Below are 144,179 nucleotides of genomic sequence, written 5' to 3' on the forward strand. Positions count from 1 at the left end.
ACAGTAACTAAGGAGCGTGGGGCTTAGTGAATGGTCAATTTGTGTCATTTCAATCTCTTACATTCCTCAGACAAATTTAAAAATGCTATAAGTTTATTTAAATGAGCTATTTAACAAAACACCAATACATAAAAACATGCTGCAATAAATGGGCAATGTAGTCTAAACAGACAGAGTTTATTTAGAGACGATTAACAATGTGCAGGTTTTCCATTATTCAGTTTCTTGAAATATTTGGGTTGGTGTTCTGCTGAACCTTTCCTTTTGTGGAAGGGAATTAGGGGAAACATTTCCCAAATATTGCTCGGAGGAGCGAACAATATTCTCCTCGTCAGCTGCTCCGCTGCTGCGAGAAAGAACAACTGCACTTAAAACAAATTAGCGAGATCATGACGAGGTGCTGAGATATTGTCAGAATGACAGACTGGCTGCTGATAGGGAGCAAGTAATATGGTCAGTTCAATCAGCTGTAAAAAGAAAAAAAAAAGAGATTATTCTTATTAATTCCTTCTCCTGTGCTCTTTCATTCATTACTCCATGCCTTTTGGCTCCTATCTGCTCTTATCTCTTCTCACTTCCCTTTATTATCCTGTTCAAATTCAAGAGGCAACTCTTGCTTCACTCACATTATTTAATAAAGTGAGCCTAAAACTACCAAAGCCCACACAGCAGCCAGTTGCTAATCAGCTGGCCCTTTATTAACCCTGTTAGCTGCACCTGTGGCATGCTGCCTCCAGCTCTTTGCAGCGATGCCAACATTTAAGCAGCAGCACAGCCCACAGAGCTGGGGTGTAATGTTGCCGACCGGTTATTGGGTTCATCTGAGATTATGAGTATTAATCAGAGATGGAGTTTCTGCCAAAAAAAAAAAAAAAATTAATCTAGGTTTTATCAACAGTATTTCATTGCATGAATTAGTCTCTCCTGGATGAAATAAATGTTATTCTATTGATGCATTGTGAGCTGTCTTCATTGGTCATCATTTTTTAATGCTATTAAATCTCAATATCGAAATTTGACCTTAAATGTGAGTCTGTAGGTAATCTGAGCAGAATGTGTTGTCAAAGAACTACAAAGCAATGCCTTGGGCATATTGTCTGGGCTTTGGTTCACTGCCCTAAATGAGAATTTCAGCACTGCCAACTTACCTGGGCTGTGTTCACTATCTCATCTCTCCCTCTTTCTCTGTCTGGCTGACAGTCTAATTGTCATGTGGGCAGCCTCTGCCGCATGGATTTAGTGTCGCGCTTGCCTTAATTTAATTGAAAAGCTGCGGAAAGGAAGGAGGAGGGTAAGGAGGGAGGGGATGAAAAACAGATAAATAAAAAGTGGAACCAATCTTTGGCGGGTGCGCTGGGCGGTAAAATGGCTATGTGCGGTGAATAATGCATGGGGGAGATGGATAGGTCTGCGCGGTTCGAGCCCAGGACTGCTGGCGCTTCATTACCGAGGTGTTTGTATGCTGATGCTATGATGCCAGCTCCCTCGCTCTGTGACAGAGAAGTGGCTTCAGAGGTCCCACCTCCATAAACTATCTCATATTTTGTCATTCATTTTTCCTTTTAAGCTCTTTCTCCCTCTCTCTTCCTCTGTAAAATTTAACGCTTGAAACGCCCAACACACAATTTCCCCATCTATCTGTGTATGTGTGTGTCTGAGTCTGAGTCAATTCTCATGTGGTACGATAGCGAAGCACAGGCAGATGGTATTTAAGCCTCCCTCTTCTTGGGAGCAACACACACACACAAACACACACATGCACACAGACACACACACGGACACAAGCCAGCTTCTCGTGGAGCTAGTTTACATGAGAGTCAAGAGACAACTTTTGCATTTGACCTTTGACCCTTGTTGCACCTGTCCTGTCTGGCCTACAAGTGTCATGTTAATACAGATCTCTACTCATTATAGTTCCTCTCATTTCTCTTGTAGAAGCCTTCAACCACCTGTTTGTTCATGCTAGGTGTCAATGTTTAAACATGAATATAGGCCAAAATATCATGATCACTTTTTTAAAATCTCCAAAATCCAATCAGTATCAGCCTCGAGACTCTAGGTTCAGTTGGGCTTGCAGTGGTAGCAATGTTGTGTGTGCTCTGTTTCTGTTTTCAACAATATGACTGCTGGAAATGAGCAGCGGTTGCTGTGTTGTAGTCAGACAAACAAAATAAACAACTCACAATGCACCCACTCTGGAGAATTCTTCAGTGGAAAATACAGGAGTGGGGCCAGGTTGTGTCAGTGTTGTTGTGGTTTGAAGGATCTCCCACCTTACTTGCTTTCCTTACATGAAAGGAAATTCCAAGGAGATAAATGCAAATTTAGGAGAGAGTGTCACTTCACCTCTTGCTCTGATCACAGGATACGTTGCTTTTAATTATCTTGGGTGCGGGATCGGTTTGTGTAGCTGGCAGTCGCTGAAACAATCATGCGAAAGTGTAATTTCTCTCACTTGACGTGGTAACTCTGACCTAAATAGGTCAGAATTTCGCGTGACGCTCTCGATGTGTTTTGTCGGAGTAGCAGGTCTCTGGAAGGCCAGGCCCATGGCGTGCCGGCATCCTGTTATGTATTCTATTTCATTATATTCCACCTCCCAGCCTGCTCTCATCAGTGGATCAGGAGTGTGCCGTCTCGCAGGCACACCGAGATATAATTACTTTCTAACACACGAACAGCAGAGAGAGAGAGAAAGAGAGAGCGGCAAAGAGACAGAGAGAGGATGAAGGAATGAACAATGAAGTTTAATTATGCTTTATGGCAACAATTATAGAATGAAAACAGAAAGTCAATAGGCAGAAACATTGTCTCATTTTCTCTGCTGAGGTGGACTGGGTTTTGCACGGGGCCTGAGGCAAACCAAAATAAGAAACAGTCGAGGGGAAACAAAGAAAAGAGGGAGAATATGCCTGATCATATTTATTAGAGAGAGAGAGGAGAACTGGTGCAGCTCCAAATCCTTCAGTGATATTTTTTCCCCTCTCATGTTTCCTTATGAAAGCCCTTCTTCACAAATTTCAACCTTTGCAACTAATTAGGAGACTGTAATGGATTCCACTTGTACTCTCCTCACCTTGATAATTGTGGATGTATAGTTTTGCCCCTCTCTTTGTTTTGAGGTCAGTGAAGATGCAGAATTCAAGGCGCTCCACAGGCTGCCTGACATTTTGTTTTCTATCACTCAGAGACTATCAGGATCAGTGGGATTAGCAGTTTGATTATCATGCCTCATTGGCAGCAGTACAACACACACACACACACACACACACACACACTGACACACTGTGTACTCACACACAGACAAACACAAGCTCAATCAAGGACAGATTAATTAAAGGGAACAGTCTAATTAGTGTCATTAAGGAAGGAATAATAGAGAGGCTTGTACAGAGGGACAAGAACTGAAGAAAGCTGTCATTGTGTTTGCACATGCCCACACACACACACACACATATATGCTCACAAACCCCCACATTGAGAATTGACGCACAACTAGTTGGTCATCGATGTACTTAAGAAAGAATAGTGTCTCAATTTGTTTGGGAGGTTTTAATGGTGTTGAATCAATATTTCACTGTTGAACACATTACATGGAACACAATATTCCTCTTTTTTCGCTCTTTGTCTGTGATCATGTCTTTTCAAGTTGGAAAGGAGCAGACAAAAGTGGGCACAGCTGAGTTGCCATGAGCAACAAGCCCCTCATGGTAACCCGGAGTTACTCAGTCGCCAAAAAATGCCTTGGGTGGACTGTCGAACACAAGAGCAGAGGAGCCAATCAGTAATTGGTTTAAACACAAAAAGAAACAAACATGCATTCATGATTGCACAAAAATACATGCGAATACACACACACACACACACACACACTGACTGCAGCTACATGAGCCAAAATTTATACGAAAGTAAGAGCTTGGATGCCCTGTAGCCATCATCTCTTTTTCTTCTCCGCTCGTATTCCCTCTCACACACTCAGGGCAGAGAAAAACAGAACATCACACACACACTCACACACACACACCTGATTTTATGCTAGAGGCTGCATAAATATGAATCAGGGGTGACAATGCCGTGCAGAGTGGAGCCCTGTGCATCCTATTTTCATCATTTACCTCAGGCTAAATGGATTTGGAACACTGTTGGATGGCTCACCTCTCACACTACTTAGATGTGAAAAATAGTACAGTTCCAAACCCAGCCCGACCGTTCTTTCATTTGTTTCTCATTCCCTCACTTGCCTCTGCTCCAGTACTCACAACTATTGACACAATGACTCTTTGTAAAAAAGTGAACCACAAAATTGCAACGGTATTATCACGGCAATAATATGCATTCACACCGGTGCAGCCATTGTACGTGTGAATGGAACAGAAGTGGAATCAACGACCACTACTAGAAAAAAGTGGTGAAGAAAAAGGTTGTTTCATGGTTAATATACATTGTGTTTGCATTCACATCACGTTAGAGCTCTGGTTCGTCCAAATGACCGAAAACATATTCTCTCACTTACCCCCATCGCTTTCTAGTCACACAGATTGTTTTGGTTTTATTTTACCATATTTTGAAATATCTGTTTCTGACATTGATGCCTTCCCCCCAATACACTGGAGGTGAATGTAATTTCATTTATATCGCCCACAGCATCCCAAGAATAAAAAGACAAGTAAAAGAAACTTAACAGTGTCATGTCTTTCAAGAGTCAGTGACTGGATTCCTCCTGCTAAACTTTACTGTCATTACTTTCAGCTGGAGCTTCTTTCCTGTTGACAGATGAAAGTTGATGACGGTGAGGTCTGTGGATTATCTAAAATGACAGGAACATAGTTTCGGGAAAGACAAGTTTCTGTCATTTTTCAGATTTGTGAACATCACGAACTAAGTGCAGTTCACTTCCATTGTATTAACAAGAATTCGGAGCAAATACAGCCCTGCGGTAAAACATGAGAATGGGCTGCTTCGTTGGCGTGGGCGGGCTGCTTCAGGTCTGAAATATGATCCAGGAAATCCAGTTTGAGTAGCAGATGAATTTCCTGGCTAGATGCTAACCTTGCAGAGCTCGCCTCGTAGCTGGGATAGATCAAAACTGGATCACGTTCCCCACACCACAAACAAATAGCTGGAGACTTTGTTTCTGACTGCACTGAGATCACTTCCTTTAAAGGGTCGGTTGTTTGGTTCTGCGCTCGGCTAATTGCTGTGTTCAGATCTGCCCGAACGAATCGCACCAGGGGCGAAAACAAACTACGGTCGGATTCATGTGGGCCAAACAACGCAGGTTGGAAAACGCCCCTTAGAGTGGCCAGACAAATTTCAGGGAGAGATATGCTGTGGGTGAATAAAACCAAAATCTCTGCATGGCTAGATCCCACTTGAGATAAGAAAGAAAATATGTTTTCCTAATTTGGGTAAGCTGATCCTTTAAAAGCTAATGCCCTTGACTCATTGTGCATCTTATCTCACTCTTCTGTCTGTCTGTCAGTCTGTCTGTCTGTCTGTCCGTCCGTCTGTCTGTCTGTCTGTCTGTCTGTCTCTCTCTCTCCCCCTGTTTCCACCAGCTTCTCTCCCTCCTCTTGTCCTTTGTCCTCACTCTTTACCCTTTCTCCCACGTCCTCTCTCTCTCTCTCTTTCTCTCCACATCTCTCTATCCTTCAGTCCCTCCTGATGGCAACATGTTTATCCATTATTGATATTCTGACTGGGCTCGCTTCCCGCCCCCCTGTCGCCCCACTTTCCTACAGCCTGCCCTACTTCACCAGAGTCCTCATGAGACACTCACACACATACATAGATGCACAAGTTTGTGTGAGACAAAAGTTGCGATAACCCTGAGTGTTTATTGAAATGTGTGTGTGTGTGTGTGTGTTCAAGTCGGTGAGACAGAAAGAGGGAGACTAAGTGAAAGTCCACACACAGCAAGTTCCTATATTTAGATCCATATAAGAGACTGTTCCCAGCATCCAACTGTGCATATACAGGGCTTAGCAATGCATTACCGTCTCTCAGGCATTCAGTTGCCGATGATACAGCTCCGAGCCACTGTTTATGTGTACCTGTGTTTACACAAGGAACAGCAGCCTTCAAACAACCGTTTGCTGTTGATTTCTTCAGCCTCTTTTTTTTCTCTTTCCCTTTATTATTATTAATCGTGGTCCAAATTCTCTCATAAAGCTTTTGGAACATCAAGTGTTTTTACTTTTCTAATTCAATTTGTTCAAGCCAATTAGCATCTAACACGTTCTTTTTCTATTACAGTTGAGCTCCTCATGTTCAAGAATGTGTGTTTGTATGAGTCAGGCTTAAGAGGCACACATATAAACACATGCTGAGTGCACATGCAAACGAGCAAGCACACGCAACACACACGCTACACACATACTGACTCATGTGTACACACACACAGTTTGAGAGCTTTGATTAGGCAGACTGTGGAGTGTATTAGTGTGTGATCCTTTGAAGGGAAAACATGAAAATGTTTGTTGTGCTCGCAGCAAAGGTTTGTTTGGTGCTGTCGCTCGACTTTGCTCCGCGGGGCCCTCGCAGTAGTGGGCTGTTTTGAAGGCGTTATCAAATAAGATTTCTCATCTGCTACTTTGCTTCAGCACCAGATTGGCTTTAAGCTCTGTTGAATCCTCTTCCACCTCATTATGTGTGTAGGTTTCTCCTTGAATGTCCCCTTGTATGTGTGTGTGTTTGTGCGTGCATGTTGAGTATGTTCATTTGCGTAATCTGCACGTCTGTGCGCATGTCCCTGTCTGCGTGAGAGCATATGCATGTCTGCGTGTCCTCCTCAGTTTATTCAGGTGTGTGTGTGTGTGTGTGTGTGTGTGTGTGTGTGTGTGTGTGTGTGTGTGTGCATGCACATGAGAGAGCGTGCAGAATTTTCCCCTGTGCTGACTTTTAATTGTTCTGTGCTTCTGAGAGTGTGTGTTCAGTTTAGTCCATAGCAATTGATCTGGAGAATAATGGTTGGTGGAGAGTCCCAGGTCTCCAGAACCACTGTCTGAAACTCCTTGTAATTACCTCTGGGACCACGGGCAATGATGACGGGAGAGAGAGAGGAAAAGAAAGAAACAAAGAGAGAAAAATGATAGGAGAAGAAACGACAGAGAGATAGAAATAATATGTGACACAAACACACGTACTGGGAAACTGCACAGATTTTCAAAAGAGCAGATGGGTTTAAACAGACTTTTTCCCATGTTTGATGAAATTTTATTTATTATCTGTTGTTTTTCCTGCTGATAGAATTCACTGATCATCAGAGTTAACAGCTAACAAGGTCCGTGTGAAGGGGGGAAAGGCTCAAAAATTGAACAGAAGAATGAGGAGAAAAGGCCAATTAACTGCACTGCAAAAAAAAAAAAAAATTACAAATCAAAACACTAAATAATTAAACTACACAGTGGTTACACTAGAGGTAGGTATCAAAAAGTATTTTTAAAATCTTACCTACTCCCAGGACCCCTTATTCTTTGAATTAGAAAGCCTTTATTGTCACTGTGAGCTCTGCATACAACAAAATTAGGAGCACTGCTCCTCTTTGGTGCTTTGGAAAACACAGACAAGCAACATCAAAAACACAAAGACACACACTCTTTCTAGTAATAAAAATAAGATGAATAATATAAAACAGATATACACACTGAAATATGAAACTAGTACTATATTGCACAATAATAAATAACATTGTTAATGTGGTATTGCACATAAATAAAGAGAAGTGTGAGTATAAATTGGTGGCTGTGTTGCACAAAGGTGAAAAATGTATATAAGCACTTATCAACCTCTGCTTCTTTTACATAAGAAAAAAAAGATTCATAACTATGTGGAAGTGTTGCATGATGCAGAAGGTGTGTGAGTCTAACAGCACTGTATTTCCAGAGGCGGCTTATCACTCTGTTTGTGCCATTGTCAGTCTAAGTCAATTTAAAGATCTGCGGTCTCTCCCATAAGTTGTTAAGCTGTTAGCAGCAGAGCAGCACAGCCGCTTTCTGTTAGTTTGTGGGTGTGTGTGTGCTGATCCAATCAACAGGAGATATGCTTGTGGAGAGCAGAGGCCAGACACAGACACACATGCTTCAGAGTTATCAGTGCTAACAAGTACAAGGCTGCAGTGATCTCCCTGCAGAGCCGCGGCCTTTGGAAAATCATTTGTGGTCATTGTTATTTCTGTGTCTGTCTGAACATGTCGTTTTCATTCCGAAGCACAGGATTCAAATCATCAAATAGATAAAGGGGAGGATTGATTCAGTGTTTCTTCGAAGTGGTGATGCTCATTTCAAGCGTATACACATAAACATAGTCATCACCTATACACCCGCATACACATGGACATGCATACACAGGCGCACACTCATATTCTCCCGCAAACAATGGGAGATGAACACCATCAGTATAGCAAATAGCTTTGTGCTGTTGTTAAGGTATCATCATTTCTCCTTCTCTCTCGTTCCATATCCACAAAAAAGATTACATCGGAAAGAATGTGCAGATGAAACTGGGGAGCCAGAGAGCAGGGGAATAGGGGATGGAGAAAGCGACGGCGCCGAAATGAAAACTGGAGATTACTGATCAACGGGTAACACAGGATGAATATTTGATTCAGTCTTTTGTGATGTTTTCTTATCTGAAAACACATATTCCTGTTATATTGGTGTGTTAAGAACATGCAGGGTGTTAGGGTTCAACACAGACGCAAAGGATTATTTTTAGATGGAACATAAAAGCTGGCAATTCTCAGTGTTGCTGTTCCATGGGAGAGGATCTATTGGTTGTATCATGGTGAAATTACATTTCATCTAACAGAGATTTCAGTTAGTGCTTTTGTTCCCTTTTGAATGCAAGAAAGACTTTTGGGTGTTTGAGGCATTTAATGCTGAAGCTTCTGAACAGCCGGATAGTTGCTGGAGCTTCACACTATAAATGACTCATGTCAATGTGAGAAATATTCCAAAATTCACAAGATAAACCAAAAAATAACAACTATTATACTGTTTTAGGAGGAATACATAGCGCTATATGTGTGTGTGTGTTAGTGTTTGGATTACACTGAATGGATAAGGATTATGTCCTTGTACTGGAGATCATCAGTAAGCAGTGGTGCATGTCCGAGGGCTGATAACATTTTAAACATTGATGCGACTTTGAAAATAACACATTAGGAGTTTATTGGCTTTGAGAGGTAAATGCTGGCAGGTATGTTTGCGTGCATGTGCACACACACACACATCTGGACACACACACACTAGACATTCCTGTCCTTGTAATTGCTCCTCTCATTGCCCCGAGGCTGCGTGAGCTGGCATATAAGCTATATAATAAAGCATATTATCCTGGCTGGTAATGCATTTCTGCCTCCTCCAGTCTCATGACAGCTGGAATTGAGCTCTGCGTGTTGCAGAAGGTGATCCATACTAAATTCCTCCAGGCAGCTTGGAGCTCTGTGTCATAGCGCTGACCTTCTCCTGACAACACAGCATAATGAGTTTTGGAATAGGAACATCTTCCATGAATGAGCAAGGTTGCTATTTAGGCTTTGCTTAGATCTCGATACACTGAAGACGGCGTATCTGGGATTTCAACCAGCGACATTTCAGGGAATATTGACACTCTGCAGCTGCTATAGTCCAGAGGTCCTCTACAACCAAATTCAACAAAGACAGCTGTAAATCAGAAACTTTTTCTCATAGATTTTTAGAGAGATCATTTTTTGATCGCTGATTTCTGCCATTGACTTGTAAACAAAAGCAGCAGAAATCAGGTGCAGGAAGTAATGCGTCCCACTTTGTTTTGGACTATTTATCGTATCAGAATTGGCCCCAATCCTCCTGTCAAGTCGTGAAGGGAGCACTAAAATAAATATGTCCTGCCACTCATTCTGAATCTACCTGTACTCCCGCTAAACAGCTGTGCCTCGACACAATACCATACTTTTCCGGTGAAGAAACATGTCTGCAGTTTGGTGATTCTTTGATCTGAGTGAAACAAACTGTCTGCTTTGCCAGCTTGAGGTGGTTGGTAGTGTTACGACTGTGAGACAGGTGAAGCCTGCCACAGCCAGTTGAAATAATGCCACAAATAGAGTAATAGTATCTTTACTATTTCTTGAGCAAAAAGAAAAACCTTCCATTCAGTATAAACACTTGAAGCCTGGGGGTGTAACGATTCTGAAACCGAGACCGAAACAGCGAAACAACCCACGATCTCATGTCGCAATACTGGAAGACAGAGCCATGATTTTGTAAATATTACACATTACACCTATTTTATTCTCTTCTAACTGTGTGGGTCATGTGACTATTTTGGTCCAATCACGATTGAGTGATCACGCCTGCAGTGAAAGTTAGGCTAGTTAGTTAATTAGCTCAAGATGGATAATCACCCTGAGACTGCAGATGCTCCAGGCACATTCCAGTGCCCAGGGGAATAACGACATTCAACTCAAAAAAAAAAAAAAAAAATCAAAGTTAAAGCCACTAAATCTAGGATTCATACATTTAAGGCTTTGGAGCCTCCAGTGGGAGTGTCCTTCCACATTGCTGCTTTTGTGTGCAACAGATTCAGGAGCTAAATCAACATCTGAAGACGAGTTAGTGAACAGATAGTGAAATATACTGTTATATAATGTTATATACTGCAGTATATAACATTATATAACATTATATAACAGTATATATAACAGTGTAGTTGTGCATGCAGGTTATTCAATAAGACTTTCACTGATAAAATGAACACTGATTTCTAAATCCTACATCTCCAGTGAACAAACACAGTAACATTTAGCAGACCATGAATGAAGAATGAACTGTGGTCATGTATTTAAATGGCTATACGGAGTATTTTCCCATAAGACGTCTTAAAGGTGGTTATGGTTAATAATTTATTACAGTTGTTTTAACTCTGGAATGAAATTAATGTTGTCTCTGTAAATCTTCTCTCAGGTGGTAAGTAACCATGTTAGAGAGAAACCACAGCCTTGCTGTTCCACCAGGCCTCGTTATCAGCGATGGGAGGATGGCTACACAATGTAGGAGAGAGTGCTGATAAAAAACCAAGTCACCAAGACACCAAGTCTGTAAAAATTTCCAGAAGTTGTGGAGGTGTGCGAACCATTGCCATTTGTGTACAAACCAATACTCGTGTGTGAGCCGTTTCAGTGTGTATAGTAGGAAAGTGTTGGGGGTTTTCAAAGTGAGATGGAAGCATGAGAGAGAAAGTGTGTGAGAGAGAGAACAGGGGTTACTTAATGATCAGAGCAGTGTAATTACCTCCCAGTGAGGTTCAGCCTTTTAGACAGATGATTATTCAAGGAGAGAAATCTCATTTGCATCTTGTACAGTAATATGTAAAAGTGTTCACTCTACACAAAATTAAATTGCCACATTGATTTTTTTCTCCTCACTAAAAGTACATTTTTGTCCTTTTTCAGCAGAATTATGGTTTTACATAGAGATAAATTTATCTGTGAGCATAAGTCTCTGGACTTATGCTTAGAGATCATTAACAAGGTGTTAGACATTATACTCTGTGCTATATAATAAGGAGCTGAGACAAGAGAGGCCATGCAGTGAACCTGTGCCAGAGCATCACTACAGCTCCTTTTAAGAAGGCAGGGAGTTTCACTATGAATGAAAATTAGCTCTAAGTAATTTCTCCAAATGTTTGCAACACTTTACTCTGCATATCCACCTCTCTTCAGTCTCTACTCTACCCACACACACACACACACATGTGCACACACCTCCTCTTGGCAAGCCCACAGCTATCAGTATCTTCAAAGTATGAAATCAAGGACCCTGCTTTCATTCACAGCACCTCCAATTACAGTGGGAGTGAAAAAGCACAGAGTGAGTGTAATGACAGCAATCTAAGCTGCGTGGGGGAGAGCAGAAGAACATCTGACTGAGCTCATGTCACATTTGCTGCTGTACCACCCGGGGACAAATGAAGAGACAGAGGAAAAAAAAGATTTAGAGGGAAAGATAGAAGATTTATAACAATATATTGGATTGTCAGGATAAGATAAGGATGAGTAAATGAAGCTGGAGAATTGAGAGAGGCATGGTGAGATTAAAAAAAAAAAAAGACAGAAGATGATTGACAGAGAGCCATCTGTTGATCTTCATGGTTATTTGTGTTGCTTTGAGTCTTTCCCCTCCCAACTAGTCCCTCGCATCGCTGACTGGGGGTCAGCTGTGACTGATAGTCTGTGCTCCTGTTTTCGGCTGACAGATGGGTGCAGGGACCGACTCTGGTGCAGCCTGAAAACGGATTCTCCATGCCTCTGTGTGCTGCCACAGCCATTTTACCCAGCTGTCAGTCACAGAGAGCATGGTTGACGTTATCAGTTGTACCCCGCTTAACGATGGAGGTCTGCTCAGAACTGCTGCTGGGTAGGGAGTCAGACCGCAGGAGAGAGTGAGGAAGAGAGGGGACGGAGAAGGCGAGGCATAAATTGATGGAAGATAATGGAATCTGCGAAGGTTAAACACATGAATACAGAAGGCAGGGGAATAAAGTGGGGAATGAAAAAGAAAAGAAAGGAGTGCTACGCCCTGCTACAGTATATATGAGTGCGGGATAATTAAAATGACATCAGATGGAGGGGCCACTAACATCGTCTCCTGCTGGAGATGGACACATAATGAAGATGGCTTCCAAGGCCCCTGGCTCAGCACCAAGCAGAGAGGTTAAAGATGAAGTACAACAAGAGAATCAATTCCCTCATCCCTCCTCTCCTCTTCCACTCAGGGAGAGATTTACAGGCCAAGTTATGACAGCACACAATAACGACAGCCATATTTTTACTCCTGCAGTCTGACAACACCATCCGCAGCCAATCAAATCTACCACAGAACTAAGTTGTTATCTCTACTGTGTGTGTGTGCATGGGTGTTGAAAACTGCTTGTCATCGCCAAATGTGATTGTGTTACATAGAGTTGATCCACTCAATTTATTGCTGTCAGAGATAAGGGATTCTGGGGATAAGAAGATAGACTTTTATGGGAAACACATAAGAAAAATAAACACCCATAAAAGAACCAGTTTCAGTCACTCAGAGATGAATTGCAGGGAAACATGATCAGGAAATACTGTATGCTCTTAAAAGTTCACCTAAGTGCTAAAAAAGGGGCCAAAGGAAGATGGAAAAAGAAATGTGAGAGTGAGAGAGGGAAAATAAGGGATACTTCGAGCCTGGACGGGCACAACACAATGATGAGGAAACAAGGAATGAGAAGGAGAGATGCAGAAAAAAGTAAGAAGGCAACCAGAGAGTTACTTAAAGCTGGATGAAAGTGTGCATGGATCAATAGATATGGATGTGAATAGGGAGACTTTTAAATAAGGCCCTCGCTCGTGTCCTCAGATCCTGTTTCACAAAGAAACTCAAACTCTGCAAATCAATACCCAGCTCGTCTAGCTCTGACCTGAGTCCTGAACAGCCTGTAGCCAGTGGCTCCTTGTGTATGCCGCTGTATGTGTGTGTCTCTTTTTGTCGTTATTCACAACACTCGAAACCCACTCAAACGGCCTTTCCAACACTCTCTTTATCTCTGCAGTCCCTGACTCCCTCCACATCCATGCCACCTTTGCTTGTTAACTGCTTGTTTATCCAACAGAGTAACCACCCTCAGTACTAAGTAACAATCTGGCATGTTTTCATTTCCATTTTTAAAAAGAACCAGATTTGCTGCTCTCTATTGCAATTTGATATAACAATAGCATTACACATAGGGATTCAGCCTGTACCCTATTTAAGAAACCTTTTATATTTGCTCTTTTTGAACATCTGGTACTGGTTAGGATTTTTCCTGGAATAATTTTTTTGTCAGTTTATTTATTTATTTATTTTTTTTTAGTTTTTTTTTACATTCCTGACCTGAAACACTGAACTGAAACTGAAGAAAATATCAGTTAACACAAGGAACTCTTAAAGGATTGCTCAACATTTTGGGAACCACAGTTATTCATTTTTTTGCCAAGAGTTACATAAGAAGGTCAACACCTCTTTAAGCTGAGAGGTGATTAGAATATAGGCTGTCAAGAAATATGTGCAGCATGCAACTCTGTGTAAAGACGTAAAAGACAGTGTATAAACTTTTGTACATTGGCCCCTTAAGAGTGAAGTTTACTGACTTCTCCTGTGCTGCCACAATGAGGTTCACATTTGTGGTTTTAAAGGAACTATTTGTAAGTTTTGCTATTGCTACATAACCAGCATTAGCTTTAACAGCTGTTTACTTAACAGTCTAGAAGAAACATTGTGAGTTCAGCATCAAACTTCATTCCTTTACTTGCCAAGAGGTGTCTCTGGCAGTGGAAAGCAATGTCATTGTTAACTCTATTCTTTATCATTAGTGAATCAAAAATAAAAGGGGGATTAAAATGTCACCACTGTTGCATCCACTATAACTGATTTTGCTTGTATTTTTGTCAGAGTAAAGTGAAGGTGATTGATTTTCTTTTCTTTTCTTCTTTGATTTTCTTAAACATTATAATTCTTTAATACACTAGAGGTATCATTGAGGGACTCCTCTATAGATTTGTGTCCATTTGAAACAATTGCAGGTTTTATGGAAGGTTGTTTGGTGTAATAGCTCTCACAATCATCAGTTTACATAATTCAAAGAAGCTATTTGTAAGTTTTGCTATTGCTTCATAGCCAGTGTTCGCATTAACAGTTGTTTACTTACCAGTTAAGAAGAAAAATTGTGAGTTCAGCATCAAACATCATTCCTTTACACAAGAAGAGCAGTCTCCAGAGGTGATGAGCAATGCCAGTTTTAACTCTTGTGTCTGTCACATCTTTTCTTGTACTTAAGTTGGCCACCAGCTAACCTTGGCCCATGTCGTCACTTTCCAATAGTGGCTCTCTGTAGCCTCTGATCTACCCTGAAGACATAGCACTGATCAGAGGCCATATTATAACCTCTTGTCTTGTAAACGCAATTATGGCCAATGCTCTTGTCAAACAACAATCACCACCACCCGCTCCCAGCAAGAAACCACATTTGGTAGTTCAGAGAGATTGCCATGAAATTTGGTATAAACATTTGTATCGCCTCAGGATGAATTGTAATAACTTTAATAACATAATTTGGTGACATTATCAGGTCAAAATTTGTAATCAATCCAATACCTAACATTTTCATTAGCCTCATCTGCAACTTGTGTTTAGTGTGTATTGGCTAATGATAGCATGCTGACACGCTGAATTAATGTGGCAAACATGGTAAGCATTATACATGATGTTTGCATTCTTATTGTGAGCATGTTACCGCTGTGTCCAAGTACAGCCCCATAGAGCTGCTAGCATAGCGCCTCTTAATCTTGTTACATTTTTGTTTATGTATGGATTAAATCAATCAGAGACAGCATGTTAATTAGGTTAATCGCCTCCTGGCTCAAGCTCCACTCAGCATTAACATACAGATATGAGAGTGGTATCAATCTTCTTATCTAACCTTTAGTAAGAAAGCAAATCAGCATATTTCCTCAGAATGGAAGCAATTTCTTTAACTTTATCAACAGAAAATTCAAGAGGTAAGACACCACTTTATTAAGGACACTATCTGATTGCTGAATGACCTCTGGGAAATTCTACAGTAATGAAAAAGAACTGAAAGAGACCACAAGAATTGCTATAAGCCAATTATGAACACATTATACAGGCAGAAGACCGCCACTGATAAGATGTAGAAAGGATAATATTAACTAAATTCTTAATATTATTTGTCTACACTCATACTAATGCATTTATGTATGAACATACACACACAGAGACACTTTTAATTAATTCCTGACCAGCTAGTGTGAGTCATCGACAGCCCTGGGACATCTGTTATTGAGATGCAGAGAGACTGCCAATGGTAAGTCTAAACTGAGACTGTGCTCCATTGCACCACAGCAGCCTCTGGTCAAGTGTGTGTCAATACACAGAGATTGCTACATTAGAGCTTTGTTTGACCAAGGGGCTTTTAAATTTAGCCTAGTTATATGTGTGCACGCCTATCTGCATAAACACAGGTGTGTGTGTATGTACTGTCTGTATATCCTATGAAAGAAACAATGAATTAATTCTCTGTTTATTCGTCACATCAGAATCAGACACAGAGAAAGAGAGAGAGAGAGACTGTGTGTCATGGACAAAGAAGTGTGTATACTTGAATTTATGCTGGTATCACCCAGTGTGAGCATGTGGATGTCAGGCTAGCTCTCTGCCGACATCCTCCTTGTTTTTCTCATTAGTAAAAGCGGACTTTGTTTGTCATTATGCTGTGATGGTCAGTTCCCACTGTGCAAATGTCACCAGAGTCCTCTCCCTGTGTCACCTCTGTCTGCTTCCTGCGGTCCCCTCTGACACCTCTGGGTCCCTCCCTGCCCTTTTCTCTGACAAGGAACCCTGGTGATTACACACACAGACACACACAGACACACAGAAACACACACACACTGGGTTGCACAATGTGCACAAAGATACATAGACAGAAGAAGAACTGATAAAAACATCCACAGACAGAGACATATTATTATAAGACATGACACCCATTAAAAGATGTAGCACATTGTGCCTGTTGTTCTACACAGTATAAAGACTGTGTACTCTCCCTAAGACAATGTATTCCTCTCTTTATCTAAACCCCTTTTCACACCACCTACCTATCAGTTCCAAACTCTGCATTAGAGTACATCTGACAATGCAATGACCTCAAGAAGCTCATGATTGAGTATGAAACACTGAAGCTATTCACTCAGATGTTGCATCCTAGCCTCACTGATGCATTTAAGACCATAGCAGCACCTATTCTAGCTCCATTCGTTACATTATATAGACATACAAAATGATTTAGGTGCTCTCCATGCCACTTTCATAGCTTTCTCTTGAACAATATAGAACACAGCATTTGCATTCTGCATGGAGCAGAGGTAATCAGTTAGATGCTTTTTTAGCAGGATAAGTACTGTGTGGACATGGACTGGTAAATGCTCTTTCAATTTAAAAAACCCTCTCACATTGTAGCGTCGGTGTAGCAGTTACCTCACTTGCTATAGTGTTAACACAGATATATTACTTGCATGGATGTTTTTGAATTGCATGCATGAAAAATCTTTTTGAGCACTATATGGGGAACTGAATTGAAAATCAACATGAATTCCTAACTGGAGGACTTAAATAATTACGTAAAAGAAGGAAGGAATGATGGAGATTTTGTGAACAATCCCTTAAAGTACAGTCAGAAGCATTAGTATTTATGTTACATTGTAGGACAAAACATACACAGCTACCTTTCCCCACAATACTCTGCTTAGTTTGAATGTCAAGATTATTTGTGTAGCCCTTTAATACACTTACAGGCTCCAAGAGCTTTACAAAAACGCCCACAGTCTGATAACAGTAAAAGAAAATGGCTCTACTGATGTTAGACCGGCAGTGACAACATGGAAAAAAGAACCTCCCACGACAACCTCCGTAGGAAATAACAGATCCTGTTCTCTGATCTTCATCTGGAGGGGAAAGGAGAAGAGGACTGCTCTTTTTGTAAGGCTGCAAAATGTTGGCAACAGATAAAAAAAAAATGAGTTCTGATTATGGGAAAGAAAGTGGTCAGTGTAGAAAAGCATTTTATTTTGTAGTAAACACCTAAATAGATAAATGAGTAAATGTAAGCATAATCATGACATGAATTGTATAGACAAGATTTTATTATTTTACCATATAACTTTCCTTTACCATTGTTCACACTGCAGCAGTCTTTTGTTCCTGTGAGTGAGCAGAGAGAAGGAGGGAATACACCTGAGCCGACCCCCACTGGTTGCTAAAGGGAGTTAAGTGTGTTTGACTCAGAGAGTTGATCAAAGCCTGGCTGCTGGGCAGCATGCCCTTGCAGTAGTCTGCTTCTTAACTTCCATCTTGTGCATCTCGGTCGTGAAGTGGCTGCTCAGAGCAGAGTACAGAAATCAAGACAGCTGTGGAGGGAAACCTTGCTGAGAGCATTCGGACCTGCAGCTGAGTTTAGTTCAACTGAGGATTTAGATATCAGAGAAGAAATTACCAGAGGCTTATAAAGAAACAACTGAATTATCTTCTATATAATTCTTAGAGCTGGGAGACTTGAATGACTGGAATCTAACCCCATTTCTTTGTTAGCAGCACAGTGGAGTTGGTGGAAAAAAACATTTAATTCATATGTTGATGTAGCAATTACAGTTTGAAAATTACCAAGCTTCTTCCTTGTATTTGGTCATGCAAGTGTGCCAGCCTCTACTTGGTTGAACAGCGTTGTCATGCAGGTTAACAATAGAAAGCTGGACACTTTGCTAACGCAGGGGGTCTGAGCTCTGTATGGCTGAAACAAAGCACACATTTATTTCCTTAAAGCTACACTAATATTTTTATATTAACGGTAGAGAGGTTGAGATGATGTGTCATCATGATGAACACACAAAGAATCAAATTCGCGTGAGCCCACTCACAGAAACAACCCTCCACCAGAGCAGCTGAGTAAAGTAAAATAAAGTGGAAACAAACATATGTAAACAATAAAAAAGTGATTGTTCCTTTTTACAATGCTGTTGTAACCTATGACATGTTGTGTTACCCATGACAATACCAACCTAATTATGTCATCACTAATCATTGATGACTATGCTAAAGCCTGTTGCCCTCAACTATTAAAGGATAAAAAGAAAGAATGCAATAATAAGGCAGTGCATTCAGGGTCAATTGTCTCTTGAACAGTGGCGATAGAGAAAGAATGACAAAAGAGCCTTAGATGCATTTAATCGTGTATCAAGATTTTGTATAAGTCATTTAACCTTTCACCTCCAGGCAATTATTAATTTTCCTAGCATGTTTAATCAATGCTATTGAACGCTGTCATTAGGTCTGTGTTAATTAGACTTGTCAAAAGCCATAATCCTGGTCACAGTGTGGCTGCGTCTGCCCAGGAGAGGTTATCATCAGGGATCAGAGCTGTATGGTAATGAGGGTGTATGGGCACAAGAGATAATGCCAGAGTAGTGTGTGTGTGCATGTGCGGTGTGGAGGTACACTGGGGTTTGTGTGTGTTTGTGTGTGTGTGTGTGAGTTTGTAATGTTAATTATGTCACCACCTACTGCGAACACCATTGTTCGCAAACACAATACATCCTCTTTATGCTCCTCCTGTCTTGTTTTTTGCTCCTTTGATTGTGTGTGTACTTCTATTCATCACATTACGGCTACAAAACTCTGCTCACACAGTCACATTAAAGAGTATTACCTCCAATTTGGGGACAAAAAGCTGGTCCCCCGCCCGTCTTTCAGGCAAATGTTTTGGTTTTCTGGCCTCCACACATTGTCACCATGCTCATCACAGACACTTCCGGCAGCAGCAGTCAGCTGTTTTCAGCAAAAAAAACCCCACTGATAAACCCACAGCAGGATACCAACCCAGCACCAAACGGCAGACAGGTGATGTTAGTGAAGCATTTGGTAGCTGAGGTGCAAAATATGACATGTAAATGTTGTGTTTACCACTTATTTTTGCTGTCCCAACATAGCTAAACAATGAATTATTGCAGGTTGAAGGTTAGGGTTAAAGTTAATTTCAGGTTAGGAAAATGGCTTGGTTCCTGTATGTGGCAGTTAAGGTTAGGTGAGACTCCATGGAATAAATATAAGATGATGTATTATATAGTACACAGCTTTACATCTGCTAAACAGCTGGAGTTTAAACTGTTTGAGCCTATGGCCTCAGCAGGGATACACACATTGATTTTTCAGTCAATTGCTCTTAGTTATGGATTGATGCAACATAATGAACAAAGCTGTCTTAAATGAAAGCAGTCTTAGAGGCTCCAATTGATACAATTCCTTCCCTTGTGTGAAATAATATTGCTGCTATTTCTGTAGTTGAATTAGTTAAATGATCCACAGGTTGGTTCACAGCTGATATTCAGGGTTCTGTCGCTTTATTGAATTAACTTGGCTGAGAAACATTTAATCTTCAGGCTCTGGTGTTGCAAAGTTGTTCTCTCATATACACTGACAAATGTCTCCCTCCATCTCTCTCTATTCTCTCTGCTGATTTTGGCTCACACACACACACACACACACACACACACACACACACACACACACACACACACACACACACACGTACTCGCAAAATTGCATGTACATAACTGAAATTTGATGATCAGGTGTCCTCAAACCCCCGGCTTCAGCTGCGGGGGCCCAAAAAACAGCTCTAACCATCCATCATGTTTTATAGCACATCACACATTACGGCTTGACAAGAAACAGAGAGAGACAGAGAGGAGGAGGAGGGAAATTCTGAGACAACTGAGGAGGCAGAGTATTAAAAAAAACAAAACAGAGAGAGAGAGAGAGAGAGGGAGGGATGGAAGGAGTGTAAAGAAAAAAACAGGGGAAAAAAAAAGCATCAACCTTTTCTAATCAATATCCATTTCCCGGGGCTGTCATGTTGTTGCGAGAGTGGCTGTTGCATTACCAAACAGAGAGCGCCTGAGCCTAAATAAAATATCACCTTCAATCCAAACCATTGCATTCATCTTCATTTAACAAACACTCAGCTTTTGGCAATACCTTTTATGCACCCTCTTTGCCATAGCCAGAATGAATCTGTCAGAATGACAGCGCCTGCCACCTGCATACGGGAACATTTCTCCACAGAAAGGCACTTCACTGTTAGTGTCATTGTTGCACTGCACAGTTCAGACGCGTCATCCCATAGTGGTGGATTGCAATGTGCAATTGAATTTACAGTTTATGACTCATGAGCTCATGACTGATAGATTACAAGCAGGGGATTTTTTAGAAAACATGACTATGAAATAAATCCAAAGAAGGGCTTCCCAAAAAGTGTGAGTGTGCTGTCATCACGTTACACACAATAAAAATGTGTGTATTTGCTGTAATGATGCACAATCAGCTTAAAAATCAGTTTGTGCTTGTGGCTGCGTATGTGTCTGTTTGTGCATATACACTCCTTTAAGTCTAGACTGACAGCTGACCTTATCAGCAGAAAGCAGGACCTAATTTGCGTGATGATAAGTCTGAGAAAAACATGTGAACGCACACATTGCCGCTCCTCTCTCTCTCTCTCTCTCTCTCCCTCTCCACTCCTTCTGCTTTTTTCCCTCCGCCTTCTCTCCTTTCTTCTTCTTCTTCTCCCTGTCTGTCTGTCATGAGTCTATGGACGGCATTAAGTAAATCATCTGACTGTTTATCAAATGAGAAAAGAGCACCGTAATGTCATTACAGATGCCCTGCTCATCTCCCTGATTCTCACGGCTCTCAGTCAATAGACTCTTAGTTTTTTGAGTGCGTGAGAAAAGCAAAGGAAAGACTCTTTTGCATTGGTTTGCCTCTGAGTATTGAGTATGAGTATTTTTTCCTCCCTACTTTGGCCTCCAGACTGGACTGGATAATTCTGAAAACAATGACCTTGCATTTTAGTGTGGACGATGAAAATGGAGGTTTTGGAGCATGATGACGTGAGCCTGCCCAGACGCAATCAGGGGCTGTGTCTCTGATCACTCATATGAAATGTCAGTATAGTTGATCAGTCACCCAGTGGATGTCATTAGTGGCTTTCATTTTACTTTTTTTTTTAAGACAAGCTGGTGATTTTAACATGTCTAAATCCTGAAATACATTTTCTAGTCATCTTTAGTTTGGCTGTGCTGAGATGTTGTATAGGTAATCATGGAAAGCAGGAGAGGACAGAATGGTTTAATAAGCACAGTAACAGGATTGTGTCTGTCCCACTCCTCGCCAGATGTTGGTTGTGATGCACAGTGTAGTTTGCCAACTGGAAAAGCAGCTTAGCTGTTGTCTTACTGTTTAGATGTCCACCATTTACAGTGATCTTTAGGTGTTTCGGTGCAGATGGAGATCATTAGCATCAAGACCTGAAAATACTTGTTTGGATGCATAATGGTTTCTGACAGTGTGGACGTAATCAGAGAAGGAAAACGAGAAAAAAAGAAGAGAAGAGAAGAGAAGAGAAAAGGAAATCTTGTGTGGGTAAAGTCTCGTGTCATCTCATTTGTCTGTCTTTGCCCTCTCCTCCTCTCTCATGGCATCCTGTTGCTCCGTGCTCTGATCTGTGGAGCCGTGACAGGAGCCTGATCCTCAGAGCTGCATCTCCACTTCAAACACTGAGGTAAATGACCCGCTGCAGTACAGGAGGGGAGCACACAGGATTACATGCAAGCAGGCACACTCACACACACACACACACACACACACACACACACACACTTGCACACACACTCACACACAGAGTTATACGTGAGCTCGGGATGTCTTAACTCGTCTTTTGGGTCTGCCTGAGATGTCATCTCCTCCAGCAGCTGCTAACAGTCCATTTCAGCCTCTAACCCTGCCCGGGGCCAGCGCCTTACAGTGGAGTACTAATGATCTCTGTGTTTCAGTCTTTCTCTCTGTCTCCATACATCCATCTCTCACATGTTTCTCACTGCCTCTATCACTACATCCATCTCATTTACTACATTGCCTCTGCTTTTAAATACATCTCTGTTTATAATCATGCCCGTCAGTACCTGCACCAGTTTAGTGTTCTTGTTTGTGAGCACGTCCATAATTGTGCGCATGGCTGTGCCTTTGCACATCTTTGTAAACCCTGTGTCCATTAACATTGTGTTTACTGTCTGTGTATCATTAAGAACCGCAGACGTGTGTCCTAGTAAAAGACTGGGACATAAACTGAAGTGATGTAGGCACGGTCAGACTCACATTATTCTCTGTTCTATTTTCATGGCTGCTTGGGAGCCTAAAAGCCTTCATAAATTACACTGTTATTTGGGTCAAAGCTCTGTTAGTAAGCACGTGGCTGATTTAGAGCCTCAGCTGCTTACCCTTAGCTCTGTATTTGTGCATTATATGTGCGCACATAACCACACACGCATGCACAAACAAATGCTCTTCTGTGATGCCATAAACAGTAAACATCCATTCATACCACAGAGAGGTGACATGAAGACACAGACAGAAAGAAAGGCTTAAAATGTTTTTCTTTTTTTTTCGTGACTAGACCACAAGTGGAGTTTGAGTCAGCACTTGCACATGCTGTTTTAGTCACCCATCTTGTGTGGTCAAACTTCAACTGTCACAGTGTGTGTGCTCACTGCACGTGGCTGTGGATAGTGTGTGTGTGTGTGTGTGTGCGCACATGCAGGCGTTGGTGTGCCGCCAAAGTTGCTGTTAGTTTTCCACGACATTTTACAAACCATGTGAGTGTGGTTTTACACTACAAAAACCCACCAACAGTTTTTTTCTCTTGAACTTGTAATTTGGCTCTCCTGCTGTTTTCCCTGTAAACTTTCAATGTTTATTTTATGGAGTTCGCCCCAACTGGTCTGACTAGTGTTTGTGCATACATTTGCTATGTATAAGGTTTGGAAAGCTTTATATATTTAGCTGGCAGTACCCAAATTATATCATTGTGTTGAACTATTGTAGTTTTCATGTCAAAGTTCATGGATCACAGGGTCTTGCTGTATGAAAATAGCCCCAGTGGTCTATAGCCATGGTAGCGGCTGTGTGAGACACACTGACACTAATTACTTCTTAGTCAGTAGTTTTGCAGGTATTTAGCCATGAACCCAAGAAGTTAAAATTTTGACTGTAATGATGCAAGAGAAAAAGTCAGGGTATATTTTAGTCTGGACCAAAGGCTGGCTAATCTTTCTGCAGCTCCTGGGGAATGAAACCTTTTCAAAAACCCGCTAGAGAAACTCAATAATTTCTGTTGGTCCCATTTAAACAGTATTTTTCTTCTTCAACCAGCATGTAAATGCTTTTTTTTTTTTAAAACCAAAAGATAGATGTAATCATTTCCTACACAAAAGTCCTGAGGTCATTTACTTCAGTTTGATGCTAGCAGTGGGTGCATTTTCAAAAAGCATCTCATATCTTGTTTTGTAATTAAACTCAATAGGAAACTAAAAAATGAACATAATTGCTCAAATCATAATGAATATTTATAAGTGCATCAGATGGTCTTATAGAAATGTATATAAAGAATCTAATTTGCTGGATCAGTTGTTGAACCTTGACCACAAAAAAAAATAAAAAAAAATACAGTCTGTCACACACGTCGGTTGATCCCACATCTTGTCCTCCTCTGATTCTTTAGTTTGCCATAGCAAAGTCAGTGTTGTCTACTTGTTTCATATGAAGGGTTTTTATAACCCAAGTCCACTGTCTGAAGTCTTTCTGTTTTTCAGCACAATGTGAACTTTCCTTACTTGTACCCTGTAATTTTCCAAGCACACCCACGCAGAGATACACAACCTACAGCAGCACTTACTCGTGCTCTGTTGTCTGTTATGTCACTAGTCATATCCCCACAGACCACCAATCAATGCCAAGTAGACACGCCCACCTGTCAATGGCAGCCATTATGTAGATGACAAACTGGCTGGAGGAAGAGGAGGAGTAGATCTGGAGGAGGAAAGGCATCATAGTAAAGTAAAGGTGGTCGTTTAAAGGAAGAAAGAAAACCAGCATGTGTCTGTCTCTTTGTTGAATTCCATACGGATCCTCGTTTCAACGATCTAAGCTCCAGACAGAGCCAGCATAATACCGCAATATAGAGGAATTTCTAGTCTTAACCTACAGTGGCAGTTTTTCTAAGTCTAATGATGTTCCAGTGGGACCTTCAGTTTCAAGTCATTCCAACCCACCGCTGAAACGTTCTGCACTCTCCACTTAAAACTGTGGAAAAAACTAAAAGACCACCCTATATCTTTGGAATATCACATCACAGTGGCCTGCCAATGTTTTTCTTCTGACACATCGTAGCTATGATAAAATAATGGAGCTTTCTTCCAAAGATAATGATGATTCAAATCTTCCTCAGTGAGGACATTTTTATGAGTGTGCTTATATTTAGATAGCATTTTAAATATGGAGTAGTTCTTGGTATTTTTTTTGCCGCAAATAAATTTTGAGCATGTTTTAACTTTTTGACCTTGAAAATAGTGGCTTGACACAAATCTGCAAGTTTTTTTTCATCTTTTATATTATACTCTTATGGGTTAGCAACTTCTCCCATCCACGTGTTAAAGTATCCTTGAGCAAGACAATAAACCTCAGTTTTTGGAGTGTGCAGGTTAGTGAGAGGCATGTTTTTGAAAACTATTGAAGATTTGTTTTACCTATAACAGTGCACAGTTAAAACTGGATCAGTATTTATATCTACAACAACTGTGCCATTGCAGTTGATGTTGTGAATGTAACCTCACTGCTTCATGTCCTCCGCAGATGAGAAACAAAGCAAGGGGAAAAACACTGTAACAAATGATAAAGAGAAAGAACAGGATGATGAATGGAGCATGAGTATGCAGACCGATGTGCACAATACACCCATACAGTTTTGATGCTTTGATGTTACAGAAAACTGTGCAGACACAAACCACAGAAACATCTATTTTCACCAGCCAATACAGTACAGAGTGCCCTGAGATAACCGCATTTCCTATGAGCTACACAATGTACATAGGCAGTTGCAGAGCCCTGAGTTTCTACACCTACCTTTGGTTTAGAAAACATTTCCTATGGATCCACCAACGCTACAGCAGCACAGCCTCAGCGCATAGAGGGGGTTGCTGTGGTTTCTAGACTCTTCCGTGAAACATCAAAGCTTGATTGATGGCACTTGAAGAGCTGCCTTTGATTATAGAGGATAGGAGACACACATAAACACGTGGTGTGTACAAAAGAACACTCATGTCTCTCCATCATACAAACACATGTACACACGCAGGAAATCATGCAACCTACTGCAATCAGCTGTCACACACAGGGTTCATAACGGGATTTCACTGAAGGGCAGAACTAGGCCTGTATATTTCTGAGTCGGGAGACATTGGCCATGTAATTACACTTAAATACAGTAAATAAGGCTTCTACTCATGCTATCACTCCTTATGAGTCACAGAGCCCTGGAAAGACATACAGCCCTGTGTGTATCTGTTGGTGTAATTTATAGACCAGCAGATGTGGTCTTGCTCTATATTTAGATTTTCATCATCTTTTCTCCGGCGATTGACGGCACGGTTTGAGCGAGAGTGAGTTTGTCTTTGGTCAGAGTCCCTCTTGAGTCATCCAATAGCAGTCCAGCATGTCATGTCTGCCAGGCATTAAAAAGTGATTTCCACATCTGTAAGGGATTATGTGGTCAATATTATCTCAGTCCCTCCAAACCCATCCAAGTTTTTCTTCACCTTTTTTTTTCAAACTCAAACCCGATTTATTTTCCTCTCCTCTCATTCTGTTCATCCTCTATCTGTTTCTGCTCCATTTCTAAATCTGTTTCTGATTATAGGTGGTGACAGTTGTCCAATACAGACAGTTTTCTTGCTGATTCACTCTGTCTGGTTACTTATTTGATTTGGGTCAAACAGCATTTGAAAATACTACAGTTTTCAGCTCATTTGATTCCAACAGCCATGGATGGATTATGAGACAATGAGTCCCTGGATATAGTCTGTTTTTAGCCATTTTGTGTTTCTTTGTGTTTCCCCTTTGTCATTTTTTTTCTTGTCTCTTTGTCGCCATTTTGTGTCTCCACTTTCAAACCCTCCCCCAACACCTTTCAATTTGTTGGATTGAGAGTGTCTGTGTCTAACTATTTCTGTAACTTTCAAAAAACCGATCATCCAACACCCACCCACTTCACGCTGTGACGAGCCAGCTCTGAAGGTGAGAGAGGAGCCAGGCATTGTACTTCTCTCTCTCGCTCTCTTTTTTCATTTTGTTACACAACTATTTGTGGCACTTCAAATGTGAACAACTGAGTGCAACACAAGCAATGTCTTCCTCGTGAGACTATCTAAAAATTTGCGTTGTTATCCCCATGTTTAAATGATAACGCATCTTTCCCCCCTCTCTATCACAGCTGTCTTCTCACTCAGCGCAGCACAGCCGTTCAGAACAACATTCCACTTTCAATGTGGTCGAACAGCACATCTTAATAGCTCTCTCTGAGAGACCATAAACCAGTCCTCAGTTGTTTTGTGTCTCTTTGTAATCGTTTTACTTTTCTTTCGAGTTGCTTTGCGTCTCTTTGTGTGTTGTTGTAGTTGTTTTATGTCTTTTTTGGGGTTGTTATGCGTCTCTTTGTAGTTGTTTTGTGTCCGTTTCAGTGACATTATGCAGGTCAATCAGAACTTTTGAGGTGCACCTGGCCTTGTCCAAAGCTTCCTGTCACAGCAGAACCACACCCACCTTCCTCTAAACAGATGTTACACTAGGTAATACAGTATACTACAGAAAATATAATAGAAAACCATCAAAGGAAACCTGAGATGCAGGTCATCTTTTTTGAAGCAGAGCTATTCTGCTGTCACACTGATTTAAATTGTTTTTAGTAATGCCTCTGTTGCCTCAGTATCCTGTGCAGCTGCAATATAAAGGGAAAAATAAAGAAAAATAAAATACATGATTGGCTTTGGTCAGGGTGTCTGACCCCTTGGACCCCAGAGCTGCAGCTGATAAGCCACTTCAATATTCCATCCATACCAACAACAAAAGCATCTGAATCTTTTTCAAGTCACTCACTATTTGTGTTGTGGTGATGAAATGAACTTCACCCATCTGGTACTCAGTTGACACTAAAACAATTGCCAATTTGCCAACAAGAATTATTTACACATACAACCAGACCCAGGTTTGTTATCTTTACTGTCATTTTACCATCCTTCTACCTTTTCTCTATTATCTGTCCCAACAAAACAATCGCATGGATCAAATCACAGCTCTGTCAACATCCATTTTCCCAAGAACACACATGCACTCACACTCACAAACCATGACGCAGACATACACCCAGGGTGGCGTCTCATTCCTGTGGCTGATGAGAGCAGGCATGATGGGAGTGAGGCATGTAATGTGATTTATAGAGCTGGGCTCACTTTTCAAATTCAATCAGGAACTTTGATTACTGATGAAAATTTGAGACAGGAAATCGCTTTGATAGCAAACTAAAACCTCATGAGACAGAAGAGGACTGATGTGTGTGTGTGTGTGTGTGTGTGTGTGTGTGTGTATGTCTGTGCGTGCGGACTGGGAAACACTGAGCCTGTCTGAACTCGGCCATATTTGATTAGAGAAGACACACGCAATGCAATCAAGAGCGACAAAGCAGGAACTCCAGCAAATTTAACCAATGACCGATGAAATCTCTCCTCTGGTTTAGATTTTATCTCCTTCTTTGGTTTTGTCTCCGTTTGAATACTCACACTGCTCACTCACTTACATATGAGCACCAGGTTTGGTCTCACAGGCATCACAAACAGTCACACATTCATGAACAAACACACATTCAAACACACACATGGCTGGCTGAGGTCACAGTAGCAGTTTGGTCTTTTGTGTTATTTTAATGTCTGCTGTTGCACATGAGGGGACACTCAAACCCACACCTGACAGCATGACAGAGGGGCCCAATTACCATTCCCACGGGAGTGTGAATGTGTGTGTGTGTGTGTGTGTGTGTGTGTGTGTCATAGAGAGAGAGAGTGCAGAGTGGAGGAACAAAGAGAAAGGCAGAGAAACAAAGTGAGAGAGTGCTCGTGTATGTGTGTGATAGAAACATGACAGGCTCATCAGTCACCAATGGCCTTTTAAAGTGTTCTCCATAGGGACACCTGACCTTTTCACATGATGCCAATAGCAGCTGCATGATGAATCAATCGCCTAAGCCTTTTGGCTCCTGGTAGCTTCCATGTTATCCAGAGTAAATACGCGAGATGACATTCTCCCTGTTGGGACACCTGGAGACAAAAGCCCAAAGTTATGGATTGGCCTTTAATGGTGAAGGGAAACCCAGTGGTGATACCAGTGTGCCCTCAAGGAGAGGGCTGCATGTGGGGAAAACCTTCGGGTGGATGGGTGGATGGGTAGATGGATGGAGGCAGTGGAAGTCTGAAAGCTATGAGAAGAGGGAGATAATGGGGTATTCGAGGTCGGAGGACTGGCCACAACCTTTCTGTCTGTCTGCACAGGATGGATAGGAAAGGTGAGAAAAAAATTAGGATTCACAAGGCCAGCAGAAAGATTAAGTGGAGGGCAGTGGGAGGAGATAGATACTGAGGAAATGGAGAACGGACCTGTTTTTTTTTCTGTGTAGCGGTGTGTGTGTGTGTGTGTGTGATGGAGGGAGCAAGCAATAGGGAAATATGGAGCCTAATATGATGGGCTAAATGAGGTGTAATGGCGGTAACATAGACTGACAGCAACTGGGCCAGTGCATTAAGGGGTTAACCAAGGCCAGGAGTCGCTGACCTTCCCCCTCCCCAGAGACAGAATTATCTCTCAGGAGGGAACACACACAACACACATACACACATCGACACACCAACACACACACACACACACACACACACTGATAATGAAGATGTGGTTGCAGACCGGCCATTTTTTGCCATTTAAGAAATTTCGCCACCAATATCACCATTGAGGCAGAGGGCTGGATAAATGAGACTACCCTTGAATTTCCCAGTCATTCACTGATTTACTGCAAGACTGGTCAGGCGCTCAACAAAACAAAATTTGATACCTTCAGGCTTTGTTACACAGCAAAAAATAATTAAGTGAGGGCTTCATAACACTTTAATCTTCAGGCACTTTGAATTTAAAATCATCATATTCTGTAAGTCCCATTGTAATTGTACTGTGGAACTGCGCAAGTTAATGAGTGTATTTCTGGTGTGTGTGTGTGTGTGTGTATATGTGTGTCTGAGAGACGGAGAGAAAAAAGCAGTGAATGTGTGAAAAGAAAAAGACACTGCAGGCTTCAGGTGAGAAATTAGAAATATTAGCATATTTATTACAGCAACATGAAAGACATTAGAATGCCTACACCCTTTACAACAAGCAACGCAGAGGAAACTGGCATGGGGACAAATAAGCACTGTACGGTGGCCAAAGAAAGAGAGAGAGAGAGAGAGAGGAGGAGAGAAAGAGACAGAGAGCTGAAAGTCTCAAATGAGAATCACTCATGAACATTTACAATACAGACCTGGTGGGAAATGAAGAACAGATGCCATGTTTCAGATCAAGAGAACCAACCCACATAGCTAACCTTGATAGGGTGAATAGTTGCACAAACTTGGGATATTGAGAGTTGAAACCAAAGTGTGAGCATGACTTCTGTATTCTTAATATTTCTAAAATGGGAGTGTTAAACAAGCTTGTAAAAAAAGGAGAACATTGTCACAATTGACCCAGTTTTTTTGGGCGATACTTCATCTTGTTCTAACCTTGACTTTGTATGAGGAGTTTTGCACATGAACACAATCATGCAGCAAAAATATCAAAATGTAAGCCAATCACATCCATTATCTGCATTTCATCACTGAATATGTTATTACTCAAATAAATAGGAACAATATTGTCATTTTCTCCATCCACTTGATTGGTGATTCATTGTAATATTTCAAAACAAAATGAAAGTGAAGGTGCAGTTGGAGGGGGGGTCGGTCTCTGGGATGTTACAAAACCAGGGTGTTGATGTGAGGTCATCTTAAGAACACAGATAAATACTACCTGTACATACACTTTACTCTTAATATCGCCTCTCTAGGGCAACAGAAAAGAACGATAGCTCAGTAAATAAGGCATCTAAAAGGCCAGCGGTCAAGGGTAGTCCGCTAGAGTGAAATCATAGAGTTAGCAAGAGTAGAATGAACAGTTTCAGACTGTCTGAATAGCATTTTTGCCTGTGGCGTATTTGACAAAACAGCAAAGTGGTTTGGCAAGGAAATGAATCTTTTTCGATTATCTTTTTAGCTGTAAATGAATCTGTATGCCTTCTGTATTTAAACATGTTTATCAACAACATTTAACACAAGTAAAAAACCTTACTGTGCTGCTGAGTAGTGGTAGAAATCTTTCCTCTGCTCCTCATTTTGGCTCTGCCTCAGCTGACAGTTAGCTAAGCCCTGCCCCTTGGTTACTGTTGCTAGGCCTGTCAAGCTTTACATTTTAGCACAACACATGTACAATTTGCAGTGATCACGGGGACACATTAACGATCTCGATGCGTATTAATTTTTGAAACGATAGTTGCTTGATTTCATGGAGGCAGATTAAAATTTCTCATTTCTAGCTGGAAACCTAACCTAACAGCTAAAATTACGCTAACACGACTGTAGCTGGCAAATTTGATCAACTGTAGCTAGCTAGCTACTCAAGCTATCATTAGCTCAATGAATTGATTGAAAACGCCATCTCCAGCTGTCCTATCATGTTGGAAACATGTATTTATATGACTTATTTGAAAACCAGAACTGGCCTCAACTAAGTAGGGAAATACAACATAGTGGACGTGCTACTTTTTTACATAAACTTCTGTTACCTGGGTAGTAACTAGTTAGCCCGATATGCTAACGATTGTAGCCCACATTAAATCAGATAAACACACTGTTTATTGTATCTGTTACACTTTTATTCTTTTGTTTTTGGTTTTGAAAAAGGCAAAAAATGACACTACCCTCCAATCTCTTTAATTGCTCTTACTCTTACAGCTCCATGCACACCACTTCAGCATGTGAATAAACGCAAAGCTTGACAGGTCTGCCAGGCCTAGGTACAATTGCTAGGCTAGGATTGGACAATTGCTGTTTTGGGGGAGGGTGTTTAACAATTTGTGTAGAAATTTGATTTGAGGATTTCTCTTATTTCAACCTCACCACTTCCCTCCATTCTTTACCAAAACAAGCACTTTTAAAAGTTATGTTGAACACAGAGACAGGCTTAAAATGTGCATGTAATTACTGTCTAAATTGGGTCTGCAAATTAAGCCAGTGTATCAATAAGGAAAGTACATTCTACTCATTCTAACGCTACGGTAGAAACTGCAGTCACTGTCACCTGTCAATCAAAGCTGAAGCATCACGCCTTGCTTACATTCCTTTGTTCAGACCAACGAATCACCTCCCTTCACTTTTCTCCTGTACGACCCGCCCCTGAACGAGTACTTCAGAAATCTCTTTTTCACAATAAAAGTACATCATAGTCATCATCATCGTTATCATTACAAACATTCTAACATTGGAAATCAACACTGTACATATTTTACACTATGATACAATCATATATACTGTACTTTATGCCACTGTTGGTCCTATAGAGTACCACATATATTAAAACTGGGTTTGGCAATACACTAAAAGCAGATTCTGTGCCATTAATGCAGTGCACACAAACAGGATCCCATCATATCTAAACTTGTAATTAATGTGAAAAGCAACTGTTTCCTTCTGACAAGCAAAAACCAACAAACCAATTCATTTGCTTTTTGCTGTAAACGTTGTTTTGTAAATTAGCCTTATGGATGTTGGTTTGAAATTAGGGATGCTTGAAATAGGTTGGCATGAGAGATAACAAGAGTGTGAGTTAGTACACAACACACAAATCCCCTTTCTTTTTTTTTAAAGTAAAATTTACCCTCACTTGGTGGCACAGCTGAAATCAACACTGCATATATTTCATCTTGCTGAAAAAAGGGTCCATTCCAGTGTTCCTTTTCATCAGGCAAACTACTTGGACAAAACACTGTAATTATTGTGACTGGCCATCCAGCCATGAGAGCTGATGAAAGGAAAGAGAATAGAAGGAATGGAGGTATGTTGCCCAGATGAACATTTCAAGGTTAATGTACTGTACATGGCACAACACTGGAAAAACAAGTTACACGTTCTTAACAGTGTCAACTCTATCATGACCTTTGCATCACCTCTGCTTTACACAAAACACTATACATTTCTTAACACACCTGAAACATGGGAAGGCAAATTCTTAGGCTGAAATATTCCCAACAACATCATACTGTAACAGCTGAATAGACAATGTTGTTTGGAATAGACAGTTATGGAAGAGTAAAAATTTTCTCTGTGCTATTTCCACCTTAAGCATTTTCTGTCGTTATTTTGCACTCAGTTACATCATAAGTGCAAGCAGACAAGCAAACGTGCACTGGGTCTAGTTGCTATGGAAGTGTGTCTGAGAGCAGTCACTAGGGAAGCCCTTGTCCTGGTCAAATACACTATTTAAATGAATCATACTTCCATCCTACATGAGCTAGCAAAATCTACATCCCTCTCTATCTCTAAAGGTCCAGGTTTTCTGTTCCCCTCATCCCACACATTCATGTCATTCAGAATATCGGCTCACTCATTGCCTTTCTGTATACAGAGAGCAATGGAAGGGGCCGTACAAATGCTAGGTAATAACTCCTATTAAGGTTGAGCGATATAAACCTCACCACCAATACAAACGTTAGGTCCATCTCTACGGTTGTGGGACACACAGCCCATATAAACATATATCTACACATATACATATCCTCTGACCCTTTTAAAACTCTTCAAGGTGAAAACTCAAAACAAAATGACAGTAAAAACCAACTGTACACCTCACAGACAGTGATGATAATTATATTCTAATTAGTTTTTTTGTCATTTCTCTTGTTAAAAATCTTTTTTTTTTCCTGATATGATGTGAAATGATCTGGGATGCTCTACATGTGGCCTTGTTGTTGGACATGTGTCTCTCTGTTGCTCCATAATGGTGGTTGTGTTGCTGGGACTCTGAGTGCTAAAGCCAGTAGTGCCCATCGAGGATGGGAAGAATGGTGAAACTGCGCGAAGGTGAAGGAGTCAAGCGTCCATGTTGTCTCCATCTCAGTGTGTCTCAAAATCAATGGAGGCCCGAGCACAGAGTATCCATTGCAGCTCCATGTTGAGGGGAGGGGGGGGGGGACTCTTCACAGGAGCATCCATTTTGGCTCTGTCTCACTGTGTGTTTATGTGGAAACTGTTATACTTGGACGTGCGTCCCCTGGGTCTGCAGGCTCTGCGCGCTGGACAAAATCTTCTTCTGGTGGCCAGCCAGAGTCACACCCATCTTAGCCAATTCACTACAAGAAAGACAGAAAGAAAAACAGAAAAAATTGATTCATTAATGATATTTTTAGAGGAAATAAATCTACATTGTCCTTCAAATGCCAAGCAGCTGCTGAGATTTCTTGTCCAAGATACTTGTGTAAATCCCCTTCTTTAATTTCGAATGACACTCAGTTGGAATGTAATACGTCTTTTACTGACAATCTTGACCTTTTGAGTGTTTCATTTTATAGGGATGAAGCACCAGCCGTTTGTACCTGACACTGATGTAGAGGATTGAGTCCAAGCTGACATATCCAGAACTGGAAAAGTTCTCCTTATACTGGCCCATCTTGATGGCCTCCAACCACTCATCCACTGTGCTCACACTGAACTCTGGGGTGGACGGGTCCTCCCTGCTGGGATACAAAGCACACTCACAACTCAATGAAGTTTCGGCTTGTTGAGTGGCTAAATAACAGTTTCTGACTTGTCATTTACTTGCCCTTGGAAGTGTTATTAAATCTGACTACCGTCAGAGTATTCATAATAATAAAAGCTGTCGGGAGCACACTTGAGGAGTCAGTTAATGCTTATTCATGGTGCTGGATCTGGATTTGGACAGAATAGTTTAAATTCTGCAACAGCTGCAGCATGACAGACTCAAATCCCTTGTGAAAAGAAAACATAAACCCTAAACTTTAAACCTACCCATTAGTGGGTAAGTATGATTAATGATTCATCCCCTTGTTGCCCACCCGCACAAGCGCACATGGTTTGGAACCCTTTGACTTACATGCTCGCTTCCTTTTGTTGTAAATTGTAATAAATGATCTGTGTTTATTTATTTTCATGCTCAAACACAGTAAATATCTTGCATTCACAGGACTTATTACATCTGCACTTACAAACAATATGCACTTACATAAGGTTATATTTGTGGTCCATTTTAAGCAATGCCATAGTCTATAAATCCAGTGTCTAAGACTCTTCTTTTTGGTAATGTTGTTCATTCTGTCTATAATGTGTAGCCTCTTGTTTGTAGTGCTTTTGGGCGTCTGCAGTCTTTTCAGTTCTGCTAGGATTTTATTTTTTTCTGCTTAGTGTCTTCTGTCTCCTTTGAAAGGGACTGAAATATCTTCTGCAGCACACTCGGTTTCAGTCATCAGCCAAATGCCTGAAGTGTAAAATGTAAATGTAAAAATAATGATATTCTATGAATGTGTGCAGTACAGTGGGGGGAGACATGGTGTCTAAGTTGAATGTGAGACTATGGCTATGCCAAACCACAAACCTATATTTATGTGTTTTCATTGACAAATATTACTTTGTGGGATGTGAAAAAAATGACACTTCCTACTTTGCACAATTTTCTATACTGTTGATGTACAATGTAGATCTAAGGCAGCGATTATGTCATCAGTGCATGTACCACATTTAATCCATGTATCTCAAGACTGCAGGCATGTGTCAGTGAAGGTGTTGAATTCACAGCTTTAATTTATAGCTTTCTCCCACTGACCATACTGAGCTGTTGGCCAGCTCTCTGAGGCTGGCAGGGTTTCTGATGAGCTTGTCCAGGATTGTGACAATCTGTCCAAACTTTGGCCTGTCGCTGCGTCCCTTCTCCCAGCAGTCCAACATGAGCTGGTGCAACACCACAGGACAGTCCATCGGAGCAGGAAGACGGTAGCCCTCATCTATTGCTTTGATCACCTACAGGGAGATGGGGGCAGGTGTTAAGTTCTGTAATCAGTACTAGAAAAGGGAAATAAAAATGTCCAGGAAAATTAATTTTCATAGTTAAGAAATATAGCTGAGATTTGATTGTGACTCACGTCCTGGTTGGACATCTCCCAGTAGGGTCGCTCTCCATATGAAATCACCTCCCACATGACGATACCGTAACTCCACACATCACTGGCCGAGGTGAATTTCCTGTAAGCTATAGCCTCAGGAGCTGTCCATCTGATGGGGATCTTCCCTCCCTGGAAATATTCAACATCACAGTCAGCACATTCTTGGCAGACTGAATAAGCCACCCCGAACTTGATGTTTCACCCTGTCTGTATAGTGTAAATATTTAAAGGTTGTTTTATTCGTACGTTTCTGGCTGAGTGTTGTAGTAAATCAAGAGTTGATCTGACAAAGCAAATTATGAGATGGTGCCTGCAGAGAAGGATGGTGCCATCAATAACAGAGCAGATGAGATTATACACCTACTTGACAAAACAGCACTCCTCTCTAAGATGCCCTCAAATGTAAAGTTCAGCTTCTTCTTCTGTGTTTATTCTTGCACTTGACTTTCTTTTGCTATGAATTTCCTTAGCTTCCTCCATACTGCCTTTGCTGTTGATGTGCAGATCAAAATGATTCCATAGAGCCTGGTGTATAGACACAATAGGCAGTGAGATACCCCCACCCTCTCTCTCTTGTCTACACACAGACTCTACCTCTATAGGGCTCGGTTCAGCTTTTTAACATGCGGCAGCTGCCTCTGCACCACCTAGAATTCCCCATCTCTGCTTGGTCAAAGTCAAATAAAAGACAAAGCTGCCAAGTCACTCAGCACTGTACTTTCGTTTCCACCACCCCCTGTCCACCCCTACACCATCTTCTTCTTTTTTCTTTCTCTTAACTGCTCTCACTGGATCCTTCCCCCTGTCTTCCCTTATTCTCTCTCTCTCAGCCTCCTTAGATCCTCAGTCTTATTTGATATCCACTCCTCTCTCGCTGTCTCTTCCCCATCTCCGCCTCGGCCTCCCCACCCCACCCCCCATGCCTGCAGCTCTCCATCTAGGTCTCCTGACATAAGTCGGAGTATATATGTGTGTGTGTATGTGTGTGTGTGTGAGAGTGTGATTGCAATAGAGCAGTCAGCGGCTGATACACTCCTCCCAGGGCAATGCTAATGCCATATTAAAAATAACATCCCCAACACTTCCTATGAATATGAATAATGCCATCTCCTTGTGGGCATTTTAGATGAGTTACTCCGCAGTGGTTTAACTCACTGACGTTTGAGTTCCTTCATTCTCTTAGAGCTCTGTGAGAGGTTGGTGATGTTACCAAAGAGTTCTTCCATTTGACTATATATAGGCAAAAGTATAAAAGGAGGCGGAGTTTCATTCATTCTGTGTGTACATTTTATTTTGTGAACATCATACGCTTATACCATCAGTTGTTTGCAGTGACTGTATACAAAACTGCTTTGTTTTAAAACTGACTGCACCGTGTAATACAGTCTTAGACCTTTTAGACCTCTTATATTTCTGTCTTTACTGAAACATTTTCTACATACAACAGTAATACAGAGTGCGCCAGTCTCTCACTCGTATCCTTGGATGTTCAACCTGGCAAGTTGAATAAAGTCCTTGATCCAAGGACTGTTGTTGACCATGAGATGTGACAAACAGATACACTTACTATCCTCACTGATACTTTATGTATTTGCAATATGCAGAATCTTCTATCATTTATTATCATATACTACAGTGCCACTATTTATTCGTGTGCATAAAGTATATTTATAAATCTTTAATGTGGCATGATCTGTACAAAACAAAGTTTGAAGTGATTTGCTCACTATCATCTTTGATCACTGTGCAAGGAAAAACATGTCCATATATGTCATGACTAATATGACTAACTATTAGCAATGGTCTTTCTTTAACTGGAGTGTTTTTGGGATCCCATTGGAGTGTATCTCATCATTTGAAAATTAATTGATGCACATCTGGTTTAAGTAGGGATTGTGCCAGCCTGTTTTGGATCTGGAACAATAACGTAGAGGACAATGGAGGGATGAACTGTAATTGGAGATAACATTTAAATATGACAGATGCAGCCTGTGAAAACTGTGTTTTACCCTTGTAGTGTAAGCAGCCTCTGGGTCGTCCTCCAGAACCCGACTCAGGCCAAAGTCCGACACCTTACACACCAGGTTGCTGTTGACCAGGATGTTCCGTGCTGCCAGGTCTCTGTGAACGTAGCTCATGTCTGACAGGTACTTCATACCTGAGGCGATGCCACGCAGCATGCCGACCAGCTGGATCACCGTGAACTGGCCGTCATGTTTCTAGAGTCAGAGACAAGGAGAAAGATGAATTACTACACAGTGCACAGTGTAAACGCTCACGTTAAGCAGCAGTGGGGGCGGCTCGTGGATTAGTGCTGGGTCCTTCAGCAACCTCAGCTGGAAGTGAAGGTTGGAGCCAGGATTCAGGCGCCTCTGATGGCAGCAATCCACGCTTCTGAAGTGTCCCTGAGCAAGAGTCTGAATCCTTTCCAGCCCCTGCTAACTCTGTGCTTTGACCTCTCTCTGGAGGGTGGCGAGCAAAAGATGAATTTCCCCTTCCAGGGATCAATGGAGGATCACAAAAAAATCCTACGTGCAGAGGATTGGATCTGACAGAGCAGACAAAACTTCCCTCTCTAACACCGACCGTGTGCCCAAGCAGAGCTCACTGGATTTCAGATTTGAGCTGTCTTTGGCTGAGAGTGGAGCCTGTTGATCGATGGCGGTCCAGCTCACCTTCCTCTGCCAATTATTTCTGCCCTGGGCCAACGGTCCCCGTTAAAAAGCCATCCATGTTATCAGTCACCCTTTCTCCTTTATATCATCTCTCCTTCCCTCTGTCTTTTTGTTCTCTCCATCAATCTCTGTCCCTCCTCAGTCTCTGTCTCAAAAAGAGAGAGAGAGAGACAGAGAGAGAGAGAGAGAGAGAGAAAGAACTCTGTATTACTTTGATTCAGTCTCCATCTATCTATCTATTTTCCTTCATCTTTCTGCATCTGTGCACCCCCCCTTCCCCCGCACTCCCCTTCCTCTATCGTTCTTTCTCTGTCTCTCCCTCGGCAGCTGTGGAGTAAGTTAATTAGCCGGTGGTTTTGTGAGATGCTGATTGATTGGACTGTCTAACAAACCTACAGACTTCCTCTATCAATCTGCCCACCACATTGCCTTGCCAGGAAGGAGGAGGAAGGAGGAGGAAGGAGGGTGGGCAGGGCAGGGAAAGAGAGGAGAGACAAATGCAGGGCACAGAGGTTAGACAAGGAGATGGAGACAAATGAGAAAGGTGGAAAAATTAGACTTTTTTGTTGCAAATTTTGGCATATTATTTAAATTTTTGCCTTAGAACTAAAAAGGAGAAACTTGACAGAACAGTGGTTTTGTTATTTCTGAGGGAGGGCTGCTCGATTAATGGTCAACATAATTAAAACACATATGGATGCCAGAAGCACGGATGAGCTGTGAAACCCATGAAAGTGATTCCATAATTATATACAGCCAATGCGGACTCTCTTTATGACCCTCATACATACCGTAACACACAACATGCATGTACTGTATCTCTGTATGTGAGTTGTTGTGTGACTGTGTGTGTGTGTGTCTGTGTCTGTGTGTGTGTTCAAGACATTATGCTTTTGCCATTTTTTATCTGTCAGATTTCATTTCATTTTGCCTCAGTGTTGCTGATGGGATTGGTGTCTATTTAGTGATGGGCCTATCATCACAGGCTTAATGGCTTTGGAGCACTGCAGTGATTTTACTGGCTGACAAACAACTCTGAATATGAATCAGGGGGACTTTCAACGTGAGCTGGAACAATCCATTCATCTGGGTGTATGCAAAACTCAATTCAGGGCTGCTCAGCTAAATAAATACTGCGTGTTTGTCTCGTGTGCTACATATTGTGAATCAACAGGAGTCATGAATCACATTTTCACATCCTTGTTCATTTTAAGAATGCAGTCAGTTTTGATAATGTACATAAAGATTTCTTCGATAAATGTTACATCTGTGCAGGTGATTTGTTCAGGCTTGAAGGACTAATTCTTTAAAAACATCAGTTGATGTAATGACGTATTGGGTGACAGATTTTTCTCTTGTCATAGTGTCCTTTTCAGCGACAAAGCCTCCCCTTATTATTTAATCTGCTCCCTGATAAGAGGTTCAGCAATAACCTTGAGTAAAATCTACTTCTCAGAACTTACTTTTGTGACACTCTGGCACGAATTTAAACTCTGTTCCATCTCTTCCTCTGATTATGTTGTTTTATTTCAAATGTTTACAGCATTTTGGAGGTGATTTTCCATGTTTTTCTCAGTTGCTGCCTTGACTCTTAACCATATGACTTTGGTGGTATTACATTACATCTGAAATGGACTGTTTATTTTCGTATCCCCTAACAGAACAAATATTGCACACAAAGCAATACACTTTCTCTGTTTTATTGCCCATTTGTTAGCGGTCTGCTGCTGTTTTCTGCTCTGGGATATGGACACTAAGTGCATTTATAGACCCAATATCAAACATCATGTGATGGAAGTCTGGGGCCAAGCATCTGACTGAAAGTTTCTCACCCGCTCTCTGTCTATACTTAGTAAAGAAAAAGTTGAGTGTCTGTGTATGTGTATATCATGACTACCTCCATGTATGTAGAAACTAAGACAGTATTTCTTCTGTTTAATGAAGATGTGCTGCATTTTTTTATATGGCAAACTGTCATGTTGTTCCCAGCTGCACTCATTTGTGTGTAAAGCAGTGATGTGTGCTTCTGAACATGGAAATGCATCCCTACCCTCATTTTTTTTGGGATGATTACATATGAAAAATATGGTTCAAATCAAAACCGCTTTAAAAACTCAGATCAGCTGAAATAGTGTTGTTTACTTTAAAGGATACTTCAGTTCAGTCCTTGACCGGCTGAAATCATGTCCTTGGTGGTTTCTGTAAAGTTTTACAGATTGAATTCTCCAGCTCTCCAGATGAAAGGCAAATTTAGTCAGGTATCTTTATATGTCTTTAAAAGAATGTGTCCTCGAGAGCAGCAATTTGGGCAAACAAACTCTATAATTTCAGCCATTTTACAGCTGCACCTTGGTGATGACTCGTGGCCCTGACCATGTAGCAGATGTGAGCGCTGTGTTCCTTCCAGCTGAGTAGTGACTCACCTTGAGGAAAGTGTCCAGAGATCCGTTTTCCATGAACTCTGTTATGATCATCACTGGCTTGCCTAGAGAGAGACATAGCAGGGCAGCTGTTAGTCGGAGCAGAATTACAAGGAAGAAGACACACAAACTATAAAGAGATGAGGACAGAGAAGTAGTGGCGTCCACAGCTGTGACCAGTCCTCCTCTCTGTCTCTCTCTCTCTCTGGGGGATAACATGGCATGTCGTCATCAGTCACACTGACAGCTTCTAATCAGCCCTCTCCATAAACGCCAGGAGATAATTAGAATGGACCAATCCACCAGAATGTGTGTGTGAGTGTGTGTGTTAGTGTATGTGTGTGTATAAAGGGGCCTCCTGAGATCTCATGAATACTAATCAGCCTCAAGGGGAAGGGGGTTGTGGTCAGATCGTTGTGCACCTGCACCTGAATGAGTGTGTGTTTGTGTGCATGTGTATGTGATGGAGGGGTGGTTGACTGACAGGCTGCATCCACCATGGTCCTCTGCATGGCATCTGGTGGGGCTTACAAATGATTAACAAAGTACCTGTGATCTCACACAAACACACACACACACACACACACACACATATCAATAACAGCAGTTGTCCCTGTTTTACAGGGTTCTCCCTTGGTACCACCCCCTACAGCTGAGCTTAGCCAGTAACAAACAATGTGTAGTTAAAACGATGGTTTGTGTGTGTGTGTGTGTGTGTGCATGTGCGTGTGTGGCTTGTAAACACACAGACTATGTTAGTTGTGATGAATAGGTCACATTTCCTCAATCAGACCTCAGAGATGCTGGGAAAAAACCTGGGGGCGAGATAAGGACAGCACAAGAGGGGGATAGAGAACCTGGCGGAGAGGAGGCAGAGGTCTTGAAGAACTTGTTTAAGGCCGAAAATATGACAGAAATAGACATGAAATTTTCCTAAACTCTCCTTATAGCTGGTCATATTAATGATTAATGATTTGCTTTGGGAACATGTTGATTAAAAATTAAAGCTCATCTGGTTAAAGTGAAGAAGAAAGTGGGAGTAGAGACACATGAAAGAAAGAAAAGGTTAAACATGGAAAGAAGTGAATGGAAGATAAATATAAAAGAATGTATAGTGTTAGAGTGTATTGGGGAAAAAAAGAGATATACGGGTTGATAAGATAAGGGGGGAGAGAAAGGTTGGATCAGAGAAGATGAGGAAAGAAGGGGGTGAGGAGGGGTCAAAAGCTTGTCATAGAAAAGCAGGAACAACACCACAGAGGCCTACAGTGAGATTGTAGGTAAAGACAGCAATACATCACCTTAAATGAATTCACTATCTCACTGCAGCAAACACACACACACACACACACAAACAGAGTCGCCTGGTCTCTGGTGGTGGTGTCTTCTTTGACAGTAACATTAGTCTCAGGGATAAAAGTGAAAGAGAATTGGATTTTCTTCTGCTGGGGGTGAGGACTGCTGGTCACATTTATCTCCACATGGGGCCTGTGTTGTGTGTATGTGTGGTGCATCGCTCTGTTTGTGTGTGATAGAGAGAGAGAGAGAGAGAGAGAGAGAGAGAGAGAGAGAGAGAGAGAGAGAGAGAGAGAGAGAGAGCGAGCGAGAGAGAGCGCGAGTTGGTTTCAGGGCACAGCAAGTTGGGAGGGATGGCACAATGATGACCGCCTGATTTCAGCTCTGCTCAGGGGGAGAGAACATATGTGTGCTTTTGTTTGTGTGTTTGTGGCGGATAAAACACTGGATGGGACTGATTGTGACTGAAAGCAGGTCTGACTCCTCCTTTAGGAGATGTGTGTGTGTTCAGGTGTGTACTTAATTGTGTCTTGGATTGTCGACACTGTGACTGTGAATACATGTATGTTATTCTGTGTGTGCCTGTGTGTATCCATACAGAACAGATAGGCATAAATGTCATATTCCACGATGGAGACAGCCATGAAATGGAAAAGAGCTATAAAAAACTACCTCTGAAAACCAATTATGTGTTTGAGTGCGTGTTTGTCTGCGTTCTACATTTGTTTGTGTGTGTGTGTGTAAGCCTATGTATGCTACTGAGGAAGGAGAATATTACCTCCAGGCCCCACGGTGTTTGATGCGTTCAAGATAGAAGCACAATGAAACACATTCATCCTGTTGTCTTGGCCTAGAGGACCATGTGAGCCTGGCATGTACACACACCCACACACACACACACACACACACACTATTACTAGCCATCATCTGGACATCTGCCATACAGAATTATCCCTGCAACTCTGAAAGATAACAGAAGTTACCAATAAAACCGACCACACACACTTACGCTGTATATTAGCTCATTCTGTCTCTTGTCATCAGGTGCCAGCACAAACACACATCCTTGTTTCACAATATTTGTTGAGACCCTTACCCAAACCTTAACCATCACAAACGCATGCTCCAACTCCAACCCTAACCCTAACCTAACCTTGTAACCTTAACCATAACACTAAGTCTTAAGCTACTTAAACTTATGGCCTCCAACATTTTGGCCTCCAAAAAGCTGTATAGTTTCTGAACTCCACAAATACAGAAAAACAAGGCCACACACACACACACACACACACATACACATACACACAATCTGAACAATTCAAAGAATCCCTTTCAGTTCTTGTTGTGACTTCATCACACGCTACCCACACTTCAAACACACGAGCAAGACGGCGCCTCTCTAGCCCATCATGGAGCTCATCTCTGACAAACATTCACGAGCGCTCCTCAATTTCCCCCTGAAAGCACATAATTAACTAATCACATTCATATTCATTCCAATGTATTGCCTTTCATCGCCTTCAGAAATAACACAGCCGTTTGCAGAGCTAAAAACACTTCTTGTGTGTGTGTGTGTGTGTGTGTGTGTGTGCAGATTGGGTATTGATGTTCTGCCAGGTGGAATGTGTTATGGAATGGATCAGAGAAGAGTTTGCTCCCTTTTACAGCTCTTTAATAAGTGAAAGTAAAAAGTGTTGTCTCTGCTTTCCACAGGATAAAGCTCGGATCATTTAGGCCTCCAGTGTGTGTGTGCGTGTGTGTGTAAATTTGTGAATTGCTGTGTGTATGTGTGTGTGTGTGTCTATGAAAGTGATAGAAAACACTATGATAGAGTATATCTGGTAAATTACATTATGAGAGGCTGTTTCTTTGTGTGTTGGTGTGAATGTAAACGAAAGTGATAGACTCTGTATACATCCTGACAATTACATTATGAGTGGCTATCTGTGTGTGCGCCAGTGGGCCGCATTACCGCATTATTGAATGAGGCAGCCCAAGGTACAAACGAGAAAATGAAATAACTGCTTTATTGATTAATGTTAAGGGTCCGAACTAAATGATACAATGCTTTTAACACAGGACAGATCTCTGTTCTGGGAAACGCCGTGAGAGGATGTGGGGGTGCGGAGAAACATAGAGACAGAAACTCAATAACCTTATCTCCTCTCTTCTCCTCTCTTCACCTCTCCTCCCTCTCTCTTCGCTTTCTCATCTCTCCTCATTTCCTCACGTTTGTCTCCTCGCCTTCTCTCCTCTCATCTATTCGCGCCTCTTTTCCTCAAATCTCTCCGCACATCTTCCCCCCGTCGCCCTCATTTGTTCTCAAGCCCCATGTTCTCTCATTTCCTCGTTCTTGTATCCTATCTCATCCATCCAACCCCCCCACCCCACCCCACCCCTTCTCCCCTACGTCCCGCAACCATCGTCACCTTTTCTTTACTTCCCCCCTCCTGTTTCTCCTCTTCCTCATTTGTCTCCAGATCTGCATACATATTCAAAATGTGAATAACTTCAAACACTCTGACAGGTAACATTGAAGCACTTATTGTGTGCATGTGTGTGGCTGTGTGTGTGTGTGTGTGCGCGTGTGTGTGTGTGGGTGCGTGTGCAATGTGGGCAGATGAGATGGAGCTCGGTAATTGAGGGTTTTCCAAATGAGCCGATTGTTGCAGCGATTGTAAAACACATAAAGGACGGATGGGTAAAATGAGGGACGGGGGAGATGAAGGGAAGATAAGGAGATGGAGGCCGGGAAAGGGGGGAGGAGGGGGGCAGGGGAGGGGCAGGTTGCTGCACTTTCCTGATGTGTAGAGAGACAGATAGAGAAAAGATCTATTTTTTGTCTGCTTTTCCGCATGTGGCGCTGTAATTAGCATGACAATAGCAACAATCAGGTGACAGACAGCAGAGAAGGTTATCATGGTGGCCCATGGCAGGAGCTGAAGGCTTATGTGGTTTTAAGTGGCAAGAACACACACACACACACACACACACACACACACAGAGAAACAAATGAAACAGGAAAATGCAGACAGACGAAACAGAACTGTACAAAACGTTGAATAATGCCAATTTAATCATGAGTACAACCACAACGGCCACCACCACTACCCCCAACTCAACTGCTACATCTACACTGTATTACTCCTACTACTATTGCTACTAGTGCTTCAACTATAATGCTGACAGTGTTACTTGTAAGACTATAGTTCTATTTATAAGTGCTACAATGCTGCAACAACAATAAGAACAGTAATACCTGTGCTACCAGTGACTTCTAGCATTACTGCTTCCTGTGATGCTGTGGGACTTAAGTGGATCTAATTAATTAACTCCTTTGATAATTGCACTGCATGAAAAGTGTCAATTCTGGATGAAGAAACTGCAGAAACACCACACACTTTGCATTTTACTGATCAGAATACATGGTTTCTGTTGTGTGTGTGTTTGTGTGTGTGTGTTCCTGTATTGTTAGTACTGTCCCAGCTCTCCAGCTCTGTGTAAATGGGCCACTTTTCTCTGTCTAATGTAATATCTAATAATATCTTTGGGACTCATACTCCAGCTTGTGCTACTGGTATAGTATCATTAGTTTTACATTTATACGATTGCACCTGCTACTTCTAATTTTACTACAACAGTTACTTCTGCTACTTGTGCTACTGCTGACGCCTCTACTCCTCCTACTACTGCTGATTCTGCTGCTGCTTACACCTACGCAAACCAATCCAACACACCTGAGCCCAGAGCAGTCAGGGTCAGCCTGCCTGATTAGACTGAGGGCGGTGTGAAGGGACCAGCTGGTGCCGGAGAAAAAGGCCTGAAGGAATTATTGACCCATCTCAACTCTCACCCCCTTGCTCGCACATAGACACCCTGGGCTGTGACCTGTGAAATTACTGCTCCACTAGTGAGATTTGTTTCTGAGGAGCTCTATCAGCTTCTCAATGTGCCGTGAAGACAGGTGAGAAGAGAGACACAAAGAAATGCACGTGAAAGTAGACACACTGGTTACATGGACACACCACAAAAACAGCAGGCGTAGTTTTATGTTCACAGAACACAGACAAAATAAAGAGCACCTTACTATGTAAGAGCAAGTTGCTATTCAAGCCAGGGTTCTGCTCTTTAGCTGTTTCAACTGTGAACTGCGCTATTTGTCCTCTGTCACAAAATTTCTGGGATTTGTCAGTAATTCTTAAATGTATTCCAGTATTTTAAAGCAAAGTGGTGTGTGTGCCACTGGAAAAAGAAAAGAAAGTGCAGTAATTATATGTCTGCCTGTCAGAATGAAACAAACATTTGATTTAGTTTGTTGTTGTAGTAGGCTACTCCTACAAACTACCTCAATCCTGCTAACCAAAGGTCACAGTTATTACACATCAAGCATTACTTAGACAATGAGAGAGAGAGAGAGAGAGAGAGAGCATGACAGAGTAAAAGGAAATGAATAAGAAGTGTGTGTGTGTGTGTGGGGGGGGGGGCATTCTGCTGAATATTCATGAGCCTAAAAAACACATCCAATTAACTTTATGAATTATTAATATTCATGATAAAAGCTTATGCATATGCATTTCCTCTTTTGTTGTTGGCCTAAGTGCCACTGAGCACTGGTGTGATGGACTGAAGATCTTTGTGTGTGTGTGTGTGTGTGTGTGAGACAGAGGGAGAAAGTGGGGAAAGCAGAGGTTTATTTGTCCTCCTGCATGTTTACGCTTCTGTTTTCTTTGTACCAACCGTCTCCTTCCTTCTGCTTGTCTGTAGATCTCTCACAAACATCTGCATGACAAGGTGTCAGACCAGAAGCAGAACAGAGCAGTGGCACTGAGGAACCTGAATGAGTTGAATTGACTGCCATGGCAGATGGCAGATGGCTGATGACCACACAGCCTTCCCTCCTGGTGCCGGGTGTCAATATAACGACAGAAGATGTTTGACTCTAACCACTCTAACGTCTGATCAACATTGAATTTTGGTTGGAAATGAAAATCAGGTTGACGTCAAAACCCAACACTCACTGACTGATGTTTAGCTGACGTTTAGTAGAGGTTGGGTTTTGCTCACGACTAGAATGTCGATATTTTTGTGTCAAGATCACCTTGACATGAGACATTTGGAAGACGTTGGATTTTGGTCACTTAACAACACAACTTAAAACTAACAAAATATCAACATCAGCTGTCGTCAGTATTCTACCTCAAATTAACGTCGGCATTGGACGTCAACCGACATCACAACATACATTCAACCAAATACCAACATGTAATGAAGTTGGTGGCCAGCTTCGTGCCTGCTGGGTTACAGCATAGTTTTGCAAAAGTGTTGGATACCAATTTCAAAAAGAGTAGTTTTTGGAAAACATTTATTCTCATGGAGGCTGAATGAAACCATATTGTCAGTACACTCATAAATAGGAAGTAGATGATGGGAGCACCATTGTAAACATTTTGGTTTTACTTTACTTTTTTTTTCACAGCAACAACTTTAATTCGGGCTGATACTTGATAATGATAATGATCATGTAATACATGTTTTTTTTTTCTTTACTGCTCATAACTGACAACAACTAATAACAAACTAAGCATTTGCATTTTGGTCATGTAGTAACTGTCTTGATAACTGGGCATGGAGAAAGCTTTCCTCCATATTTCTTTGTTCACTTCTGTAAAGCAAAGAGCTCCGTTGTTCCAGGGGCGGGAATGACATCAACAAAGATGGTCGGCCAAAACAGCCGAGCAAGCTGTGCATCTGTGTTAGTCTGGCTCTGGAACCAAAACCAGCAGAAAGGAGGAAAATGATGTGTTTTCACATTTAGCTGGCTTAGTGTTGATGTACTCTGATATTTAGTGAGAGAGACATAGAGAGAGCGAGAGAGAGAGCACTAGAGGGAGAGAAGAGGAGACTGAGATTGACTGAGCAAGACAGAGGGCGAGAGAGAAGAAGAGAGAGACGGGGGGGGCGATTGAATGTGAAGATTAGATGGACACTGACTAAGAGAGAGAGAGAAGGAGAGTGAGATAGGGAATTAAGACGAGAGCAGGATAGATGCAAAGAGAGAGAGTGTGTGTGTGTGTGATTGAGAGAGCGAGTCCCAGCGATAACAAATCAGCTATCTTGTTGAACCAGGCCTGTGTCTGTCTCACCTACATGAACACACACTCGCTCTAATTGCCTAACACAATCATGTGAAATAAACAGGTGGCTGTTTATATGTGGACAGAGGTGGACAGTCGCCGTTCACATGCACACCCCATGCGTCATCAGTTTGTTACCATGGTAATGGAGCTTTTATCTGATCCAGGGTCACCACCAACATTGCCAACAGCTCCACTGTGTCTCACACAGGTATGTGACAGATACACACTCACGCACTACATACTACAGCACCCAAGCAGAGAAAAGGCAGGCAAGTGTATGATTGCACAACCAAACATGTCATCCACCCACGCACAAAAAGATGATGTGTTTTTATCTGTCACTCACATCTCGTGACGACACCCTCCAGCCTGATGATGTTCGGATGGTCAAACTGTCCCATGATGGAGGCCTCAGACAGGAAGTCCCTCCTCTGTTTGTCAGAGTATCCCGCCTTCAGACTCTTGATGGCCACGTAGATCTCCCTCTTCCCCTGCACACGCAGCCGACCGCTGCACACCTCCCCGAACTCTCCTACACACACACACACACACACATGCGCACACACACAAAGGTTTGATAAAACTATGACACTTGCAGAGAACAGCTTGCAAGAGCTTGTACTGATAAATATCAGTATTATGTAGAATAATATTAGCTCTCATATCTGTATTTCTGGAAGTTTTAAAAGATCTAATATTGAACCTAAAAGGCACCCAGATTTTTTTTTTTTACCTAACCAAAAGTATTTGATTCTTCTGAGTGATTAAGATAGTTTACTGCTGTTTTACTACCAACTCACCAGCTCCAATGACTCTCTCTATGCGAATATTGGAAGCATCGATCTCTTTGGCAAAGTCCCTGACAGCCTGGTTGGGGTCTTCGTAGGTGTGAGGATGGATGTAGGTCCTGCTGCCTGGGAGCTTAACTTGGAGTGGAAAAGTGGAGAAATGTGGAGAGAAAGATGATTGTTAAATGTATTGTAACATATTCAGCTTTGGCTATGTACGTGATTGTACAATTATTTAAAAAAAAAGAGTAGATAATAATAGTAATATTACTATATAATAATAATAATAATAGATAATAGTATTAATAGAGCACTGAAGTGGTTTTCTCGTGGAGCTGACTCTGATTCCTGCTCAGACAGTGTGAATGCATGCTACAAATGGGAGCTTGAGCGTGGGTGCTCTGTTTGAGTGGCATTACAAATTATTACATAATGAAACTACTTTGTTCACAATGGTGTTAAAATAACTCAGAATTTTAACAGGAACCCAAAAGGAGCTTCAACTCTGCCAGCAAACATTTGTGCAAGAAAGTGAGCAATAACGTGGTTTATTCAGCTGAGAATGCTGCAGGAGTTAGAGACTTTGTAGCTGTGTGCTATATGGTGCCACTCTAACTGTTTAAAGTCTCATTATACAGCTGAGGGTATGTAAACAAGGTGTAAGTGCTGTATGTGAATAAATAAACATCACATCATTTTTGCTCCTGGAGTGTTCACCTGAGTTTAAACTGATAAAATATGCCTCCTCATGTCTGTTGTTTGCAGCCATGAATGCAGGCAGTGATGTGATTCATTGCAGGTGGGTGTGAGGTTTGGTTTAAAGACAAGTTATGTGTGTGCGGAAGTGCTTGCATAAGCATAAATGTACATATAAAAATAAATCGCTGAGTTTGAAAAGCAAAACAAAAACAAAATGTGCTACATTTGTATTCATGATGATATAACGTTGGTGATGAATATGTGCTCCTGTTTTTGCTTGTATGGATGTGTGTTTGTGTCTTTACCTCGGCCATGCTGGAACTGCATCTTCTCTTCATCGGGGTCCTGCTTGGCTTTGATGTATCCGCAGTGCCTGAAAAGAAGTGCACAGCTGGGTTATGATCCTGTATCGACTGTTTTTCCAGCACACAGACGCCAATATGGCTTTATATAGCACCTCTATGGGCGATCACATACTCGTGAGTGTGTATGTGCAATGGTACCCGTGCGTTAAATCTGTGATATTTCCAGGAAAATCCCCCATTACTCTGTGCACACCCAACAGCTGTTTGTATGAAGAATAGATATTTCCTTTTGTCTTTATACACCTGTTATCCTGTCTAACACGAGCCTGCAGGAAAAAAAGAAACAAACTATTCCTCTTTTTCTGTTTTTAACTGGCAATTCCACACTTCCCTTTAAGAAACTTATGCCTGAGGTTGAGTGAATGTGTGTGTGCGTGTGTGTGTGTGTGTGTGTGTGTGTGTGTGTGTGTGTGTGTGTGTGTGTGTGTGTGTGTGTGTGTGTGTGTGTGTGTATGTGTGTGTGTCACAGATGTCCCTATAGAAGCAGATCTACGCATTTAAGCACCCCTCTGGCTGTTAACCAATGCTTTTAACATTATCATGGGTCATGCCCCCCCCCCCCCCCCCCCCCCCGTGCACACCCCGCAGCAGTGGTCAGTTCAATGATCAAGACAAAATATTGACAAATTGATCAACTTAATCCTGCTGTCCAGCTGTGAGGAAGTCTTGAACTGTGTATCTGTTTTACAGACCTGGCAGGGGGATGCTGCTCATGTGTGTCTGTGTTTTTTTTTTGGTTTTTTTTGTGGGATGCCGGAGTTTCATATGTTTGTGTCAGGGTATTTTCTCTCTCACTTTTTTGTGCTACAGCCTTCAGCCCTAATCACCCACTAACACTGTCTGTGAGATTTACTGCTCTTTTAAATTTTAGGCCAAAAAACATAAAATGTAAAAGCAGTTTCATATAATAAAGTACTAAACATGACATAAATACTATGGCCTCCTCTCCTCTCCTCTCCTCTCCTCTCCTCTCCTCTCCTCCTCTTTTTCTATCCTCCTTGACTGCTGTACAGGTAAAGCAGCAACCAGTCTGTATGTCTGTCCATCATGAAGACAAATTGATTTAGGCTTAGAGCCAAGAGAAACTGGGAATCTGCAGCATGAGATTTAAGGTAGCAGTACAGAGGAGGACAGAGGAGAAAAGGAGACTGAAAGAAAAAGAAAAAAAAAAAGTTTGATAAAGAAAAGTCACAGGAGAAATAAGATAAAGATGAAAAAAGACAAAAATAACAAAAGAGAAGAGTGAGGCAGAAACAGAGTAACGTCTTATGACTGAGAATGAGAAGCACTCGTAGCAACAGAAATGGAGAAAGGTGGGGTCTCGCCAGGCTCAGTAAATCTGAGTCATTTGGTGTTTAATCCTTGTGTTGATTTTACACAGCTGAATGCATGGTATAACCCAGACATCAATAGGCTGTTATGGGAATACACACACACACACACACACACACACACACACACACACACACACACACACACACAAGGGTAGAGACTGATTGCTGGTATTTGGGGATAAAGAGGAGGGGGCATAATGTTCTTATGAAAGGGGAGTTGGGCCCCACCTGGTTATCAGCTGGGCTCAAGCCAGTTGAACACCAAGGGACGATCATTACCCCCTTGACACACACTCTCACACACATCCAGTGCTTTGGGGCATGTGTTTAGAACATATGGGGAATGGGGACATGGGTCACACCTCTGCTCCAAGTGTGATAATCCCATGGGGGCATAGACACCCACCCAGACACACACACACACACACACACATGCACACACACATATATACATGTGTGCACCTTCTGCAAAACACTAAAACCCACGTTTGAAACACCTCCCCACCACTGCTAGGGCTGTTTCTGTGTTAATGCGTGTGCGTGTGTGTTTGTGTGTGTGTGTCTCCACGGGTGCATGGCTACATATGTGAGTGTGTGTGGGTGTCTGTGTGTGTGTTTGTGTGTCTGATGGGAAATGAACACATTTCCATAGTAATTACAGAGCGACTCATTTCTCCTCTGCAGTTAGAAGTGTCATGAATCATTAGCGCTGCAGTCTTAAGCATAGTACAAACCCTGACATGGCTGTGGCTTTTGTTTCCCCCCCGACGGCTGTCTGTGTCTGTGTGTATGAAATGGATATTTTTTAATGTTTTTAATGCCTTAAATGCAACAGTGCAACATGTAATTTAGAGAACAATTTTCTGGTGCAACTGTTTTTTTTTTAGACTTTTATTTGTTTGTTGAGTTTTTATGATTGAAACTGGTAACATTGCAGTAGCACAAAAACAAACACTTACTATAGGACAGTCAGATATACACTCTCATATGCAGTCGTTCCATGTTTAAAAAAATAAAGGTTTTTGTTCTGCATTTTGTTCCATGTAGATGATTTACTTTTATATGAACACATACATTTCTGCTGGTTAAAGCAATATTTTAGCCACGTATATGTCCCATCACGTTCATATACATATCATATTAATTTACATTATTTTTCTTAGGAAAATCACTGTTGACTGGATTAATGTAAGGAGAAAACATCTTCATCTTTGTTTTATGGTTATGTCAAGGCAAATCATTTTTCAAATCAGGTAAATGATAAATTGAAGGCTCAGAGGTAAAGAATGAACTTTCCATCTCAACCTTTACTTCTACAATCAGCGAGAGGTCCTTGGAGAGCTCAGACAAATTCAGGTTTGAACATACTGGATTCCCCATCTGGTGAGGAAGATCGTGATATGATTAAAAGCTCTGGAACTTCTACTAAGGACCCTGTGGTGAGACTGTGATTAAGTATTGAAAAAGTCATTGCAGACTTGAAGCACAGGGTGGGATTTATTTTTTATTTTATCTTTTCAACAAATATGAATTTAAAAGCACAAGTATCTTAAATCTTTTGTGCAAACTCTTGTCTGTGGTTTCAAAGTCATCCCTAAGTATGACGCGGCAAAATAGTGGTGCATGAATGTGTTTTGTTGGAAACAAGGTTGTTGCCATGGCATAGCTCATAGTTTTGTGCAAATGCAGAAATCATGGCTCTGGTCACAACATAGCCTTGGTGAATTCTAGTTGTTTGCAATTGATTTGGATACAACAGGTGTTTACTTCACCGCATGAACATTCAGAGGTTCTTGAGCTGGAACAGACTTTATAATGAGATAGTCCCCCTGCGTTGGCACAAGCTGCCCCCCCCCCCCAGATTTAAAGTACACACGCCTTGCACCAATCATGCAAAAACACACACGTTAATGGACTGCGATATCAGTATCACACCCAGGCTCTCACCTTTCTTTTCTGCCTCTCTCTGTTCCACTTCACTGAGGACAACAGGCTATCCCTGTCCTCCAAAGCCACACACTCCACATTTGCATATCAATTTACTTTTTAATATAATGCTCTGTCACTCGAGACCCATTTGTCATTCTGCTAGCAAGCTTCCACCTTCATAGAGCTCCATCCATATATTATGGTCGCTGTAGCCCCTCCCCCATTCCCCCCTCTCCCTCTCTCCCTTGCTGCCCTTTATCTCGCGGGTGGTATATTCTTTCTTAATTCTTCCTTTAAGTGAAAACATGTCTTTGTCCAATAACCCACATATCCTCCTTCTCTTCCTCCTGTTTCCACCCATTTATCCACCCCACCAACAGGCCCTGTCTTCTGCTCTCCTTCTCTTTGTACTTCATTTTTGATAGAAAGAGTGGGCTCTAGGAGCTGGAGAAAGAAATAAAGAAACCAAGAGAGAGAGATGGAAAAAGAGAGTGCTGACAGGCAAGAACGCACAATGGGGGTCCAAGCCTGCATACCAACTAACAAGCAATCAGATGGAGGGGAAGAGTGAGGAGAGAAGGGGAGGCAGCCGTAGGGGTAGAAACTCGAAGGTTTACATATGGGATGTGGGGAGAAAGAGGGGTGGGGCAGCGTTTGTGCTGCAATGACAGGAGCCGAAGATAAAGAGGAAGAGAAAGAAGACGTATTATAAGAAGAAAGAGCACTAAATAGCAGAAGGATGAATAAAAAGGGAAACGAGAGGGATGGAGATGTTGAATACGGGCGTTGTGGAGGGAGGATTCAGAAGGAATAACAAAGTAGAACACTATCAGCACATAGCTCACCCTAAAGGAGAGTAAGAGAAAAGATAAGAGACCCAATAGACAGATGACAAAGAGAAGAGTGTCAGTCAACAGTACGGCTAGAGATGGTGGCAGAGAAGAAGAATGGCGTCTACAAGGTCGTGTCTAAACCATGACGCAAGAGTAAACTGGAGAAGATGAGGGTAGTCAGTGAGGAAACAGGAACAATTCCAGCTTCATTTACACTCAAATCTTCATGCCATATTCACTCATTGTTTTTACCCACTTAATGCCTGCTCAAGATAACTGGAGGCTGGATCCCATCCCAGTGTGCATCGGCTAGAAACCAAGGAAACACCTCGGGCAGGTCGCCAGTCCATCACAAAGCTAACACAAGATAGAGCAGTACACTTGAGTTCACTCAAGCAGACAATTTGGAGTATTCAGTCCACTTGACACTGGGAAGAAACCGGAGCGCACACAGGTCAACTCACATGAGCATGTGGTGAATACTGAATCTTTCTGTCAGCTAACTCCGACCACAAATGTTACACAAATGGTACAGCCAGAGCTGCAAAACTAGACCATTGAGGATGAGTAAAATCACTCAGACTTCTTCTTCGCTGTTCAGATTTTAGGGAGACAGGATGAACATACTGAACATACTGTATCTACCCTAAAGCCATCGGGATGGGGCGACTCTGTCCTGTGTATATCCACCACCTTGACTAGTGTAGCCCATTGTCTTGCTCTGAATCCTTTGCATCCTTTGCCTTGCACATTTTCATTTAGCACTCGGGTATGTACACCATGTTGTGGCACAGTTAGCTTTACAACTATGACATTTCACAGTATTACATACTTGGAAACAGCCGGCACCCCTGTCCGATGCGCACTTTTGCATTTGAATACTTACATTACATATCCTCCTTTTAGCACAGCCTCAAGAGTATGTCACCCTGAGTTTCACTGCACACATTGTATGAGCATGTGGCAGATAAAATATTTAACATTACGGCAATACAGTTGTCTGACAGTAGGCAAGTCAAAATGCAGGGGGCCCTGTATGAAAACACAGTGAGAATCAGGCCGATTGTATAATCTTCTTAAGGTTTTGCAGAATATGTGACAAAGCAGGCCTCCTCTCTTCCCTGATATTGTCAGTATTATGCCAAGTCTTCATTTATTGGTCTATTAGCCTCAGGCCAGATTGCTGCTTCCATTTCCCCTTCAGTCTGACTCTCGGCTATAGAGAGGGAGACGACGCTTACTGCACTGAGTTGGGCTGACTTTTTCTGCTAACTAGTGTTTCTGATATTATTTTACAGCAGCTTGACAGTGCAGTGTGTAATTAAGAGAACGACCCCTGTCACACACAGACGGGGCCATCATATCACACAAATGCTACAGTATTCTCTGATGTAGTGTATTAAAAGCTGTTAACAGCCTGAAGTTCACAAATACCAGACATATCTTATCAGAAATTTCTGTTGAGCCACTGGAGTCCGTATCTGAGCCAGAGAGGGGAAAGAAGAAAGTGAAACTGAGGGACAGCAAAAAAAAAAAAAAAACAAGATAGAAGAGACGAGGGGAAAGAGAAGAGAAAGAAAAACAGAGGCCACATGGTGACAAAAAAGGAGAGGGAGCACAGAGGAGATCAAACGAAGGGAAGCCTTGGCAGGACAGAATAAAAAGCTTGATTATGCACTAAAGGTTGAAGAAAAGAGAGAGTGGGTTAAATATGGATGGTGGAATCACCTTGAAACGAAGTGGGACAGAACTCACAGGAGAGAGGGACCAAAGACAAACAATGCTCTGTGTGTGTGTGTGTGTGTGTGTGTGTGTGTGTGGACGGTAGTGATGTGCTGGTGACACCGTTTATCCCCATGTAAGTGAATAACCTTGGAGGAATGCTAACCTGAGACATGAAGAGAGCTAATAAAGTGTGTGCAGTTCTGAGCTGGTGGTATCCTCTAGTTTGTTTTATATGAGTGGGCACCTTTTATAGGATTAGGGGCTGGAAGACGAAAGTAGACATTGATATACTCTGAGACAAAGAAGACTCAGAGGGGATCATTCATATAGAGCCCTTCCTTTCCTTTCCCTTCTCTTCTTGTCTCCTCTCTTCTTTTCTCCTTTCCTCTCCTCTCCTCTTTCATTTCCTGTCTCGCCACATTATTTTCCCCACTGCTAATCAGAATGACTAGAAAAATGAAATCAGTAAATCATTAGTCACCCCTCCGGCATGACACAATGAAATGACACATCTATCCTCCTCTCTCCATCACCCCCTCCTCCTCCACCTCATACATACACAGAGATAAACTCACACACACACACACACACACACACACACACACACACACACACCCTGCTGTGGGTATCTGCTCACACCATTACTCATGATAATGGTGATTCCATTTAATATCAAGCTATTAAATAAAAAATAATTACTGGGAATGAAATCAATGGATTAAATTTACTCTTATTATTTCACAGCAAAATGAAGCCTCGCTCTCCAACCTGAAAAACAAAATGCATTCCTTGCTTGGGTGCTAATAAACTATGAAAGCTGATTGTGGATAATTAATTAAGAGTCAAAACACCATGAAAAAAAACTAACTCTGACAAAAAAGTGTGTATGATTTAACAGAGCGTTCAACAACACAAGTGAGTGAGAATTCTTCTTCTGGACCTCTCTCCCTCTCTCTCTCTCTCTCTCTCTCTCTCTCTCTCTCTCTCTCTCTCTCTCTCTCTCTCTCTCTCTCTCTCTCTCTCGCTTGGCCTTGTTTGGCACCAGCTCAGCACTTTCTGACCACAGTGTAAAAAGATTTACTCAGCTCGGGCTAATTATTAGGAAGGGGAAATGATTAGCTGAAGAGTTATGACTAATAAATCTGTCTATGTTTCATTAACACCCTGTTTGGAAACATTTCACTTAGCTGCCGCTCATTAAAGAGAGTGGTGATGGAAGGAAAGGAGAGGAAAAGGAAAAGGAAAGGAAATAGGAGAGGGGGGGGGGGCAGTGAGGTGTGGAGCTGGCCTGCAGTAATTGGTGTAATGTAGCAGAATTTTTAACAACCTGGTGAAAAGGTCAAATGTGTGAGGATGAGGAGAGGGAGAGAGAAGAAGCAGAGGAGCATGTCATCTGTATCATTAAGAGAAGTGTATTTTTATATTTGCTAACAGATCAGTGTGAAACTAATTCCCCTAATGATGTTACTACACCGACACAACTTGATGAGGTCATGATCATATTATGTGGGCTTGTGAGTGTGCGTGTGTGTGTGTGTGCGCGGATCCATTAATGTATTTAAATGCGCCATAAACTTTAAAACCCCGGCCGAAAAAACAGTTTTGAATTTGTCTGATGTTTATAGGACATTTGATCAATCTCTCTGCAACATCTGCTCATTTGCATAAAGCCTGAGTGAAATAGTTTTGCACCTGCGGCAACTAGCTGCTGTTATTGCACTGTTTGTGAGCTGCTTTCCAGGCGTTCTGCAGACAAAGCTGTATTTGGCTGCATTAAGTGAAAACACCAGCATCTGAGCAACACATACAAATCTGGCTAATGACATTACACACATCATCAGCATCTCACATATATGCACACACCTCCCCACGCCGGCCTGTTTTGTTTCACACTGCTGCAGACAGAATCTTTCAGCTGCCGAATCATTATTAGTTCTATTATCAAGCAAACAGACCAACACCACCCACAGGGAAGAGAATGCATTGGCTGATATCTGCCTCCACCAAATTCACCATAAGCACCATTTGGCAAACACGACTCTATTATTTGTGCCTTTGTTTCAGATTTTCTCTCTATTTCCTGTTTTTCTTATTTTGGGGCTCAAAACCAAGCATTTGATTTTTAAAAATTCTTTTACACATAAAAAAAAAAAAAAAAAAAACGCTCACCAATTTCTCTTACTTTCAGTCTTAGCTGTTTTTAATTTCAGTGTCTCACATCTTCTTTGAAATCCAAACATGCACACACACATGCACAACAATTTTGAGCTGTTTTACACTTAATTAGTGTTCTTCAGTTTCTTTCACTCACTGCCTCTTAACTCTGCTCTCTGCTCTCTCAGCAGCATGTTTTCATCAGTGAGCGCTTCGCCGTTTTTCCTTTTTTTTTTTCTCACCACGCTTCCTCTTCTCTTTTCTGTCATTAAGTTTTTAAGAATAACCCTGGGCTGCATAACAGATGTTGCGGAGGTGAAAGGAGCTTACGTGCGCAAACATGCACATCAACAGGACATGCTATTGTGTTAAGAAGGTAGAGCTGTTACCACTCTCTATTAGTGAGACTGAGAAGTCTTTCTGCTCGAATCAACCACGTTATGACATCTCACTTTCCTTTGTGCCTTTCTCTTTCGGCCTTTCACTCTATATTATTCAAAACTCTGCTCAGAAAAGGTTGTTTTTCTCAAACTAGGCTTGTAGAATCTGTCTCTGAAAAGTGAACTCGCACTCTGTTTCTTTTCTTCCTCGTTTTTTTTTTTTTTTTTATTTCAACAGGGCTAAAAACTGAACCATGCTGCAAGATGGTTATCTATGAGGATTCTTGTTTGATCTCACCTCTGTAGAAAAAGTAGTAAGAGAGCTGGCTTTAGGCAATAATTGTACATCTTATTTTGCACAAAGTATCCAATTAATCACCGCTTATTATTTTAAGATTTTCAGACATTTTTTTAACAGATTGCAGCCCCCTCCCTTGACTCCCTGCTGAATATCTCCAGTTCTCACAACAGATGTACTCCATAAAGGCAGACTTTAAGACGCATAGCAGATGATATAGTTTAGAAAAAAAACAGGCATCACATAGATGGAACAGCTTCATGCTGACTGCTCACCAAAACTCCCACATTAAAAACATGAACATAGGAGATCACACAGGAATCTGGCACATAACCAAAGCCTGCAGCTATTCAGAAAAGTAGATGGTTGTAAGGATGGAGAATCATTAGACTGCAGACAAAACAGAGCCACACACGCACACACACACACACACACACACACACACACACACACACACACACACGCACACACACCGATGCTGGGAGGCAGAAGCTGTAACATGTTTAACAAGGAGTGAGAGAAAGTGAGGACCAAAGGGGAGAGCGCTTTTTGAGTGAAAGGCCATCTGCTGAATCAGTGGCCGTGCCAGTCGCTTGCTAACTTCTCATCGCTCGCACCTGCCAGCTTGCCAAAGCACCCTCAGGAGGACAAAAGCACCAACTTCACACACAAACACGACGCGCTCGCACACATATATACTCGCAGAGCAATAATGGCACGCACACAGCAATAACTGATGTGATTTGTCAGCGCCGTGCTGTGTCTGAGGAGCTCTCAGCGTTTTTTCATGTTTTTCCCTCCTGCGGTAACAATAGCATAACAGCACTTTATTAAACGAGAACAGGACAGAACAGAATGGCCTGCAAATCAGCCCGTTTATGAGGCATGGCTGTTCAGTAGCCTGCCGGCAAAGGCTGCAGGAAGTGTGTATGCGCCTATGTGAGGATATGAGAGAGAGAGAGAGAGTGTGAGGGCGCACTGCACATTGTTATTTTATAGTTGAGCTGTAAAACCCTTCATGGGCAGGATGTGGACTCAATAGGTGAACTATGGGTAAAAACTCCAGCACTTATCCAGTCTAGTGATTATTGGGGAAATGATTTAAACATCTGGCATTTAGGGGGAAAAGGACCTTACAAATGTCTGGTGGGAAATCATTTCAACCCTGGCTGACTCACGGTGTCTATTTCAATTCCAATTTAATCACTGTCCACATTGAACAGGTCTCTGCAAATACATCAGATTCTCAATACCTTACCGGGGGGGGGGGGGGGGGGGTTTCATCCAAATGTAAATTTCAAGAGCGGAACAGGAAATGAAAGCTGCAGAGCCAGAAGATGGGGAAAAAGGAAGAGAAAAGCAGAAGCAGAGAGAGAGAGAGAGAGAGAGAGAGAGAGTGCTGAACAGAGTGAAATGAGAGCAGGGAGAGAAAGAGAGATGGACTTATTGACAGATAAGAAAAGGATGAAACAGATGAAAAGGAGGAGGTTTGGACAACGTAAGAACAGACTAACCAAACCTTATTTTCAGACCTGAAGCACACCACTCCTATTGCACCTAACAGTGCAATCACCCACCCATTATTGCCCTTACTCTTCCTCCTCCTCCTCCCCCTCTTCTTTCAAACTCACTTGTAATCTACCTTTTCATCTTTTGCTCCCTGCACCTCTCTCTTCTTCCTGCTGGCTCTCCTCCTCCCTCCATCAATCTCCTTTTCTCTCTCAAGCCTCCTCCTCTTTCTCTCTATCTTTCACACCATCTCAAAATGTAGCTCTCTAGTGGTGCAAACACACTTCAGATGTATCAACCCCCCCCCCCCCCCCCCCCCCCCCAACTGCAGTCTGTCATTCCCACAGCCTTTCTAATATCTTCTCATTTTATCCTCCACTTCTGTCTCTCCTTTACCTCACCTCTGTCCATCTTTCTCCCCCCTGAGCTCTCTCTCCCTCCCGCCCGTCTCTCTAGTGATGCAGCTTTGATCCTCGCTTCATCCCCCAGTTACAAACACAGTATACACCCTTACACCTATGCGCGCGCACACACACACACACACACACAGTTTGACAGATGTACAGATGTTGTTTAATAGAAAGCAGTAATCAACACCACTTCCTCATGAGTGTCCCCACAAACAGAGGGAGGGAAAGAGGAAGAGAAAGACCTGAAATTGATGGCAGTGCATCGACCCCTCACCTAGTTAACACCTCCTCCGCCTGTGAAAGCTGATAATTTGAGTGCGAATGTGTGTTTGTGTCATCATGCGAGTTCATAACACACTATGGTTAACAGGTTGTTTAGCCTTGAGCACACACAACCACACAATTCCCCTCTGATTAAAAAAATGTTGATGTGTTCTTGTTCACATGCTGTGTGTGTTTGTGTGTGTGTGCCCCTGCCACACAGGACAGTCTGCACTGATTACATCCCTCTTAGTCAATAGTGAATAGAGCACTCAGCCTGATAAGCAATCACCTCAATCAATACTAATGTTTTTAGTGTGTGTACATTAGTGTGTGCATGTGGATATGTGTGTGTAGCTCCTAACATGTTGCTAATCTAGTCGGAGCTCATAGAGGATAAACATTTAGTTACAGGCACGGTAAATCACAGACGCCTGTCATCCCCTTTTTTCTCTCCTCTCCTCTCCTCTCCTCTCCTCTCCTCTCCTCTCCTCTCCTCTCCTCTCCCCTTGTTGCTGTCATCCCTTTCTTCTTCGTCCAAAGAGCTCTCTACTCGCTCCGATCCTTTCATCTTCTCACCTCTTACCAATCAGCATTCTTTTATTTTCCTTTCTCCCTCTCATCTCCTTCTCCTCTTTGGCCTTCTTTGAGACAGAGCATGAACAGCAGCCTAACCTTCAAAGGGAGTGATCATAGAGAGTCCTTGCTCTTCACATATAGAATAACACGGCCTTTAGTTGGGTATAAATGTCAAAGTTGGGGGCCCTGCTTTGGCACACCCACATGTAATCCCTCTGAGAGCTATGAAGAGAGACCAAGTGGGAGATCTCCAGTTTGACTATGAATATGTGTGTTAACGATTGTGTGTAAATGAATACACATGTGCATTACCAGTCAGACCATCTCCATATATATGATGAGTGGCAGATTCGCTTTGAGCCTACGTGAGCTATTGTTTTCCCCATGTGGAGAGTGAAGATGTAAACCTCGGGGCAATGCTGCCTCAGACATTGCTTGTTGCACTTGTAGTTCAGTCAGTTTCAACTTTAATCTTTTTTGTTGGTGACCCTATAATGAATACAGATGTCAGTAGCAGCCTGTGATTGACAAAAAACCTATTCTGTATATATTAGATGTACCACAAACTTTGCAACACCAACTAAAAGAATAAAGCTGGTCAGCAAATCCCATGAAATGACCAAAACCTGACAAAGTGTTAGTGAGTCTTCACTACTTTCAACGTCCCCAGCCTGTCTGTATTACTCTCAGCTCCAAGCCTATTCCTCCTCCTCCTACTGTAGAGCTAAATCTTTACAAACAGACAGTGAATATAGACTTAGTCTTATAAAATGCTGAGCAAATTCCTACAACAGGTGGGAACTTTAGTTTTGAATGAACATTACTCAAACAGGTGTAAACAGAGCATTTGTCTGGGACTATTTTCATCTGTAGATCTGGTGGGCGAGTGAGCACTTGTGGTAGCAGGGCATGAGACTGAGTATGTGAGACTGACTCACAGTCATATTACAATCATGTGAAGGTTGAGAAAATAACCGCTAATACCTTCTTCTGTGTTTCATGCATCAAATACATAATTCACAAACAGACTTTATTAGATTTTGAATTTCCCGGATGCCTGCCACATGGAGACATGAACCTATGCTCCACTTTACTCCTGCCCTGTGCTCTCTGCCATGTCATGTACAGATGACCTGAGTGTCTCGTCACTTTTGCCCCTACCTGCCGCTGACAATGAAGCAAGTCACCAGGAAGATGAGGAGAACGATTCCCCCAGCGATGGACACAGCCAGGATGGTGGACTGGTTAGGGTCCCCGATAGCCAAAACATCTATACAGGAGACGGAGAGAACACAGTGGATTAGTACAACAAGCATAAATGAGGATGAAATGAAGCTGAAGATGTTTTCTGCAGGAGTAAAGTTAGGGATGAAAAGACTTAGGGGGGCTGGGTGTTACAAAAAAAAAAAGAAAAAGACAGCAAGAGAGATGGTGAATGCGGCGGTGGGGAAGAGGGAGAGAGAATGAAATATGATAGCAATAGAAAAGGAGATAAAAGACAGAGGTTGAAGGAGAGGGAGGAAGAGAGAGCGGCAAACGGGTAAAAGAGAGCGAGGGAGGTGGGTGGAATAGTAAGTAAGGTCCTTGATGAAAAGCGCTCTCCCTCTCTGCATTGCCTATGAGGGTATGAGAGTGGACGTGAAAACCATTCCCATTCGGCCGCGCTGTCCAAATGGATATGTTAACATTGCACATAACAAGGCTACCGCCGAGAACTTTCTGCAAAGAGGCATCGATTTTTACGCCACACCTATCGAGCCATTACTCAAAACAAATACCCCATTTATCAGGCTTAGCTAAGCATGAGCGGATACGTGTGCCTGTGTGTGTATGTATATATGAATGCGTGCGTGTGTGTGTGTGTGTGTGTGTGTGTTGGAGGCAAATTAATGCCTCTAGGCAGGCACAGATAAGCATTGATCCCCTATTACATTTACTGGCGCACACATACACAGCCTTCTTTAACAATCAATAGAATTGATCTGATTAGATAACCTTGATATGATTGCGATGGGGTCATCTGAATCTGGCAGATTTTACAGCACTGAACTTGACTGTGAACCTCCTGTGTGACGGCTCAGGAACAGTGATATACACCAGTGACATCCAGCCTCAGTTCCATACAGTGATTTGCAGGCACAGTCAAGTTTGTTACAATAGAATAGAATAGAACCCCATCTTTGAATTCCTTTTATTGATTATTGAATGATTAGTAGGCTAATGTGTGTCTGTTGTATGCCACATACACAATCTATAGTGCAGTGCTACACATAAACTGATTTATCCCCCTCTGCTCTGCCTGTCTGGGGATCAATGCTCACTTTGAGGAGCATATTATGGGGCCTCTAAAGCAGAAAATCCCACAGCACATAATGAAGAGATAATGAAAGTGGATGACAGCAAACAAAGGAGAAAAGGACGAGTGACAGAGAACTTGAAAACATCATGGCAGAGACACAACACAGTGCGCCCAGAGCTGTTTGTCCCCACAGGCCTGGATCAAACCCAGCATAGATTTCTCTTTGGTGTCTCCTTTTCTTTTTTTTTCAGTATGGAATACATTCCTAAATGTAAGCGGCCAGTTGCCTTTAAGCAAAAAAAAAAAAAAAAAAAAAAAAAGAAAGAAAACAAAATTCTGCTCTACACTGATCACTGCTGTTACAGTATAGTTGCAGGAGAGGAGTAAAACCAGTCTCAAAATATGAGTCATCCAGGTAGTAAGCTGTCCAGGCAAGTTTAAATTAATTCACGAAACAACCAACAAAATACCCGTGGATGTCAGGTGTTTTGTATTCATTGCTGTTATCATGATTTATGACTGGTGTACACCTTTTCTGCCCTTTAGATTTCGCTCCAGTGGTCAGACCTCACAGTCCAGGAATCCAAGTTTGCTGATTCTTTCTCCTTTGTTGTGAAATTGGGTTGTCTCCTTTTAGCTGATATGTATTCTAGGACGTTTTTCAGCGTTCAGATACATAGACGCCCTGTGAGGCTGCAGAGGTTTCTTTGTCTGACAACAGAATTGAAAAAGCCATTTGAAATGAAAGTGAGCTATTTTATAACCATCCAGTGGATTGATTTAAACTGCAGGAGGGTGAATCAGGCTCTTACTGCACCTGATATAATATGGCAGTACTCTTTGAGTTTCTTGTTCACCTGCACCATTCACCACCAATATGGATTTCTTGTGTTAACCCTGCCGACTGGTATGTAACTATTTTCAGCTACTGCCTGCTATTCCAGTTGTCAGCTGACAACCACAGGGGATCAGATGAAAAAAAAAAAGAAATTATTTACAAAAGCAAACATTAATAATTCATCTCTTTACCTTCATGGCTGGTTTCCAGTTCGATCTCTCCACCATAGCTCCCATAGCCTCCATCAGTTCGAGCCCTGACCCTGAACACGTAGGTGGTCCCCGGTTTCAGCCCATCCACTGTCATCATGTTGGAGCGAGTCTTCAAAACCGTGTAGTTCTGCTCCCGCTGGTTCTGAAGTGGAGGAGGGAGTGAGAGGAGGAGAGAATCAAATACTAAGCTTCATCGATAACGTTAAGTATCAGAGAAGTAAAGTGACTGTGGATAAGAAATGGGCTGAGAATATAGATATACTGTGAAGGGTTATATAAAGAGGAATGGACTGTGGTGTCGAGAGAGACCAAAAAAAAATAGTAACATCTGAAAATAATAGAAACCTCAAATAGTTGAATTTTAATGTCTCCTGGGGCCAAATACACCTCACTAAGTTTTCATTTGTTCATCACTGGTCCATTTGGTCGCATTTATACATGAGCATCTGTCAAGTCCCAAATCTGATCCTCTCTACACTTGGGGGCAATATGCAGTTACTCAAGTCCTGCTACGTTTCGCTCCTTGACTACCTCGTAGCTGCGTGTGTCTGTGTGTGTGTGTGTGTGTGTGCACTTACAAATGTGTATGTAGGAGGATGAATAAAGAATAAGTGTGTCTGTCAGTAAGCTGATTCCCTGCAGAGAGGCTGATACTCTACCTAATGGAAGACACTCTACAACATGGAATAACACTATTTTACTGCTAATGCCTGCTAACACACACACACGGGCTTAATTTCATCACCTCGGACGTGTTTTACGAGGTTTGTTTGACAGATGTGTGGTTAATTGGCTTGGTGTGAGCAGTAGGGGAGACATGAGGGAGAAGGCGATGGAGAAGGAGAGATAGAGAGGTTGAAGGAAGGAGAGAGTGATGTTTGTGATGAACAAGTCATTACAGACACACCCTGAGGCCAAACCCATATCCTACGAGCCTAGATGACATGTAGATGACGAGAACAAGAGGAGGAACCACATTAAACACGCTGCATTAAAACCTTTAAAGGAGTTAGTCCAGCTCTGTCCAAAAGCAACCAAATTGACCTGCACCTCCTCTAAAGCTGACTGATTAACAAGTTAAATGTAGTTTGTTAATCCAGGTTCAAGAATCACACATTGCCAAGATAATGTCCAGCACATGACCTTGTGTAAAGGCACCTACGGACTGTGAGATTTCAGCGCTCTCGTAGTTGTAGGCCGCACCATGTGACATGGATCTAATAAACATGGGTACAACATCAAGATTGATGTAGAGACTGTACGATGATTAACACCTGAATCGTAGGCTACAATGCAAGTTAATATACAGGAAGAAAACATCAGCCCCATTCACCATTCCTCTGTGCTACTGTAGTGGTAAACAATGAAGCTAAGCAAGAATCGAGCCCTTGAAATACTGGTAGGAGGCGGAGGAGAATGTGGACCCGGTTATGGCTTAGGAAAAGAGGCCGACTTCAGATACCACTTCACAAACAGAGCTTGAGATAAATATTTTTTAGCATACATAAATGTACAAAACCGTCATTTCATGCAGCCTTCCCATTGGATGGTTAGTAGGTGTGGGTCTCAGCAGCAGTCACATTGTGAGACGATCATCCTAAGTTTCTGACACTGTCAGAATTTTGTCTCTTTGGTTTCAAGAGTATAACAAGGGCCATCTTTGAACCTCTCTTAAAGTGTGTGGTAGGACCACTGTTTTGGACACATGAGAAAAGATACGGCCACGTTAATTTCAAATCGGTCATCTCTGTTGGGGACAGCCCAAATTCACACAGTGTAAACGTGCCTTTAAACCATAAGATTTTGTTGACATTAAGAGGTGCTGGCTTTGCTTTTGAACACAGCCATGCAAGTGGCTAAGCTAACCATTTTCCAGAGCTTCATGAAGAGCAAATAAGTGTATTTCTTAAAATGTCCAAGTATTCCTTTAAAGTTGTGGGACTCACAAAAGACAGACTGAAAAAAATCAAAGCAGCAGGTATCCTGATTTTTTTCATTCCTGGTTTGGGTCAAGCTGCAAAAATGCTGGATCCTACACTTCCCATAATCTAACGGGAGAGCATCTTTTCCCATTTCCTGTCTGGTAAACACCCACGTCTTCTACACTACACACAATTAGTTCGCAATGTTGATCATCATGTGTAAAATTAGTGGAGGGCTTCAAGTGTGTGTGTGTGTGTGTGTGTCACCTTCTCATAGTAGATGACCTCATACTCCACTATCGCCCCGTTGGGTCTCTCTGGACCCTGCCAGGCCAAAGTCACGCTGTCCTTGCTCCGCCTCTCCTTCAACACTACGCTCACTGTAGGAAAACAAAGAACGAGAGGCGGAAGTGTGAGCAACAAAGAGAGAGCAAGGTTCAACGAGATGTGGAACAAAAGCATGAGAAGAGTCAGAGAGAAAGAGAGAGAGAGAGAGAGAGAGAGAGAGAGAGAGGGAGCGGGTTGTGGGGGCGAGGAGAGAGAGTTCAGATGGAGTCCTTCCGCACTATAACAAGACGACCCATATTTAAAATGCGTGTCATGTAATTTTGCTAATGAGCGAGCTTACAAGGTGTTTTATAACATGTGTGATTACAGTATTCTACGATGTGTGTGTCTGTGACATGTGTGTGTGTTATTTATGTGCACACCCAAAATCCTGCGACTTCCTTTTCCACATTTGGGGACGTTCTTGTGTGGGTTGAAAGTGTGTGTTTGCACGTGCTTGTGTGTGTACAAATATATGTGTGTGACATGACATGTTGTAGTTGACATGTGGGGATCTTAATGAGGTTAACAACCTCCTACACCCTTTCCACCCCCCCCACCCCTTGTTATTGCACACACACACACACCCGTAGTGCGAAGCCTATTAGTCATCACCACCCTGTCATATGCGCTTGTCTTGCATGAATTTCCCACCGTCCCACACTGTGACAGGGGCACATATGATTATATATGCGCAGGGAGAGGTGCAGAGGTGTCATTTTGTGGCATCAGAGTGATTTTACAGTTGTCATGTAAAAGCCTGATACTATCAGTGAGGACACTGCAATCAGGAGACAATTCCGAAAAATACACGCTTTGCTATTCTACAGATTCCCAGTTCAGGCTGACAAGTATGTTCTTCCCGGGAGGATTTCTTTTTCTTATCAGCTTTTAAAGGCGGATATCACTGCCATCCTGCAGAATTCCATCCTCTCAAGTTTGTCCTGCAATCTAAATCTGAAAACACCAAGCCACACGTAAAGATTATACCATGCGAGATCCGTTTGTGTCAACAAATTCTGTTTCTTCAACATTCATACCTAAATTTGTAGATTTTTTTTCAAGGAGTGACATTATCCCCAGTATGCGCATATGTTCTCACCTGTCTGTGACGTGGTGACATTGATGACTACTGTTCCTCTGGGTGTTGGACTTAAGTCTGATACTCCATTCTGGCTCTCAATAGTGAAGCTGTAGTTGGAGTCCGGCTGCAGGTCGGTGACCAACACAGTGGCTGAGGACAGACCAAACTGTCTGGGGACAAAATGGACGCTGCTACCACATGGTGTGCACTTCCTGCCGTCACCGGAGCACTTCCTGCAGTGGAGGCTGTAGGTGATGTCTCCTCGGCCTCCGGTGTCTCTGGGTGGCGACCACTCCAAGGTCACGCAGGTCTCATTCACTGTGGAGATGGGGTTCTCAGGAGCAGATGGGGAACCTGAGGTGAGAAACGGGTATAGATTTATTTCTCTGAACTTGTGTGTGTTCTTGAGGCCTAATAAACATATTTAAAAACGTGCACCACCGATTTAATTAACTCCCGTAACATTGTCAGACTCACAATAGACAGAAAGTTATATATAAAAAAAAGATCAAAGTTGATGCCACACAACCAGAGATATCCCTTTTTATATTCAACACATTGCAGTTCGACCGCTTGCAGAGATTCAGGTGTGTTTTGCTCGTAGCAGCTAATGTGGCCTTGGCTGCAGAGGTCTGGTAATTTCTTTTTAACTCTACACCATCTATATTACTTTTTTATATTTTTCAGTTTCAGGCCCAACCAGCGCTGACTCCAGTGACATCACTTGAGGAAATTTATCAGATTTCATGCCCTCTGGACTCACTCAACCTATTAACACCTAAGGCGCCCTCTAAAAAAAAAAGTATTCTAAAGCCTGAGCACTGTTTGAAAGCAACCTTTAAAAACCTTTATTACTCAGCCTCTGAAGCAGATAGAAACATGACATAAAAACACTTAAAGAGCTTAGAGAGCTTAAACCTTCAACTTTTATTGCAAATCACTGGCTTTGCCTTTGAAACCTAATATAGCTCGAAAAACAACAGGCACTCATTTGAAAAGTGATTTTACAATATACGGCTCTGTACCCACTAAAACCATGCTATCCCAGCATGCACCTGGCGAGAAGCATGGTACAACCTGTACAAGTCAGGGTGTCTACCACTGAGCTATTGCACCACTCTGTATTCCACCACTGGTAAATGTGATTTTTTTTCCCCCAAATGCACAAAACGTGCATGTTCTCTCAAAGTGCATTGTTTTCATGTTCATCACCAAATTAATAGCAGCTTCTATTAAGAACAGAATTCACGTTGATTAAATTAAAAATGAATTAATGTGACTCCAGCCAGAGGGTGGACACTTTGTGCTCGATTAATGAATAGTTTTGGAATGGACAGTGATTAAAAGAGCTCGGCTGATTGTAAATGTGACATTATGACAATATATTAGACTTCTGTAGTTTAAATTAATCTTTACAGAGAATCTGCATGATGTTAAGTAGTAGACTCCTGACTGCAGGGAGGGTTTTTTTTTTACCATGTGCAGTTAACTGATACTCTTTGGGGCTGCACTGCAGACAATAAATAGTAAGTGGACAATGATCTATAGAAATTGCCCGAAGTAATTTTCTCATGAGTCAGGTACATTTTATGATTTAGAGCAGTTAATATTTCTCCAAACTGCAGCTGAAATGATTAGTGTATCACAGAGTCAGAGTGCAAGAAGTGTCACTAATCATTTTCAAGGAAGCTGACACAGAGTCACAAGCAAATATTCTTTATTATACGTTCAGATGAAGTGTGTTAATGTTGATACTTCAATTGAAATGTATAAAATTTTTTGCTTAGGACTGAAGAAGCATTTCGTCTCTAAATAAACCTGAGAGGTTGAGTTGCACTCTGTGTCCTTTATGCAGATACTTGATTCTCAGCCACATGCTCGCCCTCATAGATGTGAATGTGTGTATGTGATATTTTTGCTGCGCGCACTCACAATGAAAGATGCCAGACAAAAGGAAATATGACGTATCATATTCAGTTGGGTGTGTGTGTGTGTGTGTGTGTGTATACACATGAATCAAAGAGGTATCCACCCTCCCAGCCCTGTGTGTTTTTCTCTGACTCTGCTGCGTCACCACAGAGGATCCATTCAAATGGACGAGCAGGATGTGCAGTTTCTCTAAAACAGCTTGTTCAACTGCTTGTATAATAAAGGATTAATTAAACAAGTATTATTTAATTAAGTCTACATCTGGGCCTTTTCTGTGCTTTTTCATTGGCAGATCAGTTTTAAATATTGCCAAAGGTTTGAGCAAACCACAACCATGTTTGCCATGTCATTATTCACTGATTATGGTTGAGGTATCTCAACCATATGGAAATGTGGCAGTAGATGCCCATTCAGCCTGACATCTCATCAGGCTGTGGCTGAGCAGTGGGCCCCAGGGGTCCTGCTGGCAGAGCCTGGGACTTTCCTGATTAGCCTTCCCAGTGGCGAGCCTCTCTGAAGAGCAAGAGTGATGGGGGATAGCTGGGCGTGGGCATCAGGGGATGGAGGCCACGCTGGGGATAATTGAGGCTGTCGGTCATAAATCTGCTGAAAGGGCGTGCTGACTTATCCCGTTAATTCTGCCTTTTTCTTTTCTTCATCCCCCCACTTCCCTAGGCCACACTTAACTGTCTGTCATCATCATTTTTACTGATCGGCCTTTTATGACAGTTAGATTATATGCCTCTGATAGTCCACTAATTCCCCTGCTGTTCTATTCTTTGCCTGTGTCTTAAGTGTCATTCTCCATATCTCTCCATGACTAATTCTTTCACCTTTTCTCCTTATTTTCTCATTTTCTCCCCTCGATCCTCCTTAGTGCTCCTCACCAGGCTGGGGAGCATGTGTGCGCGTATGTGCCCATACATATTTGAACAAACCGTTACTCATTTCCAGCTGATAACACCTGTCACATCTCACCTGCTACAACGATTAATGAGTGTAATCTACCATAACCTGATAATGGGTTTGGGTATGTGTGTGTGTGTGTGTGTGTGTGCGTGTGTGCGTGTGTGCGTGTGTGCGTGTGTTCTTCCATATTTTTCTAGTTCAGTCTCTCTCTCCCGCCATGTCACTGTTCTTTCCCACCCCCACATCCTCCGTCTATCTCAATCCATTTCTTTCTGCCCCTGTCTTTTGCTCAGCCTTCCCCTCCTAATCCTTTCTATTCTCCTCCGCCTCTGTTCATGAGGATGTCGTCCGATCCCTCTGGCTCTTTGTGTGTGTGTGTGTGTGTTTGAGAGAGAGCGAGAGAGAGGCAGAGAAAGAATAAGAATCATCATCAGCTTTCTACCAGAGTATCACCCATATCAGTGTTCTCATCTGAGATATCTGTGGGCCGCAACCACACAACTACCAGCGTGTGCATGTGTGTGTGTCGTCTGTATGATTGAGTAAACCAATAGCAAATGAAGAGGAGGAAAATGCGTGGTTGGATTATACATTAATAAACCGAAAGCAGCCATGTGATGTAAATTCCTACAGGAATACACTGCAGACTCATAAAAATGAAATGTAATCCAATCATTGTAACTGTAAGCTGTTTTACAACAAGAAAATATAGACATGCAAATATTTGACTATGTATGCAGCATGGTGTCCAATTGGCCTCCATCTTTATAACTGTGTTTGTGTGTTTTTTCCTGGTGTTCGTCTCACTCACGTGTGCAGGCCATCGAGCGTGGGTCGGTCTCAGCTCGGTAGAAACTTTTCTCACAAACGCACTCGACTGCTTGTTCCTGCGGGGACGAGCTGTGAGGAGGACATTTGGTGCAGTAGGCATCCGTGGCTGAAGCTTTGTAGGTACCAGGTCTGCATGCTGAGCAAAGACAAAGAGAAAAAGACTTTTTTAAGTTTACAATTTTTAAGTTTTTCTTTGTTGCTGCTTTTTTTGACTCTATTTATTTCCCGTCCCTGTACACCTTAGAAGATATCCCTGCTTGGCTACAAATGCATTTAGATATAATTCTGGGTCATGACAAGTTTGCATTCCGTCATTCTTGTTTTCATAGTGTTGGCCATCATTTCTGTCAGTTACTGTAACATTTTAATTGCCAAAGTAATTGCTGAGCACGGGGAACACAGCAGTTAACAGTTTAGCAACATTGCTAAAAAGAGACAAGTAACATGAGTAATCAAATGATCAGAGAGGGTTTAAACAAACGCCAGACTTGAGTAGAAGGGGGTGAATGGTTTCATGTTCAGCTTCAACCTACCATCACTACCGTGACTGTGCATGCGCATACTCTGTGCAATGAAGGCTATTTACAGACATTTTAGGTCTGTAATAACAAACAAGATGGTTTTTTTTTGCATGTTTATGATATTATTTGATCATCTGAATGGTTGTGTTTCACAGAAACACATCACAGAACCCAGCCTGATAAGTGCACTGTTATCATAACTGATAGAGAGGATGTTGAAGGCTATAAAACTAAGACAAAGATTGTAATAAATCAGATTTCTCTTTCTCTAAGCTTGTGTGAAAATAAAAGAGAATCGGAAGAGTTTAAGGGTGAACAGAGACTCAGAAAGGTAGAAAATGTACAACAATACACACTGACACGAGGAGTTATGCTACAAGAGGGGCACTCCAGACTGATGGGTCATAGGATGTGTCGTGCAGCACCCATGGCAAAGAACAAGAAAACTGAGTTTGATTTAATATAATGTGACATTCAGTCGACGTGAGATTCTTTTACATCATATAACCACAGGGTCGTACAGTACAATGACATAGTGCAACAGGAGATCAACCGCCGTTCCCGTTATAGCTTTAGATCTTCAGGCAACTGGGGGAACAAAAATACACAGCCACAGTCACAGCAATAGTCACAATAACATAATATGACTATTGCTATGGCTGCTACAGTGGCTGCATATTAGTCATTATGTGGAGTCATAAAACTGGGGAGGGAAAACTGTGCCACCGCTCTTAAGCAGCAGCATGCTGAAATAGACTGGGGAGCTGAATGATTTCCCTTTTGCATCCTAGACACTAAAATGGAATTCCTGACTTTCCCTTTGGTAATCTGAATATAGATTACGCATGTATTTATTTATACATTCATAGGCCTGGTATTCCCATCCTCGCAAGCCTTTTCTGCCACGGCGGTAAATCGTATTGTGGCGCACAAAACCCCATGTAAGGAAAATGAGGGTGTCTCCAATGCTATTTGATACATGCCCTGTGTGTGTTTGTGTGTGTGTGTGTGTGTGTGTGCGTGTGAATAGGTTGGATCAATGATGCGATACAATCCGCCAGGTGCTGATTGCATGTTCGTATGCTGTGCGCTTGTGTGCAAGAAGGTGTTAAGTATGCGGCGAATATATGTGTGTGTGTGTTTGTGTGTGTGTGAGAGAATGTATGTGTTCACTTGCTGATTGCTTGTGCTGGTGGTGAAGGTCACGGATTTAATCAAGCTACACGTCACTCGTCCCAGAAAGGTTGTAAATTATCATGCTAACACACACACAGACACACACACACACACACACACACACACACACACACACACACACACACACACACACACACACGTATTTTTGACGCCATGGTTAACCTACGGGTAGAGGAATGGGAAAGTGGCCCAAAAGTAGTGTGATTTCTCATTGTGGAGGTAAGTTCCTCCACCTGGATGCTGTGCTCACTCGCTCACATACAGACAGTATTTTTAGGCAAATCATTCATCATAGGGGAGCAAAGTCCACTAGCACAATCCCCAACGGACCCAAGAGAACACTGGAGAAGGGGTGTGTGCGTGTGTGTGTGTGTGTGTGTGTGAAAGAGAGAGAAAGAAAGACAGAAATAAAGGAAGGAAGGAAAGAAAAGAAAGGGAGTGATAATTCTCAAAGGGTTTCTGCTCTCTCTCCTCCTTGCTGTCAACTTCCAAGGTAATGGGTGCCTATGTGGTGTGCTGGTGACTGTGTGTGTGTGTGTGTGTGTGTGTGTTCCTGTTGGCTGGGTTGTACGAGCAGGTTGGAAAAGCAGCTTTTCTCTGGGGACGTTTCATCCGGTGAGTCCTGGCTCCGGGCGCTGGCTAGCCACAGAGGCACAAAGGACCCCGGCGCTAGAGGACAGACAGGGCGCCCCATGCCAGGCCTGGCGTCCGAACAACTGCCTGATCAAAAAACTTTGTGCAAGAATGGGGACTTGGCTGCTTCGAGTGGAGCTTCCTTCTCTTGATCTGCTGTTTCCTACTCTGCTTTACCACCTCATTCTCACTCCAGTTTTTCTTTCTCTCGCAAGGTCCCCTTTTCCCTTTCTCTCTCTCCCACTTTTTCTTGCCTCTTTTTTTCTCTAAAACTACTCCCAGTGTCTGCCCCATGGGAAATATGTTACTTGACTTGGTTCCCTTATGATTAATGATTTACCGTAGGTATGAAAAAGGGACAAGAAGGCTGAGGAAGTAAGACAGTGCTCACATAAACACAGACTCACACACAAGGCAGACACACAGGAGAGTAAAAGTTAAGTCACAAAAACTGTGTTGTCGAACTACAAGCTAACTCCGAATTTGCATCATCTTCAAAGAAACAGTTTACAATGCTGTATATAGGGTGTGTGTATGTGTGAGATATGTGTGTGTGTGTTTCTTCTAAAGACAAAGAGTGGCCTCAGATCCAGTGTCTTATTAAATATTCATCCGGTCACCAGAGAGACTCAGTGTATTTATGCCAATCGATAGCTCTTAGATATGATATAGTACTGCCACTCAAGACACACCCTCAGTCACCACGCACTGATTGAGAAGGGAACAGCCCAACTGTCTCCTGTGGGAAAACACTGTACACTGAGCTGATTGAGTTCTCCTCTATTCTATTTCTAGTCTTTTCTATTGTTCATAAATCTCATAAAATCTCAGAAAATAATTAATTAAATAAGCCTATCACGGATTCCCACACTGTGCTTAAAGCTGTACTAATCACTATATTAACAATGGGTCAAATCTCTATGGCCACGTCCACACTACTAAACAGTCTCCATCCTGACGACCGTTTTAGCTCCATATCAGAAACAATCTCCATCCATTCAACACACCTGGAAACACATACATACATGACCATTCACATACACTGGGCATGCTCAAGCCAGTGTAAACAGGAAGCAAATAGTCTACTCTGCAGTTGATCACTTGCAAAAAATACTGGTCAGTAACAAGGTGAGTAATCTGTTATTTATGATTCATTCACCCCTGGTAGTCAAGGCTCATAAGACCCAATCAGGGGTGTCTAAGGCATCATTCCCAAAGGTCTCAGCTTTTGCCTGTGCAGACTACAATACAACCCCAGAGGTTTCAAACTAACAAACTAGCAGTTCCAAAAGTCTCTGTTTTAGGTGCTTGAAAACTCCATAGGAGTATGAACGCCAGGTGAAAACAAAAGAGATGCATTTTAAAACTAAAATGTAGTCGTGTGGATATGGCCTGCGTGTTATGTAAGAACGCACAGAGAATTCTCACCCAACCTTCGGCTCTACAGGGCTTATTAACACCTCTTAACTCATTTCTTTGCACAGTTAGTGCTGCTTTTGCTTGTTTTATTCAACCAACACTGCAAAACCCAGGTTTTCTGGGACAGAAAACAAGGAGAAGCAGCAAATCATCACATTTCAGAAACAGGAACCTTTGCATTTTTGTCTGACAAATGATTAGCTCAATGATGATCAAAATAATGTCGAGACTTTTTCCAGCCACTTTTCTTTCTCACTCATTTTCCACAGTCCAAATTTCTTCTTTAACACGAATGTAATCTACTAGAACCTCCACAGAGACGGGGCCAAAATTAACTGCACTCAGAGGAGTATAAAATCTCTCCCTTATACACACACACACACACACACACACACACAAACACACACGAGCGCAAGGTACTTTTACACATGCAGCCTCTACAGTTAATTTAAATATCCTGTTAAGGGGTCATGTATAATTATGGAGCCAAATCACTGCGATCCACGAGGCTACTGCTAAAGTTGACCAAGAGGACAATGCTGTTGTTAAATCTGCGACGTATTCTGTGCTGAGCTGCACGTGTGTGCGAGTTTCATGTGTGTGTGAACGGCAGAAGCTGGCGACTGTACCGGAAGAGTTCAGGAAATGTATCCAGTCGACGTTAGGAAGGGGCATGTACGGATTCACACACAGGCGCACACACAGAAACACAAACCCAGCATCTCACAAGTGTTACACTCTAATTACTTTCAAGCAGGTGGCTCAGTGTGTGTACGCAAAATCACATCAGCTGCACTTTTCTGAAACAAACACTTCCTCTGCCTCGATGGGAGCCTTCTCCTCTCCTCCTCTTCTCCTTCACATGTTCGTGCTGGTTCAACTCTTAATTGCTCTGCGTTCTTGGTTCAAGTCAAACATTGGATCCCTGCCGGCTTTACCATAAAGGGCAGAAAGAGGAGAGAACTCTTTGTGTGTGTGTGTTTATGTTTGTCGATGGGTGGGTGGGTGGGGGTGTAGTGAGACTGTGTGTGTATGCATGTGTGTGTCCTTTTGAGAGGGAAGTTGTGTAAAGCTCGCTGGCCCAGGGGAGATGGGCTCCATAATGGTCACCATAGCAACAGGCTTTCAAGATGGAACCCTTCTAGTACCCCTCGAGTGCCACAGCTCCTGAAGCACAGAGCTGCTTGTTTGTGTGTGTGTGTGTGTGTGTGTGTAGGCTACTCAGGCGTTAGTTGAGGCCAGCTCCTTAAAAATTGATACATCAAGCGTCAGTGGAGAAATCTGACGAGATTGAGTCTGACGTCCTTTACGGCCACCGGGGTCGCATCTGTATGTGTGTGTTTGTGTGTGTTTGTGCTCGTGTGTACATGCCCGTGAAACATGCTTTCAGTCGAATTGGCACGACCTCATGCAAAACAAACTTAGGGGCCAAGTTGAAGAAGAATGTTTAACCGTATGTGTGAAAAAAGCGTACACATTTAGGAGCCTGGTGCTTCACAATATTACTGATGTTTGTGCAAACGTATAATGGATTCACTGAACATTGATGTGTTAGCAGTGTGTCCCCTAAAAGCTGCAGGTGGACATGACACGTGACTTTATTAACTGAGAGTGTGTTTGTGTCGACAACAATGTCCCTTGTTGTTGAAGTAATATGTTTGTGTGCGTGTGCGCTTTGTTGTGCAATATGAGGTTCTGTTTATAGAGTAGAGAGCAGAGCAAAGTGCATTAGAGTGTGTGTGTGTGTGTGTATGTGCGGTAATGACAAGGTTCGTGTGGAATAGAGATGTCAGCATCAGAGTCCAGCCCCCTACTGAGATCCTCTAATCCCCATTCGGAGTTCATAACAACCTTTAACACCATAATATTCACCATTACTACTAATCCTCTGAAACACACACACACACACTCAGACACACAATTCCTAAGCAAGCCTGTGTGTCTTTCTTTCTTTCATAATAATATCTACTAATCATCCTTTCATTACCTCACAATGTTTGCTCTGTGCGAACAATAACACTGAGCTACATTACGTTTCCGTGGCGTCATCATCTCTGCAGACAGTCTGTAAAAATAGCGAGTTCACCGCGGTCACTGCTAAAACCATCTGACCATTAGGAACTGACAACATTCGACAAAACACTGAAAAAAAACCACACAAACATCGTCAACGTCAATCTTTCTCTAACGCACCACACTTTTTAGGGGGATACCTGATTAGCCATGATGACAACAGACAACACATCTGTGTTAGCTTAAGTATGTATTATTATGAATAGCATGAAATGATGATTATGAAGGGTAATGTATCATGCCAAATCAGTTTACAGTAGCTTCATAAAGATATACACATTTCTTTTTGAGCAACTATTAAATACTTCATCTCTGAGGATAAGAAATAAACATGGTTGCCCATCAGATGCAGTAACTACTGTCCAATTATCAAGTCATGTCAAGTTTAGTTATTTTAAAAATGTATTTGGAAGTAGAAACAAATGTGATTGTTAAAAACTATTACTAAAGCGGCCACCTGTAAATTGTAATGAGGGACAATTTGTTGTTGCTGTTCTGTGCATATGCAAGTTTGCGATGCAATTTGATGACAATAGGCAGCAATCTACTGGGGACATACAGTAGTCATGATTTTCAGTGGTTGAACTGAGCTGGTGCTCATTGGTACAGAACGCCAGCAGTTTGGGTGTGTGCCTGCCACTGCACTGGGACTCAGTGGAATACAAACAAACTTGAATTAACTTTGCTTTGATGACTGATTCCAATATTTGTTCACACAGCGTTTAATCACATTTTATTTCAGAGCTTTACTGTTTCCACTAGAATTGAATTTCTTGCAGTAAAGGGCTATAACAAAAGAGTTTATATCAGGTAAGGAGGCTGTGGACAGCAGGCATTTAACTGCATGATTACAGTCAATTAACAAACATCACATGCTGAAAATATATAATAAAATACCAAACAGACTCATTTGATGTCTGCCATGAATAAAAATCCTGCCTATATTACAGGTGTTGAAATAACTTTTATTGTGAAATGTAGTCAGACCCTGTGAAACGTGTTGACTGTTATGGGTGAATGTCTTTTGATACGTCCCATGTTTCATATTTAATCAGAATTGCAATAACTAGGTTTTGATAATTATATCATTATGTCTTTGTGTTTGATGTGTCTGGACATGATCAAATGGTAGAAACATTGGCCAAGTAGTTATTTTATTCCAATTCAACCACCACTGTTCATCATGTGAGGGGATGACATCTTGAAGACTATGATGTGTTCTTTCAAAGCAGATAGTGTGGAGCAGCAATTACTTTTGGCTGCAAGAGCTTTTTGTTCGAGAAAGACGAGGCAGGATCACATGGTTGCAGAGTGGACATGAGATTTGAGCTGTGTCCACACAGGAGACACAGACCTCCATGACTGACGCCTCAGCACAGACCCTTACTGTGTTTATGGTATCTTATGACTTCTCTGACCGACGCACACACAAACACAGCGGTCAGACCGGATATGAAATGGTGTGTGATGTCCAGTGCATGAAACACATGAGTACACTTGGGCTGCTTTCTGATCTACTGTCTGTCCTCTGGATACCAGCCAATTACTGAGAGCAGGCCAAGGGGAACTACGGGATGACGCTTCCCCTCTTCCTCATTTTGTCCATATCTGTCTTCTTATCTGTTTCTGTTTTTCTCTCCCTCTGTCCGTCTCTCTGTTTTCCCTCCTGTCTGTCTAGTTGTATTTTTCTGACTCTGTCCTGTCTTTCAGTCTTACTTGCTGTCTCTCTACCTTATTCCCTCTGTTTGTGTGTGTGGGTGTTTGTCAGAGCGAGGGAGTCTGCCTTTGTGTGTGTGTCTTATTTCCCAGTGGGCTGTCTGTCATACGTTGACCCTGACCTTCTCCAGAGCCCCTGCACAAATATTTACTCTCTCACTGACAGGAACACACACACACACACACACACACACACACACACAAACAAAAAAAGAATCACAGGGATAGATTTCTCAATTTCAGTGCAATTAAAGCAAACACACATCTACACAGACACACTTTTCTTGTGGTAATCCAAGCTGATGGCGCTCTAATTTTAAACCAGTGTGATTATACTGCAAGTCTAAAAACAGATTAAATAGATACCAGGTGCATGTGTGTTTCTGTGTGAAAGGGGTCATGGGCGAGGGACAGAAAGAGAGAGAGAGAGAGAGGGCGAGAGAGAGAGACAGGGAGGGAGAGAGAGGGAGACCATGACAGGCCCATAGAAAGAGTCTGTTGGATGTTTGCCTCACCTTCTGAATAACTTATTCTTCTGCCTATTTTGCTGTAAAGAAAAAAAATGTCCTTTTGAACATAGCCAGACAGACCTATACAAAACAATGCACATACACACAGCAGAGGTCTACATACATAGATTCAAACTTTCACTATAACCACGCACACTCCCTCTCCCTAGACACACGTAGCTTAAACATCCTCCATAAAACCCAACCCACAGAGCTTTAACAAACTATCAACACACACCCCACAGATCTAGGTATCTGTTTGTGTGATACACTCCAGCACACACACACACACACACCTAGTAAACGTGTCCACATCAGCCGGCCCCGTGACCGGCAGAGTGTGTGTAGGAGGAGCGCTGCACCTCCTTTCTTCACCCACGTTATTTTCAGTTCATCACTCTCAATAATTCATTCTCTCAGGCGGAGGAGTTGGAAAGGAGAGCCCTGTGCTTTTTTCTCCGTCACTCGCACAGACACACACACACACACACAGATGTGCCTGTCAAGTGGGAGGCCGTATTCACGTTGTCCTGTGGGTGGGCAGTGGTCAGCTTGGTCGGGAAAAAAAAATGCACTGCAAATTGATGATGGCAGGAAAATCGTAAGTGGTTTAAAAAGAACAAACAAACTCTAAAGCAAATGAAACGCTGAGTAAAAGAATGGCTGAGATTGCTGCCTCACTTAGGAGCATGTAAACAGATTAAGAAGGACGTGTTGAGGTGGTTTGTGTGTGTGTACACATTGCTTGAGTATGCATCTCTGTGAAAGTATTTATAAGTGTGTGTGTGTGTGTGTGTGTGTGTGTGTGTCCTAGTGCCATCTACCCTCTGACAGATACAGCATTACCTTGTTCTGAATGAAAAAGTAATTCAGATATAACACTTTGCCTTAACCTTAAACACTTGACACCCCAGCATCCATTCAGAGCCATGAAGGAAGTCAAGGGTGTCACATACAAAAGAGTCCCCTCTTGAGAAAATTGCCACTGCATGTCCCTTTTGTGCTCTCCATAACAAAATCTGCACAGCTCAGGACCACAGGAGCTTTTCAATCTGACAAATAAATATCGACAAAACAATTAGATTTATGGGCAGATCGGCTTATGAGGAGGCTTAAAAGGCAATGACACTGACAGACCTCAATGATTACTTTTATATTAGCAACGGATGCAGCTGGGTGGCAAGTCTTCATGAAGAGAGGAGATCTTAGTAGTGTCTGACATAACCTTTATGATTTATGCTGTTATCTTGGCTGTTATCGTTTATTATCAGCTTCTTCTAAATTGATCAAAACTGAGATTATGAGAAATGTTTATTTCCTTAAAACTTGATTTTTGAAGCTTGTTGAGTCATTGGATGTGAAGGGGTATCTCAATCAAAACAATAACAAAGGACAGAGTTTGATGACGTCCCACAATTAATTTTTTAGCAGTGTTTTTGTGACGTTGTTCAGTGGACACAGGACATCTCATCATCTTACTAAAATCTTCCATCTTGTTAAAATATATAGTTAGAAACGACTGATCTGAAGCTCTTAAGATCTAAAAAGATCTAAACATCAAAAAAGTATCATAAAAACGTGGCTTAAAACTGAATAAAAAGTCAGTTGTCACCATTTCAGGCAGACGACAGCAACACTGTTTTGACAGGATGCCATTGACAGGGGTTCAAAGAAACAGACTGTTACCCTGATTAAAATCACATATTTCTCTAAGAAAATTGCTAGACTCATTTCAGATAATGTAATGATACAATATATATATATATATATATATAGCTAGGTTTAGTCGTTTTTAGACATTTTAATGCAGATTTTAAAGTTACATATTATAGCTTTAACTGCCTCCATGAACTGACTGTCAGCTCCAACTGCTGACCATAAGCTGGCCAAATAACGCACTGGTCAAAATACAATAACTAAAATCCTGTTGTTTTCAGAGCACCGACATGCACCTGTCTCTTTTATCTCATGCTGTATCTCTGCCTCACATCTCTGCAGCCACTGTAGAAATGTTCCATTTATATACTGTAATAATACAGCAGCTGGTCCAAACAGCCATATTCAAAAGTGAAACAATGAAACGCCTTTCTCATCAGATTCTGTCTAACCCTTCTTTGGTCTAGCCAACACTGGAGCTGAAAAGTCCATTTGAATTTTCTGAATGGTTCCTCTTGGCGTGTAGAATAATAGTGCAGCTGTACAGCATATGAAAGCAGCAACAAATTGGACTTAGACCGTAGCTACATCTGTACGTCGTGTTCGGAGCTGAGCAATAACGCAGTAACTGTGCATCGCCAGCCCAATCAGTCTGACAGGCTGATTGTACATCTGGAAGCCATCCATAAACTAGAAAGAGAGAGAGGGAGGTGCATAAGGGGAAGGGGTCAATGGCTGCTTTCCTGTTCCTGTGTTCCCCAGTTTAGCAGCCCCGCCGGCTGCCTGCACGCCTCCTCTGCTCTCTCTTGCGCACACACTTGCCTCTCTTGAAACCTTTAGATCTTAAATGGAGCAAACTCAACACAAATTCATCACTGCAGAAATGTGAAAATTATGAACTTTCCCATGAGTGCACACATGTTTATCCCTCACTGGAACTCAACGGCATATGAAACATAGCCAATTAATGACAACTGTGCCCAAAGGGGACACACTCTGCCCTCTACACCTCTCTCCTCTCTCCCAGCCTCTGTCCGTAGGGAATAATGCTATATAAGGACGTGAAGAGCTGAAACATGCGTTCACAGTTTCTCAGTCCTTGGCCTGCTTTTCCCCTTTTTCTCTGCGGGGTTTGTTCACACAGCTCAACCCACTGCACCAGACTCCAGCGAGCTATATGAGGTCCTGTCTCCCACAGTCCCCTTGTTGTCCACAGGTTTCATTGCGGCTAACACTTCAGCGGTGCGAACACCATCTTGGTGCTAAGGTGGCTTTTGGCAACTCAGCTTGTGTCTGGCGAGTGATCCGCCATGGCGACAGAGGAGCTGGGAGGCTCCGTGTGAATAGTCATTATCTGGGTCAGTTCTGTGTGGGTATGTAGATGGGGACTATGGTGTGTAGAGGATATAGTGAGAGCGCCTAACCCTTTGTGAATTTGTGTTTCATTTATTCGAACACAAAAGAGAGGAGATGAGAAATAGGGAGAGGGAAAAGGGATGGAGTTTAGGAGGGACATGCGAGAGAGTGGAGATAAAGGCGAATAAAGGAGAAATGAAGGCAAAGGTGGCTGTCATTATCCAAATAAATGAAAAGTGACGTCAGACGGGCGGAGCGGCAGAAAGATACACACTCACACAGACAGATAGAAGGACAGATGACTGGCCTTTACTTGGCCCACATATTCATTTGTCCTTTAAGAACATCTGGCTCGCAATAACTCCCTACTGCCTAACACTTCAACAGCTTAATGCCCTGATGCCTGCAGCAGTGTACAGACACACACATACATACACACACTGCATGGACTGTACACAAAAAAATCTCTTTACTCGCTGTCTAAATCCTTCTGTTAGCCGCCCACTCCTTTCCTACTCACACCTTCGTGCTCTCCGGCTCCCTGAGCTGCCACCAAGAGAAGAGCAAAGATATGAGAGAACTGTGTGTGCGTGTGTATGTGTGTGTGAGAACATACTAGATGCAGGAGGGGGCCCTTGACCTTCAAAAGTCTGTATGTGATCAACATAAAAATGCTCACTTCACCTGCTGCCTCCACTGTCCACACACACTGCTGTAAGGATAGAAGCATAGAGGCGGAGATCAAGCACTGTGTTGGAGAGGCAATAGAGAGAGACAGGTTCCCTACTGAGCTTTCGACACACACACACACGCACACACGCACACACACACACACGCACACACACACACGCTCTGTAAATGAGCTCAACCTCTTTCACAGGTGCGAAGATTAGCCTTTTCCTACATCTGTTCCCTGCTCAAGCCTTTCATTATGAAGGCTGCAATCCTCTTATGAGATATAAAATTCAAAAATGCATTGTGTCCTGATGTGTGTGTGCGTGTGTGTGTGTGTGTGTTTTTCGTGTGGTCACAGTCTTTCTTTCATTATACGCATCTGAGTTCATATCTTGATGGAGCCTTTACAGAACATGTATCATATAACTTCCACTTATCCGCACAGACTGTAGGTTTTCTTGCGGAGAACAAACAAAGGCTTTTACTGTAAAGCCTTTCCTGCTGTGCTGTGGTCAGAGCCAGGTCTGATCGACTGAGCGGCTGAGCAGGAGGCCTTTGATCGCTGTTTGTCACTGGGCAGACAGAAAGCCGAATTCCCCTTCACAGGTTGAGCAATGTTTTCCAAAAATATGAAACTGCATTTTTTTTTCCCTCCTGTGAAAATGACATTGTACAGGTTTTAGTTATCCAATCCAAAAGTTATGATCACATAGCTGTGGTAAAATGGGGTTTGAGTGTGTAAGGGGCTGTAAAAAGGTGTGAAGTGATGTTTGCCTGGCTTACAGGTTACATGGCTACGCCTTAAAGGTGCAGTTCAACATTGGAGCTACTATGTGGCAGACAACAGCTCTTCTGTGCACCACCTCTTACTTTGCGTGGACAGATACACTCGATGAGCACAGATTTCGGTTTTGATGTCTGTACAGACACAATTGTACCAGACATGGCCAGCGGCCACCTCAGCGTGACAACAAGACTTCAGAAAGTTTCTGTGGCCAGCCAAGAAGTGGCTTGGCACATAACTCTCCCTCAAACAACATGTTGCTTTTACACTTTCATTTTTGCACAGATTGCAAGATATAATAATATAATAATGCACAATATAATAATTGAACTAGGTGCTGGTAGGTGGATTTTTTTTTTTCTCATCTTCATATTTATCGTACAGGGTGGTAATCTTGTCATCGAATTCTCAGCAAGAACGAGCACATTTCCTAAAATGCTGAACTATTCCTTTAATGTCCAGACACAACACAAAATTGATATGAATATTCTTCTCATTCTCGGAAAGAGCAAATGTTTGCAATAACTGTTCGAGTGTATTCTCCAAATGTGTGTTCCCCAGATGATGAACAGCTGTATTTCTTCAAAATATTATTCCCAGTTACACAGAAATCCAGAAATCACAAGTGTTGTGTGCATCCACAGAATCAACACACAGATGATGAGACAATTCACACCAGACTGGATGCACGTTGGTCTTTTTTTTCTCCTCAGTGATTCACACTTTGGTCTCGGTCCAATTTGAGACGTGAAAAGAACAGCAGGAGAGCTAAGTGGAATCAGTAGGAGGAGTGTGGTGTGACTTTGAAAAGTTCCTGTGTAAAACAAGTTTTTGCTTCATACTGGCAGCATCAAACAGACAAATGAATAAGAAGAAAAGGGAAGAAGGAGACCATTAGACAGGTAGAGCCGGCACACAGACAGACATGTCATGCTGACCTATATTACTTTTGCCCGCTGAGGAGGAGAGAGAGAGATGAGAGCTAGAGAACTTGTGTTGAGGTGACAGGTGTCTGTCCTTCTCCACTCCGTCTCCTCCATCTCTCAGGCATCTGAGGCAGTAATTGGTGCTGTCAGACACACAGAGAAGGACAGAGCACACACACAAACACATACTTAGTCACAGCAACACACACACACATACACACCGACACACACACACTCCTGCCCTTCAGCGTGTACCCCTAGGGCTTAAAGCAGGAGAGGTTTGAGAGGAATATTCACTACATCCTCTGCCAGCTGTGAGACAGAGAGACAGCAGGAGAGGGCAAGGGAGTGCGAGGTGGAAATGGGAGGTGGGGAGGGCGGGGGGTGCAGAGGAAACAGTGGCAGATAGAAACAGAGAGGGAGGACACAAACAGAATGCACAAGAGAAAAAGACACGCAGAGGAGAGAGAGCATGAGAGCGAGCGAGGCTGGGGGGGCTTCGGCTTTACAGACAGAGGCCTCTGCATGGGGTAGAGAGAGATGGAGAAGTGACAAGGGTCTGCAAATGTATGTGACAGAGAGAGAGAGGGAGAGAGAATGTGTTTGAGTGAGAGAGAGAGAGATTATGCAACTCCAGTGGTGACAAAGCAGATGAGTATGATTTCATGTAATTGAGTGGCAGAGCCACGGCCATCAGAGCAGCAGTGTGTTCAGTGCACGGCTCAGTGCACATCAAACCCAAAGGTGAACGAAACAACAACTATGTGGTTTTAAAGTCGCAGTGTTATATAACGTTAAAGGATAAGGCTCACAAATTCCATGAAAACACTTAAACCAGTGATGAGTTGATCCAACAAACAAGTACAGACTGTGTCCAAAAATGATTAAAAACACATCAATGAGCCACACTGTCGGTTGCCAGGTTCCTCATTTACAATAAACATGGGAACTGTAGTTTATTTTAAGTTCCTCCCACATACATTGTCCTTAAATACTCATTAGCAAACTGAATGCGTATTAATTCGCTGCTAAAAATAGTCCCCCACAAGTGCCTTCCTGTTCGTGTAGTGTCTGTAACAAACTACAACTCTTTCAGTAAATTACAGCGACTGCCTTTTTTTTTTTTTACAGGCGCCATAGTTTACTAGAAACACACTGATGTGTAATGATATGAGCACAGTGTTCATGGGGCACACTTCCATTTATTTCATTCCAATCATTTGCCATCATAACCTGAAGAGTGTGTTAGTCAGTGCACAGCAGATCAGCTGTGTCTCTGAGCTGTAAACCATGGGCAAGCATACAATTAGAATGGATCTCTGTCATTTCAGATTTTCTTTTCACAACAACAACAACATGTCAGCATGACATCACTGTCAATAAGACCGGTAGCTTCTGTCACAACCTGCTGGTTTGTCGGTCTCTAAATTAAGACCACATTTCCCACGAATCTCACTTTTTCCTGTCGCGTAGTCTGTTGCTACTTGTTCTGTTTGTGCTGATTGAATCTAAACCAAGTGACAGCATCAAAACATATACACGCATATAAACACAGTAAACACGCCTCACTTTTGGGAATAAGAAGCAAGCATGGGGTGGGAAAATAGAAAAAGAGAAAGATGAACCCGTGATCTATAAATGTTTAACGAGAGCAGACAGAGGAGATGGGCGCTGCGAGGAGGAGGTGGAGGAGGAGGAGGAGGAAGATGGAGACAGAAAGAAAAGTGGTGAGGTGAAAAAGGAAGACAATATCCGAAGAGATGGGTGAGGAACAAAATGGGGGGCCAGTAGAGGGAGGGAGAGGTGGAGAACAGTCCCATTATAGAAGCAGACAGCAGAGCAAGGTTAGAAAATAGCAGCGAGGAGCCAGAGATTGAGAAAAAAAATGGCTGTAATTGGTGGTGTCTGGTGTTTGTCTAACACAGAGAGGCTAGTAATGATTCCATTAGCGCCTCACACCAAGAGAGAGAGAGAGAGAGAGAGAGAATGGGAGTCAGAGGGAGAAGGAGAGTGACACAGAGACAAAAAGAGGAGGCGGGAGGGGCCAAAACACTGTGAGAAGATTCACAGAGAACATTAGACCAGGAAAACAATGAGCATCAGAGCAGCTAAATGGCAGAAAAGACCAAAACAGGCGTACGCACAAAAAGAACAAGAGGAAGAGAATTCAAGGCGCCCATCCGATAAAAGACCTGTTCACCTGCACGATGGTGATAATTACAAATGCCCTCCTGGTCCTTTCCTCAGCTCTCTCCCCCACCTCACCCCTTCATCTCTTTGTGTGACAGCAAATGAGAGAGGGTGATTTAAATGCATTAGCAGCGTGTGTTTTCCCTATGGAAGACCCACAGACTGTGTCAGGGCAGGAACCTTTTGTTTGGAGCTGACGCTCAGCGCTGAGAGGACTCTTTAAAAGCCTGGCCCTTGTTCTCTCTGGGACACATTAAAGTGCAACACACTGGCTTGTTGTACTTCTCTGTGTCCTCTCATGTCTTTGTTAAAAGCAGCCTGATTACAGATGCAGTTACATTAGTAGGCCGTGTGAAATTTTGACGAGTGAGGGGAAGAGCATCAGATCACAGGCATGCGCAGGCGAAACAGCACAGGCATCAAAGCAATTTTAACAAAAGAAAACTGGTTTCCCGGGTGTCAATTTGGCATTATCTCAGAGGCAACAAACAAGTATGAGATGTGTGTATGTGTATGAGATACGTGGGACAGCGAATTCTCCAGCTCATTGCTATGCAAATCCTCCTCGAGATCCCACAAAAATGTTTTTTCTAATACTGAGTAGGTGGCACAGACAACCCTGCGGCGGAGAAGCTTCAATTCATCACGAAGGAAATAAAATCTATTGAAAAATGCTTTTTGATTGTTTCCAGAATAATTGCCACACCAGAAAATCTGCCTTGAAAAGAAGTGATGCCAAAATCCTGGATTTCCTTCCTGTGTTGAAGACGTCAGACACCCGCTCTCCATGCACACCACATCTGTAGTGACCATAACTTATTAGACAAGGGACACATATATTGTTCCTGACCTCTGACCTCAGACTGCCAATAAGACTTCATCATGACTTATTCACACAACTACAACACACATGCGCACACACACACGCACGCATGGTGTTATTGAGTTAAGGCGAGCTTGTTAAATGCGCTTACACTGCTCTATTTATTCTCAGCGGAGTGATGAGACTCTGGGAGCAGACTGATGAGGTCATGGGGTTCACCGAGGTCAACCGCTTTGCTGCGTCAGACTGACTTCAAATACAGTTTCAATACAGGGAGTGTGACATGAACCTGCACACTGTAGGCAGTGAAATCATTTGAAAACCTGTCAGTGAGCTCACCTCTCAAATAACAGCCGCGTGTCACTTTACAAGACAGACATGTAGCTCAACAGTCGGTGTTTGATGATTGAGATGCAGCCAGAGTTCTGCCACAATCTGTGCACATTACTAGTCTGCAAACTACAGAGTACAGCTTGTTCTTATTCACTTGTCTCTAAGGCCCAGCTGCCAAGTTTTCTGGGTGTCTTGGCTGCAGCTTCTCCAAAACAACTGAAAATGCATTATGTGCGCCGATTCCGAGTTTGCAGCGATGAATATCTATGATTCCATTTTCTTTTTCGGGGGAGGAAGTGAGCCCGTGGGGACAGGTGACGGCGTGAATCTAATACAGCTTGCTCACTCAAACGCATGCACACACAGTATGTATACACACACACACACACATACTGCACACACCATCTGTGGAGTTTTACGACTCAATAATCTGCTTCCTACGGCTTACCTTTTCCTCTCCTCCTACAATGCAAACACACATCAATGAGCACTTTCTCACACACAAACACTCTTACTCTTACCTCTCCTCTACTCAGCAGGGAAAATAAGATATTCGGCCCCGACAAACACACACACACACACACACATACAAAAAAAAAGGATATGCCTCAAAGCAACTCCTACCCTTTCCTGTGCGAGAACTGTCCTCGCAGTGCTGGGAGCTGTATAAAAGTCACTCAGAGTTATGACACCTGTGCTGACACACACAGACACACAAAGGCAGTGCGTCAGTAACCTCAATACACAGTCACTGTCTTTCCAGGCACTCAAGTGTAAAGTGTGCAATAATAAATTTGCTTTCCATATACAGAAGCATCACAGCAAATAGATGACAACACCGTGCACTGTCTCTCTCTTACACTCTTAATTTGTCTTTCTCGGTCTCTCTCTCTCTCTCTCACTCACATACAAACACACACACATTCCCACACTTACAAATACATCCCACACATGCCCCCGAGACGCCCCCACCCCACTCACGCTGGCAGACATCCTTGTTCTCCTCGAAGCCCGGCTTGCACACACATCTCCCGATGGGAACCAGCCAACCTCCGTCTGCGCTGCAGTACATCTTGGGAGCCTCGAACTCCTCTGAGGCGTTCACACACACACCGTGGACCTCCACAAGCGCCGTGTCTCCGCCTGTTATAGTGTCGGGGAACTGGGCCAAGTTGAGCACAGTGAGGGGGCACTTCTTGTAGAAGACCCTGACAGAGACCAGAGCGATACAGGCGCCCAGGTCCTGGAAGGCCAGGTAAAAACCCTTTTTACTCAGGTTGCTGATGTCACGCACCTCCGTGTTTAACTTCATGACGCGGTCACCAACATCAACCTGTGAACAAATTACATTTTTTTTTTTTTTTTATTCAGTCTAAAAAGCTTTTGCTCTATTTGGGTAAAATGTTACCTGGAATTCTGCAAATGCATTTCCAAGACAGAATTAATTATGTCCTCAAAACCCTGACAACTTACCATACAAATGGAATAAGATGATTAAGTTTTAATACAACATTCAAATCCTGATTCAGTTTCGAAGGTTACGAGGAAAATAGTGAAAATCTTATGCAGTTATTTTACATGAGTGTGAGGATCATATGGCCACATACATACAGCTGGAACTTAACGCTAAAATCAGTGTATCAGCATATGAGATGGTCAGCATATAGCTGTGATGGGAATTAATTGGAGAGTAAAAATCATGATTGAAAACAAACAAGAAATTGGGCCAATTAAAATATGGAAATCATTTGGTTTTTATTGACAGTTTTTCTTGCATTATTGTATATTTTGTGAAGCCCTGTTTTATGTTGTCTACAGTATATGTGCAGGATGCACATGTGTGAGCAAGTAATGTTTGCTCATTATATATGCAGTACATGTACAGTAGGTGCCTGTTTGATCTACATGAGTATTTGTATATGTGTGTGTTTCCATACCTGTGTAAAGCTCTCATCTGCAGCAATAGTATCAATCTTGACATACTGGCTTTCCTTGATGAACCACAGGTTGGCATTATTGGACTCATAGTAGTACATATTGAATGTCTGCAAAACAAACACAGAATCCATCACCTTAGAACAGTAGAAATGTATCAGACCAAGCAGAATAACACACAGTGACAAGACAGATGAAAGTCAGAAAGCCCTTCCTCCAGCTATTCTCCTGCTTCTCTTCAAATGTCGGGCCCTCCGTCTCGATGGCCAGTCAGCAACACTGTCTGCAGTTTCATGAAAGCACAGCTCTACACTCTCTCATATTATCTCCACTGCTCATTCCGCAGACGTAATGAGAGTGAAAAGGGTGCAGGGGGCATACAAAGTAGAGAGAAATGAATACGGAGGAGCAGTGATATCTGGCTGATATGAGAGAATGGGGGACAGTAAAAAAAAAAAAAAAAATCAGACGTTAAAATATACAAGCAGCCACAAAAGAGGCCCCTGGAGCATCGTCTGTTTCTTTCTGCAGCTGTTCTCTCATGTCATTCATGTCATATTTATCTATTCATCAGCCATCAAAGTGTGCCTCAATCTGTGTGTGTTTATTTAAAATGCCCTTTTCCTGCTCTGTTCTGTTGCATAATGTGCATAATAAGAACTGATTTTCCTAGAAAGCAATAATTACAGTACAAAAACTACCACCTTTGTCAAGCCTTGTTGTACGTGTGAGTGTGTGTGCTGTGAAATCTTCCATATTCTATGAAATATGGGAACAAAAATCTTTTCCTATCACAGGTTTAATGTTCATTTCATAAGCACTTCACATACAATAAATTAACTTCCAGTCAATTTCAAGGAGCAAGACATATGTTTCTACTGGTTTGGTTCATTTTACTTTCTTGTCATATTTCTGTCATTTTTACATTTTCTGCTGCAGAGAAAACAAACAATACAGCATCAGATCAAACATGAAGACCAGGCAGGTTTCACTGAAAATGCTGAGATTTGTCATTAAAGTGAATCTGTTGATTTAGCTGAACAGCTAAGCGCCCTAAACTTAGTTGTTATTGTGTGTGTGAATTTGTTCCAGTTTGTAAATGTCCTTAATTTGTGTTGCAATTAATCTAACATTTGCAAATGCAATATGTATCTACTAAATTACACATTTGAGAAGTGAAAGAAAATACTGATTACATTAGTTAACTCAATTTTATCCAACAGGCGAAGAGTCCAAACACCTTCTGCCTCCATTATGTTTCATACCAGACTTACTCCTGCACCACTGAAAAAAGAAGAAAAGGAATCCAGAGCAGACAGCCTTACAACAGCACCCATGGAGCTAAAGTCAAAATTCAATGCTTTGCTCACCAAGAGTGAACAAACAAGCAGCAGAGATGCAACAGGAGGGCCTAAACATACACACACACCTACCAGTTGCAGGGGCTTTGGTTATCTGCCACCGTGCTGCCCATGTGTTAAAAAGCTTGCATGTGTGTGTGTGAAGTGATGCAGACCTCTTTGCAGGTACCAGGGACCCCGGGCAGGCTATTACAGTCCCTCAGGGTGAACTTGATCTCGATGTAGACGCGCTGCGCCCCTTCTCGGCTGATGTGGCGCGTCCTCAGCCAGTTGTTCTGGTTGGCCTCCATGACGTTACACACCTGGTAGGTTCTCATCGGGGTGTTCCTCTCATCCATCACACTGATCTCCTCCCACTGAGGATGAGAGGTGGCGAGAGAAAGGGGGAAAAAAAGCAGAACAGGTCTATTAGATGAGAAAAATACAGTATCTTGATGCAATATGATTATTTTACCGGTCTAAAGATGGAGTTTTTGATGCAGATTTTGGATTATCCTCCTTTATCAGATGCTAGTTTTTTGACGAGGGGCAAGAGAAAGAAGTGGGATGCAGGCGAAAAGGAAGAGGTAGAAAGCAGAGAAAAGGGCCGAGTGGTTGAGCGGAGGATGCTGGAGGAGGTCGAGGAGGGAAGAGGTGAAGAAGGAAAGACGGAGGGAGGGAAGAAAATAGCAAGAACCAGAGTTGTGTGAAAGAAAGTGATAAAACAAGAGTAGAGAGAGGCGAAGGAGGCTGGGTTGAGTGACATTCAGCACCACTCAGCTGAAAGATCATCCTATTTCATCGGCAGTCAATGGACAAAGGAGATCTCAGTCCAAATATTGCTTATGGGGAACTGGGCCCGAGTTCAACGAACTGTGGTTTAGTGTAAACCAACGCCTAAGCCCGCGTGTTCTGTTTTCATGTCTGGGTGAATATGAGTGATGATCTGTGTCAAGATGACTGAAGGACGGTCTTTGTCTATGTTGCACATGTGCATAGAGTGAGCGTGTTTTTCTAAAGTGAATGGGTGATTTAGCTCTTAAGAGCGTGTGTGTATATGTGTGTATATGAGAGAGAGAAACACAGTGAGAGAAAGAGGGAACGAGAGCACGAGAGAGAGAGAGAGCAAGGAGTAGGTAGGACAGAGCTACTTTGTCTCCCGTCATCTGCTACCATCTGTTTCCACTTCTGACTAAGGCAGTAATTGAGAACACTTCTCGCATGAGCAGGAAAACATTTCTATCTACAGACACACACACACAGAGAGAGAGAGAGAGAGAGAGAGAGAGAAAGAGAAAGAGAACATGTCTATTCCTTAAAGAAATGGAAAATAAACCGATGTGGTCTCAGAGTCTCAAGATATCTGATCCATTCAAGGGGAAGCTAACTGGATTTTCTTCAACACACACGCACACACACACACACACACACACACACACACACACAAAACCCACACACAAACGGGATGAGTCCTAGTTTGCGGTGGGGGATGAGAGGACCACCATCTTTGTTCTGAGCTCCTGTCATCATCTTAATACTGAAGCTTTAAGCTCCCGAGTGATGAGCACATATCACCTTACAGTCGTCCAACCATGTAAACACATAATACATGGTATGAAAACATACTGTATACACACATGTGCATGCACACCTGCATGCACTGAGGCATGCACACACGCACACACACACACACACACCAAACCAAGACCCAGAGAAGTAACTACCTGTCATCCCTAACGTGTCCTAAAATTCAAATGTAACCAGAATTGTAGGTGAAGCGAGAGGCGAAGAGAAAGAAATAAAGAGAGATGAAAGAAGAGAGAAGACAGGCTAATACAATGCAAAGAAAGCAGCAAAAAAAAGGCAAAGAGACTTTCAGACAAGTCCAAGCTAAGGTTGGATTCTTGAGGTTAATCTGATGTGACGGCCCAACAACCCGGCAAAAGCTTGAAGCATTTCACCTCCAAGTCCTGAGCACTAAAACAGATCCACATAAAACCTCCCCACACATTCTCACATAGACTCACACACACTTTCACTAGCCCTCTCACACACTCAGATGCTTTTAATCTCCACAGCCTCCACTGAAACATCTACTGTGTATGAATTGGAGCTCGAACAAAAACCAGCTCTCTCTTGATTCTGACCCAATGGTCCCTCCACTGCAGAAACTGAGAAAAGAAGAAGAAGAGGCAGGAGATGGTTTAAGCGGCTGCAGTCAGCTGACACAAAAGTCCCTGACAGCCACATCAGAGTCTGAAGATTGCATATGAGGGGAAGTATCACTGGAGTCTTGCTTGACATTGTACGCACACAATAACTTCGAGTCATTGTGATCAACTGCGCACGATTCAATTAAAAGAACAAAACACCAGACGGAGGCAGAAAGAGAGAGAAAAGAGGAGAGAGATGAATGAATGTTGGTAAATTACAGGCTCGCCTGGCAGCTAAATAGACCCATCTGTGCAGAGCTGGGACCAGTCGGACATCACAGGACGGTTGCACACACCCACACACACACACACACACATAGCTGAGTCCCCAGGGAGTGGTGATTAAAGCATTTATGGGAATAGTCATTGAGGGATAAAGAGGGCTTTATGATGTCTTTGTTTATTTCTTTGTAGGCAGAGTTTGGAGTGGCTGGATTACTGCCACTTCCTGGTGAGTGACTTATTTCCCTTGATGGCGAGTCTGTTCATTGTCACTTTTAGCTGGTGTAAAGCACAGGTGTGTGTATGATCATGAAAACAACCTGCTCGCCTCCATATTTGCAAATGATACTTCAGCCGCTTGAGAGCAAATCTACCAAAAACACAAGTGGGAGAATGTTTGGGAAGACTGATGAGTTTAAGCTGTCTTTCTTACTCTCTAAACAAACGCACAAAATGAAAACTGTTGCCTGTGTTGGTTCAGACTGAACGCTAATTAACATTCAGAATGAAACCCTCCTCCCTGAACCCTCAATCACCTCGGCCAATCAGCACGGAGCCCGCTTGATTGCTTTGAAGTGAAGCAGGGACGTCAGATCGGGGTTTAAGTTCAACCATTCACCAGCTTAACATAATATCCCCCCTTCTGCAATCATCTGATGGGTACACCTACGAGGACATAATTGGCCTCCAACCGCTGGAACAAGCTCTGGCTTAGTGGGGGGGGGGGGGGGGAGGGGGGGGCAGAGAACGAGAGGAGAGGGGAAAAACACAGATGGAAGATGAAAAAAGAGAAGAGGGGGTTGTGGAGCCTCTGGGGGGAGTTGAGATGCTGCGAGGGCCTCCCATTTTTAAACATCATTAAGACGTATCTGTTTTGTGTCCCTCACGAGGAACACCCCTGCCCAGTGACAGAAGTGGGTCGCTCTACTCAGTCTCAGGCACATCCGGCCCTGCACGGCTTGGATTAAGCGTGACCCTCTGGGGTCAAGTGTGGTTTTGGACTAATTCACGTAGACAGTGGTCTCACATTGGTGGGAATTGCCTCTTACTGAGTCCAGTCCACAGGTTTAAAGTGCAAAGGTCAACTAGATAATCCCCCTGATATGAAACATAAAGAGCTCCTCTCAGCCCTGGCACCTTTCCTCTCTCGGTGCATCACTCTTTCCTTTTTCTTCTTCTTTACATTAGATCCAAGAAGCATTTCTGAGCATCTGAGACATACAGTATATATATAATTATGATAAACAAACAGTTGTGCTGCCAAGAGGATTGGCAGCCTCCATTAGTTGCTACAGTTTTTATGGTGTATGCCACCAAGTTAGATTTAACCAGAAATGTGCCGGCTTATTTTATGACACAAAAGGAGATACACTTACAAGGGTTTTATATGATATGATACAAGAGGGGCTGTCTGTCCAGGAATGGCTAGCAGAAGGATCATCTTGTAACAATGATCCCCTAATGCTTTTCATTTATTCGTTTATGGCCACAGTAACAGCTTGTGGTCCTCAGCCGCCCCTGACGTAACAGCTCACAGTTTCTGCTTTTTCTCGCTGCTCTATTTAAAACTGATCTGTTGACCAAAGAGCAACTTGTTGATCGATCGCTTTTACTGAAGACGAGCACTAATAAAGCTCAGCTACCTTGGCGACAAACACATTAGATTTCCTGTAGGTGCTTCTCAATAAAAGTGTGCAGCCATCCTCTGTGTAAGGACACAGGGGAAATGTTGGTGGCTTGGCGTAGCTGGGTGTGATTAAAGTGGACCTCACTCCCATGTGAACACAGAATAACAATCTGTTTAGCCCAGCAGGTACAGTGTGTGTCAGAGCAGTCAGCAGGCAGGAATGCGTGCAGATGACGACATACCATGGACAGCAATTATAAATGAAGCATTAATATGACAAACATAGGCTATTTTTGTGTAAGCTGTATTCTTTAATATGTTCATTGATACAGCCCCTGTGTTCGAAATGGAAAAGTAAAAACTGGGATGGTGTTGAGTTTTGAGGGAAATGCTGAGGTGAGACAAACGTGCCATGCTAACAATTTTCATAGAAATGATGTCACAATTAAAAAGTTGCAGTGTTGCTCAGAAATGATTGCTCAAAACAGAATCTCCTTGCATTTCTTTCACTTCATCTTTTCCTGTTCATTTATGCTGCTTCAGCTGCACTGTGTTGCTTTAAGCCTGTTTGCCCTCCAGCTGTTTATGACAAACACAACTTTTAAAGCTACCTGAAAAAAACGTGTTGCCTTTTTTAAAGAAGCAGAAGCAGCTGCTTATTTCATACAAGTTATCCTTCTGCATTCGCCTTTTTAACTGAAAACAAAAAAGGAGGATCGTGTTTATCGTGTTAGGACGATAACACACACAAAATGAGAACAACCACGCGAGCAAAGACTTTACCAGCTTTAACCAATTTATTAATTTCCTTTGTCAGACGAAGCAGCTGATAAAAGCGGAACGTTAAGGCACTAAAACAAAACAAAATGCTTTTCTTTTTTTAATATCTCAGTAGGTGCTGTTGTAGTGTTTATTCAACAGAGGGGTTGTGTGGAGGCCCATGGAGCTCGTCTCCTCTCAGTTTCTGTGAGCACTCATGAGGGATGAGATGCCAGATCCCCACTATGCTGACAGTCCACGAGAAAGGATATACAAGATGGAGTTTATTGTATATATTCTACTTTCTAGCCAACAAATTTCTTTGAGGGTAAACTAACAACACATGTGCTTTTCCGGGCCATGATTAAGCCACCCCAAAATGAGCCATACTTGAAATAAAACTAACTTGTGTACTCTGGTTTTCAAAATTCGACTGAACCTTTTGGCTTAGCCACAGATGGAACACATTCTGCTCCTCTATAAGGACCTCGGTGGGGAAAAGAAAAACATACACAAACATCCAAAACATGGGCGCACAATCAGAGCATTTCAAATATGTGAACTTGATACCCTTGATTGCTTGAGAAAACAACCTTGCTTAGCGCTGCTCACTTCAGCTGCCTCTTCTCTGCTGCGCACAACCATGAAACCGCGTGTGGCATCCTGCAATTTAGCACACTGATGCTGAATGGTGGAGAGGAAGTGCGTGACTCAAGGGGAAATAGAATTAATTCAGCGCCATTCAGCAGCTCTAGTGCTGGAGTGACATACAGAACCCGCTCTTACTTCTTTATTGAATCAACTTTGTCATTCCTCCTCTCTGCGATCTCACCCTCTTCCTCTCCTCACACTTCTCTGTTGTCATTTCCTGATTCATGCTGGCTGCACTCCAGACTCCCTTGGTCCCTATACATGTAGAGGGCTAGTTATGTAACCCCCGCATACATGCAGATGACACCAACATGTACACGCCATGTCCTCTTACGTAAAAATATTTACCCCTCCACACTGTCCCTTTACTTCATCCCAAAAAAAAAAAAATCACAACCCGTAATAAATGGAGGCTCCGGTGCCACAGCTTTTTCAGCACAGCAGACATAATTTGTAAATTCCCCCTGCAGTCTCCCGATTTAGCAAGGAGCGCTCAAGAACCCAGTGCTCTCTGTAACACACGCTCCAGTGCCGCTGCGAGCTCTGACTCCCTGCTTGTTCCCTGAAAATAAAACATGTCAACACGACCCGCTAGTTGTGATCAGATTTATACTTTTGCTGCCAGCTCCGGCATAAAGAGAGGATGAGTTTTTGTTTGTTTGTTTGGGTGTCTGTGTGTGTGTGTTGTGCTGTATATACTCACCCCCTCATTAGGGTAAGCCTCCCAGCCAAGGTCGGCCAGAGCTGACATGGAGTCCAGCAACGTAACTGCAAGAGGAGGAGAGAGAACAAACATGTCAACCTGCACATACTGAAGAGACTGTAAGTCACGTTTCATTTCTCAGTCTCCGTTTCCTTTAAGTGGTGACAATGTTGTCAATCTGCAGTGTGGAGAACCTGAATGCATCTCATAACATCATGTTGTAAACCTCCCATATAAATGAGACTCCAAGATGTTTTCATGCTTTATACAAGGGTGTCTTTTGTTGTGCTGAAGTGCAACAACAGTGGCATCACAAACAGTGGTTAACCTATAATTTCAACTTTATGATTGCTGCGGTTGTGCTGCAGCTGTTATGGTTCATGGGGACACAAAGTCAGTCAGCGAAAACAGCAGCAAGATACCAAGGCAAGAGTATATTTTACAGTTGCATTTGCATTTTAGACATATAGACACACTCCACCCTAAACCTCTTTCTCTTTTGAGTATAAACCTCTTGCCCTCCGCAGGCCTGAAAAATGGTTTGTTTTGAGGATTGTGTTCCTGAAGGAGAAGGAGACTGTGGTCAACTTGTATTTAAAGTGGCTGAAATGGATTTCAACACTGACATGTCTTCAGGATGAATAAAACATCTGATATATTTTCATAAGAAGAAGGCGAAACACAATGCTTTTGTCTCATTCTCATCACCCTGTCAGGCCCATGAGCAGACACATGCGTTGGACTCCAGCTGTTATAATGGTCAGAACTATTTTATCCAAACCCAGCCACTGGCTGGAACAGAATTACAAAGCAGGAGAGAGATTTGAGAAGTTTGTGTCAACATTTTTTCCAAAAGATAGTCACTATTAAAATCCACCCTGAACATGAATCCAAGCTCACCCCATCCCTGTTTTCCTTCAAAAGGCCAATTCACCCAAATTTCACAAAAACACATTTTCTTACCTGCCCTACTATGCATGAAACATTTTTTCATAGCATATAAGTCTCTGGGATTTCTGCCAGCAACACACAGTGGAGGTAAATTAAATCCTGTTTGTGGTGCTCAAAGAATGAAAATGTGCAGCTAAACAAATTCAGCTGCAACTTCTATCTTGTCCCATTTACTCGAGAAAATCCACAGACCTCTCTGTGAACACTTCTTATACAACTCCACCGAAGAGATAGTCCGTATAAAAACTGCTGACAACATGGTCTGTGGATTATCCAGACATTAGTTCTGGAGATGGATATCTCAAAACCTGGGGACATAAAACTCAAACTATCTCTATGTCTGGATGACATGATAAGTGAGTGACTGTAAGTGCAAGTGAGAAAACTTTTTTTAGTCATTTAGATGAAAACAACCTTTTCAACAAGCATTTTACAACAAATTTTCGAGCCGAAAAATGGTTTAATATTACAACTACTAAAAGACCTTGTTGGAATGTATCACTATAATAGGGGAATGTCATCTAGGACAAAGTCCAAAAGAAGGATGTGTGCACATATGATTCGAATTGCACGTTTCCTGTGTGCGATCTCCTGTGTGACAGGAGGAAGTGGAGGGAGGATGCAGGAAGGTGAGAATGAAAAGTGAGAAGAAGAAGGTGGCAGGTTGACCAGCGGGAGGCATAATGAAAACCTGCTCAGACTCTGGAGCGAGATTCTCCACCTGTGTGCGCATGTGTGTCAGTTGTTAGTGTGTGTGTGTGTGTGTGTGTGTGTGTGTGTGTGTGCTTGTTGAGGCTTGGCTCAGTCAGGTCCTAATCATGCCTTCAACACCGCTGACCATCAATATTTAATCAGTATCCATCTGCAGAGACTGCTGCTTCTCTCTTTCTTCTCTCTCTCAATCACACACGTCGTAGCTCTCCTAGGTTATTCTCCCACTATTGAAATCTTTGAACCTATGCTTGCAATCCACAGATCTCAGACATCCCGAGTCGCTGACCTGACACAATTGAAAATGACTGCATCACTTTAAAGCAGCACCTCCAATTTTTATAAGGTACCAGCGGTGACCTGGAAAAACTATTCCAAAGTAAGAAGAAAACAGAGTTTGCCCTCCTGAATGCAAATGAGACTTATCACTCAGTTGAAAGAGGTTGAAAGTGCCTGTTTACAATCCCCTCTGTATCCATACTGCCTGTAGACAAAAACAAAGGGACTGTAAAATTGGTCCGACCTCCTCTTTTCCTGGCTTCCCCTCTCTTTCTCTTCCTCTTGCACTCATGCTGTTCATCAGCCCTAACTGAATCCCAGCCGTTCTCCTCCGCTCAGCACACCATGACAGCAGGGAGGCACGTCATGCTGCATTAGTGTGTGTATATATGTGTGTGCGCGTGTAACGGCACGCATATCTGCGCGTGTCTGGGTGCGCTTGCACGCAGCAGCGTCTGCGTGAGAAAACAGCTAGAAAATAGTGCACTTGGTGTAATGAAGCAGAGAGCGAGGCTGCACAGCAGAGCCGAGGTGAGAGAGAGAGACAGATTAAATGAGAGGGATGAGACAGAAACAGTGGAGGAGAGATGCTGAGCAGCAAAAGGTCAGAGGCAGCCTCCAGCCCATGTGTGTATTCAGAGAAACTAAAGACCATTTAGACTGCTTTCCTCAGTTCATGAGTATTTGAGTGGCATACAGAAAGAGGACATAATAGTATAATAATATGTGATTTCAGGGCCCAATACACATACACACACAAACATTCTTACACATGCACACTCATATTTCTGCTCAGAGATAAAAGCCACCTATCAACAGGTTTGTGGTAAAACTGTCTGTTTCACATACAGCCAATTATGCTGATTGTCTTCTCTGTGATTCAATTACTGTAGCACCTTTTCATGTTTTTGTCAAGTGAGTACAACCTTGATGGTTTTTAAGGGCTGGTTCACCCAAATAACAAATTACTCCCCTACACTTGTATCTTTAGTTGTAGTTTGGATGTTGTTGTTCGCAAGTTATTCGTGTAAATGTAGCTGCTGAACAATCTGATTTGATTTACTACAAACAGTTTACAGATGTGAGCCGTTAGCTAGCTGGTAATGTAATGTCTGTGTGTTCTGATCTGATCTGAATAATGTTCTCTCCGTCACCTCCGGTTTCTCTGCTTTTTCTTCTTTTCTCTGTATGTTTATCAAGTCAGGTTCAACCACAGTTCCCAGAAATGTTGAGATATTTTCAAAATTGCAGGCACCACAAATGACCACAAGTCACCCTGTTGTATTGTGGATGGAGGCAGGAGGGATTTCTCAAGACCTGGGCAAATGAAACCAAAACTATCTGCATGGTTAGACACCTCTAGAGTTAAAAAATATGTTTTTGGGCAAAATTTGGAATTTGGGCAAACTGAAAGCTATTTGAAAGTTTTGCTATTTCTACATAGCCATCGTTAGCATTAAATAGCTGTGCCAGTGCTGCCAAGAGCTTCAGCCATTGTTGCGATTACAAGCCAAAAGGTCATAGTACGTCCTCTGAGCAGCACTTCTTCTTCAGGGCAGCCTGGACACTACAGTAACAGTTGTATGAGAAAAAAAGCGAGACCGGCTGACCAGGCAGGGCGCTAGCTGATTATCCTGCTAACCTAAGTAGAAGAAAATAAGTGACAGAAATAGAGGCGAAACAAAACGGTTGCTTTCCACCACTGGAGACAGCTCTTGGCGAGTGGAGGAATGAAGTTTGATGCTGAACTTGCAACATTTGCTCTAGACTGGTAAGTAAACAGCTGTTAATGCTAACGTTGGCAATGTAGCAACAGAAAAACTCACAAATAGCTCTTTTAAGACACTTTTTTTCACGTGGAGTCGCTCATTAGGTGGAAACTTCACTTACAGAACTGTCTAGTAAGCCAAAGTGTTACTGAGGACATTACATATTCTAAAGCCATTTTCTATTCCACTGGGAAAACACACACGTACATAAACCTACACACTGACACTTTTTCTCTTCTCCTCACACCTCCTGTCAATACCACTTATCACTTGTAATCAATGACTGGACTCATCAATTATGTATTAGCTATAGCTTCCTGTGTGCTGACACAGCTAGTATGCATATAGGCTATGTGTACGGTGTGTGCTATATATATATGTGTGTGTGTGTGTGTGTGTTTGTGTGTATGAGGGAGAGAGAGAGGCTGAAAACAGAAATTATGAAAATACATAGTTTTCTCTGCCAAACAAACATGAATCTCCCTTTATCTATATCTGTCTATCTCTAAATCTCTATCTGTGTGTCCATCGATCTCTAAATGATCTCCCTCTCTCTTTTCTCTTTCTCAGGGGAATTGGCTTAATAGTGTGTATGTGTGTCTGTGTGTAAGTGCGTGTGTGTCTGTGTGTGTGAAATCTAAGCCTAGGCCAGGCCAGCTTTGGCCTGGAACGAAAACAACAAGCTCATCACTCAGTCACTCAGGCCAGGCTCATGTTCGATCTAGTGACAAGTCCTTCTTTTACACGCACACACACATGCACACGCACACACATACACACGATCTCCAGGTTTATGAGCAGCTAAACATGACATCTCATACTCACAGTGGAGCACCTTACAAATTTGAGCACCCAGTGACAACAGTGGAAACAAAACGAAAAGGAATCTGTCTACAAACATGGCTTTCTCCATCGTTTCTATCTAAAAATACCACACAAACAAATTCACTCATGGACACTCGTGCTCACACTCTTAATATTTTGTGAGATTTCATCACGGGACATAAATGCACAGATCTATACACACGTGACCTGATTACTGTGAGAGTTGTTCAGTTGCACAGAGACACGCTGTCGTATTGATTTTCAACACCGAACAGTGAGGTTTACATTGTGAGAATGAAAGATGAGGAGGAAAAGGGGGTGGAGGGTGTGAAACTGTACATTAGAAATTCTTGTACAAATACAGTAAAATGCTGAAACTGCACCTACTTGCATGACCGTGTACAGAAATGACAAAACATTTTTCAATTTCTTTTTCTCTCCATCTCTTTCTGTGTCTGTCTATTTTTCTTCTCACTCCTGTTTCCTCCCTCTGGGTTGTCTGTCTCTCTGTCTGTCTTCCTCTTGGTTTCTCTCTCCTTCTCTATCCGTTTGTGTCTCTCTGTCGCTCTCTTTCTCTCTGTCTCTCTCTGGTCGGCATACACTGCTTCAGCTGGGCTGCAAGAAGCTGTGATCCACCTGCCAAGAATCAAACGGCGCTGCCAACAGCCAGACTGGCACACAAAGAGACTGGGATGCTTACACACACTCACACACAAAACTGACAAACACACACCTTAAGATGGTGCCAGTGCCACAGAGAGAAAAGACTGCACAATAAGACCACCACACAGACTCAATATAGAGTACAATATGTGACTACATAATGAGCTCTTAAGATCTTTTCTGCTCAGAATAGAATATATTAAATGAATCACTGGACTTACAGGAAAATGATGGGGCTTGCTGACGCCACATTCAACATGCTGATCCTGCATGTATAAGCCATATGTTTTTATTTCTTACAGATGTTAAATATAAGACCCAAATCTATTTTAAAGGCCCAGATCAGTTTAAGCCAATTTTCACCCAGGTTTTATGTCCTCTAACAGACAACACATGCTTTAAAAATGCTGACAGCTACACTTTACAGTGATCCACTTTATAGATCCTCTTGTGAAAGATCACCTTCCAGTAATAGAGAGTGAAGAGAAAAATGGGAAAATGCAAATGAGATGCTGATCATTGTATTTAAGTACCCAATAATCAATGTAATGGTGCAGATAATATTTCTAAAATCTGATTTCATTTTTACCTAGATACCTTTTTAATCTGATTTTTCAAATTAGTATTAAAAATTAAGACTGGTGAATCTCTTAGGCCTTACACATTCAGTAGGACATGAAAGTAAAAAGTAATCAAAATTATAAGAAGCTATACAAATCTTTTATCTGTTAGTTGTAAGTACAAAATGTACTATTACTTTCAAATGCAAATTACTTCGAATTTACTCAACTTCAGCTCTTAGAACTGACAACATATTCACACAAAGATAGATAAAAGAAAAAAAAACTTTGTGAAATACCGAATGTAACTACATTAGAATAGCTCGATTTAAAAAAGCATAGCAAAAACTTCTGCACACAATATGTCTTTCATCACTAAAGAAAAAGAAGAAAAAAAAGTGTGTGAATTAGTATGTATGAATTGGATGCTAATCACATGTCTGTATGCTAAACTTGAGGCTACAGTCAACAGCTGGTTAGCTTAGCATAAAGACTGAAAACATAGGGGAACAACTAGCCTGGCTCTGCTTGGTTTTGTATGAATTAATGAAACAAACTATAACTGATTAATTAGTAAGCTTAAAGGTGCAGAGGTAGACAGATTTCTTTTTCCTTTTGACTAAGCCAGGCTGACTGCCTTATTTCAAATCTTTATGCTAAGCTAGGCTAAAAAATCCCCTGGTAATACTTCATATTTTAAAAGACAGCGATGCTAATTCTCTTCTAATTTACTACAAGAAAAGTAAGCACATTTCCCAAGATGCTGAACTGTTCCTCAACATTCATCAGAGAGACGGTTCCACTGAGACTGAAATCTCTTCTTTAAGACAACAAAAGAGGCTAACAGCCTGCTTTAGTAAAACAAAGCCTTGGCAGCTTGCAAAGCTTTCCTCAAGATAACTTACTCTGCTCCAATATACAACTGCGCACAAGTACACGCGGACACATACACACCCAATATCTCAGTATTAGTAGCACCACACACACACACAGCTTCCCCTGCTTCCACTCCACTGAGAGTGCAGTTCAACGAGCGAGAGTGTTGTCAGGGCAACAAACGGGCCGATGGAGAGCAGGATGAAGGAGTGGGAAGAGTTGAGCTCTGAACTTTAGGAAGAAACTGGTGTCGTACCAAGACTGCTACACTTTCTCTCTGGCTGTCTTTTCATCAGTCCTCTCTCCACTCATCCACAAACCACCAGAGGCTCTCAGTCCGTCTTTTTTTCTTCTAGTCTTCTCTCTCTCCATCTGCGCCCTCATGCTCTGCTCTTTTTTTTTTTTTTTTTTTTTGAAGTGCTCTGTCACTGTATATCCTTCCTATCGTATCCTATAGTTTGTTATAGCATATGAATGTGAGATAGGTACTCTGTCGTAATTGAATAAGTTGACTTATATGGGGACTTGTATGTGCATTTAGAGACATGGTTTTTATAACAACATTGCATATATTTGTATTCATACTGCAGATTTTCTCTGCTTTTGTATGGATGGTGTGTTTTCCCTGAAGCAGGCATATCCCAGTCCACAATATTTTAATTTAATTTTTCAGTGCAATTTTTGGGGGAGGGTGGAATAAGGTGAAATCTGGCATCATTTCAGAGTAAAAATGTTATTTTATTCGAGTGTGATAGCTGTCTGCAAAATGTGTCTATGAATAATTCAATGGACTTAAATTAAATTCTAAACCCAATTCTTCTTTGATTCATTTCCATTGCTCCTGCTTTCCCTTCTGATCAGAGAAATGTTATGTTGATCCTCTACACCTCAACACACACAAAATTAAATTCCACTTTGGGCTGGACTAAATTACACAGATTAAAATCGGTTATATTATGTCGCCTTGATCCGCATAATTATGCAGTAGCCTATAGCTGCACAAATCAGTGATAGAAAAGAGCGTACCACTGGAGCTAAAAGTTGATTCTGTGAAACAAATGAAAAAATTCAATTAGGTATTGACATGCATGGCTAAGTGGTAGATAGGTGTCTGGATCATCAGTCGTATGACTTGCACAAATTAAATGATGACAGCGAACAGTGAATGAAAGTATAATAAAAAATAATAACTTTGTATCATTTGCCCTGAAAATGAAAGACAAGGCTGATAGAAGTATAATTAAAATGATGAATCCGCTCTGAAATATAATCATTCAAAAACTCTAACCACACTAGGAGTATATCATAGACACTAAGGTGCTGGTCACGATCAGGTTTTTGCAATATCACTTTAACGTATAAACACACAAGCACTCATGAATGTTTTGAGAAAATGAAAGATGCTAGTGGGACACAGAGAGGAATAAACGGCATAATGTGGCATATAAACAAAACACTGAGGCTACTGATCCATGTCTGTGTGAGCAGGTGTGTCTTTAACTTTGGTCACACGGTGAGTCATTAACATTTAAATGGTGATCTATGCACTGATGTGCACGTATGACTGTGATTCATTGGTTATCATTTGTTGCTTCCCTTTTCCATTATTTATGATGATGATGATGGAGAAGTCAAAATACACCAGAGAAATAAATGCAGCAGAATTTATTTCAGCAGAAACCAAAGTGGGTAACACCTCGACTTGTGACTCAGCTGGGACAGAAATAACAGAGTCAATCATCTATACAGAGATATAAAATTACTCTATGGTCTATATAATTATCATTGGGATACTATATATTCCACACAGGCCGTTAAATCAGTGACTTGCCAATAAATGGGAACACTTACAACATTAGCTACTTCACAACAAATGTGTTAAGCGACGTCGAAGTAAACTGTGATGTTGACACTTGCTGTAGCTTGATTGGTACATCAGCCATGCAGTGCATATGTTTTGTGATAAATACTTACACCGATGCGAATGTGCATGACATATCGGTAAGAGTGTTGTGATGAACGATGCAGACAATTATCAGATCAAGTCCGCTTTAATCAAACTCTTCATGTCTCGATCAAATCAAGAGGAGATTTACAAACCAGCTGTCATCAATCCACTCTGTTTTTAATCATCTATTTCTAACTGAGCAAATCTTTTGTAGAAAAATTAAACCAGACAAACAAGAAAATGAATCTACTTCACTTAACAACAGCTCTCACTGTATGTCTGTGAATTTTTATGAATCAGACAGATGCAATGTCAGATAAATCTAACCCAATTCCGGGTAAAGATAAGTGAAGACAAGAGACAGATGATTTGTCTTCTACACTGCAGTCACAAATACGGGGAAAAAATGTGACGACTGCTCCGAAGCTTTTTCAGTGCAGCTGCTTTAGTGAACTGATTTTTTAAAAAGGAATGTGCATGGTTTATTGAAAAGCTGATTCTCTGAAGCCTTTAAAAATGCTCTGGCAACCCAAAATGCAGATGCGAAAACCAAAACCAAACCAAAACTGTTAATGAAAATATTCACGTACTGTATGTGATGAACTGTACCTTGATGAGTTAGCTTTTTTTCTTTTGGGCCCCCCTTTCCACTTTGACAGAAGGTACATTAGCCTACTCTGCTATTTCATATACACTGGCAGCACTAGCAGAACAGAAAAGATGCCATTCTGACAGAGTATGACAGGAGCACTGCCCTAGTTTGTCGCTCTGGAGTGTGTGTGTGTGTGTGTGTGTATGGGTTTGTCTGTGCAGGCTGGTTGAATGCTTACTGTGTTGAACTGTGACACCCAGTCAGATCCTGACACTTGTTTTTTTAATAAGACTCTTCCAACAACTCATCAAGGGCAAAGAGCAACACACAGACACACACGCACAAACCGGAGACCTTGAGAGTTCAGAAACATGCACGTGACTCCACATACCCCCAAACTGTGACACATCCCACAATTCATTTACAGGAGTGAGTTAACACAGCTAGTGAGGATTGAATAGAGTGAATAAGCAGTGACAGATGAAGCTTTTTTCCATAGTAACACAGGATAGTGAAAAGTCCCCCAAAAGTCTGAGTGTATCGCTCTTTTCTGGCTTTTCTTCACCTTTTTTGTGCTCTGTTGATTCTTAAGACTTTCCTCCTGATGGGACAAGAGCACACACACACACACACACACACACACACACACACACCCACCCATGGCTGTCACACAGTGGTTGGTCACAGAAGGCTAAATTGGCCTGGAATCTCAGGAGTGAGCCACAGCGGTGGAGATGGATAGGAAATCACATGTCAGATAAAAGTGTGCTTAGACAGGCTCCTACTGTTGATACACACACACACACACACACACACACACACACACAAACACACACACACACACACCTCAGTACCTGTCGGTGCCACACACCTGCAGTAATTGTCTGTCTAGCAACTTGTCTGTCTACCCTCCTGCCGCCATCAAATCAAACATAAACCAATTTGCAGTGATGTGGACACCATCAAGTAGTAAGCAGAGAGAAGTAACAAGCTTAACTGGCAAAATGCCAGAGTTAAAATGGATGAGGGGAGAGGATGTAATGCAGGAAAACTCATGGGGGAATTATGCTTAACATAACAACCCTAAAACAACAGGCGGATGTTTGCTGGCTTGGCCCTGTTTGCTGCCGTTCTATTTCATGTGACAAACCATTACAGGATTCAGCTAATATCCATGCATCCATAACATGCACTCTTCCTGTATCTCAAGTCCTTCAAACAAAATACTTTAGACTGCTAAAAAAAAAAAAATGGCTGTTAGGAAATAATTAATAAACAGACACTTTTGAAATCCTTTCTGAAAAATAAAATCAAGGGGTAGCCGTATGAATACTTTCTGACACTTCAGTTCTGAGATGTTTTGCACTCATAAAACCCTCACTGCCTTTCATCAGCAGAGAGAAAAGATTGGAGCACTGGTCAGCAAACATACTATATGTGCAGCTGACCCAAATCCCTCTGCTATTTGTTTGTAATGCTGCCTAATGCAGCCTTTCACAGTCGTGGCACGAGCCAAACCCGCAGAGCAAATAACAAAAGAAGAACAGAAAGCGAGCGAGAGAGAGAGAGAGAGAGAGAGAGAGAGAGAGAGAGGGGTGGAGGTAAAAAAAAAACAACCAAATTCAATTTAGCCAAATTAAAGGTCAGGAACGGGGGTGTATGTGAGTGAGGAGGGGCAGTGAGAGGAAAAGAAGGATTTGGTGTGTGTTTTAGGGTGGTGTGTAGACAGTGGTCAAGGCCCAGTGATCAGTGATTTGACCAGCAGTTAAGGGCTTGTTCAGAGGGGGAAGGGGTCAGCAGACGTTGTGGTGGGGGGTGGAGCACTTATACCCAAACTCCACTACAGCCATCAGCCATCACACAGTGAGGGCAGACTGCCTTTGACATTAATGAACTCTGCATCTGACGGGAATCGTCCAAGCCTAAAAACTGTTCAAGTTCTCTTCTAGCTGGTTAAGACACGCACACGTTCACCCTCACGAAGGGAACTGAAATAATGTGTTAAGTTAAAAATCAGTTGCTTTCTTGTGTGTCAGCTTGTAGAGAGATGTAAAAATTAATTGAATATACGCACTGTCTACAATATGACAGTTTTCTAATTGCACTCAAGAAAGTGAGTAAAGACAGTAAATAAAAAAGAAAAGGTGCAGTGACTTCCTGAAAACCTCACAATGACGACAAGACTCTAGCCAGTCATCACCAGCAACTCCTGGTAAAACCCCAAATAGATGTTTTCACACTATTTGGGGTTTATGGTTTTGGTTTTTGCAACAATTTAGTGATGTTTAAAGGTGCTGGTAGGTGGATCCTGTCACCTTTGGATAAAGCTAACTGTTTCTCCCTGCCTCCAGCCTTTATGCAAAACTAGGCTAACCAGCCCCTAGCTGTAGCTTCATATTTGTCAGACAAATGTGAGAGTAGTATCAAATTTCTCATCTAATGCTTGACGAGAAAGAAAGAAAATGAATCTACTTTATGCTGTATGCAAGCTCCCTTAAAAACACAAAAACAGAAAGCGAAAAAATAAATTAAATGAATTTGAATGGGTGGTGCTGAATACAAAACCATATTTAACAACCACTGACTACAGCACAATGGCTCTGTGGGTGCTGTTATGGGTTCTCTGCTCACCGGAGCACAGAGAAAAGACTGGGTTATTCGGTTTGTCTACAACTACGTCTCTGTCTTTGTTCTTTTTTTTCATCATCATGTTTGTTTTGTCTCAGATTTTCTCTTATCTGCCTTTTATTTAAAATTTCAGTCGTCCTGCCTCTCGCTCACGTTCTCTCTCTTTTTCAGCCTCTTTCTCTCTCTCTCTCTCTCTCTGTCACACACACACACACACACATACGCACACAATGAATCCATGAGGTGAAGCCCTCACAGCAGAATCATTCTCTGTCACTGAGCTGTATTTATAACCCCATCTATCAGCCAGCCCCGGGAATACGTGACACTATTCTCTGGACCAAGACCACCAAACTGCCCCCCAGTCATACATTACTTTAAGATGAGTGTGTGTGGGCGTGAGTGGGTGTGCATGCATGTGCTCACACACACGCACACACACACACACACACACACACACACACACACACACACACACACACACACACACACACACACATGTGCTTGTGTATGGGCCTGTGTTAAGTAGATATAGTGGCTCAACCTCATTACAGAAATCATACAGTGGCTCACGGCTGCTGTCCAACTGTTGGGGGTCAGAGGAAGAGCCAGGGAGAGAGCGAAAGAGAAGAAGATGACAAGAGGGAAAAGGAGAGAGCAACGGACGCCAGGAGGGAGGCAGATAGAAAATACAGGAGGGCAGATATGAAAGAAGAGGATTAGAGATGGATCGGAGTAGAGGAGGTAGCAAAGAAAAACAGGAGGGTGCTTCCACTTGCTGTCTCTCTGCTGGTCTCTGATGAGAGCAGAGATCTATATCCTCTTCTGTCCAAGGTCATGGTTGTTACATGGGAGCAGAGCAATATCTCAGACTCTCCCTCACACACACACACACACACATGCACACACACTTTGTGAGGTATGGCTCTGCCGATAACTACAAGCAACCGTTATAGATTAAAGCAATTAAACCAGAGGCGACCTTTAACCCAACATTTTACCACAGTCAGGATCTTGTGCGAATCCTAAGATGTGTGTGTGCATGTGTGTAAGTAGAGGGCATGCTTTACATATGCTTGCCTCACTGCTCACCCTCACGTTCACCTTACAAAGCAATATAGCAGCCCCCCCCCCCCCCCCCCCCCCCCCCCCCCCGGCACCCTCAGGCCAATCCAATAAAAAACTTCACGTGTAGTTTCAAGACCAATTACAGATTACAGTAAACCTCAAGATAGTAGGATAGTTGATAGTATAAAACACAGCTGAGCTCTGCTGTTTTTCTCCTCCCTCACCCTTATTAATTCAATTATATATCATGTGCGCACAGATTTCAGGCTGAATTTAGAATTAAATCATTCATTTGCCTCCATTAGTTTACGCTAATCAACATCCAGCTGCAGAGGAAGGAGGCATAAAGCTCCAATCATGCTTCGAAGTTTTTCTAGGATTGAGGGGGTATATTTAGAGACAGAGGGAAGACACGAAAATAGAAAGGAGTGGTAGTCTGCTCCGCTCCCTGGGATGATTCTGCATGAGAAAGGAGCAGTGAGAAAAAGTACAGGGAGGAGTAGGCTGCAAATAAAGACAGGACATGTATCGTTCCACTGCGTTAGAGAGGATGCAGAAGGTGAGTGAAGAGGGGACGACGAGGACAGCAGGACAACAGGAGACCTGCGAGCATCCACCCAGCTGTTACATCAGCGTGCCCTCAGGGTTCAGACACATTGTGTGTTGGGCTCCCTCTGCTGGTGCACAAAAACTCATCCACTCCTCTTCCTCCCTTAACTGTTCATGACAAAAGCCTGTCAGAGGATGCTCTTCATCACAGCGACTTATGAATGAATCCAGTTCCACTTGAGATTGTGTTCCCTTGTCCACAGTTAGCGGCAATTTCAAGCAATTTTATCATTTCTTCCAGAACACTGTGTCCACACTTATAACTGTGTTTCTTCTAAAAGCCAACAATTTTGGAGCAGATCAATAGCCCTGGTTGTAAACTAAGCTTGTTGACAGCTTAACACTATTTTCCTGCTAACACTATCAGCTCTATCAAAGGGACTGTGTTCTTAATTGAGCCTTGAGAACTGCATCTCTCCTTTTATGACAGCCTCGCTTCTGCTACTAGACAGACTCAGAGGGAGGATTTCCTGGAATAACATGACTACCGAGATGCGTGGGTGGAGAATATGCACACTCATAGACAAACACAAGGTACACACACACACACACACACACACACACACACACACACACACACACACACACACACACACTGACACAAAGAAAAGCAATCCCTCAGCAAAGCGTGTAGTCACAGCAGGAAAACTGTCAGGCTGAAAGGTAAAAGCAGAGAATAGAGGGGCGGACAAAAATGGCTTCATTGGGTAACTGTCCCAGTGGGGCACATGCACACACCCTCCACACACACATACACATACACAAGTCGGGCAAAGGGCGTAAAGGTGCCAATTAGACCAATGGTCAGAAACAGCAGGACAGAAAATCGACCAGAGGATGAAACACTCAGTGAGTCACACACACATATTGCGTGGCAAATTGTGTATCAGTGATGAAGAACCCTTTGACCTGTCAGTCACCTCAAAAATTCTCAAGTTGAACACACACACACACACACACACACACACACACACACACACACACACAAACATGCACCACAACTCACAGATGCCCCTTTGTGTTTATCTAAATCAACAGGAGTTTCCTTCGGCTTCCAGTTGGTTTCATCATTCATGCTCATTTTAATGAATATTTTAACAGCGTGTTTGTGTCTCCCTCACATGTATTGTCTCCTGCTGTTAAAACACTCTTCCTCCTTCTCCTCTCTCTCTCTCTCTCTCCCTCCCTCGCTGCCTACCTGTCCTCCAGAGCTTTTGTTCTGTGTGAACTCCTCGGGGCTGTGACATACATTCAGTGCAATGTATGTACAGTGCAGCTTATAAACTGTTAAGTCAGCCAGAGACAGGAGGTCCCACCAAACCCTAGTGTGGCCCGTCATTGTGTGTGTGTGTGTGTGTTTGATGTGACTCATTTGACTGTTTAATCTTTCCTGTGTAAGCCTGGAGTTCATTTTCTGTGTGTGTGTGTGTGTGTGTGTGTGGGAGAGTGAGTGAAAAAGAGACAAAGAAAATATCAATGAAGGGCAAATCATACAGCTCATAACAGGGATGGAGCTACAGAACAGCACTGAATGAAATCAAGTCGCAGCTGTATCATCCCCAGTCCTGACTCCTCTGACATCCAGCAAGCAAAAACAACACCACACACTCTTTCACTTTTCTGTGGCAACCTGCTCCACGAACCAGTCATTCACTGAATATACACACTGTTGTGTTCTTTTCTCTATTTAGTGCAACTTCATCTTCCCATTAAAAGAAGCCAGCTCCCATGTTTCAGCCCACCAAGCAGTCAGGGGTAGTTAGTAAGTAAATGCATTGGCTGATTTCAGGCCCGAGCATCAATGTTAATACAATAACTGAGAGGAGCTGTGACAAATTTAATGTAATTGCTGCTCCTCATTTGCAGACTGAGGCAGAATAAAAAACATCTATCAGTGTGTTATAATGAAGATATCTATAATTAAGAAGGATTTTGACAGGGATGTCAATGTTGTTTTGGCATAATCATTATAAGTTAGGGTACTTTGAAGCGAGAAGAAGAGTTGCACAGCCATAAACAATGTGGAGAAGCTTTTTTTTTTCCCCCCCCCAGATGTCAGAAAGTGAAATGTCCACATCAGCCTCCTCTATCTTCAGCATGGCAGGGCTGCCCGTGTGTATATGTCATACAAATTTAATGTCAGTATGAACAGTTTCCCCCCACTCTCTCTCTCACTCTCTCAATCTCTCTCCCTGCTTTTTAAAAAAAAAAAAAAAAAAAAAAAATTTTATGCATGATTCATAACCGAGCCGAGCACTTAACGGGAGTCTCCGCCGCTCCGCTCCGCTCCTTCCCCGGCGAGTGGAACCGCGGGATCGGGGGGACTCGCTCCTCATCCGCCAAGCACACATCCGCGCACAAGCAAGTCATCTATCTCACTCCACTTAAGGGCTCACACATCCGCGCCAGGACACCCTACCTTCATTCTCCGGGTAATTCCGTAAGGCCCGGCACGGCGACAACGCGTGAAAAAGAAGCAGGGAGGACAGGAGGGAAAGAGATGGATAGATCCACAGGACGCGTGGTGGTGCCATTTTCAGGCTGCGCTGCGCCCTCGCTGCATCCCTGTTGGCGGTGTCGAGTCGGTGAGCGCAGCCTTGCGATTGAGGAGAGGGAGAGAGAGAGAGAGAGAGAGGGAGAGGGAGAGAGAGAGGATGGGAGAGGAGGAGACGCTGGGAAGGAGGGTCCACAGTCAGCCAAATCCTGTCAATCAGCCGCCTGGCTCTGGGGTGGTATAGCAGCGGTCTGTGGAGACTCGTTGCACTGGGTTACACTGCAAAAAACAAAAAGGAAAAAATAGATAAAAATAGTTTTGATATTATTGAGTTTTAAAATATTGAAAACTGTGAGTGCTTCAAGGGCATAATCAAAATGTTGTAATCTCATCCAAAGCCATCCTAAACTGAAAGCAGTGCACAGTGGAGCTTCAAATTTAATAAGAGGCTATAAATGTCACAGCAGAACCAAACCTCTTATGGGATTAGATGATCCTAATTCTGTAAGTCTGACTCCATAAAGCCCATTCATTTGAAAGGAAATGCAGGTATGGCAAAGAAGAGTTTGATCAATCGTTTAACTTTGAGAAGTGGGCCAAGTTGTGTATCCCACCCACCCTCAGGAACAGCAACACGGTTAGAGACAAGTGTAACCACTGACAATTTAACCAAGACCTCCACCTAGAGCACACATATTTATTATTTTGGAAATTTTACTCACATTATGCCTATATTAAATCACCCGACAGCATCCATGTGAAAAAGTCATTTCCCAGTGTTCTGATGGGTTCACCCAGAGCCACATTCTTGGGTTGAACAAACCACCTCATTACTGATCCAGAGTTGTTTGGATCCACAGTCGATAGTCTGGGTAACACCAGGATAAACACTTCCATCTCACTGTAGAAAATACTGTCAATTATTTTGATAAGCGACATGGGCACATGGCAATTACTGGATTAGTGTCAGCTCCGGCTCGCCTCTCTCTGTCTTTGCCAAGTTGTTGATATGGTTCCTGCAGATGCTACCAGCAGTAGACAGCGCTGACATGCACAACAGATTCCAATCAAACACTTTATGGAGATTTATTCAGCCTATATTACTTCGTATTTGACTGCAGTTTGGACGTCAGGAATGTGAATGTGGCTGTTGGTACGTCTCGAGCAGGCTGCCTTTAAACATGAATAAATAATGTGTGCAGCCTGTTATATGAAATGTGCAAGGAAACGCTGAGAGTGTGCGAGGTCAACCTCTCAATCTTCCACTTCCTTAACACAGCCGACTGACAGGGCTCATGTGGTGAAACCGCTGCCCCTGACGGGAGAGGATGCCTTTAAGAGGGACATGTTGCCTGTCTCGCTCAGCTGCTCGAGTGTGAGCTTGTGTGTTTGTGTTCACCTGTAGGTTGAGGTCAACACAAAATATGACATCACTGGCTCTGTTGGTTTTTGGATGAATTAAACAAAGACAATAGAACTTACTATTGAGCGAGATTTAGGTGCTGGATTCAGTTTTGACAGAGTCAGGTTAGCTGTTTACCCCTGTTTCCAGTCTATATGCTTAGCTAAGCTAAACGGCTGCTGGAAGTATAGCTACTGTACAGACATGAGAATGATATCACTTTTCACATCTATCGCTCTTCACCAAGCGAATGAGCATAGTTCCCAATTTGGTGAACTATTCCTTTAATTCTAACACTTATTTATCCATTTTGGTTTGTGGTGTGCATATAAATTGGGGGAGATTAGAGCCAATTTAATATCTAAATTGGCATTTTTCTCACTGTGAATGCCTAACAAAACTGAGAGAGATCCCATAGGTCAGCTGATGCACTGGGATTTTTTCCCCAGTAGCCTGCAGGCAAATGTGATCTAACCACGCCATGATTTATGGAAGGATCATGACCACAATTATATTTACCACGAGTAGCGTTCTTCTATCACGCTTCTGTCCCAAATGAAGCTCCTGAAAGAGCTATAAAACTGTCAGACATACCCTGATTTATTCTGAAATTCTGTTCTATCCCCTCCCGGCCATGTGTGAAGCTATAGAAGTGTGTATCGGCTTTGTGTGTGTGTGTGTGTGTGTGTGTGTGTGTGTGTGTGTGTATGTATGTATGTGTGTGTGTGTGTGTGTTAGTGTGTGTATGTGTGTGAAGCAGCCACCTCTACAGATTTGTTAAGGGTCCAATTATGATGATGATTTGTTCCCTGCAATGGCTTTACTTGGATGACCTAATTTCCTCATTGAGTGTAGGGGGGGGAGAAAAAAATAGGTTTTTTTTCTTCTCCTCCTTATTCTCACCCCTTCCTCCTTTTTCCTTCTTTCTTTCTTCTCCTCCTTCTTCTGCTGCCATGACGCTGCATTCATCCGTACGGCGACAAAACATTGCTGTCATGCATTCCAGCAGTGACAGTGTGACATGGCCCCTTAAGCCCCTTGTCGCTCCCTCTACACACACACACGCATGCACCCAAACACACACTTCCTGCATGGCTTGTGCAAGAGTGATCTCGCCAGCGTAAAGCGCTTCTCTTGCATAATGACATTTCAAGGCTGCACACACACACACACACACACACAAACACGTGCAGTAACAATCCACAGACAGAGTTGAGTGACAGTAACCTACAACGAACATTTGAAATGTGTCATGTGTTTCCTTACGCCTTTACACACATAACTGTGTTTCCATCAGCCTCTATGTTACAGGACTTATTTCCACTTACATCTTCCGTGCCTTTAACTCGTTTTGAAAAGAATTTCTTTTCCGTTCATTTTCCCTCCTCTTTTTGACCTCTACATTCTCTCCCTTCACCCTGCTTGGCCTGGCTCGGTCAGCTATTCACTTTCTCTGTATTGCTCCACTAACAAGCCACGCCACTTCTCTGTCTTACTCCCTTACAGACACACAGCCACATTGCATACACACTCAGAGCTCCTCCATATAACAAAATAGAGGACAGTCGCAAACTTGGATAAGCGCAACAGGCAGCGTGGCAGGAGTGTGTGCAAGTGTGTGTGTTGCATGCATGTGCCATTGGCGGCGATTGCTTGTTTGACAAGGGGCAGAGGTGATGACAGGGTCGTCTGTCTTGCCAGGAACTCCCCCTGTAGCCACCACACTCTATATACACACACACCCTTAGCCCTATTCAAAGCCACTCACTCATGTGGTAATGTCTCTATTGTGACAGCCTGAACGCTTTATGGGCAACAGCTTGGTGCTGGCATTTGGGCAGAGGCATTGGTGTGTATATGAGCATGTGCATGAGTGTGTTAATGTGTGTGCCTGCGTCTGGCTCATCCGCTGCCGAATCCGCCCATCTAGTGCTCGAAGCATTGTAACCTCGACTCCTCTGCTCCAGACCGCTGACAGAAAAGCAGAGAATTGCGGGACAAGGGATTGGAGGCTGAGGCAGTTTCAGGCACGAAGATTAAAGCACAAGACTATACACACACACACGCACATATACACACATCCATTCCACTTCACTCCACTCTTACTTTCCTGCTGCCACCGTCTCCGTTAAGCAGGCAGAGCGATTCGTCATGTCAGAGAGCTCTAGTGCTGCCATACAACAAAAGGTGAAAGGGAGTGTGGGAAAGGGCTGGTGCACAAAGCCCACCCTGCCCCCGTCTGTCTCCCTGTCTCGGTTGCATACGCGGGCCGAGAGCCCCTTCGGCATCCCCCACCCCGTAGTCTCCAAGGCTACCATCTGCAAAAACACCAATCTCCCCAAACCTAGACATAAACTTCCATATCCCAAGTTTACTTGTTAATTTTGTGGTGAAGCATAATGTAGCTCAGGGCACCAACACAGCCAGGAGCGAGGTTATTATTTTTACTATGGCCACAAATCTTAAAATGTATGAGTTCATAGATGGTGCTCACAAAATATCTCAACATCAGTTCTCTGGAGCCCCAAATAAACCCTTCAACTAAGTCATTCAGCTGGGGAGATAGAGGGAGGACGAGGCAGAGGGACAGAGGGAAGGAGAAGGAGATAAAAACAGCTATTCAAAGAAGAAAATCTGCCAGTCTTTGCAAGCTCTACCCACAAAAGAGAGAGAGCGGGAAAGAGAAGGAAGATCTCCTAGAGACTGACGCCAGCTATGCAGACAGAGAGGCAAACAAACAAACAGGCAGACAGACAGATAGAAAAGCTGAGAGAAGAGGATATTCACACTGTTCCAAGTATCTTCTCATCTGGTTACTAGAGACCAAAATATTAGTGCTACTCACAAACACACACACACACACACACACACACACACTCATACACATAGACAAACTGCTGACTTGCAGGCAAAGTGCACGTAGTCTGGCATACAGTATAGCTATTTACTGTAAGCCTGCTGAGGAGGAGCAGTCAATGTCTTACCAGCTCAATCATGTCCTTCTCAAGCAGAGGAGTGATTTAACAATCAATGAAAACTGACCTTTTATTCCTATATCACATTCCTGCTGGAGCTGACCTATTAGCCAATGATGAGAAAACATGCAGATTCACCCGAGGAGCCCAAGTTAACAGCAATTTGAACAACACGCTCATTTGCAAAACATTATTCCGTTATGAGACAATATCTGTCTTTATGGCCCTCACAAAACTAGCTTGAGTCTAATGGAGACAAATGGGACAAAGCTGGGGAATTTATGTTATTTGCTTCAGCTGGTGTCACATCATATCAAAGGCGTTAAAAGAGAGGGGGATGGATGGATAAAAGGGAGGATGGAGTCATCATGAGTAACTGGGGTTTGCCCAAACAGTGACAGTCTGTTGGCATAGAGAGGAGGGAGAGATGCCTGGCTCAGAGCTCAATCATTTCCTGCTTGCTTAGTTCCTTATATCGATAGGCTGGCTGAGATCAAGGAGTCTATGAATAGGGATTTACGCTTCATTGTCATACATATGGATCACACAGAACTGCTGTCCTCAGATTTCTAGTCTCATTATGATCTGTAGTCACTGATGTGACTATTATAGTTAACCCTTTGTCCAGCAGTGTTCAAAAATATGCAGGGTAGAGGAATGAGACAGAGATCTTCAACAGTAATTATTTTCTTGATTGGGAAAACATGACATGGCCCTACGTTTGGTGTCGCTGTGGAGCCTGCTGGCCACGCCCGAGACCAATCACTGCAATTTTCGGTGCCCTTGAGGTGTGTGCCAAATTTCATGAGTTTTTGGAGCATGGTAGAGCCCAAAAAATGTTTTTTTCCAGCAGAAAAATAACAATCCAAGCAAAAACAATAGGTTTCTTGCACTTTCAGTGCCAGAGGCCGGGGTGATGTCACACTTGGTGCTTGGGCCCTAATAACACAGACTGTAGTAAAGGAAAGTAAAGTAAATCTGCATCAAGTGTCGTTTTGTCCACTTAAGGGCAGGAAGTAGCGAAAGGAGAGGGCAACACAAAATTATTGAATTGACAGGTCGCACAAAGACAGCTGGCCAAAACAACGTGCTGAAAGCTGCAGAAACCCTTTCTCATCACGTAACATTCGATTTAAAGTTAGAGTTTTAAAAACGGCTCCACTGTACATGCCGTCTTTATAAGGAAGTGTGGATTCCTCTTTCACCTTTCCCTCACACACACACACACACACACACAAACAAAATTATGTACACAGAGCAGATACACATGTTGGTGTGATTTGTCACCGTCTCTCTTGGCACAGACAGGCCTGCACTAATGGACGAACACTCTTTGTGTGCTAAACAAATTAGCTCCATTACTAAGAGACAGACAGCAAGGGTGAGAGAGACGGATAGAGAGGGAAGCAAAGGTTCAAGATAAGGAATATAGAGGGAGATAAATGGAGTGAAAGGCAAACATAAAAAGAGAGAAGAGCGGGGGCAGAGATTTATGCATGGTATACAATGAATAAGAGAAGAATCGTCTTATCAAACGCACTTTTGTGCGAGTGTATGTGTCGCTGTGTATGTGCGAGCCAGGCTAGACGTCTGAGCGCTTCGAGCCCTCGTGAGAGAGAGTAAATGTGCATTATCGTCCATCCATCACTCACTCATTACTCATTCACTCACTTACTCTCACAGACACACACATACACACACAAGGAGCACATACATGAATGCTGATAGGCCCTAATACGTGCACTTAACACCAGACTGGATGTGAGTGAGACACATTTATCTCCATGCAGCTGTGAAACGATGCTGAGTGCATCTGTGAATGTGTGTATGTGTGTAGGAGTGAATGTGATCCTCCAGGTTTCAGGTCAAAGCAATTCTCTGTCAAATGAATGGTTCATAATCTGATTGACAGGCAGACTCCCTCCTCTCCTCTGTCTTCTCCCGTCTTCCTCGTCGTTCGTCATCCATTTCCATTCTTTCTCATTATCCCTCCCTCCTGTTGTATACATTTCTCTGTTCCTTTTGCACCCTCTCCCCTCTGCATGTCTGAAACTCCTTTCGATCCTTCCACCTCTTTTTAACGCCATGTTTGTCCTCACCTCCCCTCCGCTCCTCTCTATCCTCCTTCCATCCTGTCTCACTCTTGATGATATAAACACATCATTCTGTCTGCACCATGATCACATTACCTGTGGTAACGCTGCTCATGACCACAGCACCTCCGCCATCTGGAAGTGTGTGTGTGTGTGTGTGTCTGTGTCTGTGTGTGTACAAGCTCCTCTGTACATGCATAAAAATGTGCCTTTACAGTCAAAGTGAATAGAAACAGCAGCACAAAGACTTTTCCATCAGTGATGGTTGTAATGTAGTGGCCTTGAATGTTTTCTCTGAAATTACTACAGTCACGTAGAGTTGTACAAAGTGGTGATGCTTTTCAGTGCTGACATGCTGCATCAATAGAGAGATATCATTTAGACCACCCAGGTTACATAACATTCCTATGCTCACCTGGAATCATCTCTGGCTGCTTGAAATACCTGAGTACAGCTAAGATTGTTGCTGCTCTACAGATGCCATTCATACAAACATCACTTTTGGAAGAACATTACATTTGAAGGTCTGTAAAAATATTACAACCAAAAGCATAAAACTGGTCAAATCATTGGTTCAAATCTGACTGAGGGTGTGTGTCATCCTCTCTCTCTCTCTTACTTATTTCATGTAAACTCATTTCTGTTCTTTAGCTAATAAAGGCTAAAATTGCTAAAAAAAAAGTGAAAGCCCATTGGCTGTAGGAGGCGGGTTATTTTTTTTTTTTGCCAGTCCATGACTGAAATATGCTTTAGTTTGAAATATCTCATTCAATATCTATTCAAGGGATTTCCAAGAAATTTTGTAAACACCTTTCTGATCTCCAGAGAATGAATCTTTGTAACTCTGGTGATCACATGGAGATCTCTTCTCCTCCTCGCCACCATGAGTTTGGCATTTGTGATTTTATATGAAATGTCTCAACAACTATTGGATGGATTGTCATGAGAGTTGGCATTTTGATTGTTGGATTTTCATCTGATGCCATCATCAGATAAATTCGGTTTATAACCAAATACCTGCAAAACTAATGACCTTCCCATCAGCCTCAGCTGGACTTTGTATTGGTGCTAATTGGCTAATTTTAGCATGCTAACTTTGCTAAATGAAGATGGTGACCATGGTAAACATTATATGCGGTCAATATCAGCATGTTAACATAGTCATTGTGAGGATGTTAGCATTTAGCTCCAAGTGCAGCTGTGCTATCCTCATAGAGCTGCGAGCAGTTCTGTAGTCCCAGGGCCCCAACTTCAGAGTTCAAATCCATCACCCTGTTGTTGTAGGGCAGGCTGAACGGCTAATGCTAAATTAAATGTGATGAAGATAGTAATAATAATAATGATCATAACTTTTCTAAAAGGAAAAATATTTTTAGAGAAGGTACTCCAGCAATTTAGCACTGCTCTTTCATAATCTTGGGGGATACCTAATAAATAATAAAAAATAAAAAATAAACAAATCTGAGCAATCCAGGCATTTAGCCCTTAGTATGACTCAACCTCCAAAAATGATGGATCCTGCATTTTCCCTGAATGCGACCAGCTGCATTTTTTTGTTAGTGTGTCTAGCTCACATTTTCATCAGCGGTTATCTTTTCAGACTTGATAAAGCCTCCAGAGCTGCAGAAGACAGGCTCAATTGTAGTCCCCAGTTTGAGGGTTAGGTTAGGGTTAGGTGTAGGGTTAGTTGGTGTAGTGCTCCTTTAGGAAAATTGTCTAAGAAGAAAAACATCAGAGAAAAACAGTGAACTGGCAGATGATCATATTGATCCTGCAAAAGTAAAGGCCCTTCTCACCAGCACAGAGCCGGTGAGAGCTGTAAGAAAAGATCTTGAAGTTAGTTTTATCTGTATGTGTATATATGTGCCAGTCTTTGGTAAATGTGGGTCAGAAGCTGATGTACAGAGTTCAAATTGAGCGGGGCCTCTGCACTTATAAGGTTGAGGCCACTGTACCCTAATCAAATAGATGGTGATCGATTTTATAGTTCTCAATTAGAGCAGGGCTTCCTTCCCTCTGGCCTACCAAGCTCTAACCTTTCTATGGATGTATTTACAGTTAAGAGCGAGCAGCAAGGGGAGAATACAACCAGCAATGCAGTGCACACACACACTTTAGGTTGTAAAAGGAAAACACTTTACCAAAGTTTCCTTTGACATAATCACAGAGATTTAATGATATGCTATAGGCCTCATTTAAACTCTTAGCAGCTGCCCAGGATCTATAGTGCCATGTCACTCAACAATCAATATCCTTTACACACACACTCACACACACACTCACACACACCCTGGGAGGAATCTCTCTTATCGGGTAACATCAGATCAAGCAGATACACTTGAATGGCTATTGGGGCCAGATTGACTCACAGTTAGGGGACTCAGGATCAATGTTTTTGCTTGCTAGCCAAACTCATCCTGTTCTGGGGTGTGTGTGTGTGTGTGTGTATGTATCCAGGGAGTGCTTGCCTGCCCAACCAGCTGTCTGCTTATTCACGGCATATTAATATTAAGATGCTGGTGGCAAGGATCAGAGGACAGACCCGCAACCCTAGAGCAGGCCGAGTGCATCCATGGACTGAGGGGCCCTGGGTCGAGCTCCCCCGCTGGGCTTGAGAGACAAAGACAAGTGCCTGTGTTTCCAAACATGGGCCCCTCTCACCACCCAGAGGTCAGGAACTTAGAATAATCTAGCTCAAGCAGGAGGGAACATAGTTTCTCATACACACACACACATACACACACACACAGATTTAGGGATTAAGGCTTTAATATGACCCTGCTTAACCCACCAGAGTTACGAATAGCAGGGTGTCACAGGGGGAAGAGAGGGCTGTAGGAAGAAGTTTCAAGGGGTGGGGGATCTACGAAAAAGTGGTGGTGGGGATGAAAAGGGCAATCATGGGACATGTGCTTGACAGACAGAGTTAGTGCACATCAGCTAACAGACAGAAACAAGAAGCAAGAGGGTGAGGACTGGATGGACTGGATGATCAAAGCAGATAAATAAAGAGAGAGATGAAGAGAGAGCGAGACCTTGCTGCAATCAGCCATGAGTGAGCTTGGTGGTCTAAAAGGGACACATGCTCTTTGATCCTCCTCCAGAAGGGTCCCTCAAGCTCAGCCTCATTTGAAATGGCACCACCAATGGGAGACAAATGACTGACAACCAGACGCAATAACCAATCAATGGATTCATCACCTGCTCTCAAAAAGACACACATCAGGTTTTTCAACACTTTATTAGAGCACAACATTAAACTAGGAGCCTGTGTTTAGGCAATGTAGTGTAAGGAATGGGAAGCCTAAATTATTCAAGGCCAGCTGACATTTTATCTCTTTAGCCTCACAACTTACTGTATTGCCATGAAGAGCAGAATAATGTCAGCTATAGCCTGGGGGTTGCAGTAGTTGTATTTTTGCCACTCTAGACTACTGGGCTAAAATTGGATGACTCTCTCAGAGCCTGTCAAGCTCAGGCATCCCCTTCACTCACTACAGGGGAAGTATGCCATCTAGTGCACGAATAGCATGAGTGTTCACAAACGACAGGGAAAACACTGAGGAGCAGGTCGTTGTCTGCAGCAGACGTTCAGTGAAAGGAAAGTGATGCTTCACTTTAGTTAAAAAGAGGATAATCATTGTGGAATCTCACAGCCTGATGCTGTATCAGACACATTTAGGACCCATTCATTTTCAGTCGAGCGGCTCTAAAGTGTCTGTTGTTTTTGTTTTCCCTCTGATTTTTGTGAGGGGAGAGAGACGATATCAACATGTTTGTTCAACAACATGATTCCTAAATGGAAAAAAGATAAAGAGATGAAAGATTTAGATGCATATAAGACTTTGTATAAGTCCATTTCAGATCCACACAAAAACTGATAGTGTGATCATGAGTGGATTAAATTTTTGTTGTTCGGCCCACAGTTGACTTCTCCTACCACTTGTGCTTTCTGTATACCCTGTTACCTTCAAGTTCCTATTAGGTACTGGATACATAAAGATGTAAAACCAACAACTGCTCCTATGATTACACAAAATTTACACACAATTTATTTTGACACAACTTTTTTTGTGTAGAAATATTCATTGTATCGACAGACTATAGTACACTACAAACTAGGTTTTGACACAGGGATCCCCTCCAAGAAAGGATCACAAGATTAGAAAATAATGCAGGACCTGCCTTAGCTCATATTGTACTTTAGTGATGCAACAAATTTGCAATTAATCAAATCACCAAATTCACTTAAAATGCAGTAAAGATGGGGCTTTTGAGGCCATTGGTGGTCTGTAGCCCTGGGGTAGCTGCCCTTTTTTGCCCAGTTGGTGCCATAACAAAATTTCCCCATCAGATGTCTTCTGATAAAAGCACATATGAGATCATAAAATTTAACATTTCTGCTACAGGCAGTTGTACCAAACCTGATAGTATAAAATACCCTAAATTAAATCAACTGCAACAAACTTTAATTTAAAAAAAAATTACGACTGCAGGACGCAATTAAAATAAAAGATAAAAGAATAAGTTCAGTCCACAGGAACAACAGAAAGCAGTAACACAATAGAAGACATTGGCCTCAACCTCCCAACTAATCGGCCCTTTTTTTTTTATTTATTTATTTATTTTTTATACCAAATCTAAGGAGAGGAGTGGGCAATTTGCTGTCTATAACAGCATTGGCCAAAAGAGACAGGTTACTGAGGAAATGATCGTGCTGGATCAGCTGTGGCATTGCGCGTCTCCCAACCGTGAAGCGGTGCGGGCGGACCGCCGCTATAATTAAAGCGCTTATTGATTAGTCTTTACGCGCTCCTGCGTCCGCTCGCCCTCACAGACATTCAAATCACCTCAGGGCTACGGGAGCAAATGTCTATGCTAATGTCTATGGTAATACAGCCCCCGTTTCAAGTCGATTATTGACGCTCTCCCTAAATGGACGGTTGATCCACAATTGAAGCTTTGTGTGGAGGGGTCAATAGCAAAGAGATTGATGCCGGGGCAGGAGGTCAGTTTCATTTCAACTCCACCGGTTTCAGGAAATGAATTGGGAATGACTTGGTTAATTGGAATATTAATTGAAAAGCAAATGACATTTCTCAACTCCAAGTGGGATTTCTGGTCATCTCCTGGTATTGAACAGAAATATACATGATCCATCTATAGAGGCCCCGGGGAGCAGGTCAGAGACCCTCATTTGTTCAGGATCAACCTCTCACTCATTTCATTTAGGGATTTATATATTTTTTTCATAAGTTTGCACAAGCACAGTGTGTGTGTGTAGTGTGTGTGTGTGTGTGTGTGTGTGTGTGAAAAGACCACAGAGACAGAAAAGTCAAATGAATAAAAGCAGAACATAATACAAGTCCTGGGATAGACTGAAAGAAGCTGGAACAGAGAATAACAATGGTTGATGGTTGATGGACCTCTGGTGGGTGCTTGTGCTGGGGGCAAAGCAGAACATCATGCAATCAGTCTGAGAAAGGTCGGGGTATTGATCGGTGTGCATGGCTCCACTCTTACATATCAAAAACATCTCTGCTCTTCCCGACACTTCTCCAGTTCTAAAAATGACCTGAAGTGCACTGCTCTTTACAACAGTCCATCCCAAGACAGCCGTTCGGCCTGTCACGCTGAGGCACCAGCGTCTTTCAGGCTCAAAGCCAGACACATAGCTCCTTGTTACAGCATACCTGGCCTTTATAAAAGTTTTCTGGCTGTTTTTCTTACTGGAGATGAACTTATCAGAATGTGCACACAAACGGAAAGGAGAGGGAGCGTGTTAATCACACTGTCTGATCATTATAAGTCTACAGAAAAAAAGAAGACAGAATCACGTATCTTTATCTTCTGAAATGAATCAATAAAATTTCCCAGTGTTGGATAAAGGATAAAATTAAACCTTGATCTGTCTGGAGCTGATTCTTTATTAAACAGAGACAGCAGACACAGCCAAATATATCCATCTGATGAGACATTCCTTTAATTACTGGTCTCATTTGAGATGTGCCACTCACTTTGTGTCTGTGCCTGGGTGTGTGATTGTGTTTGCTTTGAGCTGCGCACCCACCGCCGATGTGTGTAATGTATCAGGAAACACTCTTCTCTGCGACGGTCTGTCCCAAAAAGTCTGTCCCCTTTTTCATTGTGATAGAGCACACAGAGGGCACAGCTGTGATGTAGGCTGTGTGAATCATGCATGAGTGGATGAGTGGGTGTGAATGCATACATTGTGGTCAGAAAGTTGTGGTTTGAGGCAGAGGAGTTTGGTTTTCCTTCTTCATTTTCACACCTTTGCTCCGTGCATGGTGATGAGTTTTGCTTGTGTAAAACCCTAGTTTCAATGAATGCAGCCTCAAAGTTTGTGTATGTGCCCATATGTAAATATGTTCTTAAGGACGCCCTCATGTCCGTGTATAGGGGCACAACAATGTGCTTCTCATTCCCATCTGCGGTCGATATCGGATGAGGATATGAGAGTCAGTATTGATTGTAATTTCCTGCGACGCTGTGTTCCACTCTCTTGCTTTATCAGGAGACTAATTCCTATCAGCTACGCTGTCGGCCAACCAACAGCCTTGGCTGCCGCCCAGCACAACAACTACTGAATAAGAGAGGAACGAATAATCCAGCGAGGCATTTCTGCTCTGACAAACAGGTTGCCACAGGGATGATAATGATGAGACGGGGATATTGGGTGTGGAGAAATGTGTACGTTTGTGTGCATACGCGTGCCGAGTACATCAGTTCAGGCAGGTCATTATGTGTGTGTTTGCTTGCATGTGCGCCTGCATGCCTTTGTGGGTTCGTGTATGTTCTCCAGTTTGTGCATTGTGCTTGGTGAAGACAAACACCAGCCAGGTTTTCAATGGTTTTAATGACTGGACATCTGGGACGGCAGACATTTGTGTGCCTTGGGATTTGCTGTTGTTGACTGAGGGAGTCAAGGGCGTGAAGACAATGTTTGTCTTCCATCCTGACAGCAGGTGGATGGCCAATCAGGTGCTTTTTTTTTGCTGTCATTGTAGAGCTGGTATAATGATGAGATGGCTGAGACCTACCAAAGGGTCCAGACACTTACTGATGGTTTCACTTCTCTATCGTTCTCTCTGATTCACACCTGCTGTGTTTCAGTTTTTCTTCACTGGATCCTTGTGTTGCTGTTTATCTTTCTACCTCTTTGTCTGTCCATTGCCCTCACCCCTCCATATGTCCTTTTCACTCTCTCATTTTCGGTTTCTCATTTAATCCTCTTTTTTTCTTTTTCTCTCATTTTAAGCTTTAAATTGAGTCCATTATACTGTCACTCTGCCTGTCTTTACAGTTGGTTAAATACTGTGTTAAAACTTGAGGATTAACATATGCCTCCTTCTGAATACACTATTCATGGCTCCTCTTTCCTAAATGTGCACCCTTAAACTATTATATAAATGTAATTTTCAAGGCTATATCCTCCCTCGTCCAACATACATGTTTTATTCCTCTCTTCTGGGAAATTCTAATGTGGTATAAAACTAAAACTGTCTTGTCGCTATCAAAAACCACCATCCTTTCATCAAAGGTCATGCGCATGCCCACAGGTGCTTTATCATATTCTGGCTGATTAGACTTCTGCTAAAGTTGTGTTCACACAGTGGAATGAAAAACATCTCATATTTCAACTTCACACATTATTCCAAGATGGTTTGCCCCAGTGTTATTACAAAAGTTGTATTACCCTATATATTACTCTTTTATCGTGTTACACATCTTTACCAGTTTGTTACCAGGTGACTTATAGCTTCTAGAAAATTAGCTGAATTGATAGATTTAGCGTTAATAATGGATTTTATTTTGATGTAACTGTCAGTGATGGTACATTTGCTGCTATTCTACCAAAAACGTTGTTGAGACTTCTGTAGTTCTTTTGATAAAGTGACATTTGACATATCATCAGTGCCAACGTCTTTGACTCAGAATTAGAAGTCGGAGGCTGATATGAGAGTTTTTTTTGTCTCAAAGTTCAAAGTTTAACAACACTGAAAGGATCATGATGGTGGCCAGAGGGATTCTGCCACTCTGGTTCAGAGTTGGTTGCTCGAATGCAGGGTTAGCACCTTTTATATTCCTCTGACATGTTCCAGGACTCCAGTTAGAGGCCGAGGTCACAGGGTCATAGTTGGAACCCGACCAGCCTGATGCCGATATTATATGATTTGATTGTAAATGAACAACTGATGCCAAGATATACAGAGCAAGACATTTTGCATTTGAAAAACTTGTCCATGTTCTCTGGTGGACAAACTGTTACTGTGAAACTGCTCTAAGTTACCTCAAACTTATCTTTGGCATTTCTGTCCTGCCATTTTGTGATATTGATTTGCTAACATATATGATATTGCAACATATCTAAGTTAAATCAAATGAACAATAAACACATTATACTTTTTATGAATTGCTAAAACACTAAATTCCATTCTCTGAACCAAATGCTCAGTGGCCTGAACCTATTTATTACAGTAATTGAAGGGCTGGTTGGAAAGTGCATGTGGCTGGTGAGATAACCAACAACATGTTGGCTAGCTGGCAACAAGCTATTACTAACCACCCACAGTAGCCCACTAACTAGCTTGGCTAAAGGGAAAATAGGTTTTGAGGACTATTATGGATAGAGGTGGACAGCCCACCTCAGCTAATATGATAACTTCCTCCCTGTTAGACTGATCATCCATAAGAGTCATTACTGGCAAGAGGGTTTAGAGTTGTCAAACACATCAGTCTTCACCAAAGTTGAGCTCTGCTTCTGTGAGCAAATCCACTAATTACAGCAATTTCAGTGAAACAAATTTATTTTGGCTCAAAATGTCACAGTTTTACAGACTGATATGAACAAAAACAACAAACCTAACAGTGACGGAGATGTCAGTCAAAAAGTCTTCATATACAAATGAAATCTTGAGAAAGTGCCAAAAATAATTTCAACCTCCTGGGTGGGCGTACCATGGGCGTACAGTACCGTTCAGCAACGCTTGACTGAGAACGTAACTGTCATTGATGTGAATGTGGTTGATATCAAAGTGATTTTTTTTTTTTAAACATGGCACAAACGTTTTTGGTAAGTGTAGATCATTTATGTATAATTCTTAACTAATGAACCGCACGAAATTTCCCCAGAGCTAATCTAATATTCAATAAAATTGTTTTCTCCTTTCAGCTACTAAACTTTGAATACTATCAGTGACTTTTAAAGTAGAGGCAACTTGTGGCTTTCAGAGTGAGTGTAGAGGAAACTCAAGTCTGTGTGTATGTGTATACGTGTGAAGATTTGTACTTTTGAGTGATGCTACGGTTGTGTTGCATGTTAGGCAGGCCTGTGGTTGAATACTATATTTCTCATCTCTGGTTGGTGAAAGGTGAACTCATAGTTTCCTCTCCCCACTGTGTGGCCACAGTGACTATCCTCCATGGTGACGGGTTCGAAGTGAGGTGTGAGAGAGAGGCGGAAGGGCTTGTGTTTTATAAGAGCGAGCATTAAAACTTGAATGATCAGAAAGACAGAGAGAACTTTGCCACATTGGTAAAGCCAACGAACATAAACCACCTGCTGTGTGAGCGAGACGGATTCTGACAACTACTCAGCGAAGTGACGAGACTTTCTGTGAGTGATTGAGATTGTAAACATTTGTGCTGAGAGATACTGCGCTCAGCCACTGAAGGACAAAGCCGCAGTGTAAATTTTGAGGATGAGATTCAGCCTGGTCACTCTTCTCTGCTTCATCACATGGATGAGCTCAGTCCATGCAAGTGAGTACTGAAAAAAACTACATAATTGTGATTGAGCGTATGGTCTGAAAGTTTGTCAGTGTAAAATGAAGGGTGCTTAATCTTTCCTTCTCTGTGTGTCTTGTTTAGCCCTTCGACCTGTAGGAAACTGCCCTTGTCCCGTGTGGTCCAAAACCAGACCCCCTATTCGGCGAATTGTGGATTACACCGTTCAGGCTGAAGGCGTCTGTCCCATCAGAGCTGTGGTGTAAGTGGCCCTGCAATTTCACACTGTATCAACGACCAACTATCTGTATTCACAAATAAATAAGGGAAGGGTTTAAAAAAACACATATCCTAACTTACCTTTATTGGTATCTACCTGTGTGGACAGTATTTGTCCAGGTTTTCACATACAGTCAATTATAAAAAAATCAACAGCAACATCTCTTTCTAGAAAGTGTCCCCGTCATTCTGGATAACCCGAAAAGCTGTCAACTGTTTTCATTGGACGTCCTTTCTACTCAGAAATAGTTCCTTTGAAAACAGTGAGAACTGTGCATTATTTAGAATAATCTGTCTGTAGAAATTTTTAAATACCAATTTTCAGTGTACAGAGCCTGGATATTTCAAAACCTGAACCAACGATCTATAAATCACTAGAGGGAAGTGAGGAAACACATTTTTGTTTAAATTCGACTGAACCACCCCTTTCAGTAATTATCAATCAGTGGTTAATTAAAAATAACATTAAAACTGCATTATGATGAAATTAACAGCTCATAATCAATTACAGGTTTCGGACGGTGACTGGAAAAAGGGTTTGCTCCGACCCTAACATCGACTGGGTAAAAACAGCCATGCTGAAGGTGGACCAGGGCAAAAAAGCCTCGCGAGAGATGGAGGAGAGTGAACAGGGATCGGCAAGTGGCATCACACCAGCAGCATCCACAACATCAAAAAACACACCAGGGAAGAGACACGGAAGGGAATGAAACGATGAAGGAAAGCAACCTGGAGAAGGATGAAGGGGCAGAGAAAACGTACCTGAGGAACTGCAAGACAAATCAAATTTACGACTGTCACCAAACGTTACTCTTCCAACTTGGGCTTGTCTTATGTACGCTATATCACAAAAACAGTAAACAAACCTGAGGCAAAAACAACTTTTATATATCATTATGGATTGTATATTAACACATAATGTACAGTAACACTGTGTATTTTTTTTTGAATACACAGTATGTATATTTAAATGTATTTTGCACCTTGTTGTATAAATGTGTGTGTGTGTGTGTGTGTGTGTGTGTCAGTGTCAAAGTATATACTTGAACCTTTCCCACTCTCAGCTGCCAATAAAGTCTTTCTGAGCAAACAATGTGCTGTTGATATTAAACAAATGGAGCATATTCTGAATCAGAACTGGCCTGCATATGAAATCTGGTTCTCAATGCACAGGAAGGAAACCAACACAGTCATACAGCTAAACCAAGATAAGAGATTATGACAGAGATGAACATCATAGATAGGCCTACAGCTGTTACTATATATGTTAAAACATAGAGGTTCAGTAAAATGTAGCCTACTCTGTTTTGGTCTGGTTGGTAGTGTCACTGTGCAAAGGCTGCATGATAGAGCAAAGAAGGATGTTCCTTATCCGTTTACTGACCTGATAGATGCACAAGTCCTAGATCTGAGCAGGTCAGCACTGTTCATTCAATGTTGATCAGCTGTCATTAGAGAATGCAGCATACTGTTAGAGTTACTTCTTCTTACTGTGCATTATGAAATTGGGAGTCAGTATGTTGCCTGCATATCACATCATCTTTTCATTTACTGTGATGCACACAAAATGCCAAAGAAACCTTCCTGAATGTGACAGGGTGACTGGAAACTTACAGATAAAAATCAAAACTCAACTTTTCCTTTTGTCATCAGTCATTTGCTAAACACATTCTGTTTAAATGTAGATAACACAGACTTTGGTGGTTGTATATCTCAAAATCTACATGTAGCTATTTTAGGAAAATGGTCACAGTTCAGTTCTTCATACGATTTTCAGACAAAAGATCTACAATATATGTGGAGTTTAATAGTGTATGTATGCAGCAAATGATATGTGTGATATTTGTGTTATGATGCCTTTCTGTTTCAGGTGTGATGTGTTTGGTTTTATTTGAAACGGAATGGCTGCCTTACCACCATAACCACCACATCCTGAAGACCCCTATAGCATCTCCGTGTGCGAGTGAATGTTTGTGGCTGTGTAATTCAGCAGAAATGTGTTAGCGTCCTTCTTTTCTCAGAAAATTAAACACCATCTGACACAATATTTCAGCAGTCTTGTGTTAATAAACATGTGACAGACCTGTCAAATGCATCTGTAGGTAAAAACCAACAAAGCCATGTTGATTTAGAATATAAGAATAAAAACTGCACTAATTAATATTTTCATATGAAAAAAAAAAAAGAACTGCTGTGTGTGATGTGAGAGGTGGCACCTGTAATGATGAATCTATCATCACTCAACTCTGCAGTTACTGTTTTAATTCACTCTCACCTCTACCCTGTCTCCACCTGCATCGGACAGATGTTCTCTGCACAAAAGCTGTGCTAAACCTTTTTCAACCTGCCCAGCACCAAACAGCAGACACCAGCTTGTGAGCACAGTGGAGCATTTAGTCACTCAAGAGCCACATATTCCCTTGGTGGAGTTGGTAAGAGCCCAAAACATGACTATTGCACTTGTGTTCATCAAGTGATCAGAAAACATGGCCCCACATGAATGCTAATTTTGCTCCATGTGCTTTTGTAATAAGCCGCTAAAATTCGTTTGGACTCAAAAGTGCAAAACACAGGCACAGGAGGCAGGCACGGGTTCAAATGCTTTATTGTGAGCAGCAAGCAGACAGGAAACGAAGGCTGCGGTGCCAGCGCTGTCAGGGCGGAGTGAGCTGGCGTTTCGAGGCGGGGAAACCGAGCCGGTGAGTGCAGGTGTTTCTGGTAGGTGGACCAGGCTGGATGTGGCGACACAACAGAAAGCGGGAAGCGAGTAGCAGGCAGCGACCTGGAGCAGCGGGAAATGAAGGTGAATCACAGTGTAAACAGCAATGAAAACCGTGGAAGCTGGTCGAAGCGCAGACCAGAGTGAGCAGCCGACGACCTGGGGAGGACTGGAGGTGAGAGCTGGGTCTGAGCAGCGGTCAGGAGCGGAGCCTCGGTGAGCCGATGAGCGGCAGGTGTGTGGATCGTCTTGGAGGGAACTGGGAAGTAGGTCGGCCACGCCCATCCTGACACACACACACACACACACACACACACACACACACACACACACACACACACACACACACAAACCCTTTTGGGTGTTTAGACAATAAAGTCTTTGCTAACCTGTTTGACATGTAGACTAGGAGGTAATGAGCAAGCATTTCTGCGTCAATTCTTCTGATACATAAAAGCAAAAGATGATTGGAAAAATGTCAGTTAAAAGAGCCTTTAAAGGATCTCAAAGGAAAATGGTACAGAGTTGAAATTAATCAGGGGAGACGCTGTGATACATTATGAAGGCATCCCGAACAAATAGACCCAGGCCAGAGCCCCACTCAGACCTGTCTGTAGGCTTGGACAGCCTATAGGAAGTGCCACATATGGAGTTGGGGTCAATGGTGCACTCAAACAGAGGTGCATACCGTAATATCTGCAACGTCTTTTGCATATGAGACTGACTATGAACGATTCCCCGGACATTACTTGTGAGTGTGTGTGTCTGTAATGTACACAGTGCACTGGAGAGGCGTTCTGTGGTTAACACGTTGGGAGAAAAATGCAGTCTCACAACACTTCCCTTGACTCCACACATCAGCCTGAACGTACTGTAAGTCCCCGGGGCATGGGAATACACACACGCACACACGCACAGACTGCCTGTCTTTACAGTTGGTTAAATACTGTGTTATAACTTGAGGATTAACATATGCCTCCTTCTGAATACACTATTCATGGTCCCTTTTTCCTAAATGTGCACCCTTAAACTATTATATAAATGTAATTTTCAAGGCTATATCCTCCCTCGTCCATCATACATGTTTTATTCCTCTTTTCTGGGAAATTCTAATGTGGTATAAAACTAAAACTGTCTTGTCGCTATCAAAAACCACCATCCTTTCATCAAAGGTCATGCACATGCCCACAGGTGCTTTATCATATTCTGGCTGATTAGACTTCTGCTAAAGTTGTGTTCACACAGTGGAATGAAAAACATCTCATATTTCAACTTCACACATTATTCCAAGATGGTTTGCCCCAGTGTTATTACAAAAGTTGTATTACCCTATATATTACTCTTTTATCGTGTTACACATCTTTACCAGTTTGTTACCAGGTGACTTATAGCTTCTAGAAAATTAGCTGAATTGATAGATTTAGCGTTAATAATGGATTTTATTTTGATGTAACTGTCAGTGATGGTACATTTGCTGCTATTCTACCAAAAACGTTGTTGAGACTTCTGTAGTTCTTTTGATAAAGTGACATTTGACATATCATCAGTGCCAACGTCTTTGACTCAGAATTAGAAGTCGGAGGCTGATATGAGAGTTTTTTTCGTCTCAAAGTTCAAAGTTTAACAACACTGAAAGGATCATGATGGTGGCCAGAGGGATTCTGCCACTCTGGTTCAGAGTTGGTTGCTCGAATGCAGGGTTAGCACCTTTTATATTCCTCTGACATGTTCCAGGACTCCAGTTAGAGGCCGAGGTCACAGGGTCATAGTTGGAACCCGACCAGCCTGATGCCGATATTATATGATTTGATTGTAAATGAACAACTGATGCCAAGATATACAGAGCAAGACATTTTGCATTTGAAAAACTTGTCCATGTTCTCTGGTGGACAAACTGTTACTGTGAAACTGCTCTAAGTTACCTCAAACTTATCTTTGGCATTTCTGTCCTGCCATTTTGTGATATTGATTTGCTAACATATATGATATTGCAACATATCTAAGTTAAATCAAATGAACAATAAACACACTATACTTTTTATGAATTGCTAAAACACTAAATTCCATTCTCTGAACCAAATGCTCAGTGGCCTGAACCTATTTATTACAGTAATTGAAGGGCTGGTTGGGAAGTGCATGTGGCTGGTGAGATAACCAACAACATGTTGGCTAGCTGGCAACAAGCTATTACTAACCACCCACAGTAGCCCACTAGCTAGCTTGGCTAAAGGGAAAATAGGTTTTGAGGACTATTATGGATAGAGGTGGACAGCCCACCTCAGCTAATATGATAACTTCCTCCCTGTTAGACTGATCATCCATAAGAGTCATAACTGGCAAGAGGGTTTAGAGTTGTCAAACACGTCAGTCTTCACCAAAGTTGAGCTCTGCTTCTGTGAGCAAATCCACTAATTACAGCAATTTCAGTGAAACAAATTTATTTTGGCTCAAAATGTCATAGTTTTACAGACTGATATGAACAAAAACAACAAACCTAACAGTGACAGAGATGTCAGTCAAAAAGTCTTTATACACAAATGAAATCTTGAGAAAGTGCCAAAAATAATTTCAACCTCCTGGGTGGGCGTACCATGGGCGTACAGTACCGTTCAGCAACGCTTGACTGAGAACGTAACTGTCATTGATGTGAATGTGGTTGATATCAAAGTGAAAGTTATATATTTAACATTAGTACAAACATTTTTGGTAAGTGTAGATCATTTATGTATAATTCTTAACTAATGAACCGCATGAAATTTCCCCAGAGCTAATCTAATATTCAATAAAATTGTTTTCTCCTTTCAGCTACTAAACTTTGAATACTATCAGTGACTTTTAAAGTAGAGGCAACTTGTGGCTTTCAGAGTGAGTGTAGAGGAAACTCAAGAGTATGTCTGTGTGTATGTGTACACATATGTATGAAGATTTGTATTTTTGAGTGATGCTACGGTTGTACGTGTTGCACTGTGGGAAGGCCTGTGGTTGAATAATATATTTCTCTTCTCTGGTTGTAGAAAGGTGAACTCATAGTTTCCTCTCCCCACTGTGTGGCCACAGTGACTATCCTCCATGGTGACGGGTTCGAAGTGAGGTGTGAGAGAGAGAGGCGGAGGGGCTTGTGTTTTATAAGAGCGAGCATTAAAACTTGAATGATCAGAAAGACAGAGAGAACTTTGCCACATTGGTAAAGCCAACGAACATAAACCACCTGCTGTGTGAGCGAGACGGATTCTGACAACTACTCAGCGAAGTGACGAGACTTTCTGTGAGTGATTGAGATTGTAAACATTTGTGCTGAGAGATACTGCGCTCAGCCACTGAAGGACAAAGCCACAGTGTAAATTTTGAGGATGAGATTCAGCCTGGTCACTCTTCTCTGCTTCATCACATGGATGAGCTCAGTCCATGCAAGTGAGTACTGAAAAAAACGATATAATTGTGATTGAGCGTATGGTCTGAAAGTTTGTCAGTGTAAAATGAAGGGTGCTTAATCTTTCCTTCTCTATGTGTGTCTTGTTTAGCCCTTGGACCTGTAGGAAACTGCCCTTGTCCCGTGTGGTCCAAAACCAGACCCCCTATTGAGCGAATAGCCGATTACACCGTTCAGGCTGAAGGCGTCTGTCGCATCAGAGCTGTGGTGTAAGTGGCCCTGCAATTTCACACTGTATCAACGACCAACTATCTGTATTCACAAATAAATAAGGGAAGGGTTTAAAAAAACACATATCCTAACTTACCTTTATTGGTATCTACCTGTGTGGACAGTATTTGTCCAGGTTTTCACATTCAGTCAATTATAAAAAAAAAAATCAACAGCAACATCTCTTTCTAGAAAGTGTCCCCGTCATTCTGGATAACCCGAAAAGCTGTCAACTGTTTTCATTGGACGTCCTTTCTACTCAGAAATAGTTCCTTTGAAAACAGTGAGAACTGTGCATTATTTGGAATAATCTGTCTGTAGAAATTTTTAAATACCAGTTTTCAGTGTATAGAGCCTGGATATTTCAAAACCTGAACCAACGATCTATAAACCACTAGAGGGAAGTGAGGAAACACATTTTTGTTTAATTTCAACTGAACCACCCCTTTCAATAATTATCAATCAGTGGTTAATTAAAAATAACATTAAAACTGCATTATGATGAAATTAACAGCTCATAATCAATTACAGGTTTTGGATGAAGACTGGAAAAAGGGTTTGCTCCAACCCTAACATCGACTGGGTAAAAACAGCCATGCTGAAGGTGGACCAGAAAAAAGCCCTGCCAAAGATGGAGGAGAATAAACAGGTATCAACAAGTTGCATCACACCAGCAGCATCCACAACATCAAAAAACACACCAGGGAAGGTGGACCAGGACACAAAAGCCTCACTAGTGAGGGAGGAGAATGAACAGGAATCAACAAGTGACATCACACCATTAGCATCGACAACATCAAAAAACACACCAGGGAAGGTGGACCAGGACACAAAAGCCTCACTAGTGAGGGAGGAGAATGAACAGGAATCAACAAGTGACATCACACCATTAGCATCGACAACATCAAAAAACACACCAGGGAAGGTGGACCAGGACACAAAAGCCTCGCTAGTGAGGGAGGAGAATGAACAGGAATCAACAAGTGACATCACACCATTAGCATCGACAACATCAAAAAACACACCAGAGAAGGTGGACCAGGACACAAAAGCCTCGCTAGTGAGGGAGGAGAATGAACAGGAATCAACAAGTGGCATCACACCATTAGCATCGACAACATCAAAAAACACACCAGAGAAGGTGGACCAGGACACAAAAGCCTCGCTAGTGAGGGAGGAGAATGAACAGGAATCAACAAGTGACATCACACCATTAGCATCGACAACATCAAAAAACACACCAGAGAAGGTGGACCAGGACACAAAAGCCTCGCTAGTGAGGGAGGAGAATGAACAGGAATCAACAAGTGGCATCACACCATTAGCATCGACAACATCAAAAAACACACCAGAGAAGGTGGACCAGGACACAAAAGCCTCGCTAGTGAGGGAGGAGAATGAACAGGAATCAACAAGTGGCATCACACCAGCGGCATCCACAACATCAAAAAAAGCACCAGTAAAGAGACGCAGGAAAGCAAAGAAACGACAGAGGAAAACGACCTGGAGAAGGATGAAGGGGCAGAGAAAACGTACCTGAGGAACTGCAAGACAAGTCAAATTTACCACTGTCAGCACACGTTACTCTTTCCACTTGGGCTTGTCTTATGTACGCTATATCACAAAAACAGTAAACAAACCTGAGGCAAAAACAACTTTTATATATCATTATGGATTGTATATTAACACATAATGTATAATAATACAGTGTTTTTTTTTTTTTTTATTAAATACACAGTATATATATTCAAATGTATGTTGCACCTTGTTTTATAAATGTATGTTTGTGTCAAAGTATATAACTGATCCTTTCCCACTCTCAGCTGCCAATAAAGTCTTTCTGAGCAAACAATGTGCTGTTGATATTAAACAAATGGAGCATATTCTGAATCAGAACTGGCCTGCATATGAAATCTGGTTCTCAATGCACAGGAAGGAAACCAACACAGTCATACAGCTAAACCAAGATAAGAGATTATGACAGAGATGAACATCATAGATAGGCCTACAGCTGTTACTATATATGTTAAAACATAGAGGTTCAGTAAAATGTAGCCTACTCTGTTTTGGTCTGGTTGGTAGCTTCACTGTGCAAAGGCTGCATGATAGAGCAAAGAAGGATGTTCCTTATCTGTTTACTGACCTGATAGATGCACAAGTCCTAGATCTGAGCAGGTCAGCACTGTTCATTCAATGTTGATCAGCTGTCATTAGAGAATGCAGCATACTGTTAGAGTTACTTCTTCTTACTGTGCATCATGAAATTGGGAGTCAGTATGTTGCCTGCATATCACATCATCTTTTCATTTACTGTGATGCACACAAAATGCCAAAGAAACCTTCCTGAATGTGACAGGGTGACTGGAAACTTACAGATAAAAATCAAAACTCAACCTTTCCTTTTGTCATCAGTCATTTGCTGAACACATTCTGTTTAAATGTAGATAACACAGACTTTGGTGGTTGTATATCTCAAAATCTACATGTAGCTATTTTAGGAAAATGGTCACAGTTCAGTTCTTCATACGATTTTCAGACAAAAGATCTACTATATATGTGGAGTTTAATAGTGTATGTATGCAGCAAATGATATGTGTGATATTTGTGTTATGATGCCTTTCTGTTTCAGGCGTGATGTGTTTGGTTTTATTTGAAACGGAATGGCTGCTTTACCACCATAACCACCACATCCTGAAGACCCCTATAGCATCTCCGTGTGCGAGTGAATGTTTGTGGCTGTGTAATTCAGCAGAAAAGTATTTGTAGAACTTCATCCTCTTTTCTCAGAAAATTAAACACCATCTGACACAATATTTCAGCAGTCTTGTGTCAATAAACAGAACAGCCAAAGGCACGTTGATTTACAGTATAAAAATATAGGCTGCATTAATTCATATTTTTATACAAAAAAAAAAGAACTGCTGTGTGTGATGTGAGAGGTGGCACCTGTAATGATGAATCTATCATCACTCAACTCTGCAGTTTACGTTACTGTTTTAATTCACTCTCACCTCTACCCTGTCTCCACCTGCATCAGACAAATGTTCTCTGCACAAAAGCTGTGCTAAACCTTTTTCAACCTGCCCAGCACCAAACAGCAGACACCAGCTTGCGAGCACAGTGGAGCATTTAGTCACTCAAGAGCCACATATTCCCTTGGTGGAGTTGGTAAGAGCCCAAAACAGAGCCATAAAAAATTTAGACCTGTATGTTGGCTTAGCCTATAGGAAGTGCCATATATGGAGTTGGGGTCAATGGTGCACTCAAACAGGGGTGCATACCGTAATATCTGCAACATCTTTTGCATATGAGACTGACTATGAATCATTCCCTGGACATTACTTGTGAGTGTGTGTCTGTAATGTACACAGTGCACTGGAGAGGCGTTCTGTGGTTAACCCATCAGAGGAAAAAGGCGGTCTCACAACGCCTCTCTTGACTCCACACAACTTCTGCCTGAACGTACTGTAAGTCACCGGGGCATGGGAATACCCACACACACACACACACACACACACACACACACACACACACACACACACACACAATGTGCATACTCACACCCCACATCCCCAGTTTTATGAATAATAATTCTGGCAGTTGATTGCAGAAAAGTACTTGAAGATCCTAAAATGCTTTGCAAAAAGAGAATAGATCATACAATGACTATAACTTTAGGTTCATAACCTATATTGTATATAGTGCACTTTGATTTCGTGATAAAACACTGACGAATATGCCAGTGGGACATAAATGCAGAAACATAGCACTGTCAAGAACAGAACAAAAGTCTGCTCTAGTCTGGTGGTTTTATACTCATTTATACCCGGGTTTATGTCACACTTTCAGTATCTTCACACTATTTACTCTAAATCCACGTTTATATTCACACTTTTTTTTCACTTTAATCACCTTTGATTAAATATAAGTCATACATGCACAGCTCAGTCATACGAGAAGCAACAGTGGTGGGCCACTAGGCAAGGGGCGGGGAAAACCCATTACACTGTGGTTCGAGCAAACGTTGCATCAACCTCAAACACTCTCCACTCCCAGCCCCTCACACCTCCCCCAGCTGCAACAGTCTGAGCTGTACTTTCTCTCTCAGCCCACACATAGTAAGCGACACTTTTTTTTAACACCAACAAATTATGGAAACATGTGGACTGAAAAGCCCCTAAAACTTCCACCTGGTCAGCCTGAAACCCACCATGTCGCACAGTCATCAGGAGGGGTGGTGGAACATGGCGGCCATCATAATGGGTGACTGATTAAACTGACTCTGCTCTGAATGACTCACCCTTGGTCTTGACAACTAGTTGAGAACATACTGTTTATTAAAGAAAAGTTTTATGTTGGGGTTGACATTTTATTTTGTGGCTTAATGTATGTTGAATGGCATTTAAAGGTTGTGTGTGGTTGGAGAACAGCTCAGAGGATACAGAGCAATAAAGTTTTGGCCTCACGCCCAGTATAAATAATATCATAAAAACATTTTTAAATGTTTCATCTCAAGCTGTTCCTCGAAAATACAAAACTTTATACATTATAATGCATATCACCAGTATGTACTGGGGATGGACAAAAGCACGTGAACACCTTGTAGTCAAACCCCATAAACTATACCCTCACACCAGAGGGTTGAATAAACACTCTGATAGAGTCTCACTACAAAAGCAGCATTATAAGGGACATTAAGGAATACCTTATATAAAAATGATATTTAAGAGCTATGGTTTCAAACAGTTGCTGCAGATATTCTGTCCGACCATAACAACAATCTTTAGTTAATGCCCTAATTGGCATATTGGGATTTGTTGCAGGAAAGCACTCTTCCTTCCTTTAAAGCGGGGCTCAGACAATTGTGTTTTGCAATGATCTGGCCGGAGGTGGAATATAACTATGTACATTTATTCAAGTATTGTTTTTAAGTACACACATGGAGTACTTGTACTTTGCTTGAGTGTCTCCATGTCATGTTAGTGTAACCCCTTATGTTCTGACTCACTCCAGCAGAATGACGAGACTGGCTTTGATCAGGTTCACAGCGTTTAATTGCCATCCTCTGTGTAAACAGATAAACAACACAATAGTGTGGTTTTTAAAATTAAAGGAACACTGTGAATTTTGATGAACTTCAAGCAAACAAAACAACCTTGTTACACTAGTACTACATTTATTTGATTTATTTGAGTTATAGTTACATGTTACCTAAATTATGATTTTACATACAAAACATACGATTTACTTGTAAAATACAATGCATCTACACATTAAACAATAGTTTTACACACATCAATTTGCTGTTTTTTTTACTTTTGATACTTAACATACATGCTGATAATACTCACATACTTGTACTTTAATAACACATTAGGAGTATTTTTCGTGTGGTATTCCCATTTAGTTAAAGCCTCTTAATACTTCCTTCACCAATGGCTCTTAGCTCTCTTTCTAATCCTTCTGGACACTTTTGAATCCTCTCTGTTGCAAGTATCTCTCCCATCTTTTACTCTGTAAGTCTGACGCTGCTCTCTGACTCATCTATGTTACCATAGTGAATATCTTTATTTTGTGTTGTTTTTTTTTTTTTTGTTTTTGTTTTTTTGGGGGGGGGGGTGAAGTACATAAAGAGATGCGATAAGGAGATTAGAACAATGAACTCTGAGATGCTTTTCTCCACATACACACAGTGAGCAACTCTGCAACTCAAAATAACCAAAACGTAGCCATTATATTGTGATTGTTTTATTAGCTAATGTTTCTCAGTATCATTGTATAATTAAAGTAACAAGTTATTTACATATGTACATTCATACAAAAGACCAGATTAGTATCACAGAAAAAAAAAAGAAAAAAAGAAATCTATGAAAAATCACTAGGAGAAAACTGGGAGTTTTGGCCTTTTTATTTTAGTTTCAAAAGTGCTGTGTTTTTTTTCATGAAGGTGGACGTCGTGTCAGTGGTGCTGCCGTTGTAAGATGAAACGTTGGCGGCTCCAATTCTTTCCATCTAGGAAGGCCATGCTTGTCTGTGTCCACAATTTGCTGGGCTCAGCGCAAATTGTCCCGCCATTTAGCTTGGTAAATCTTTTGAAAATCACAACACAGAAAATACACAGTCAGTGACAAGATTTCTGAAGAAAAGATCATTAAAAATTTTACAGAGTCTGAAATAACAATGATTGTTCTACATTTTATTTTATTGGTGTCAGAGGACTGAACATCATAAGACAAACTATGAACATAGACACTACACATATAGTCTTGTTGACTTACACCACAGCATGTAAATGGCATGCCGGTCGACGTTGTACATAATAACTCCTCAGCATTTCTCGGTGGATTTGAGTGTTTGAAATCCGGCGACAACAACTGGCAATCCCACCTTTGAATAAACACACAAGAGTCTATTATTATCATCATCATCATCATCATCAACATCATTGTTACCATGATCTGACATAAATAAAACTTTGCACTGTGTATGAAAGAATGCATGGATAAACAAAATGCACATGCATAAATATGTTCATGTTGCCCTTACCTTGAGCTGAGGCAGTGGAGACCATGGTAGTTAGAAGTAAAAGCGACACAAAAGCGAGACCTGTCATTGCGTGTGTGTGACTCAAACAGATATGATGTGCAGTCTGCAATGCTGTCCCTTTTTAAGCCCACCAACACAGTCTACACATTCATTTATGCCTATTGTAACTCAAGCGTGCTGCACCCACAGATGTGCACACAACTGGAAAGAGTTGTGCATATTTCCTCCCACAGTAGCTCACCGTGATCCTCACCCCTCTACTCACTCATAGCTGGTGGTCTGAGGTCAACACATTTCCACTGCAGGAGAGTGTGGTCTTTGCATGCAACATTTACAATTCAAATTATTATATGGAAAATGCCTGTAATATCCAGAACTGAAATACCAGCAAGCACTTGAGCTTAATCTTTATGGTCAGTGAAAATGATGATATCACTGCTTCACTACATTTGTTTTAAAGGGATCAGTGCACATTTTTTGATCCTTTTCTAGACAGAGCAGTTTTTCAGATGACTTTCATTATCCTCATTTTCCTTTCCTTATTTGTGTCATGTTGATGACAAACCAGCCAGTCAAATTTGTTTTTGATAGTTAGTATAAACTGTTCTCTCCAATGA

At 42.2% G+C, this 144,179-nt stretch overlaps 4 protein-coding genes across 11 annotated transcripts; 2 read left to right on the top strand and 2 right to left on the bottom strand.

The window, feature by feature from the left end:
* Positions 1 to 3,546: 3,546 nt before the first annotated feature.
* epha4b (eph receptor A4b) lies at positions 3,547 to 114,505 on the bottom strand. 6 transcript variants are annotated; one of them, XR_011692863.1, is made up of 22 exons: positions 114,087 to 114,503; positions 98,189 to 98,253; positions 92,190 to 92,390; positions 90,676 to 90,783; positions 89,720 to 90,071; positions 71,908 to 72,063; positions 68,277 to 68,612; positions 67,115 to 67,227; positions 64,905 to 65,067; positions 62,738 to 62,846; positions 50,105 to 50,172; positions 49,113 to 49,238; positions 48,659 to 48,844; positions 40,883 to 40,944; positions 37,794 to 38,003; positions 35,764 to 35,913; positions 35,448 to 35,641; positions 34,204 to 34,344; positions 30,906 to 33,960; positions 28,693 to 28,813; positions 25,572 to 25,707; positions 24,587 to 25,328 (listed from the first exon to the last, which is right to left on the bottom strand). XR_011692863.1 is itself a non-coding variant. In XM_071490887.1 (19 exons), the coding sequence occupies exons 1-19, from the start codon at positions 114,199 to 114,201 to the stop codon at positions 33,861 to 33,863; spliced, it is 2,952 nt and encodes a 983-aa protein (XP_071346988.1). In that variant the 5' UTR covers positions 114,202 to 114,505; the 3' UTR covers positions 29,841 to 33,860. The 6 variants fall into 6 exon arrangements, 3 of the variants coding, with proteins under 3 accessions (XP_071346988.1, XP_071346987.1, XP_071346989.1); XR_011692864.1 differs by lacking the exons at positions 24,587 to 25,328; positions 25,572 to 25,707 and adding an exon at positions 3,547 to 3,753; XR_011692865.1 differs by lacking the exons at positions 24,587 to 25,328; positions 25,572 to 25,707 and adding an exon at positions 15,420 to 16,406.
* A 15,114-nt stretch (positions 114,506 to 129,619) lies between these two features.
* LOC139628817 (lymphotactin-like) lies at positions 129,620 to 131,750 on the top strand. The gene is made up of 3 exons (XM_071490893.1): positions 129,620 to 130,414; positions 130,523 to 130,640; positions 131,169 to 131,750. The coding sequence occupies exons 1-3, from the start codon at positions 130,354 to 130,356 to the stop codon at positions 131,365 to 131,367; spliced, it is 378 nt and encodes a 125-aa protein (XP_071346994.1). The 5' UTR covers positions 129,620 to 130,353; the 3' UTR covers positions 131,368 to 131,750.
* A 1,624-nt stretch (positions 131,751 to 133,374) lies between these two features.
* LOC139628816 (uncharacterized) lies at positions 133,375 to 139,864 on the top strand. Of its 3 annotated transcripts, XM_071490891.1 has the most exons (5): positions 133,375 to 133,642; positions 134,157 to 134,249; positions 136,391 to 136,787; positions 136,898 to 137,015; positions 137,548 to 139,864. In XM_071490891.1, exons 3-5 carry the CDS (start codon positions 136,727 to 136,729, stop codon positions 138,554 to 138,556), a joined length of 1,188 nt encoding a protein of 395 aa, XP_071346992.1. In that variant the 5' UTR covers positions 133,375 to 133,642; positions 134,157 to 134,249; positions 136,391 to 136,726; the 3' UTR covers positions 138,557 to 139,864. The 3 variants fall into 3 exon arrangements, with proteins under 3 accessions (XP_071346992.1, XP_071346991.1, XP_071346993.1); XM_071490890.1 differs by lacking the exon at positions 134,157 to 134,249; XM_071490892.1 differs by lacking the exon at positions 134,157 to 134,249 and having other exon boundaries at positions 133,375 to 133,611.
* A 3,099-nt stretch (positions 139,865 to 142,963) lies between these two features.
* LOC139629177 (monocyte chemotactic protein 1B-like) lies at positions 142,964 to 143,779 on the bottom strand. The gene is made up of 3 exons (XM_071491627.1): positions 143,563 to 143,779; positions 143,295 to 143,403; positions 142,964 to 143,105 (listed from the first exon to the last, which is right to left on the bottom strand). Exons 1-3 carry the CDS (start codon positions 143,627 to 143,629, stop codon positions 142,976 to 142,978), a joined length of 306 nt encoding a protein of 101 aa, XP_071347728.1. The 5' UTR covers positions 143,630 to 143,779; the 3' UTR covers positions 142,964 to 142,975.
* Between the last annotated feature and the right edge of the window lie 400 nt (positions 143,780 to 144,179).

This window comes from Trachinotus anak, unplaced genomic scaffold (assembly GCF_046630095.1).
Source record: "Trachinotus anak isolate AG129_WGS33_773 ecotype Australia unplaced genomic scaffold, CSIRO_AGI_Tana_v1 ptg000012l, whole genome shotgun sequence".
NCBI classification, from domain to species: domain Eukaryota; kingdom Metazoa; phylum Chordata; class Actinopteri; order Carangiformes; family Carangidae; genus Trachinotus; species Trachinotus anak.

Excerpts from the sequence above, each read along its gene's own strand:
- epha4b (XM_071490886.1), bottom strand. The coding sequence starts at position 114,201 with ATGGCACCACCACGCGTCCTGTGGATCTATCCATCTCTTTCCCTCCTG. Across the intron at positions 90,784-92,189 it reads TCCCTGGTACCTGCAAAGAG|ACATTCAATATGTACTACTA; the intron begins GTCTGCATCACT and ends TTTGTTTTGCAG. Across the intron at positions 40,945-48,658 it reads GGAGGGTGTCGTCACGAGAT|GCAAGCCAGTGATGATCATA; the intron begins GTGAGTGACAGA and ends GTCTCTCTCTAG.
- LOC139628817 (XM_071490893.1), top strand. The coding sequence starts at position 130,354 with ATGAGATTCAGCCTGGTCACTCTTCTCTGCTTCATCACATGGATGAGC. Across the intron at positions 130,415-130,522 it reads GATGAGCTCAGTCCATGCAA|CCCTTCGACCTGTAGGAAAC; the intron begins GTGAGTACTGAA and ends TGTCTTGTTTAG. Across the intron at positions 130,641-131,168 it reads TGTCCCATCAGAGCTGTGGT|GTTTCGGACGGTGACTGGAA; the intron begins GTAAGTGGCCCT and ends AATCAATTACAG.
- LOC139628816 (XM_071490891.1), top strand. The coding sequence starts at position 136,727 with ATGAGATTCAGCCTGGTCACTCTTCTCTGCTTCATCACATGGATGAGC. Across the intron at positions 136,788-136,897 it reads GATGAGCTCAGTCCATGCAA|CCCTTGGACCTGTAGGAAAC; the intron begins GTGAGTACTGAA and ends TGTCTTGTTTAG. Across the intron at positions 137,016-137,547 it reads TGTCGCATCAGAGCTGTGGT|GTTTTGGATGAAGACTGGAA; the intron begins GTAAGTGGCCCT and ends AATCAATTACAG.
- LOC139629177 (XM_071491627.1), bottom strand. The coding sequence starts at position 143,629 with ATGACAGGTCTCGCTTTTGTGTCGCTTTTACTTCTAACTACCATGGTC. Across the intron at positions 143,404-143,562 it reads CTCCACTGCCTCAGCTCAAG|GTGGGATTGCCAGTTGTTGT; the intron begins GTAAGGGCAACA and ends GTTTATTCAAAG. Across the intron at positions 143,106-143,294 it reads TGCCATTTACATGCTGTGGT|ATTTACCAAGCTAAATGGCG; the intron begins GTAAGTCAACAA and ends GATTTTCAAAAG.